The following is a 106,373-nucleotide window of genomic DNA, read 5'->3' on the forward strand; positions in this document are numbered from 1 at the left end:
AGGGTGTACCCCGCCTACCGCCCGAATGCAGCTGAGATAGGCTCCAGCGACCCCCTGCCAGTCCGAAAGGGACAAGCGGTAGAAAATGGATGGATGGATGGATGGATTTGATATTTATTTATTTATCTGTACAATGCATTGTGTGAGTAACATTCTTTAAATATGCCGCTGACAACGATTCTTTTCATTCCTGTCACAAACTTCTCCATCTCTCCGCGTGTTCTTGTGTACTTAAAACTACTACTGGGTAGAACAGGGACCCTGTTGATAAACTCAAGCATTTCTGTCGCCTAGCTACAGGCTTGTGTATTGTTCTAACATAATTACTAGGGCATAAAAACAAATGATAAAAATCTTCTCTGCCCCTGGATATCCCCCTGACTCTTCAGGGGGGTTCCGACCCACTGTTTGAGAAACATTGAGCTATAGTTGCTACATTGTTCGGCAAGTGTCAAAACATGTCTGTAAATACTGCCTTTCTAGACACTTTAAAGGGGAATTGCACTATTTTTGGAATTTTGCCTATCGTTCACAATCATTATGATAGACATGACGATGGATGGATTTTCTTTTTTAATGCATTCTACAAACCCCGTTTCCATATGAGTTGGGAAAGTGTGTTAGATGTAAATATAAACGGAATACAATGATTTGCAAATCCTTTTCAACCCATATTCAATTGAATGCACTACAAAGACAAGATATATAAACTTTATTTTTTTTTGCAAATAATAATTAACATAGAATTTCATGGCTGCAACACGTGCCAAAGTAGTTGGGAAAGGGCATGTTCACCACTGTGTTACATGGCCTTTCCTTTTAACAACACTCAGTAAACGTTTGGGAACTGAGGAGACACATTTTTTAAGCTTCTCAGGTGGAATTCTTTCCCATTATTGCTTGATGTACAGCTTATGTTGTTCAACGGGGTCTCCGTTGTGGTATTTTAGGCTTCATAATGCGCCAAACATTTTCAATGGGAGACAGGTCTGGACTACAGTCAGGCCAGTCTAGTACCCGCACTCTTTTACTATGAAGCCCCGTTGATGTAACACGTGGCTTGGCATTGTCTTGCTGAAATAAGCAGGGGCGTCCATGGTAACGTTGCTTGGATGGCAACATACGTTGCTCTAAAACCTGTATGTACCTTTCAGCATTAAAGGCGCCTTCACAGATGTGTAAGTTACCCATGTCTTGGGCACTAATACACCCCCATACCATCACAGATACTGGCTTTTCAACTTTGCGCCTATAACAATCCGGATGGTTCTTTTTCTCTTTGGTCCGGACGACACGACGTCCACAGTTTCCAAAAACAATTTGAAATGTGGACTCGTCAGACCACAGAACACTTTTCCACTTTGTATCAGTCCATCTTAGATGAGCTCAGGCCCAGCGAAGCCGACGCCGTTTCTGGGTGTTTTTGATAAACGGTTTTCGCCTGGCATAGGAGAGTTTTAACTTGCACTTACAGATGTAGCGACCAACTGTAGTTACTGACAGTGGGTTTCTGAAGTGTTCCTGAGCCCATGTGGTGGTATCCTTTACACACTGATGTCGCTTGTTGATACAGTACAGCCTGAGGGATCGAAGGTCACAGGCTTAGCTGCTTACGTGCAGTGACGTGTTGTCACGTGTTGCTGGCATCAAATTCTATAGTTAATGATTATTTGCAAAAAAAAAAATGTTTTATCAGTTTGAACATCAAATATTTGTAGCATATTCAACTGAATATGGGTTGAAAATTATTTGCAAATCATTGTATTCCGTTTATATTTTCATCTAACACAATTTCCCAACTCATATGGAAACGGGGTTTGTAAATTTTAAATAAACGTAAATAAAAGTCCGCTTACAGCAGAGCCAATGGGAGCTCCTCTATTTTGCCCATAAAATCCACAAAATAACCATTAAAAAAATGCAAAAATGTAAATGGAGTATTCTCAATTAACATTTCATGACTTAAATACTAACCAAGTATTAGTAATATTGTTATTATAAGCGCTAACACAGACAAACTATTTATAGCGGCAATGTGATCACGTCCGTGTGTGCCTATGTTTACATCCACAATTGGTCTGCTGTTTCCTCGATTCCTTGCTCCCTGTAAGTTTATTCTTATTCTCATGCATGTCACCTGGACAGAAGACGTCTGAGTAGGTATTCCGACAAGTTGGTACACTTTGACAGCCATTTAGGACCCGAAACTGGCGAAGACGACACGAAAAGACGCTTGGTCCTACCACAGCCGCAAAAAAAAAACTGTACAGGCCAGTCAGAGGGTACTACATTAGTACACAAGATTTAGGATTTGACATTTGGAGTAGATAGGGAAATCAATAACTATGTTTACCTGCACACATCAGTCAAATTCCTGTTCATATGTGGTTTACAATACTCCGTTAAGTTCCAGTTTTGGGAGTTTCTCAACAAGGAGGAGAATGGTGCATGCTAATAGCTAACTGTTACTGGTCAAAGTCGGCTGGTAAAATGGATAGCCTAGCTTTCTGCAGAACTTACAGCGTGTGGTCAGTAACGTTTTAATGTGTATGAATGATATTTGCTTTGGCTTTTATGGTTATGAAGCCCCTCCGAGGCGTAGGACAAAAAAAATTGCTGAATGCTCCTGTTGTGTCAACAATTTGTTTGATACTAGACTAGTCTTGTATAAACAGTGAGTTAAAAACTGTATATTTTGATGGCTTGACTATTTGAAAACAAACTTTGCAAACAGACACCAGTAATTATTTTTAATGCATTCATTGGTTACAAGTCAGTGATGTTGTCTAAATTAAATACGGGAATTCCATTCTTACTTACCCTAAACAAAGTTTGATGAAGCACACTATTGTTCTTCTCACGCACAAATATATTTGCATATTAAATATTTGTAGCAACTTCTAATAGGGTAGATATTTTTGCATGTGTCGCAATCCCATTCTAATGATAAATCAAATTAAGTGTATAAACTGTGGATATATGCCAGATGTTTCTGGTTTCCAATTGAATGGTCTAAGTGCATTTGTCCCATCTTAAAGTCAAACATGATCTGATCATGGTGTTTGGATTGGTTTTACCCAATATAATAGTTAATATTTAGATCCAGCATTAGCCAGCTAACGTAAGCTTTGAGACTTAGTCTGTTCTGAATGCTGTATTTTCCTAACTCCATTGTTGGTTACGTTTTAGATTTAGAGGAAATCATGATTCTATAATGCAAAATTCACCACAGCAGTGTGATTACAATAGAAAGTGTGTATAGCATAGTACACCAACAGCTGTTCCATAGTACGGCCCAAAGTATTCCCAGGGTTATCCTGTGAACCTATAGGAGACTTTATGGCTGCCTTATGTAGTGCTGTGATGTGTTGGAGCTTTAGTGCTCTGTGTGCGTGCATGTGTGAGAGCGAGATGGGGGAGGGTACATCCAGCAAAGAAAGCAGGCAGGCAATTCTTCAGATTACATTATGTTTCCTTAGGCACCAGAAAACAAACCACAAACACCCAGGACAGCATTTAAGTTGATACACTAAAGCTTGGTTTATGCTGATTTGCAGTCAGCACGCAGTGCCTTCAGACGCAGTCATAAACTGTCAGTGTTCTCCGAGGAGTCAAATCAGTTCACAACCATGACACATGACACTGATTATTTCACTTATTAGCTCTCTAGTGAACAATGAACGGTGACTAAAGAGAGACAGAGAGCGTTGTTAGAGCTGGAACTAATCAACGTTACAAAAGTCACTTTTACTGCAAATTGTGATGCGAAATCAGAGAAGGTGTTCGCAAAAGGTAAGGTTTACGTCCTCTCAACGAGTTGTATACACAATAAAAAGTATGTACAAATAGCAAACCAATCACATGCCTAACAGTCCGCATCACTGCAATACAAGGCTTGATTTTTTCAAAGTAGAAGCATTAACCAAAATAACATCTTATAACCGTTTTGGGCGTACAGTAACGGTCATATGGCAATAACGCAGCTTAGTGAAATTGCTTTTGCAACTTTTTCTTTTACTTTAATAAAGTATCAAGGTCTATAGTTTGGGTTTTATACAACACTTCATACAGGAATACATAAACAAGGTTTTGTCATTTGCTAAATTTAATTTTTTACTGAGCAACACAAGATAACGTGTGGTAATAAACTCATTTGGTAATACTAAAACATTATTTTGCATCTTTATTTCATACTTTAATTCAGCTCATCTTCCATTGTATACAATAAAGCTATGGTTGTACTACGTTTAATATATTTGACTGTTGCGCGTTTAGAATAGCCTATGTAACTTGAGTTGTCTGACAAGCACAGTCCTGCACTGACTCTAAACTTGTTCCAGCTACAACATTTTTACCCTACGCTGCACAGTTTTAAAACTCCAAACCCAAATTACAGGATTATTCTGCCTTCATTTACTTGACTTGACTTAATTAATTTAGTTACCATTCACATTTATTTTCATGCTACAAGCTACCACTAGGAAAGAGAGCTGGACAGCAGGTCTGCAAGATTCCAGGGGAAAAGGTGAATGGATTTTGTAGGTTTAACTCTTTACAAATACATGAACAGTCCACAATTTTATAGTAAGTTTGTTATAACAGAGATAATGTAGAAAATATTAATATCAACTACAAATCAACATATAAATAATGGTTATGAATTCATTTGTGTTTAAGTTCAATAAGAATTTGAACTCCAATCAAATGGCGACTTAGTATTTGATGGCAAGCACAAAGGTGGGATGTTTCCTGTAGTAGTTGACCAGGATTGCACATATCAAAGTAGAAAAGTAAATGGAAGTCCCCTGAGAGGAGGAAGTCACAATAGCTATCCCACTACACTACTTAGTTATCACTGTTGAGTTCATAGGAGAAGATCCTTTCACATGTTTAAGAAGACCAGCTAGCCTTGATTAAAGTCGCAACAATCGAATGGTTTAGACCAAGGCTATTTAAATGGCAGCCTAGGGGCAAAATCCGGCCCTGACCGGCAATTCAAAATGTAATTAAAAACTTGGAAGAGACTAACATTTTTGCAGAAAACACCTGAAACTACTAGAGCGCTCCTGTTGTGTATAGAGGAACTTGGACCAGTGTAAATACAGCGGCAAATCCTTGACATTGACGTGTTCTCTTCGCAGTAGACACCTGTATTTTCCTCAAATTTGGAACTCTTACAAAAGAAATTAACCAAAAACAAAATTAAAAAATAATAGTGAAAGGAGAAGTCTGGACCCCCGGTCTTTAACTTTCTGAAAATGTGGCCCCTATAAAAATTAAGTTAAATAGCTCTGCCTTAGGCCCTGTCTACATTAAGCCGGATAACTCAAACGAATAATTATTTAGCCTAAACCCCGTGTCAGCCATACTAAACCATCGTTTAAGGTTCCCCTCCTTGGATTATTTTTACACGGGTAAGTGTGCAGTGTATTTCTTGAATCTCCGGCTCTTAGCTCTCTGTGGACTCATCGATCGTTTATAGACGGAGTTTTGAGAGGAAATGACGTCAGAAAGAACGCGCCCCACACAGGAAGTGACATCAGAAAGAACGCGCCACAGCCAGCTTCATAACAACCGGTTTCCACTCTGAGGTAACCACTAGAAAGATGGAGGCTAGTCATCCAGACATGCCCGTGTTTCTCCTTCTTCTACATGTACAGGCGCTTGTGGAAATCACACATGAACACCTTAAGAGAAGGAAACGCACGATTGCAGCTATTTCAAATACAACATATCTTAGACGGCAACATAGCAATGTTGAGCAACGGTTTTGGATAAGGCTTGGAAGAATGGCAGCCTTGTGGGATATGTTTTTCAACGAGTGTGTTGTGCCAAAGGAATGGCAAGAGAACTTTCGAATGTCCAGGTCAACTGTGATTCTACTTAGCGAAAAACATTGTCCATTTGTTGAAGGGGAAACAACGAGAATGCGGGATCCCGTCCGTAGCTGTGATAAAAAAGGTAGCGTGTACTTTGTATTACCTGGCCGACGAGGGAAGACTACGGAAAACAGCAAATGCATTTGGACTGGCAAAGCAGACTGTATCAGTAATTGTCCGCGATGTATGTCGAATGACTACTTAACGTCTAGTTTTGTACTCCATAACTACTATGAAGCCATGAAGTGGTTGTGGCCGTCAAGTACGACTGCCAATTTCAGCCTCCAAGCACAGGCAGGATTGCATAAATGGACAATGAAGGTGAAGGTAAAAGAGTGATGAGTGTTCTGACCAGATATCTAGATCCCTAGATTGATTGTTGTAAAATGTTCTTTATCACATTGTTTACTTTCACACGCCCATTAAAGATATGATTCAAGTATGATGGCGCAGGTGTGATTCACTACAACAGGTCTAGTCTAACAGCTGCTGATGGTGAGGCAAGCAAGGTTTACTGTTAAAAGAAATGTGGCAATAGGCTACATTGAAATACTTCACATACCAAACTGCCGGGTAAGGATACACTTCCAGGTCAGAGGTGACTATGACGTAATATATATGCGCGTCTGCCATTTTCCGCACATGCGTACTAGGTCGTGTTGCGCCGGCGGACGGAGGGGCGAGGTTGTCTTCAACGATGGCATTGTGTGTGTGTGTGTGTGTGTGTGTGTGTGTGTGTGTGTGTGTGTGTGTGTGTGTGTGTGTGTGTGTGTGTGTGTGTGTGTGTGTGTGTGTGTGTGTGTGTGTGTGTGGACAGGGATAAGGTCAGGCCTTAGACGAAGCATGTGGTCGATACAAGTTTTCTCTGTAAATAAAAATTAAAGAATGTAACAGCAGACATCAAGGCATTGTTGACAATACGGAAACTCACTCTACAAATGTTTTTTAAAAGCATATTCAAATATTATGTGTCTAATAACGGTTATATTCTAGTACAATGTGGCTATGCAACACACTAAAGACATGATTTACTTGCACACTCTGCTAGCTGATTGCTAGTAGCAAATTCCTTTCAGGCCTCAATTGACAGAGAGACTGCAATACCATATTAAACCAATACAAACAGAGACATAAAATACAACAAAATTGGCAAAATCTCCTAACAAAAATGGTCAAATACTTGTAGTCAATGCAAATGTCCGCTGTCCCTTATAAAACCAAATTACAAGTTTTCCTCACATACTTCAACATCCTTTACTCTATTAGTTTCTGCAGACTTGTATGTTAATGTTTTTGACAAAAAGTTTTGGACAATTACAAACCCTGTTTCCATATGAGTTGGGAAATTGTGTTAGATGTAAATATAAACGGAATACAATGATTTGCAAATCATTTTCAACCCATATTCAGTTGAATATGCTACAAAGACAACACATTTGGTGTTCAAACTGATAAACTTTTTTTTTTGTGTGCAAATAATTAACTTTAGAATTTGATGCCAGCAACACGTGACAAAGATGACAAAGAAGTTGGGAAAGGTGGCAATAAATACTGATAAAGTTGAGGAATGCTCATCAAACACTTATTTGGAACATCCCACAGGTGAACAGGCAAATTGGGAACAGGTGGGTGCCTTGATTGGGTATAAAAGTAGATTCCATGAAATGCTCAGACATTTTCAAACAAGGATGGGGCGAGGGTCACCACTTTGTCAACAAATGCGTGAGCAAATTGTTCAACAGTTTAAGAAAAACCTCTCTCAACCAGCTATTGCAAGGAATTTAGGGATTTCACCATCTACGGTCCGTAATATCATCAAAGGGTTCAGAGAATCTGGAGAAATCACTGCACGTAAGCAGCTGAGCCTGTGACCTTCGATCCCTCAGGCTGTACTGCATCAACAAGCGACATCAGTGTGTAAAGGATAGCACCACATGGGCTCAGGAACACTTCAGAAACCCACTGTCAGTAACTACAGTTGTTCGCTACATCTGTAAGTGCAAGTTAAAACTCTCCTATGTAAGGCGAAAACCGTTTATCAACAACACCCAGAAACGCTGTCGGCTTCGCTGGGCCTGAGCTCATCTAAGATGGACTGATACAAAGTGGAAAAGTGTTCTGTGGTCTAACGAGTCCACATTTCAAATTGTTTTTGGAAACTGTGGACGTCGTGTCGTCCGGACCAAAGAGGAAAAGAACCATCCGGATTGTTATAGGCGCAAAGTTGAAAAGCCAGCATCTGTGATGGTATGGGGGTGTATTAGTGCCCAAGACATGGGTAACTTACACATCTGTGAAGGCGCCATTAATGCTGATAGGTACATACAGATTTTGGAGCAACATATGTTGCCATCCAAGCAACGTTACCATGGACGCCCCTGCTTATTTCAGCAAGACAATGCCAAGCCACATGTTACATCAACGTGGCTTCATAGTAAAAGAGTGCGGGTACTAGACTGGCCTGCCTGTAGTCCAGACTTGTCTCCCATTGATAATGTGTGGCGCATTATGAAGCCTAAAATACCACAACGGAGACCCCCGGACTGTTGAACAGCTTAAGCTGTACATCAAGCAAGAATGGGAAAGAATTCCACTTGAGAAGCTTAAAAAATGTGTTTCCTCAGTTCCCGAACGAGTGTTGTTAAAAGGAAAGGCCATGTAACACAGTGGTGAACATGCCCTTTCCCAACTACTTTGGCACGCCATGAAATTCTAAGTTAATTATTATTTGCAAAAAATAAAATAAAGTTTATGAGTTTGAACATCAAATATCTTGTCTGTGTAGTGCATTCAATTGAATATGGGTTGAAAAGGATTTGCAAATCATTGTATTCCGTTTATATTTACATCTAACACAATTTCCCAACTCATATGGAAACGGGGTTTGTATTTGCCACTCTGCCACGTGTTCTTCAAACAAAGCTGCATTCACATACAGGCTCATACGCGTTGTAGAAATGTTTCTACTCAGCTCCACTGCACCCTGCATGGAATTTGTAAGTGGAAGGTTCTCTTCTAATCCTGTGCTGGCATTTTTTGCTGATTAGCCATTGAGATGAACCTTGGTCCATGGCCGTAAAAGCCAATTTGCAGCATAGCTACTGTACACACGCAACCATACAAAGAGTACTGTTATGGAAAAACAAAAGATGCAACAGGCAACAGCCCAGACAATCCCCTCTTTTCATTCACTGTGAAACTAGAGGATTATGACAGTTGGTAGTTAGTGGAGTATGTGAGTTTGAGAGAACCTTTAACGGTGGAATTATTCTAAAGTTGCTTTGTTTATTTATATAGCTTCCCTTGTTATTTGATTAATGCAGCACCCAATCTTTCTTTTGCTGAAACCCCTGTTTGTTTATTCACAAAATTAGTAGGAAGATCATTCAAGTCCTGTCATAAAAGGTTGGGTTGTAAGTGATGATAAAGATTATGTGATAAAATTATCATACGGTATATTATGTTAGAACTCAACACAGTAAATGACATTCAGATTGTACCACTGTGTAAAATGGTTTACAACATACAACATTATTTCCAGCAAACACTATATAAACAAAAGTACAGGGCTCACTCCACATCAATGGAAAGAATCCCATCTTTTCATGCTGTGGTAATGGCTACAACACTCCTGGGAAGTCTTTCTACAATAGTTTGCATCACAGGGAATTTTGTTCATCTGCTTGTGATGTCAAACATCCCTGATGTTGAACAGGGTCCAACTTGCAAGTTCTGTTCTAGTTCATCCCATTATCATGTGTGATGCCTCCTTCCCGCTACATAGCACTCTACTTGGTAGAAATGACCAAATTGAATATCCATTCTTGTGTTGCTGTGCCTGATCTCTGGACACTGCAGTATCATACCAGCTTTGTGGTTTTGCTGCAGCAGTCCGCGTTTTGTAGCCTTCATCCTTTTCCTGAGTTACCCCAGAAGGTCAAGTTAATTTCATTTTCTACATAGCACCACAACACAACATAATTAATTTTAGGATTCATTTTAATAGACTAGCAGAGCTGCCAACATTTGGTGTTTTCAACCTGTTCATTTCAATAAAGAGATTGTCCATTAACTACATCCTCATTATCCTTTCAATGCCCCTATATCAACACAAAAACATCACAATCTGGGAGTTGATACGTCTAATCGTAGAACTCATTAAGTTAGCATCTCTGTAACAGGTCTATACTTGGTGCTTTTATTAAACAGATTATAAACCTTATTTTAAAATCTCATTTACATACCGGCACTCGCAGAAGTCACTGCATGTCTCAATATACTATGATTATAAATGACACTAATTTATTTTAATGCAGCCATATTCTTGTCACAACCAGCCTATCTGACCAGAGACCCTTGACAAAGGCCTGACAGCTTGGCTTGACACACTTCTTCTAATCTAATCTCCAATCCCCCTGCACTGTATTCACTAAGATAGTTAAACCCATTGCTAATGAGACTGTGCCCCATTGTATAGAATCAAACCAGAACACTATTCATTGTCTAAATCACATCACACAGAGAAACCAATTCTACAAGGGAATTAAGGAAGCTTGGAGTGCATTTGTTGGACGACACAAACAAGTGGTGAACAACTACTATATTGCACAAATGAAGGAACGTGGCAGACTGGCATACCAAAGCCTCGACCGACGTCTCCTGGAGCATATAGCAGCAATCAAACTGGTAAAATTAAATCATACTTAGTCAAGAACCACCACATTAGGTAAATGAGAAAAAATGAACATTTAAACATACATCAGTGCTTTAAAAGTAACAAGCAAAGCTTTGACACAAAAAACGTAAGTACTAAGTCAACACAGACCTAAGCCAAGGTCTAAAAATGCATACCATGTGAAACAACCTAGGACCTTAAACACCAAGATGGTAAAATTTCATCCTGAGACAAGCCTAGTGAACAAACTGTAATAGGATCCCACACAAGCGTAACAAATTACAGCCTCATCTATTGACATTTTACACTGTGAAACTATATATCATTTGAACATACTGTACAAAATGGATGTTCCATGTCATATTACAATTTCTGCCAAATAAACAATCTGGATCAAATGTGGGTTAAACTTGATTTGACATTACAACTTTGGACAATGCAAATATATACAACAATGTTACCTTTTTTATAGTGTGAGATTCTCCAACTCCTGCTTGTACTATTAAAGTGGGAAGCTAAACAACCAGTGACAATACATTTACAAAGCATTTCTATCCACCACCAAAACACTTTTTAGTTTTAGGCCACACCTTCCTGATTTGCTTCAAAACAACCAGTGGCCATGTATTTACAGAGCATCTGCACTGGCCACCAAAACACATACTTCACTTACAGGCCACACCTACCGGTTGAGAAAATGAAGTGTGTGAACTCAATGTTGAGAGCAGATGACCGTCTATAAAAATGTCTAATAAGATTGTGATATGTTTTTAGTAAAATACTGGTCCTAAAAAAAATGACATGATTTTTGCTGCCAATAACAACCAATTGTTCAACAATTAATGTTTTAAATAGTCGACTGATCAAAACAAACCATTCCCAAAAATCTGTTTGCTGTTTGGTTATGTCCATTTGTAATTTAAATACAACTCATGGGCCAAAAGATACAATTTCACCTGTACCATGACAAATGTAAATAATACCATAATGTTATCTAAGTAAATGGCTAGCTGTATCAATATAAAACAAAATAATACAATAGGCCTCTACAATTTCAAATGCAAAATGACTTTCAACGAATATTTATTCAACAGTTAAAAATGTTTTTAACATACATTCACTAACTTGTCAAGGACAATGTCTTTTTTTTTAAGAACACAGTTTAAAAGCTTGTGTGCATCATGAATAACAGAAGGTTGTAGGCTTCACTACTCATTTGCCACTGCCATTTTTCATATCAAAACAGAGGATGGAAGGGGGGAAAAGAAAACTGCAAATTAACCAGCGGGTGTGCACTACATACAGATTGGTGTGGAGGTGGATTACAATGAGACGTTTGAAACGTGAGACCTCTAACAGCCCGCATACATATAGTCTGTTTTTTGAGTTTCAAAAACTCCAGCTTCAGCGTTTGTACAAGTAGAACTACAATTTTTGGGTTGGGTCATAAGAAATATGCGACATTATCTTATATATCAACAGAACAAGAAGTTATTTATGTTAAGTTAAAGTTAAAGTACCAATGATTGTCACACACACGTGAGGTGTGGCGAAATTATTCTCTGCATTTGACCCATCACCCTTGATCACCCCCTGGGAGGTGAGGGGAGCAGTGAGCAGCAGCGGTGTATAAGTGTTGTTTCATTTCATACAGCAGCAGACCCTTGCATGTACGTCTTAGAACACACACGGTTGAATTAAAAAAAATCTTCATGTCTACGCTCCATGTAAGTGTGCTGATTTGAAAGATAATGTAAACGTCATTCTACATGTAATATATCAATGTATTGATAAACAAAGGTGTTATAATGCCACCAAGTCAGCTGGGGCTGCTTTTCCAGGCAAAATATGCTTGACAAGCGGTGAATGTCTTTCCATGTGGACAGAGATTGTTTTGAAAATACATATATTCAGTGGCCCTAATTTAGCTATCAGCTTTAAAATTCAGCTTGAGATATTTTAGGCATTTGCTAGCTAACAAAACAAAGAGGACTACTGTACTTCATTCAGAAATATCTATTTATGAACTGTGCAGCGCATTAGGCTGCTACACAAATAACTATTACTAAACTTGTGTCCATTCCAAAGCAAGGACAGGTGACACTTAAAAAACACAAAGTATCAACTTTTTTTATGTCAACAAAGGACAGTCAAAATAACAACAATAAAAAAAACTAAGAAAGACCATCACTATGTAGTTTCCTCAAATATAAAAGAGCATTTTGTAATGATGTGTTTATAAAGATAAAAGTTTAGCTGGCGGACTTTGGCTGAAATTATATTTAAAAAATCAGTTTCTACGTTTTTAGCTAGCTAGGCAACAAGCTAACTCCTGTCCCGTACGACATGTAGTTGTTTTAAATTATTACGCATGAAAATTAAGCAAGGTTTTGTTGTTTTTAGGGTGAAAATGCTCCTATTGTATCGATATTTTTGCTCGAGGTGCTACAGTGGCCACAGCCATTTTTGTCTCCCTATTGCCTGCCCGTCACTGGTCCCGCTGACTTGCACGTTTCCATCGAGAAAAACACAAGCGACTAAAACAAATTTGTCTGTGACAAATGTTATTATCGATTTTTGACGACAACATCGACTTATCATTGCACCCTAAGTGTGAACATAAGTTAACGTTAAAACAAGGCGTTGACTAAATCAAATTAGACTAACTCGTCTGATCGCAGCAGGACTACATAAGATGAAAAGTTATCAGTAGAAAGTAGGGTTGTCCCGATACCAATATTTTGGTACCGGTACCAAATGTATTTTGATACTTTTCAAAATAAAGGGTACCACAAAAAATGTCATTATTGGTTATATTTTAACAGAACATCTAATGATACAATAAACATATGATTCTTATTGCAATTATAGAAACATTTTGGCATTAAATAACATAGTGAACATACTAGACAACTTATCTTTTATTAGTAAGTAAGCAAACAGGTTACAAAGGCTCCTAATTTGGCTGCCAACGTATGCAATAACATATTGTGTCATTCCTGATTGTATTATTTTGTCAAAATTATGAAGGAAAAGCTGTAGAAAATGGACGTATTATTAATCTATTTCATTTACTGTTAAGGCTGGTTACTTTCTGTTGTAACATGTTATATCTACACTTATGTTAAAATGAAATAATCCCTTTGTTTTCTGTTGTTTGGATACTTTACATTAGTTTTGGGTGATACCACAAATTTGGGTATCAACCCAATACAAAGTAGTTACAAGGGCATACATTGGTCATAATTAAAGTCCTACTGTGTTTATAAACAATAAAAAAGACAGAGTTTTTGTGTTAATAAAAAATATAAATGTAATCAGTGTAGTATCGACTAGATATGGCTCTTGGTATCATTACAATCGATATTTGTATAGATCTACCCATGTGTTTACATTCAGGAGCGCTCGCTTGATGTTAATGGTTAGCTATTGTATCCTCCTACAGTGCGTAGGGAAGCATGTTTAGCTAATACTCCTCCTGCAGGGATGATATTTGTAAAAAACAAAGTTAAATATAAAGTTAAAGTACCCATGATTGTCACACACACACTAGGTGTGGCAAAATTATTTGTCACCATAGCGGCAAGGAATATGATTTAGAAGTAGCTAAAAGACTGTGTGGACGGACATTAGTCGATACTGTCTAGCTACTAGCTATCTATGTTTTAAAGCACTGTTTGCAGAGCGGCGCTTCAATGTTTATAGCTCCACCTTTATCGTTATTTTAAAGCCAAAATATATCCATTCTCCATTTTCAGTTGGCCTAGTCAGTAAGGAGTGCAAATGTGTGGAACTCAGTACCTGAGGATGTTAAACTGGTCACAACATACAAGGCCTTCACAAAAAAATTTAAAATGTGGCATATCAATGCTGACAGCTGCCCGCACTAAAAAATTAGCCTGTTTTGATGCTATGTAAAATGTTATGTTGTGATGTTGTATTTTATTTTTTATTATATCGTTAATGTATTGTGTGCTTGTTTTCTTTTCCTCTCGTTTTCTTTTCCTTTGAAATTGATTATACTGCCTTTTTTACATCACAGCCAGGGGACTACAGATGAAAACTACTCTTCTGGCTAATTCTGGCTATTATAACCATGTGTAGTCATGTGTTTTTATGAAATTGCATTGTCCCATTTGAAACAAACTAATCTTAATTTTAATCTTTCTTAACAATGTTTCTGCTTCAATTGATCTGTGCGTGTGTTGATGTTGACTCGCGACAAGCACCTCGGCGCACCACAAAAAAAGAACCGTTATTTTTCAATGGCATTCATTATCACCTCGGTACTTTATTAACAAATCATACAACCGTAGTGGAAAGTGACAGTGTAAATATTATACTATGATGTCTAGATTTAAGAGGAACACCTCCCAATCATTACAAAAATATATGCATGAAATGTAAAATTATGAAAACAAACTCAAACATTTTAAAAAACACAACCTTCTTGACCTCTAAATTGCATTAATTGTTTAAAAAAAGGCACACATGACTACTCGTATGTGCACAGGCAGGCATCATACAAAAGAGTCTGTTACCAATCGTAGGTAAATACCCATATACTGCATCTAGAAAAAGATGGACTCGGAACAAAAGAAACCAGAGAGCAGGCGTGTACAGTGAGACACAACCGTGCATTCACCAGCCAAGGCTTGCCAGGGCAAATATTTCATTGTTTGCTGGTTTTGGCATGTTAACACAATATGAAAATACCTCCTGTTAGACAAAGACAATAAAACTGACACATAGCCAAGAACTCCTCCACAGAGGACTTGCATGTTCCAAAACGCCAAATTGATGGAGTAACGTGGTGTCACGAAAGAGGTCTTAAAATTGAAGACAAATTTAAGCCAACAACCAACTAACTGTCCATTGTTCAGCCTGCAGCAAGACAGTTTGATGTTTTTATGAGTCCAAGCATTCCTGCGTCCCTGTCCAAGTCCCAAAGGGGGGGTTTTGTCCGCCAAAATAACATTTGCAGACGAGCGGAGGGTTGCAGTCTGACATTACGCTCAAATAACGTGACATCTACAACATTTAGGTGTCCTCCGCCCCATTAAAAAGAAAAGTTGTTGCAAGGGCTAAATGGAGAAAGCCAACCCAACCCCTGTCAGCTGATTTGCATAACACAGCAGATTAAAGCATTCAGCTGCTCACTCGTCAAATTCCTTCACATGTTTGGCAAATGCAGCTGCTATTTGACCAAGATATGTTCCAACAAGTGTTTTATTGCACTTTCCTTGAAGTTTAATACTGAACAACACCAATGAACAGTCCTTACATGTTGACATCTACAGTATGTACTTTTTGATGCAGCACTAAAATGCGCATTGTAATGTTGCTGTCTAGACCAAGGTAGGTTTGTTTTTAATAACCCCCTACTGGCAGCTTGCCTAACCCCCATTGACTTGTTTTTTGAAGTCATCCGATATGCAAACTTCCACGCCACACAAGGCGATTATAAATATTGCAGTGACTCAAAGTGTTACAGGCACTTGACCGAGAGAGAAGTGAAAACAGGCACAAACTAGCGACATTAGAGCAGGTCCCCCCCCCCAAAAAAAATTGCTTTGCGTGTAACAAACAAGCAGGGAGGACAAAGTCAGCTTTATCCCTACCGTCAGGTCGAGACTGTCGCTATCCCTGTGGTTGACAGCTCGTATGACACCGGACCTCCACGGCCACCGAGCGATGTCGCCGATTTCAGGCGGCTCGTCCCCGCCGACACAGAGGAACCTCTTCCCGACCAGCTCCGGCCGAGCCTCGAATGCCATCATGGCCCTTTGCTGGTCAAAAAAACCCTCCCTCGGAAAGGAAAAAAAAAAAAAAGTTCCCAACTACGACGCCCTCACCGTTTTGTCATTTACGGCATTGAAACGGATCTTTAGGACTCCATCGATAGAAATAAAATTTAAAAAAATTAGCGTAGTTCGTTGCTAAAACGGGCGAAGGGCCCGGGGGATTTAAATGTGTAGCAGTCTCCACCCGCTCCAGCGTCAGTCTCTTTTCTCCTGGCTCAACCGCATCACAGCTACAATTCATGCTAGTGTTTATCCGCTGGATCCTAAGGCATTCACAAACCGCAACACGACCGTGTCCCTCCGCACAGTCGGCGCTAGTTCTTTCCAAAACTACAGCGCATTGGTGTGAGAAGCAACTTTTCCGGAGGTTAATTCGTGTCTTTATTAGGATAGATTTTTTTTGACACTCAGTCTATGTAACTGAAATGTTTTGCGTTTGAATTTTGTAAACAAATTACATCAAATTATGTGAATGTCGTCTGTCTATCTGTGTTGGCCCTGTGATGAGTGACGACTTGTCCAGGGTGTACCCCGTCTTCCGCCGGAATGCAGCTGAGATAGGCGCCGGCACCCCCTGCAACCCTGTAAGGGACAAGTGGTAGGAAATGAATGGATGGATGCTGACAATTTCCATGAATAAAAAGGTGACATGTGAGCAAAATGTGCATTTTAAAAATTAAGTTCGTTAAAATAGTGTTTTAAAATTCAGTGTAAAAATCTCTGTATTCTCAGTGAGAAAAAAATTCAGTTAATAAAAATTCAGTGCAGAAACTCAAGACCTATTTCCGGTAAATTAGGACTGAAGCAATCGATCCTGTCTCAGAACCAGCCAATGAGGTGCTTCAATCTTAATTTACTGGATGTGGGTCCTGAGTTTTGAACCAATGAATATTTCTGCACTGAATTATTTTAAACTGAATTTTCATACACTGATTTTTTTTTTTGCCCTGAATGTTTCTTCACCATTTTTTCCACTGAATATTTATTCACTGATTATTTACCGTTAATTTTAAAACACTGTATTTTGACAAACTGACATTCTAAACATGTTGCTCACAACTTGTTATTCACTGAAATTGCCAGCATATTTTGATGTAAAAAAAAAAGTTCAGTTCACAAAATTGTAACGCCAAAAAATTCAGTTACATGAATTTAGTGTCCAAAAAATGTTTGTGATTAATGTGATTACCGATCAATGATTCATATTCTGTTGCTTTGATTCATCATTTAATGTGTGTAACTAATTAAAACAATTCTAAAATCCGGACCGCATGGAATGCCTGGAACCTTATACTGTATATGTGGACATATGCAATAAAGCATGCATGAGATTGATCTGCGTGGCGGAAAACTATGTTGTTTTTATTTTAATAAATGCACACACGATAAAGGTGCATTTTCAATGTTGATGAAGTGCATTTATTAGTAAATCAGAATGAAGGTTATGGCAAGCAGAAAAATGTTTATATTAAACTATTTTCCCTAAAATACACAATGTGGCTACAAAGTGTGTTTTTTACTTGTTTAATCAAACAGACTAATTGATGGATTACTCAATTACTAAAAGAATCAATAGCTGCAACTCTGAAGTCGATAGTGCAAATAAATTAAACTAATTTACAAAATGTTAATGTTTGAAGTTGGGGGTCGAAATGGCACAGTAACTTAATAATATGGCACATTTTCCCCATCAATAGCAACAGACTCACAATACAGCGATTAGGTGTAAGAATTTATATATTGGAACAAAAATACATATTAGATACGACGGAATTAGAAGACAAAAAAAACTTGTATAGACTCACGCAGTTGAAAACATTTTGTACACTAAAGATGCTAGAATCAATTCAATGTAGGTTGACGTATGCTTAGCTAACCTCTTAGCTTTATAATATAAGTGGCAACGCAAATTAGTTTAATATCTAACAATAGACCTCACTAATATTAAAATCATCTTATTTTTAGAATGATCCAAAGGCAAGGCCATACTTAAAGGCCTACTGAAATGAATTTTTTTTTATTTAAACGGGGATAGCAGATCCATTCTATGTGTCATACTTGATCATTTCGCGATATTGCCATATTTTTGCTGAAAGGATTTAGTAGAGAACATCGACGATAAAGTTCGCAACTTTTGGTCGCTGATAAAAAAGCCTTGCCTGTACCGGAAGTAGCGTGACGTCGCAGGTTGAAAGGCTTCTCACATTTCCCCATTGTTTACACCAGCAGCGAGAGCGATTCGGACCGAGAAAGCGACGATTACCCCATTAATTTGAGCGAGGATGAAAGATTTGTGGATGAGGAACGTGAGAGTGAAGGACTAGAGTGCAGTGCAGGACATATCTTTTTTCGCTCTGACCGTAACTTAGGTACAAGGGCTCATTGGATTCCACACTTTCTCCTTTTTCTATTGTGGAACACGGATTTGTATTTTAAATCACCTCGGATACTATATCCTCTTGAAAATGAGAGTCGAGAACGCGAAATGGACATTCACAGTGACTTTTATCTCCACGACAATACATCGGCAAAGCACTTTAGCTACGGAGCTAGCATGATAGCATCGGGCTTAACTGCAGATAGAAACAAAAGAAATAAACCCCTGACTGGAAGGATTGACAGAAAATCAACAATACTATTAAACCATGGACCTGTAACTACACGGTTAATGCTTTCCAGCCTGGCGAAGCTTAACAATGCTGTTGCTAACGACGCCATTGAAGCTAACTTAGCTACGGGACCTCACAGACCTATGCTAAAAACAATAGCTATCCACCTACACCAGCCAGTCCTCATCTGCTCATCAACACCCGTGCTCACCTGCGTTCCAGCGATCGACGGAGCGACGAAGGACTTCACCCATCATCGATGCGGTCGGCGGCTAGCGTCGGATAGCGCGTCTGCTATCCAAGTCAAAGTCCTCCTGGTTGTGTTGCTGCAGCCAGCCGCTAATACACCGATCCCACCTACAGCTTTCTTCTTCGCAGTCTTCATTGTTCATTAAACAAATTGCAAAAGATTCACCAACACAGATGTCCAGAATACTGTGGAATTTTGCGATGAAAACAGAGCTTTTTGTATTGGATACAATGGTGTCCGAATACTTCCGTTTCAACCATTGACGTCACGCGCATACGTTATCATACATAGACATTTTCAACCGGAAGTTTCGCGGGAAATTTAAAATTGCACTTTATAAGTTAACCCGGCCATATTGGCATGTGTTGCAATCTTAAGATTTCATCATTGATATATAAACTATCAGACTGCGTGGTCGGTAGTAGTGGGTTTCAGTAGTCCTTTAAAAATCCCCTGCTCTAAAAAGTGTTTTACATCTTGTGGAATATACAGTAGGTAACACAATTTAGCAGTTTATTAAGTGCAACTCTGAAATACAAGTCAAAGTGAAAATCTATGTAACACTTTGGACATTAAGTTCATGTGTTAGGTTGCAAGTACGACAATTATGGTTAGTAGATGATTTTGAACATGAATGTGAGAGAATGAAAACTCTATAGCAAAGATACCAACATACAATATGTATAATGTATCATATCAGATCGTTATGGACTTGTGTATGACATGATACACTGCTGTCATGTTAGTAGTTAAAAGCCAAAGACTCTCTTGAGTAGATTTTCTGCTTCATTGTGATCCATTGTCCCAGACGAGCTCTGTGACCAGAGACGCTCCACTGGGAATCTCCGTAGCACTGCTGCACACTGCAGCAACCTCCTTCATGAATAACAAGTAGCTATGAATCCATCACACACACACACACACACACACACACACACACACACACACACACACACACACACACACACACACACACACACACACACACTCACACACACACACACACACACTCACACACACACACACACACACACACACACACACACACACACACACACATGCATGCTCTCAGTGTACACAAAGCACACATTGACATCTGCAAACACAGGATGCAAAGTACAGTACCAGCTCAGATCTAATTATCTACCGATACACACAAAGCTGCACTGATATTCACAGAAGGAGTTTTTTCATACAGTCAAATGAATGATACTGCAATGAATGTTTATTCATTTATTTTCTTGTCTATGATTGAGTCAAATGTGTATTTTTTTTGAGAGTACCTAACGAATCAATATACATAATCTTTAACACTGCACTTTGAAACAGGGCCTTAGAATCAACAAATGCATTACTCTACATAGAAAATATAGCCTAATTCATTAATTTATCTTAAAAGGTTAAGATCAACAGCAGGGTGAGAAAGTCAGATATCCCAAATCCTAATGTTTCTTGTTTGTGAGGAATGTAATTATCTTACAAGTTATAAGCCACATCAAAAATGGAAGGCTGTGTAAACATTTAACATTTAATAACTGCTTGACTGAATTCAAATTTGACAATACAGTAGCTATTGTTATGAGCAAGTACATAATTCATAGCACTTTAACTATGTATGTCCTGGTTTGACCATCTATGGTATTCGTGGGCCAGCCTTTACAGTGGTGATGGGCACAACCATCAATTATTTGACTAATTAACAATGATTTCTGTTACGGTGTAGCAGAGCTTGGAACGTGTTACGTTTGTGTTAGTCTGGACCCCAGAATGCACACACAACAGGCGAAATGCAGGTAAAAAAAAGTAATTGATAACAAAATATAGTGCAGCAAGGAAGTGCACAAAAAAACAAAATAGACACAGCAAGAGTAGGGAAAGCTATGCTTCATGGTGCTTCAATGCACACAAAGCAAAGTAATGATCCAGCCCCATCCTACTGACAAGGCTGGTTGAAGAGGCCTCCGGATTGGCGGCCACCATGGACAGGTGTGTACTGATTGCCAAACAGAGACAGGCGAGGGAGCCTGCGCTCAAACCATCAGAGTGGTGCAGGCAAACAGGAATTAGAACTGAAAATAAGAGCGCTGGAAAGGAAACAATGCACAGTAACGTAATTAAAGAAGTGTGGAATGTATTAATTATGTGCAGTCGCTGGCTGTAGAGCCACTGTTGATGCAGTCTTTACAAGTTTGCTGATGAAATGAGTTTTATGGAAATAGTCCATGACATTTGGAGCAGGGAACCAAAAGTGGACCGCAGTGGGTTTCAGTGCACTCATCAATTATTACATCAGAATATTTAATATACATCCAATGTCTGGCTTGTTTTTAAAGGAAAACGGCATGTTTTTGGAGTTTTGTCCATTATCCGCAGGCACACACTTATATTTCCCTTTTCGGTGCATTCTCAATAGTGAAAAACTGCTAGTAGGAGGCTGCTAACAATGCAGGTAATGAAGATTCGAACCTGGAATTCTCAAGTTGCTGGTACGGCCGCTCTACCAACCGAGCCACGCCGCCCCAGTCAGAGCACCCATCTTTGAATGGTAAATTGATTCTACATGCATCAAGGTACTCAAAGCTCTTTGATACTATTACCACATTCACTTACTGATGACGCAGCATCAGGAGCACCTGGGTGTCCAGTATCTTGCTCTGGGATACTTCGACATGGTCACAGGGGGACTGACGGTTGAACCCGCAACCATCAGGTTAAATAAAAATAGTTCCAGTTAAAATTCACGACAAGGAACTTAGAAATTCTGACTTCCCAGTACAAATGGAACGCACTTTAACGAGAACTGCACTTTTAAAAAAATGTTGCCTATTCTTCACAATCATTACGAAAGACATGATGATGGATGGATTTTTTTATGCATTCTAAATAATAAATAAACGTAAATAAAAGTCAGCTTACAACGGAGCCAATGGGAGCTCCACTATTCCACCCATAAAATCCGATAAATAGCCATTCAAAAAGCTCCAACATTACTCCATTTACTTTTCATGACTTGAATATTAACCAAGTATTAGTGATATCGTTATTTTAAGCGCTAACGCACACAAACTATTTATAGTGACGCCGTGTTAACTTCCGTGTGTCCCTATGTTTACATCATCAGTGGTCTGCTGTTTCCTAATTTCCTTGTTCCCTGTATATACTTACATCATATATATAAAACTTTAATGGAGGTGTTTAGTTGTTTTTAAGGGCTTTTATAGGCAGAATTGAACAGCTCCTATAGGCTTCATTGTAAACTGACTTTTGATTGCATTTATTTAATATTTAGAATGCATTAAAAAAAAACAAAATCCGTCATAATGATTTTGAACAATAGGCAAAATTCCCCCCAAAAATGCAGTTCCCCTAAGTTACGCTGTGTCTTGTTTCTCCTTTTTTTCATCATTTGGTATGGGTAGGTTTTGGTTGCTACGTTTACCATTGTGTCTACCTTGTCTTCCTGGATTGCCTCGTTATTTCTATTCTTGTGTCTTTTTTAGTTCTATGCCGTAGTATCTGCTCGTTTAGATACTGAGTTGGTCATTGTATTCATAAGTATTCATAGCCTTTGCTCAATACTTTGTTGATGCACCTTTGGCAGCAATAACAGCCTAAAGTATTTTTTAATATGATGCCACAAGTTTGGCACACCCATCTTTAGGAAGTTTCGCCCATTCCTCTTTGCAGCACCTCTAAAGCTCCATCAGGTTGGATGGGAAGCGTTGGTTTTCATCCAGGATGTCTCTGTACATTGCTGCATTTATCTTTCCCTCTATCCTAACTAGTCCCTAGTTCTTGCCACTGAAAACCATCCCCATAGCATAATGCTGTCACCACCATGCTTCACTGTAGGGATGGTATTGGCCTGCTGATGAGCGGTGCCTAGCTTCCTCCAAACATGACGCCTGGCATTCACGCCAAAGACTTCAATCTTTGTCTCATCAGACCAGAGAGTTTTGTTTCTCCTGATCTGAGTGTCTTTCAGGTGCATTTTGGCAAACATTTTACTAAGAAATGGCTTCCGTCTGGCCACTATACCAAACAGGCCTGATTGGTGGATTGTTGCAGAGATGATTGTCCTTCTGGAAGGTTTTCTTCTCTCTACAGAGAAATGCTGTAGCTCTGACAGAGTGACCTTTGGGTTCTTGGTCACCTCCCCGACTAGACTAAGATGAGTGCAGCAATGTACAAAGACATCCTTGGTGAAAATCAACGCTTTCCATACAACTTGATGGAGCTTTAGAGGTGCTGCAAAGAGGAATGAGAGAAACTGCCTAAAGATAGGTATGCCAAGCTTGTGGCATCGTATTCAAAAAAACTTGAGGCTGTAATTGCTGCCAAAGGTGCATCAACAAAGTATTAAGCAAAGGCTGTGGACACACATGTACATGTGATTGTTTTTATTTTTTTATTTTTAATAAATTAGCAAAATTAAACAAAAACTCACATTGTCATTATAGGGTATTGTGTGAAGAATTTTGAGAACAAAAATGATTGTATTCTATTTTGGAAAAGGCTGTAACATGACTAAATGTGGTAAAAGTGAAGCACTGTGAATACTTACCGGATGCACTGTAGACCTCTCAAACTCCCTTGTACAACAATGTCACAACTATTGCGTATGAAGGTCCAAACGATCATACCAATGCACACAAATCTAATATACACTGAACAAGTATAGGCTATAAATTCTAAATGTGTTCCCTTTTTTCAAGAGCTAAATTCAAAGATCGAAGACCTAATATTGTGTACAAATCTATCTAAAAATCTGTCAGTGAGCACTTTTCCTTTGCTGAGATAATCCATCCACCTCACAGGTGTGGCAGATCAAGATGCTGATTACACAGCCTCATTATTATACAGGTGTGCCTTTGGCTGGCCACAATAAAAGGCTATTGTAAATTACAATATCAATTATGAACTGTAAAAACACTGAACATCAAGAGTAGGTGAATGCTTCTCCTGCATGGTTTACTTCACAAATGACCTTCTCAACATGTTTTGTAGTCAAAACAAAACCCAAAACCTAGAAAAAAACAAAAAAGCAAACATACAAAAACATAGGGAAATACAAAAACAGACCAATGTCAGATAGCGTATCAATTTTATGCAAAACTTTTTCTGTCCCTCTCTGTCTCACCTCGCACGCCTCTGTAAACAAACTCCCACACTGTTTTCTATCAAAGCCTTGTCTTCCTCGAGCTGCTGAGACATAGTCCCTATGGTTACCGTAGTGACCTGTACGTCACTGGACAACATTTAGTCTCTAGCTTCAGAAACCAATGGTGTTATTTCGATCGTTCAAGACTTAGGGTGATTTAGGAACAGCATTTCAAATCCTTTTCCCGGTGACAGTTTCAATTTTAAAGGTTTCAAAACACAATTTGGTAATGTTATACTACTCTTAATTTCCTTAGTAATGTGCCCTGTACTTATGGGCAGGCTACAGTATTCATGATTAAAAAGATGGCACTGTAAAAAAAAGTTGCATTGTTTAAGTTTAATAAAAGTTGGTGGTGTCTTAGGGAACTGGGACACTAGCTGAGAACTATTGTCTGTACCTCATGACCTCAAGGACCCCACTTATTTTAAATAGTGGCGGTAGAAAAGGGTAGATGGATGGACACAGGATGAGTGCGTTAACCATGTTTAAAGGTCAAATTGCTGGTACATGTTTGTAGTAATCGTTACCAAAAGCCGTTTTTGAGAACTTTATATCACGTCATATCTGACATATTTGATACCTAACACTTGGGACTTAGGGTCGGTATCCTAAGGTGCTGAAATACCCACAAAAAAGATGTCATGCATAGGGGGTCACAGAAAATACAGAACTAAAAAAAAGTTTTTTCTGTGAGGCGGAAAATATTTTATTGATTCACCTAGGACAGGGGTCGGCAACCCTAAATGTTGAAAGAGCCATATTGGACCAAAAATACACAAAAAATCTGTCTGGAACCGCAAAAAATTAAGAGCCTTATATAAGTGTTATAATAAAGGCAACACATAGCTGTATTAGCCTACTATCAAAATGACTATTTGTCACAGGCTGAAATTTAATATTTATTCTACACATCTTTACAACATTGCAACACATTAGTAAAAGGGAGGCTTCTCAGAGGGTGAGATAACTCTTGGAAATTACTGGCTTAGAATGGCCAAAGGTATAGATGTGTGTGTCCAAGTCAAAGGAAATGACAGGCTGTCTTTTTCTAATGGATTTATTACAATCTTTGCAAGCTGGGTAACGTTTGTACATGTAAACAAACTACGGTGAGTTAATGGGCCGCTGAAATTTGTAGGGCAAAATGGTGCTCGCCAAATACTCTCATCAATCAATCAAAGTTTATTTATACAGACCTAAATCACGAGTGTCTCAAAGGGCTGCACAAGCCACAACAACATCCTCGGCTCAGATCCCACATCAGGGCAAAAAAAAACTCAACCCAATGGGACAACAATGAGAAACCTTGAACGGGACCGCAGATGTGGGGACCCCCCCTTGGGCGACCGGTGCAATGGACTTCGAGTGGATCTAGCATAATATTGTGAGAGTCCAGTCCATAGTGGATCTAACATAATACTGAGAGTCCAGTCCATAGTGGGGCCAGCAGGAGATCATCTTGAGCGGAGACAGGTCAGCAGCGCAGAGACGTCCCCAACTGATGCACAGATGAGTGGTCCACCCTGGGTCCCGACTTTAGACAGTTAGCGTCTCATTTGTGGTCACCAAATCCCCCCCCCCCCCACCCCTCCACAAAGGAGAGGGGGGCAGAGCAGAAAAGAAACGGCAGATCATCAGTGAAGCATGTCTAACATAAACAGTGGGATTTCTAAAAATTAGGAAGGTTTGTGTCATGTTTGTCCTACAGAAACCATATCAAAACCCCCAAAAAATGTTTTTCCCTAATCTTTTTCCATTTTCACACATTTTTGAAAAAGCTCCAGGGAGCCACTAGGGCGGCGCTAAAGAGCCGCGGATTAAGACATTGTATGGTTTTGAAAGGGACTGTCTAAAAATTATCTGCTCGTCTACCCCACCTTATGCTTTTATATGATGATGTACTGTTACTGGTCAAGAACAATCTCATAACCTATCATAATGAAATAAGCTAAAATAAATAAATAAGCTCTGCTTCTTCCTATTCCTTTTTTGGACAAGTTGAAAATGTAATATGTGATGTTCCACCATAACCTTAAATGCATATTTGAAGTAAACCGATACAACCTAACAATATGAAGGTCCTGAGTTCAATCCCGATCTTTCTGTGTGGAGTTTGCATGTTCTCCCCGTGACTGCGTGGGTTCCCTCCGGGTACTCCGGCTTCCTCCCACCTCCAAAGACATGCACCTGGGGATAGGTTGATTGGCAACGCTAAATTGGCCCTAGTGTGTAAATGTGAGCGTGAATGTTGTCTGTCTATCTGTGTTGGCCCTGTGATGAGGTGGCGACTTGTCCAGTGTGTACCCCACCTACTGCCCGAATGCAGTTGAGATAGGCTCCGGCACCCCCCACAATCCTGATAGGGGCAAGTGGTAGAAAATGGATGGATGAATGGATGGATGGATAATTCAACCATCATATTATTTTATCCAAAGCGGTGTGGCGTGGCTTGGTTGGTACAGCGGCTGTGCTAGCAACTTGGGGGTTGTAGGTTCGATCCCCGCGTCCGCCGTCCCAGTCACTGCTGTTGTGTCCTTGGGCAAGACACTTTACCCGCCTGCTCCCAGTGCCCCCACACTGGTTTAAATGTAACTTAGATAATGAAAAGTGCTTTGAGTCACTAGAGAAAAGCGCTATATAAATATCCATCCATCCATCCATCCATCTTCTTCCGCTTATCCGAGGTTGGGTCGCGGGGGCAGCAGCCTAAGCAAGGAAGCCCAGACTTCCCTCTCCCCAGCCTCTTCGTCCAGCTCTTCCCGGGGGATCCCGAGGCGTTCCCAGGCCAGCCGGGAGACATAGTCTTCCCAACGTGTCCTGGGTCTTCCCTGTGGCCTCCTACTGGTCGGACGTGCCCTAAACACCTCCCTAGGGAGGCGTTCGGGTGGCATCCTGACCAGATGCCCGAACCACCTCATCTGGCTCCTCTCGATGTGGAGGAGCAGCGGTTTTACTTTGAGCTCCTCCCGGATGACAGAGCTTCTCACCCTATCTCTAAGGGAGAGCCCCGCCACCCGGCGGAGGAAACTCATTTTGGCCGCTTGTACCCGTGATCTTGTCCTTTCGGTCATAACCCAAAGCTCATGACCATAGGTGAGGATGGGAACGTAGATCGACCGGTAAATTGAGAGCTTTGCCTTCCGGCTCAGCTCCTTCTTCACCACAACGGATCGATACAGCGTCCGCATTACTGAAGACGCCGCACCGATCCACCTGTCGATCCCACGATCCACTCTTCCCTCACTCGTGAACAAGACTCCGAGGTACTTGACAAATATAATTCACTCCAAATATTAATTAATTTGGAGTTATGCAAGTCATTTTACATACGGCATTACCATTTAAACACTGCCATTAATGGACTAAAATCTGGGGAATTTTCCCTTAAAACTTGTCAAAGAGCACTCTCGTGGCATTTTTTACAATGCAATTATCGGCAACCTCATTGCTTTTGTTGTTTTGGTGTAGATTTTTATTTCATGTAATTGGTCAAAATACCTGCAAAAAGTTGTTTTTGGATGCTAAAAAAAATTAAAGAGCTTTTTAAAACGCGGTCTTTATTTATCCTCTCTCATTGGCTGAATTTTGCTTGAAAGGCCGAAAGACCAATCAGAGTGTGAAATCGATAAAGCATCACGTGGTTCCGATCAAACCCAACAAGCCAATGACAATTTAGTATGTGTTGTAAACAGACTCGATGGACCAATGGCGGTTAAGAAGGGGGTGGGTCTTATGACGTCTGTAGATGGCCGAGTGTCATTCTGCTGCCACAAACTGGGAAGCACGGAGAGAAAGACGGGAGAAACCGTGTGGAAACAAAACACAAATAACCGAAACCGTCGTGGACACAACATTGTAAATGAAAACAACATGGAGGTGTGACTGAAGACGTCGTTTTCAGGCAAACCGAGGGACTGAAGCGAAACAGCTCGCTAAGGAGATTGCGGACTCCCTTCGAAGTTTGTGTCGGAACAAGCGTCCTGCGGCTGGGCTAACGACACCATTGTGCTAACCTTCCACCTTCAACGCAGCCCCACACATCCAAACAACGAAAATGGTGTCCTGGTTAATCGCAAGGAGTGTTGTGTAAGTAAATACATGTCAGTTCCCCGGTTCCTCAAAACAGGCCAGATCATAGCTTTGTTAGCATACTTGGCTTAAAACGCACCTCTGCTCGCTTAAATAGGAAATTATACTTCTTTACGTTGCTTGCTAACAGTACACATCGTTTTAAGCGTCTTAACACAGCATTGTCGTTTATAGTATATGTAGTTTTACGCTTATAATGTGCCGAGTGATTTGCTAGTGGGCCGAAAATGATCATGTTTACGAACTGCCGTATACGTACAGTATCTGTGCTATCGGTGAGTCATCCGTCACACTTGTTTTTGCATGAGCTGGTTTTGAATTGTTCATGTTGCTTCATGTCGAGCGGTTAAGGAGTGCCAGGTACAGCGAGAATTGTACAGGGACCAACCCTGACTATATAGGGGCCCTATTCTAAATGTACAGACTATATTGCAGAGGTGCTCACACTTTTTCTGCAGGCGAGCTACTTTTCAATTGATCAAGTCGCGGGGATCTACCTCATTCATATATATAATTTATATTTACTTATTTATGAAATATATATTTTTGTTAACAAGTTAAAGGTGTTTAATGATAATGCAAGCATGTATAACACATATAGTTAATATTGTTAATAAATTAAAGGTGTTTAATGATAATACAATAATGTTTAATACATATAGTTAATATTGTTAACAAGTTAAAGGTGTTTAAAGATAATGCAAGCATGTTTAACACATATAGTTAATATTGTTAACAAGTTAAAGGTGTTTAAAGATAATACATGCATGTTTAACACATATAGTTAATATTGTTAACAAGTTAAAGGTGTTTAAAGATAATGCAAGCATGTTTAACACAAAGATTCCTTTCTTTCATGAAGACAAGAATATAAGTTGGTGTATTACCTGATTCTGATTAATTGCATTGATAGGAATCAGACAGTGGTGCTGATAACGTCCGCATTTTCAAATGGAGGAGAAAAAAAGGCCTCCTTTTTTTCCAATACCACATGAAAGTGGTTGGTTTTTGGCATCTTATTTGTCCAGCTTCCGTACTCCTTTGTATACACTTTACAAGAAATACATTGGCGGCAAACTCCTTAGCTTGCTAGCTTGTGCACGCCAGCTTTCTGAGACTCTTATGTTGTTAGCGCAGGCCGCATGAGGCAGCGCTTTTATTGTGCAACTGTGCAGTCGGTCTTTGGAGTTTTGACGACAGGTACAGCGCCAGAGTCTGTTGAAATAAAAAGAGTTTCTCGCCTTCCTGTCGGTAATATTTTTCTTAATAATTAGCTGGCAGCAGCCAGCGTCATCTCAGAAGACCCTCGGGTGCCGTGAATGTCAATCAAGTGACGAAAGTGACGTCATAGTGAAGATTTATGATCGCTCATTTTTAGGACTATTTTCTTAATGCCTGGCTGGGGATCGACTGACACACCCTCCGTGATCGACCGGTAGATCGTGATCGACGTAATGAGCACCCCTGCTATATTGCAAAATGCAGAGATAGGCTCCAGCAACCCCCGCGACCCCTAAAGGGACAAGCGGTTTGAAAATGGATAGATGGATGTTTAAAATGTTGTGCTCTACACTAGGGGTTCTTAACATTTTTTGACCTCGGGTCCCAACTTTCCAATGACATAGAGACCCGCTCAGATATTAACACTGAATCTGTAATATTACTGTTGATTTTACTCGTATTCAATAATTATATCTAACCTACTTACAGTTGTAGCAAGATAAACATTGACAAATGATATGAAAGCATGTGTTAATCTCAAAGATTATTATCAATGTGAGTGTGAATGTTGTCTATCTGTGAAAATTATACTGCAAAAGAAGGGACTCAAAAACAGATGAAAAAAAAATGTGCATACAATTTTGCAGTGCTAAAATAAATAAATTATAACTAAATTAATACAAAATAATAAGTAATAATGACATATATTGGGGCGGCATGGCGTAGTGGGTAGAGAGGCCGTGCCAGAAACCTGAGGGTTGCAGGTTCCCTCCCTGCCTCTTACCATCAAAATCGCTGCCGTTGTGTCCTTGGGCACCCTTGCCCCCAGTGCCGCTAACACTGGTGAATGAATGATAGGTGGCGGTTGGGGGGGCCGTAGGCGCAAACTGGCAGCCACGCTTCCGTCAGTCTACCCCAGGGCAGCTGTGGCTACAAAAGTAGCTTACCACCACCAGGTGTGAATGAATGATGGGTTCTCACTTCTCTGTGAAGCGCTTTGAGTGTCTAGAAAAGCGCTATATAAATCTAATCCATTATTATTATTATTATTATTATTATAAATGTTTCATACATAAACTATCAATACAATTAAAGTGCAAATATAAAAGCATCTTCACCACTTTAGTCATAATTTTTGTGCGTAAGATTCTCTTTGACTTTAAAGTTAAAGTCTCAACGATAGTCACACACACACTAGGTGTGGTAAAATTATCATCTGCATTTGGCCCATCCCCATGTTCACCCCCTGGGAGGTGAGGGGAGCAGTGAGCAGCAGCGGTGACCGCGCTCGCGCTTTGGTGATTTAACTCCCAATTCCAACCCTTGATGCTGAGTGCCAAGCAGGGAGGTTATGGGTCCCATTTTTATAGTCTTTGGTATGACTCGGCCGGGGTTTGAACTCACAACCTTCCAGTCTCAGGCCGGACACTCTAACCACAAGGTCACTGAGCAGGCCACTTTTGCTCCAGACTTCTGTTTGTTCGATACAGAGTTGTGTACGGCGAGAGTATGGTCATTAGGTTTCAGGTGATTTCCTCAATGATTAGTCAAAAGGCACTTACGTGACTACAGGGCGCCATGATTGCTACCAACTTTGAGCTGATGCTATGTGTGTGCGGAGCTTTATTGTTAGTTTTTTGACATGTAAAATGCCCTGTTGTGCAGCATGGAGCTGCTCCACCTGCGTGAATTGTGGAAAGCTTTTAGATCGCTTTCCAACAACCCAGAAAAAAAGACAAGTAATGCAAGTGAAGGTTCGCCATCAACACTGGAGAGCCACCGATCCCAGCGTCTTGTGCCATGTAAACACACGACACAACGTCTGCGTTTTGTTCAGGACAGAACACACAGAAGCTAATATAAATAATAACAGAATACATTGGCAAATTGAAGAGATGGTTTGACAAAAACAGGCAATATTTGAATGTCAGTAAAACTAAAATAATGTAATTTGGTAACAGCATAAGAGAAAGTCAAACCCAAATAGGCGAAGTAGGTATTGAAGGAGTAAAAGAAACCACATGTTGGGTGTAATAATAGATGTTAAAATGTACTGGAAATCTCATATACAACATATACAACATTAAGTGGCAAGGAGTATGTAAATAATGAATAAAGCAAAGTATGTTCTGGACCAAAAATCACTCCATCGCCACTGCTTGCCAATGTTACCATATCTGAGTTATTATGCAGAAATATGGGAAAATAATTACAAAATAATGTCGGCTATCGAGAACGTTGGAACCCTTTATTTATTGAATCAAAGTTATTGACATTCAATGTTCTGCATTTCCAAACAGTTAAAATGATTTTGAATTGGCGCCGGGGCGGTAATTAATTTAAAACCTCTTCTCACTCCGGCGCTTACCAAAGGCATGCGGGATAGGCAAGCATGCGCTAATTATTTTAAAACCCTCTTCTCACTCCGGCACTTACCAAAGGCATGCGGTAAATTTAGGCCTGCGCTTTGAGTGTGATGTAAGCATGCCATCATGAAAAGCACATTTAATAAAAAAAATGTTATTATGGTCTTACCTTTACTTATAAATGAAGTCCATGCGCAGCTGCTTCTGAACAAAAGCATCGAGAACTTGTTTATAGAAGTCTTCCTTATCTTTCTTCAGTTTTAAAAGTCTCTCTGTCTCGATGGAGATCTTCCTTTGAGTATTACCTCCTGCTTCCATTGAAAGTCCAGTTTAGAAAACTGTTTTATTTTAGATATGTAATCCTCCATGTTAAAAGTTCAGGTGAGAGGAAAAAATAAACGATCTGTTGCTGCTTGTTGTCACTACTTCTGCAGCCGAGTACCGGTAGTCGCAAGAAGGATCACTAGCGCCCTCTACCACCAGGAGGCGGGAGTCATTTAATGACTCATATTTGACACACGCAGCTACGTGTGTCAAATATATAAAACATAGCTGCTTACTGTTCTTTTTAGCATAATCAATAGCTTGGACCTTAAATCATACTGAATAGCTCTTAATCTTTTTGCCTTTATGCGATTTCAAACTATTGAAATCAGCCTCCTCCATTTTGAAAATGAGGACAGGTGAAGTGTCACTCGTGACGTAACGAGTTTGACCCGGCGGAAGTTCTAGGCATATGCTAATTATTTGCAAAACGAGTTTGACCCGGCGAAAATTCCAGACATGCGCTAATAAAAGTAATATTTTGCGAAACGAGTTTGATCCGGCGTTAATCCTGAGCCGGCGGTAATGCCAAGCATGCGCTAATTATTTTGCGAAACGAGTTTTACCCGGCAGTAATTCTAGGCATGCGCATACTATATTCCCGGCGGCAATTCAAGGAAATACGGTATCTAGAAATGTTACAATCATGTTTGTATTTTGAATTTATCAAACTTTTAGCAGCTTTTACATTCCCATTTTCAGTCCTTATGTCTGCAATTCCTGTATGCATAATTAGTGGTTTCATAACTTTGTAGAATAGGAATGTGTTGGAGAGGGAATGGTGGTGTGGTGGACAATATACTGTAGTTGGCCTCTCCCTTTTTGTAGCCTTAACCATTTGCAACAATGTCCAGAGTGTAAATGTGCCAATGGGCTGCGGGCCAAACAGTGATTTTAAGCGTAGCAACCACTTGTTGGCATCTTATTTTTCAGATTGGCCTGTTGTTTGGTTGGCGTCTGACTTTTTAATCCAAACAAAGGAGTTCTTCTTTCCTCTTTTTGGCACTAATTCTTCTTTGGGTTTTGTTGGTTTAGCCTTCTGTGTCTGCTACATTGTTGCTTGCTCTTGCCGTAAAGTTCTTTCAAGTGACGCAAAATTTTCCTGCAAATTAGCAGTGTTGCTGTAGTTACACTAGCCGAAGCACAGACATGAACATTACGGTGTATACAATAGTTATATTGTAGTATTGATAATGTTAGGATATATATCGTAATATCACACAGCACTATACAGTAGTATTTTATTCAAGACAGAATTTTTGCCTCCCGAAGGAAGCTCATATATGTTCAAAAGAACAACTTTATCAAAATCAGAATTTTTTAAAGAGCAAGCTGTGTGTATTCATGACATGTACAGTATGTTTCTTCTATCAGGTTATTAGCGTACATTGTCAGAAAATCAGGAACACTGACACAGAGCGTACAGTCAAGGCCTTCCAAAAGCAACAGGGCTATTTTGTAAGCTGCAGGCACAGAAAAAAATTAATGGAGGTGATGCAACAGGAAGAAAAACAAATCAGCAAACATTGTAGTTTTTACATGATGTTAGATTTGATATGGGCCCTGCGTTTCATAAACTACCTGACTACTGCCATGCATGCATGAATGAATGCCTGTTTTTTATTTTAGAAACTGTCTTAGCATGTATCTAGATTGAAACGATTTTATTGACGCAAAATGGAAGGATGGATGTAACTGAAATCATTGTTTAAAGCCATACTGTAAATACACACTAATGTATATACAGTAGCGTATAGACACAATTACTATATATATATATATATATATATATATATATATATAATATATATATATATATATATATATATATATATATATATATATATGCACATACAGTACAGGCCAAAAGTTTGGACACATCTTCTCATTCAATGGGTTTTCTTTATCTTCATGACATTGTAGATTGTCACTGAAGGCATCAAAACTATGAATAAACACATGTGGAGTTATGTACTTAACAAAAAAAGGTGAAATAACTGAATCTATCCATCTATCCATTTTCTACCGCTTGTCCCTTTTGGGGTCGCGGGGGGTGCTGTTTCTTCAAAATAGCCACCCTTTGCTCTGATTACTGTTTTGCACATTCTTGGCATTCTCACGATGAGCTTCAAGAGGTGGTCACCTGAAAGGGTTTTCACTTCACAAGTGTCATAGTTTTGATGCCTTCAGTGTCAATCTACAAAATAGTCATGACAATAAAGAAAACACATTGACATGAGAAGGTGTATCCAAACTTTTGACCTGTAATGTGTGTGTATGTATATATATATATATATATATATATATATATATATATATATATATATATATATATATATATATATATATATATATATATATATATATATATATATATATATATATATATATATATATATATATATGTGTGTGTGTATTATATATATATATATATATATATATATATATATATATATATATATATATATATACAACCGTTCAAAAGTTTGGGGTCACATGTAAATGTCCTTATTTTTTAAGGAAAAGCACTGTACTTTTCAATGAAGATAACTTTAAGTTTAAAGAAATACACTCTATACATTGCTAATGGTAAATGACTATTCTAGCTGCAAATGTCTGGTTTTTGGTGCAATATCTACATAGGTGTATAGAGGCCCACTTCCAGCAACTATCACTCCAGTGTTCTAATGGTACAATGTGTTTGCTCATTGGCTCAGAAGGCTAATTGATGATTAGAAAACCCTTGTGCAATCATGTTCACACATCTGAAAACAGTTTAGCTCGTTACAGAAGCTACAAAACTGACCTTCCTTTGAGCAGATTGAGTTTCTGGAGCATCACATTTGTGGGGTCAATTAAACGCTCAAAATGGCCAGAAAAAGAGAACTTTCATCTGAAACTCGACAGTCTATTCTTGTTCTTAGAAATGAAGGCTATTCCACAAAATTGTTTGGGTGACCCCAAACTTTTGAACGGTTGTGTATATGTGTGTGTATATTAGTGCTAGAAATCTCAGGTTACCTCCCGATATGATACGCGATGCGAGGCTTTCGATAACAATAATATCTTGATACGCCACCTGCACGCTACTGTTATTATGAATATATTGCTCTTAACGTACAATATACTGTATCTATATATTTAGAAAGGTGAAATAAAAACACACTACTTACATACTGCAAAGTCCTTATCCAGCTTTGGGGCGGCGTGGCTTGGTTGGTAGAGCGGCCGTGCCAGCAACTTGATCTCCGCTTCCGCAATCCCAGTCACTGTTATTTTTACTGTAATATTACATGAGCTTACCATAATGCTTTATGTTGTTTCCCCTGCAGGCTTGTGTTTGGGACTCTGTATCCTGCATACTACTCCTACAAAGCTGTGAAGACCAAAAATGTCAAGGAATATGTAAGACCTTTTTATATTCATGCACATATACACTTTCGTTCAATTATTTACTTATGGAAGCTCGAACTGTGATCCACTTCACTTGGCAGTTGGCAGACAGACACTTGCAGTATATCTGCAATTCTGTCCCTGTGTGAAATGTAATTCTGGTAATTATTTGAATGTTCGGAACGACAGAAAGGAGAACCACCCCTGAAACAATGATTACAGTTTTGATCTACCTGTGTTCGGCCCTCACTTAAGCCAACTTTTTTGCTTGGTGGTGGGTTATTGCTGGTCACGGGAAAGAGCTGATGTCAGGTGTTTCTTTTTCTTTCCCTTGTAGCAGGAGGCGATTATTCACAGACAGGGCTAGTAAATGTCTTCTTTTGCCTCAGGAAGGCAAAATGGCTGCTCTATATTTCAGAGGTCACATCTTAATGTCCTTTTTGCTGATGAGGTGAAGGAGGGCGGTCAAAAGAGAATATAAAATGTGTGACAGACCGAGACTGGAAAAAAAAGGCATGAAAAGGAAGATGAAAGGGAGCTGTATAAAATATTGATGCAGAAGAGGCAGAGGTACATGCAAATATAAATTGGACAGCTTCATTTTTTCACTTTGTTTTTCCCACACGCTTGGTCTGTCTCCCTGACCTATGTGTGTTACATTTACCTTTCTGGTGAGCCGCTGTGTGTGAGCGGGTTTTCAAAGAGTTCACTCTGAGGTCACCAATTAATCAGTGAGCAATGGTTCAGGAAGGCAGGAAAGTGTTTGTGTGTGTGTCTGTCTGTGTGTGTGCTAACATTGGGACATCCATCCATCCATTTTCTACCGCTTATTCCCTTTGGGGTCGCGGGGGGCGCTGGAGCCTATCTCAGCTACAATCGGGCGGAAGGCGGGGTACACCCTGGACAAGTTGCCACCTCATCACAGGGCCAACACAGATAGACAGACAACATTCACACTCACATTCACACACTAGGGCCAATTTTTTGTGTTGCCAATCAACCTATCCCCAGGTGCATGTTTTTGGCGGTGGGAGGAAGCCGGAGTACCCGGAGGGAACCCACGCAGTCACGGGGAGAACATGCAAACTCCACACAGAAAGATCCCGAGCCTGGGATTGAACCCAAGACTACTCAGGACCTTCGTATTGTGAGGCAGACGCACTAACCCCTCTACCACCATGCACATCTCTTGCTTTAATAGGCTAAAATGCAAAGTTTTGTTTTAATTAGCAGCATGCTAACATACTAATAGTTACTAACACATATACTAACACCTAGTAAGATAGGTATCATAACCATATACAGAAAGTGCCAACCGTCTTTAAATTCGGGCTGTCAAAGTTAACGCGATAATTACAAATGAGCTATTACTTTCTTCAAGGGCGCAACATTTTTTAACACGCGATTGACGCGCATGCGTCCTGACTCCTTTTTGATTTCCATTCCTTAGCGTGCAAAATGTAATGGCGTTCAGTTACTGTTGAGCCACAAGCTCAAAATTAGTGAGCAGAAATGCACAAAGAAAAGGTTACATTAGGGAAATCCCATGTTTGTTGTCCCATGACAAATTTATCTTAAAATGTCGTGAGACAACATCACTTCACTGGCGCGCTTTACTGCTTACAGAGAGGTGGAACTTTACTTTCGTGTTTGGATTGCGGTTGAGTGCATTGAAAACACAAAATGTAGTTGGTTACACTAACTGCTCTAGTAAAATGGAATACAAGCTCAGCAGAAATGAAAGAAGGTAAGCAGGAAGTCTAGAGTTATTTTTTGGGAGAAGGAGAATTTCACATCGTCCAAACATGTCAAAACACCTTTTCTCATACCAATCACATAGTTCCGGCTTCACAATAATAGTGCTATGCCTCAAATCCAGTCTAACTACCGTAACAAAATGAAAAATCGTCCTACATTACGATCATGCTTTGTCAAAGATGTTTTGTAATGTAATCTGTGATATTTCTACCAAAATAAATGTTTTTTGGCAGATTGAAATATTGTGGATATTTTTTTATAACATGTTCTGATTGATAGTCCGCAATTACAAAATATTTAGCAGGCTGAAAATTACATTTTAATATAAAATAGAGAAAGTTAAGACATTGTCATGCAGGGATATGAATACCATTAACTTGTACAACATGTACAGGATATCAGAAGCATTTATTCAGTTACAGATTACATTGACAATCAAAGCATGATTATAACAATCCACATTTTGTTATTAATGTGAGAAGCTGGAATCTAAACATGGAAGTGTAGCTCCTCCTCTGAATGCAAGTGTTTCAACAGCATGAATACAAATTCTGTATTCCTACAAAAGACAAAAAACTGCAGATATTTATTTTGTCATTAAAAGCATGTTTATGTCATTTTTTCTGTTGAGCTATTTAAAAAAGCATAATATTTTGGAAACATTTAATGAAAGCAAACTAATTGTCCAGTCATGGTAATAAAACTTGAAAATTATCTGTCTAGGGTACGCTTGTTAATGACAAAAAATTTATCTATCTGTGATTAATCGTGATTAATTTTGTATCTATCTGTGGTTAATTGTGATTGATTTTGAGTTAAATATGAACAATTAGTGATTTATTGCTATTAAATATTTTAATCATTTAATAGCACTACTTTAAAAAAAGAAAAGGAAATGCTAACAATGGTAATATCTATAAAGTGAAGAGGTAGCATGCCTCCTGCAAGTGCCTAAAAATTGCACTGCTGGTGTCCCTAATATGTTGCCTATACAGTACAGTGCAGCCTCATGTATACCCAATTGGGCTGCACAAATCTTTTTTTAAATTGTGATCTCGATTTACTAACGGGATTTTTCCGGGTGCGTGAAAAAGAAATCAATCTCAATTCTAAGTAAGAAAATCCTTATTAAAAATTTTTTCAGGATTGCTGTAGGGCGGCTCACTGATGACTAATCAGCTGCACCTGCTTATGTCTACCATCTTGTCAATGACTTGGCAAATTCAATGTAATTCAATTCGACACTTCACAATCAGACAAAGAGTTGGACTTAAGAGGCTTTGGCCAATGCACTCATATACATTTTTAAAAAATGTAGTTTGGATTTTGACTTAAAAAAAAAAAAAGAAGTGAAGAAAACAATAACATTTGTGTGTGTGTGTGTGTGTGTATGTGTGTGTGTGTGTGTGTGTGTGTGTGTGTGTGTGTGTGTGGGTGTGTGTGTGTGTGTGGTGTGTGAGAGAGAGAGAAGCTGTGTTTCTTTACTTGTGGGACTTAAGAAGTGTGTGACACAATAGTGACACTTTTTGGGATATGACAAGTTTGTCTACATTTTTACCTTCACAAAAACATGAAACCGGATTTAAAGGTGTGGACAGCATGACAAAATGAAATGCTTTTTCCCCACAACATTCTATATTTGCCTGCTCGCTGATGTACAGTGCTCTAAGGAGATTTTCTGACAGAGCGAAAAGATTATTTGAAAGTGCAGAAGTGTGTAAACAAAATGAGACAAGCATGTTACTGCTTGGCCATGTGCCTGCCTAGGTTTGGAAAAAAAACACCTCTTATTTTTTCATGAAAATTCTACGGGTGTTTTTTGTAATAACTTCACCAATCACCATGGTTATTTATTTAGATGTTTAAATACTCCATTGTCTGTCTCTGCTACTGTGCACTTGTAGGTTCGATGGATGATGTATTGGATTGTTTTTGCCCTCTACACTGTGGCAGAGACCATCACTGACCTTACACTGGCATGGTGAGCTAACAAAAAACTACAGACAAACACTGTAAAAGAGAAATAAACATTTGCTATAACCATAGTTACATTATTGTTTTGCAGGGCAGCTTTATGAGTTGCCCTACAGCACTTTTAAAGTATCCTTGAACAATACTAAATACCAAATTGATCCTGATGTTTCTGATGTAATCTGTATTTGCATAACCTGCTAATTTTCTTCATCTGTCCATCGATCCATCTTCTCCCGCTTATCCGAAGTCGGGTCGCAGGGGCAGCAGGTTAAGCAGAGACGCCCAGACTTCCCTCTCCCCAGCCACTTCATCCAGCTCCTTCCGGGGGATCCCGAGTAGATCCGCATGTGGCTCTAGAGCCGCGGGTTGCCGACCCCCGATTTAGGGTATAAATTTACCCAAAGTGCTTGGCAGATGTTCACCATTGTAGTCCGACGTGGTCAATAAGCTCCTTAGTTTTTGCTATCCTCTTGTTTTGGGGCAGACTAGCTCGTACATGCAAATGCATCCTCCGCTGTTGCCATTTCTAATACAAAGTAACATATAGTTCAAACTTATGTCTGTCAGTAGACTCGCAATGGAAGCGTTAAAAACTACAACAAAGATGGTGTGGAGAAGACGCAGTCAAAGTAAAGCCCCGTAATCAAGAGCCGCCCATCAAAAGCCGCAATCTGAATAGACGGTCAAATCAGCTTGAAAACAGTCTGTAAAACATAAAAAGTTTGACCAAAGAACCACCATCACATGTTATGACAGTTATGCAGACCACAAGGATGTGTTTTAAATGTAGAACAATATCTTAACATGCCCCCTTTAAACCACACATAACAATACGAAGAAGAAAAAGGTGCCAAGCCTACCAAAGTGCTGAAAAAAACAATATACTTTTATTTAATTTTTGCAGAATTTTGAGCAAAGAATTGCCATTACACGTTATGTAGACCACAAGGAAGTGTTTAACATGCTTTTTGAGCCACTCATTTGTTTCTTTGGCTATATGTTGCAGTGCGTGGTCATGATGGTACCACAATTTATGACCCATTTTCAGACTGGCCTGTTCATATCTTCTTGTGCAGGTTGACTTTGCGGGCACTGCAGTGTATTAATACAGCATGGTATATTACCATTGTTTTACTGGGTGTCTGTTGTCCCAGTTCCCTTGGAATAATCAACAACCTGCTCTGTGTTCTCACCAAGCTTTTTGCTGATGGTCCTTGAGTTTTGTGCAGGTTCACAATCTTGTCCCAAATGTCCTTTGTAAACACGTCGGTATTGTGCATGCAAACCAGCAAAAAACGATGACATGCGGCTAGACGTCATCGCTTGTTTGGTACGAGTGCCCGAGAAACAACCATGTCCGACATGGCCAGTGCAAATTCACACACAGACTCAACATTAAGCTTAATTTCCTCTTTTCCAGTCGAATAAACTTAGATGCTGGGTACGGGTTAGTTTGGGACAGCAAACCAGTTCCAAGATTTTGCTGTACATCGTTTATCTTTCATTGTTCTGGGGTAGCAACCCCATCGTACCATGGGGTTTATGCCTAAGATCAGGAAACAATAAAAGGAAGGTCAGTGTGAGTCGCCCAATGCAGCCATCTAATAATAGATGTTTTTTCTTAAAGAGGTCATGTAACCAAAGACTGTTCCTGGTCAGCACAGTTAAACAACTACAGCAGTGGTCACCAACCTTTTTGACCCTAAAACCCCTGGTCTTAGCCATAAACCAAAGCAAGATCTACCCCTGCTATCCCTGCTGTAGAAGCTAACTGTTTATGGCCGCTATGGTCTTCGTACTGTAGTATAGTTGTTCATTCTATGGTCATATATGGGGATGCAAGTCACATGGTTGTCTTGTGTCAGCGCCGGAAGTAGTAAAATCAGCTGTTCAGCTGGTGGGTTTTTCCTGTGTGATAAAGAAGGGATAAATGGAGAAGTCCTTCTTTAGCTGCCGCCTTCTTTTATCATATATCACTGCCTTTGTACATGTCAATGTTTACTTTTGTATGCTCAGTAAGGCAACACAAAATCTGTACTTTGGAGCAATGTCCACGGACTAGTTTTTGGCTTTTTAGCTTCCCGTCGCAGGCGAGTGATGATAGTTGTGTTTGACGGAAAAGTTTTTCGATGTTGGATGCTAGAAAAGGTCCGATGTGTTGCAACAGTGAGCCACAATTGTTGCATTGTTGCAACTCAATGATTTTTGTCGACGTCATGCAACGAGCGTTTGTAGTGTGCGGTTGTGCTCGGGGGGTGTGGTCGCGGTGTCGAGAGCGGCGGGATGTGAGGCTGAAAAGAGACAGGGAAGGCCTGCTGGCGTGTTCAGGGGTTAAAATGCATGCTTGTTGGCGGGTCTGTTGGTCACTCGCTGGGTGGGGGTGTCACCGATGTCATCATAATACATTGTTATTTTTCCAATATTTTCGCGATTGACGGGTTGGCGACCCCTGAACTAGAGGCTCCCCTTAAAGTTTGACTGTATGTTATGGTATACAGTAACTGTTTGGTTTGACACATTATTGATATGTGTATCTGTATGTGTTGCCTATTTTCAGGTTTCCCTTGTACTATGAACTAAAAGTAGCATTTGTCGTCTGGCTCCTATCACCTTATACCAGAGGAGCAAGTTTAATTTACCGGAAATGTCTGCACCCAATGCTGTCCTCCAGGGAGAGGGTAAGGTCTTGCGTCATGATTGAGATCCTTAAAAGTCACAATGCTTTTTAATTGATTAAACTGTCAAGAATAAATGTCTTGTGTACTCTCTCCCTCTAGGAAATAGACGAGTATATTGTGCAGGCCAAAGAGAAAAGTTATGAAACCATGGTGAACTTTGGCAAGCAGGGACTCAGCATTGCAGCCACTGCTGCCGTCACTGCAGCTGTCAAGGCAAGTGTTGGCATATACTTTTAAAGACAATTTATAGGAATATTTAGCTTTACTGATAAGTAATTTTAGTACAATGTAAATGCTCACATAAGACTCGGTCGGCCTTGTACCTGTCAAGAACATTGTTTGTGCCTGGTCCCTCATCCTCTGATTCTGACTCTAATCTGATGAGCAAGTGTGAGATCTTTTTTGGTGGTGGTTCTTGCTCAGTTTCATCCATGGACCCCTGGGGTTCAAGTGCACCTTCTTTTAGAATTTCACTCAAAGTTTGCCACACCTTCCCACTTTCTGCATGTAGCAAGCATCCAAGGTCCTTACACCTGGGATCTAAAGCTGTTGCTACCTCGAACCAGGCCAGGTACAAGCTCTCTTTTTTTTGTTGAGATCTGTTCTAAATACAGCCTTGAAGCGGAGTATTAAGCCGGATCATCATCCGACATCTCCATGGTATGCAGAAGATTGCACAGCGCAGGATGGCACAACAGAACAGGACACACACTTTTTCCCACCAAGGAGCTATGTAATGTGCCTAAGGTGCAAAAACATACCACATAATTAAACGTTGTAAATACTACAAATCAGATTATTAAGAAAGACAATAACACTTCACCTGGAAGGCTCCGCCTGCTTCTCCAGCTTTTTCCCACTTGTCACGTTCTGCTGGTGTTAACAGAGCTAAAATGCGCTTTTGTTGGGCCAATGTTGCTCTCAGTGGCTCCTTGTTGTGCTGGATCCGCTTGATCATTGCCAGAGCCGAATTCCAGTGTGTAGGCACGTCCTGGACAAGTACTTTCTCCTTCATGCCATGTGCTACTTGTTGTGCTTTCAACTAAATCCACCATCACTCAAAGCCACAGTGATAACTCTTCTGTCTAGCATGGGCGAACCAAGAGAGATGTTGAAATGGTAACTTTTGCGGTAGCAACTATGTCCCTAATGTAATGACCTTCTCGGTAATATTCCAGTCCTTTGCAGCTTGGAGGAACTGACTTTTGCATGCTTCAGCAAAATGTCTTTCTTCAGTTTTTAAAAGGCTCAAAGCAAAGGATTGTAGTTTCCATTGGTTATCTATTAGATGTGCTGTGACCCCAAATTAGTTGTGACTATCGGTACTTTTTGAGGGCCAATGTTCTACAGTAAGTTGTCCTGAAGAATTTGGATGTAATCCTCCTTTTTCATTGTCCCTTTTACTTTCTGTAAAGCACCAGTTCCATTGGCAACAAAACAGGCCCAGAGCATAATACTACCACCACCATGCTTGACGGTAGGCATGGTGTTCCTGGGATTAAAGGCCTCACCTTTTCTCCTCCAAACATATTGCTGGGTATTGTGGCCAAACAGTTGCATTTTTGTTTCATCTGACCACAGAACTTTCCTCCAGAAGGTCTTATGTTTGTCCATGTGATGTCAGATGAAACAAAAATTGAGCTGTAATTAAATGTATGTCAACTTCTGACCACGAGTATGTGTGTGTGTGTGTGTGTGTGTGTGTGTGTGTGTGTGTGTGTGTGTGTGTGTGTGTGTGTGTGTGTGTGTGTGTGTGTGTGTGTGTGTGTGATCTAAATTAAACCAGGCTTTAATTGTTATGTGCTATAAAAAAGTGATATTCTCTAAATTCTCGATCAGTCCTTGAACATCTGTTGTCAAACGGTGTATCTTGTCAACTGCTTAAAAATAACTATTATGGCTCCACTAACATTTTTTTCATTATCAAAGCCATCTACTTTGAGATATAATTTGTGGTAGCTTTTCAGTTTGATTACCAGCAAGTGTGATTCCATGTAGATTATCCTAATTTGAGGATACATATCTTGAAATTACAAACATAAACACTCCAACTTTACCATTAGTTTATAAACTATGGACGCCTCAGTATCAATTCCAACAGCATTTTGTTGTTGCCGTCAATCTTCTCCTAAATGAAATGTGTCCTCTTACCGTGGCAGACCGACCTATCAGAAGCAGATGTAAATGTCAGCAGAACGTTTTTCCTCCTATTAATTCAACCTTAAAGGCCTACTGAAAATGACATTTTTTTATTTAAATGGGGATAGCAGATCCATTCTATGTGTCATACTTAATAATTTCGCGATATTGCCATATTTTTGCTGAAAGGATTTAGTAGAGAACATCGACGATAAAGTTCGCAACTTTTGGTCGCTGATAAAAAAAGCCTTGGCTGTACCGGAAGTAGCGTGACGTCGCAGGTTGAAAAGCTCCTCACATTTCCCCATTGTTTACACCAGCAGCGAGAGCGATTCGGACCGAGAAAGCGACGATTACCCCATTAATTATCAGACTGTGTGGTCGGTAGTAGTGGGTTTCAGTAGGCCTTTAATGTTGGTTGCACTTTATTCAAATAAGATGAGAAAGCCCTTCGTCACAAGTGTCTCAAAGGGCTGCACAAACCACAATGTAATTATGGATATAATTGTTTGTATCAATAATTCATTTATACCTAATTCCCTTACAATAAATAACAGGAATTTAAGAAACTTCACCTGCAGTGTCCAGTATCCAGTATTTTATCTAGTATTTTATTATTTCACAGTAACACTGGTTGATTTTTTTTGCTAAAAAGTTACTGAATCGATCTCAACTCACTGAATTGTTTTAGATTTAATAGTTATAAAAAAAAAAGAGATTGTCCCTGAATCTTACCGGCAACCACAAATATCGAATCAAATTGTTAAAACGAATCGTTCCACCCCTAATACATATGTACATACAGTACATACATACAATGTGGGAAATTATGATGTGATATCTTGCTGATTATGTAAGTTTACCCCTTTAGAGTAAAAATACATAATCAGACCATGATTTATGGCATATTTATTTATTCAGACATGGATAGAATATCATATAAAAACACGGAATAAAGGTTCGACATAAATCTGTATTTGATAGTGAAATAAGTCTTTGAACCTCATGTAAAAACATGGACAGTAACTGGTGGAGAAAGAAGCACAGAGGTCAGATATTTCTTGCAGTTGGTCCCAAGGGTTGAGCTCATATTCATGAGGGTTTGGGTATACTCTTTACAGTTTACTCTCAAAATCCTGAAGGTTTCGTAGCTGTCTCTTGGAAACTTGAAGTGCAAGCTTCCTTCACAGATTTATGTAATTAATGCTTAAGACTCCAGGGTCAATATATATGTACTACTTCTTAAGCTACTCATTTGTTGAATTTGATCATTGCCATGCTTGGAGACCTCTCCACGTGACATCTTCAGTGTTCTGGCTAAAGCCAGCATGTTCTGATTTGAAATTCCACAGTACATGGCCCCGTTCATCGGTCCCTGAATGTGGTAAGGTCTTCCTGTACCTTTAGCAAAGAACCAGCCCTAGACCAGAATGTTTCCACCTAAATGTTGGGGATGGTGTTCTTGAGGTCAAATTCAGCATTCATCAGCGTCTGAACAAAGCATTTTAAGTTGATGCCAAAAACTCAGTCTTGGTCTCCTCTGATCGCATCAAATTTTCCCAGGACTGAAGCAAACTTTAATGGGCCCACAGCAAAGTACTGTATGTTACCAATGTTTTTTTGATGACTGTGGTCCCAGCTCTCTTGAGGTGATTAATATGATCTGGGTTATCCTTCATCTTGCCAATGTATTTGTGAGAAAAAAGGCTTTAAAGATGTTGAGTTGTATGAACTCATTAACTATTTATACGCACTTACGTTCTCAACACAAAACAATAGTTAAAAAAAAAAAGAGCATTACTATCGCCATGACACAAGTTGAATAAGGGTCCGCCTTTTAAACTAATGGGGTTTATTTTAGCAGCTGTTTAATTATAACACAGACCTGCATCTGCACTGCTAGAGGAAGATGTCTCTATGCTTCTGCTTGCCAAATGACTGTATACACTGATTTTTAATAATGACTCCAAAGTTAGGCTGCATGGAGCTGCTTCATAGCTAACCCTCTGATGACTATCTTCTTATCTCTCTCTATTGACATCCTTCTTTCTTTAGGACTTCTGTGCTTCACCAGGCTCTTCAGGGAGGTAAAAAAAAAGTTCCTAGTTGCATGACAGAGCTTTCCCTTCATTTCACACAAGCATTATACTCCCATATGTCCTCATGTCAATCTTCTCAAATATATTCATTATTTATTTTCCTACATTTAGCCGTCCTTGTTCATGTGCACATGCTTATATTCAAGTGAACTTGTACAGCTGGTGTAGTTGGTGGTCAAGTTATTAGGTAAACATTAAAATCCTAGTTGCTGGTCGTATTCTGTTTTGTTTGTATTTACAATTCAAGAAATAAAACAAGTAAACCTCTCTTGTTGAGAACTTTAGCCATCATTAAACATTGATTTATTGACAAACTATTAAGTAGATAACATTTTAATATGAATATTAGTACAGTGTGAAAGCAGTATAACATATTTAACTTTGGTACCTGATTTGGAGACAAACAGATGGCGTAGGGCCAGACCACTTCTAAAAAAGTTTGTTGCATTAAACGCTTCATGCAGCTGACTTTCTGCACTCACTGTTCTTCTTTTGAAGTTGTCAACTTTTTAAGAAGCGGTGTACTGACTGACCAGATAAATCATGCTTTTGTGTTCAAAGTTTCTCCTTTTAGTTGAAATGTATAATTCATGTCAATTTCAGAATTGTTCCAATGGCAAGATTCACCTGTACGTGTCCGTTTTATGTGCATGGCATTTAGCCTGTGTATACTTTACAGGATATGCAGGTTGATAAATTGTGACACTTGGTTCTACCCTCATACTACAGAAAATGTTTTTTTCAATGTATATATTTGTCTAATTAAATTGTATTTGGTTAATGTGTTTATTAATTGCTTTATGATGATTAGGTCACTGACAAAGATCATACCATGTAAAAAGTTATGGAAGTATGAGGATTAGCCTACTGTATGTGCAAATGTTTCAACACATAGCAACTATTTCAATTTATAGGAACTTTATTGCGGGTATTGCATTACACTTTCTTATTAACAACACACCATTAAAAAAGCAAATGGATAAAAACAAAATGCAAAGAATCACATAGAATAGTAAGTGCTCATGAAAACAGCAGATGGAAACATTTAATGCAAGTTTGCATAGTAGAAAACTAAAGTAATTTTTTTATGTATGCTAAAATGTAGTCTGAAATCTTAAGACAATTTGTGACGACTGACAAAAAGTTAAATGTTGTGGGTCTGTGCATTTTTTTGTCTCAGGGTCAGGGTGCAATCACAGAGAAGCTGCGGAGCCTGAGCATGCATGACCTCACACAGATCAATCAGCAAGATGGAGGGGGAAACCAGTTGTATCGTTACACCTCCCATGCTGGTAATCCTGCCATCAGACGATCTCAGAGCGCTGATGTACCTGATGAAGGAGGTATACAAGCACACAAACAGACGTGATCCAGTCGCAGGCCGACATGTTGATGAATGTCTCTCAGATTTGTGTAAAAACGTCTTCAAATTGTCTTTTGCTGCAAATGCATTTATAGCAGAAGATACCAAAATTACTTCACTGTTGCATGCAGCAATTATTATGTTATGCTATCAAAAAAACAGTTACATTCAAATTTAATTTTAACAGTAGTAAAGAGTGGCTGACCCTCTTTTGACCCTCTCATAAGGAGGTACTGTTGAATAGAAAAAAAGTCAACTCAATGTTTTAGTTTTCGTCACAGATTTGGTGACTGGGCCACAACAAGATTTCAATGTGCTTCTACTTCAGCGACTCATCTTTTGTTGTGGCCGTTATTTGGATGGCTTATCCATAACCGTGTCAATCAAAACCACACAATATTATCTTTGGAAAGGCAGAACTTTTGATAAATAAAATTAGACTGTGCATGTGGTCAAAAGGTTGTGGCCAGTCCAAAGGGAGGATAGAGGATTCCCAGTGGCATCCAAAGTGTTCATCTGTGACCATGCATGTCTCGTTTTTAACATCCAGTAATGTTTGACGTTGGAGGTTCTAGGGCTGGGCGATATATCGAGTTTGTAAGATACATCTATATATTTTTAAACAAGATATGGATTAAGAAAATATCGTAATATAGATATAATTTATTTCACGTTAAAATGTGTTCCTTGTTCTCCTCCGCTTCTCACTCCCTTTCAAATCTCCATGAGCTACTAAACCCCTCCCCTTCTTCCTTCCAGACGTGCTTGCACGTATAAGAACATCCATGATTGGTTGGTTGTTTACTATGATGAGTCACGATTGGTTAAGATTAGAGCAAAACTCTACGGACAGGCCAATCAGAGGCAAGATAGGCAGGTCATCGAACCAGGAAGGGAAATCACAACAGACACGCACATCCCAAATGACGACGAGAGAGTCAAGCGGGCGATTTATATATTAAAAAAACTAGTTGAAGATGGCAGAGGGATTCTCTTGATTAGATTTTTCTTTCAGCGATGTAGACGACGTCCAGGAAACCCACAATGCGTCTACTTGGCGACATTTGGACAAATGTATGCGTCTGGATAAAACATTCACTTGAGTTGTTTACCATGTAAGCCCAAATCAAAACAGTTCTCGAGTTGCCAAGCCGGGCATATTTCACAAGAGAAATGCTGCCAAAAATGTATGCCAAAGTGAGGAAGGTCATAGCCGCACAATTAAGTAAAGTCACTTACTTGGCGCTGACCAGAACCGTACATGTGTGAATTAAGAAGTGCCTGTCTGCAAATGTATTTTTTATCTGAGTTTGATACATTTTGTATTATTTGCACTGCTATGTTATTTTTTTTTAGGCAGAAAAAGTATTTTTCTATTTTATTTATGTTATGTAATTCTGTGCTACTTAAACATTTTTTTTTCTGTTGAGTTTGATACATTTTGTATTATTTGCACTGCTATGTTATTTTTTTAGGTAGAAAAAGTATTTTACTATTTTATTTATGTTATGTAATTCTGTGCTACTTAAACAGTTTTTTTTCTGTGCTGTTAATACCCATCTTGACTAACTGGGTTAATAAAAGTGCCACTGACTGTTTACAGTACAGTTGTCAGTCAGTTCAATTTCAGTGTATCTCGCTCAAAAATTAATATCTTTATACGTATACTTTTACCGAAAAATATATCGAGATATACAGTGCCCTCCAAAAGTATTGGAACAGTGAGGCCAGTTCCTTTATTTTTGTTGTAGACTGAAAACATTTGGGTTTAACATCAAAAGATGAATATGAGACAAGAGATCAACATTTCAGCTTTCATTTCCAGGTATTTGCATCTGGATCTAATACACAACTTAGAAGATAGCATTATTTGTAATGGAACACAACATTTTTAGGCGAGCAAAAGTATTGGAACATATAAACATAAAATAAATTAAAGTGAATAAGACTTAATATTTAGTTGCAAAACCTTTGATTTTAATAACTGCATCAAGCCTGTGAGCCATTGACATCACCAAACTTTTGCATTCTTCTTTTGTGATGCTTTTCCAGGCTTTCACCACAGCCTCTTTCACTTGTTGTTTGTTTTGGGGGGTTACTACCTTCAGTCTCCTCTTCAGCAGGTCAAATGCATGCTCTTTTGGGTTTAAGTCTGGAGACTGACTTGGCCAGTCTAAAACCTTCCACTTCTTGTCCCTGATCAACTCCTTGGTTGTTTTGGTCGTTATCTTGCTGCATGATGAAGGATCTTCCAATCAGTTTGGTTGCATCTTTCTTTAAATTAGCAGACAAAATGTTTCTGTAGACTTCTGAGTTCATTTTGCTGCTGCCATCATGTGTTACATCATCAATGAAGATGACATCCCAGAAGAAGCCATGACATCATGTTTCACAGATGAGCTTGAATGTTTGGGATCATGAGCAGATCCTTTCTTTCTCCTAATGTTCGCCATTCCATCACTTTGAAAGAAGTTAATCTTTGTCTCATCAGTCCCATAAAACTTTTTTCCAGCATTTTTGAGGCTCATCTCTGTACCTTTGGCAAATTCCAGCCTGGCCTTCCCGTTCTTGCTAATGAGTGGTTTGCATCTTCTGGTGTAGCCTCTGTACTTCTGTCCATGAAGTCTTCTGCCAACATTAGATTGTGTTACTTTCATTCCTGCCCTCTGGAGGTCGTTGTTGATGTCACTAACAGTTGTTCTTTATAGCTATCACAATGTTTCTGTCATCAACTCCTGATGTTTTCCTTGGTCTACCTGTTCCACGTCTGTTGCTTAGTACACCAGTGGTTTCTTTCTTCTTCAGGACATTCCAAATGGTGCAATGGCTCTGATTGATTGTCCATCTTCTCTCGGATTCACAATTGCTTCTTTTTTACCCGTAGACAGCTCTCTGGTTTTCATGTTGGTTCCACCTCTAAATGCAGTCTGCACACGCTAAACCTATCCAACCCAATCTGAAACTGAGCTCAGACATTCAGTGCTATTTATTGTTTGAATAATCAATGTAATTTGGAGACAACTGGGCAACAAAACACACCTGTCAGTCACATGTTCCAATACTTTTGCTCTCCTGAAAAATGGGTAGGTTGAAACAAAAGGTGCTATCTTCTAAGTTGTGTATTAGATCCAGATGTAAATACCTGGAAATGAAAGCTGAAATGTTGATCTCGTGTCCCATATTGATCTTTTGATGTCAAACCCAAATGTTTTCAGTCTACAACAAAATTAAACAAATTGGACTCACTGTTCCAATACTTTTGGAGGGCACTGTATATCGAATATCGAGTTTAAGTAAAAATATATCGAGATATACTATTTCGTTCGTATCGCCCAGCCCTAGGAGGTTTCACTGTATTCAAAGAAACAACCTAAACATTTTTGTGTATTGAAAGTGTATATTATCTACACAGTAAGCAAGTCACAACTGATGGAAAATACTGTATAGCTAAACATGTCAGGTAAGGTGCAACAATGCTTTGAACAGGAAAAGTGTACAAACTTAAGGACAAATGTGTTGTTTTTTGTCTTTTCTTTGTTCCTTCCAACCTCCATTCCCTGCAAGCTTAGACCTGCAGGTTGAATGGCATTTCAATGAAAGCAATTTGTGGGCTTGTGCATGTGTGCAATAGTGGGAGTGTGTGACTTCCCAGCAGACGGAGGGGATGAGATGAGGCTGAGTGGGATGCTGGTAGAATGTCAAACACACACTCTGGCTCAATTCCCTCTGTCAATGTCTCAGACAGCCAGTGAGTCATAGTGAGGGTGTTTGGGGTCAGATGGGAGGAGAGGACAGAGATTAGTGATGTGTTGGTCTTGAGAGAAACAGCTCGTAGAGCAGATTCTTTGACGATCAGAGTTGGCTCTAGCTTGAAAGCCTGAGTTATAGTTTTTTTTGCCATGTTTTTTTTCTGTTAAAGCTTGCCGGGTGATTGGTTTTACTCAGACGAGCCATAAGAACCGTCTCTCTTGAGAGAGACAGAATTCATAATCACTAGTGTCTGGAAAGTATTGACAGCTTCACTTTTTTCCCATTTTATTGCTTTATACAGCCTTGTTCCAAAATTAATATCAATAAATCTCCTCAAAATGTTACACTCATAATGAGACATAGAAAAAAGTTTTTTGTGATGTTTGCAAATTTATTAAAAACAAAACTAAGAAATCACTTGTACAAACATTAGGTAGTCAGTCTTTTCCATAAAGTTAAAAATTAATTTGAATGTGTGTGTGAATGGAACATATAGTGTATAGTACTTTGGGTATCATGCAGGTATAGTAAAAACACTATATAAATATAGACCATTTAGACAATTTACTATTGGCATCCTGTTTCCACTGATCGTCTTTAAGATGTTTCTACAGCTTAATTTGAGTTCACCTGTTGTAAATTCAGTTGATTGGACATGGTTTGTAAAGAGACACAGGGTTTAGAGTGAGCTATGCTACGAGCTACATAGCTAACGTAAAAATTGAATATATTACTTACTCGTCCATTGCCAAACACAGTAGATCCAATCAAAAGTAGTTTATAGAATAATAATTATTTATTTTGTTGGAGGATGGTGAAGCTGTTCTCTTATATTAGATGGCTAAGCTAGCTACACAACAAATCGAGCCAACATTGTGAACGTATTATTCACACATTTCTAACCTACTGTTATTACTTACCGTTTCATTGTCTCCTCCATTGCCATTAACAGTTGGCACCGAGCCTTTCATAAAAGTAGTCCATACATCCATTTTCTACTGCCTGTCACTTTCAGGCACGTGGGAGGCTGGAGCCTCTTCCAGCCGCACACGGGCGGAAGACTATCTTTATACTGGCACAGGTTTGTGAAGAAGCACTTTTCGAAGTGGTTTGCTTTGCTTACACTCGAAGTGACTTCTTCACAGTTGAAGGCACATTGCCACGAATCATAAAAGTTAAAAGGAAGGCACTTCTTACCTCGGATGAGGCTGAAATTTTGTGTAGTGACTTGTGCTGGTTAAAGCAACCATCAAAACAGCATTTTTGTTCATTGGGTTTTATTGTGGACATGTGGACTACAACAGGTCCGACATAAAATAAAAATGGCAGACTCGCGCAAAAATGTTCAGTTAAATTTCTACCATATATGGATACTCCACTGACGTCACAGTTGGGGGAAATTTCTAACTTCTCGTTTTATCAATCAATCAATTCCTTTACTGTCATCGTCATAATAACACAAGTCATACATGTCAACGAGATTTTGTTGGAGCTTAGTCTAGCGGCATAGAAACTGCTTTGATGTGCAGGTTGACAGTAGTTTTCATTAACATTGGTAAAGAAGATAGAGATGAGGGGGGGTGCGGGGTGGGTGAACAGTCAGATGTCTGAAGAGTGTTATGTCGGTGTTGCAGCAATGCAATGCCCAGGGCACAACTATTGAGGTGGTGAAGAGTGAGGTATTAAGATGGACGAAGGCAGTAAAGGAGCTGGCTGTTAATTTAGCAGTCTCACAGCCTGGGGATACAGACTGTGAGACATTCTGGTGGTCCTGGCGCAAATAGATCTATACCTTCTTACAGAGGGTAGCAGGTTGAAAAGGTGATGTGCTTTGGGTGGTGCCTGTCCTTCAGGATGTTGCGTACTCGCAATTTTGGCAGAAGTATGACGGAAGGCAAGATTGTTTTATAAATATCTCTGCAACGCTTCCACGGTTTCAAATTTTCGAGACTGATGCAGATTTCCAATACACATAAGCAGGTACCATCAGGTTAGAAAAGTTGGTTTTGCATAATAGGGCCCCTCTAAAGAAGCAAAATTATGAAATGGATCACATTATATCGTAAATAATCTGTAAGAACCATAATTTGGAACAGGACAAACGCATGAACAATGTGATTGTGACTGGGCTCCACATTACATGCAGGTCTTATGCCAGGGCAGATTACAACAAAGGAGGTGTTGTTATTCAAATTAAAAAAACTCTTGAGGCTGTAATTTCTGCTAAAAGTGCATCATCAAAGTACAGAGCAAAGGCTGGGAAGAATGTTTTTACAGCAACTACGATTGTTTTGATTTCTAATTCAATTTCAAAGCTAAAAATAACTTTTCATGTTGTTTTAGGTGTGCTTGATAAGTTGTTTATCGTCTTGTTTAGAATTTTAAGGAGAACATTTTCCTAAAGGATAAGACTAGTGCTGTCCAATGTTGGGATTTAATAATGGCACCACCATGTTGTGTATTTGTCACACAAAAATAGCACATGCAACACAGTAGAGTATGGTTTGCTAAATTGTCACTCTTTTGTATGCGGTGCTTTGATCAGAAAGTTTTTTTTTACATGAATGTACATGTAAAGGAGAGAAATAGAAATGGAGGTGCAAAGAGAGTGATGCTTGATAACCTACCGAGAGAAGAAAAATATATCATGTATTCAGCTCAGCAGGCCTGCAGAAAGACAAGGATGAGAGGCAAAGTAATTTCTCTTTATGGTTCCTCTGCTATGGTTTGGAAGTAGTCTTTTGTGTTACGCTCTTTGGCAGCTGAGAGCATAGTTGTTGTTGTTTTATCTCCAATTCCTTACTTTGTTTATTGTAAACAGCTCCCATAGAGTATGTACAGTTTTTAAGGGGGTGGTTGTGCCACTCTCTTCACTACTCTTGCTTTTATCTGCGCTCAAAAAACTGATCCAAGCTCCTCTTTGTGGTTACACATTTTAAATCTAATTTTTTTAGGTAAAATACATTTAAAACAGGAGGAATGCACCATTTTAATAAAATCCTAAATGCCAAAAATTGCAATTAGCTATTCGATTTGTGATTTTTAGATTTTATTAATTTAAATGCATAGAATTGCTTGAAAGATAAGTGAAGGAAGCCCTGTTACTTTTAGACTGTCAATCAACATATTCTTCTCTCAAGTTGACACACATTAGAACAATATCCAATAATCCTATTAAAAAATATTTGGGTTTACATATACAACACCCAGGTTGCTTACGCCGTCCTTGGCCGCTTGTTGTCCACCCCTTTCTGAACCAAGTTTACAGACTTCCTACTACGACTTTCACCTTTTTGTACTGTCACTAAAAACTTTTTTCAAATACTGTACAGTAATACAACACAAGTGGTGTGTGTTATTAGCACACTGAATGCATTGGCTGCAGCACACACAGCGCTGTTTCCAGCAGGCCAAGGGTGCAAAGTTCGACAATTCTGTTTCAATTGGAAAATGGAGAGAGAAAGTTAAAAAATCTCCCCCTTTTTGCGATTGATAATTGCAATAATTATATCCTCAATGCCGATTAATTGTGCAGCCCGAGTTGGAAATGCGTAGTTGATTGTGATGTCATCATATCAGGTTGTTAGATATGTAATTGTGCGTAACAGATATTATCACATTGTAACGCAGCGCAATGGAGCTTTTTTTCTTCTAGTAAATCCCGATGAACTCGATTAGACACCATGCATGGTTGCATCTTGATGCGATCAGCACAACAGAATTTCTATCATGTCCAAAGTATTTACAGTATAAAATTGCTACAACGGCCACGCTTCATATCAAATTTAGATGCAATGTAATATACTCACTAAGATGTGATGTAATGCGCTCACCACGACAGCTCCACATTTTCTCTACGATGCCAATCGTGGTCATATGATGAATGTGAAAAAGGACATATACAGTTATTCAGGATAAATGTTCAACGCAAACATATGTCTGTTTTTTTTCTTGTAAAGTCTGTTTGTGTGTACCTCTTTGTCTCCCATTGATGAGCAACAGCACCCCCACATGTGAACACTAATGCATTTCACCCATTTTCACCAAGAACCAAGGTCAATGATTTGATGCTGCAACAAATTTCTTCTCTATCCCTGAAGTTCAAAAGGACAGGAAAACTTTTAATAAATCATGATACTGTACCGAGGGGGGAAAATAAACAAATTGAAAGTACAAAGTGATATAAATGTGACAGACTGAAGTTGAGGGCCTTGTTTGTGGCCCTGGTATCCTTCTGGTGTTGTCAGATGTAGTCACGCTCCACTAAATCTTGTGGGACCTCGTCGACGTTAGCCTGATTGATAAACAACAGAACAAATGATTACACATACAGCATACAGTATATGTAGGCAATGTTTTTTTTACTAATAAATTCATAAATGATGATTTAAGAACCAAAACACTCAATGGCATATGAAAAAAATGGAGCCTATTGTCAAACAGTAAAATAAAGGACAGATTGGGACACTAGGTAAACATGAGTTGTATTTTATGACAATATAACTACTCCATGTTTTATTTATTAACTAAGCATATGGCATAAATTAAAATAATACTTGAATGCAATATGTGCTTGCTGTTGCAATTTCAAACCAGTACAATAGGAAAATGGGGAAATTATGTGGTTGCAGTACATGTACGACAAGTCCACATTAAAAGGTACTGTACTCTTCGTACCTTTGTAAAAACATAGTCTGTTGGACTAATTATTTTTAAAAACACTTATGCTTTATTTCTAGTAACTCAGACTAAAAACCAAACTCATCTAAGAATATTATAACAAATATTTCCTACCAGATTGATCTTTTTACACAATAAAATAATATCTTACAGTTACGCCAATGACATTGTGTTTCAAGGCAGACATATCTACGTCCACAGTAAGTTACAGAACACATTGCTCTTAAAATAACAATGTAGCAATCGCTTGGTTTATATGCAGGTAACAGGGTGGAGTGTTTTTGGCAAATTCTGGATGTTTTTTTTTAGAAGGAAGTCTGTATAGGCATAATGGAATACTTACTACAATTAACTACATTGTGTATGTCCATCCAAGTACATGCTACTTGTACGGCTACAAGTACGGCCCGCGGGCCATATCCAGCCCTTTGTGCGTCCCTGTCCGGCCCGCGTGAGGCCAATCATAAATTACAAAATAAATTTTAAAAAGTATCTATGTCGAGTGTGCAATACAACGGTGCTGCTTTTGTTTTGAAAAGCGTTATTTGTATTACTTCCGTGTGGACGTATGTGCGTGTATTATTGTGAGTGAATGTGAACAGCGGCAATCACAAATTAAAAAATGAAGTTTAAAAAACATCTATGTCGTGCGTACAATACAACTGTGCTGCTTTTATTTTGAAAAGTGTTATTTATGGGCATATGTCCGGGTGTAACCTGTGACTGAAGGTGCACAGCGACAAGTGATGAGACGCTAAAAAGAGAAAAGTAGATGACGAATGCCGTGTTTCCAACAAGACATGGACTGCCAAGTATTTCTTCACAGAAATTAAAGGTAAAGCCGTGTGCTTAATGTGTGGTACACCGGTTGCTGTGTTTAAAGAATATAATTTGAATCGCCACTACACGACGAAGCACGAGGAAAAATACCTGAATCTGTCTGATGAAGTGCGCGCAAGGGAGGCTGATGCGTTGATGGTAAAACTGCAAACCCAACAAGGACTTTTTGCCATATTTCACACCCCCAGAGATGCAGCCGTCAGGACAAGTTTCGTCATTTCTCACAAAATCGCCAGAAAAAGTAAGGCGTTTTCTGATGGAGAGTTTATTAAAGGCCTACTGAAATGAATTTTTTTTATTTAAACGGGGATAGCAGATCTATTCTATGTGTCATACTTGATCATTTCGCGATATTGCCATATTTTTGCTGAAAGGATTTAGTATAGAACAACGACGATAAAGATTGCAACTTTTGGTATCTGATAAAAAAAAAGGCTTGCCCCTACCGGAAGTAGCGTGACGTAGTCAGTTGAACATATACGCAAAGTTCCCTATTGTTTACAATGATGGCCGCATGAAGTGAGAGAGATTCGGACCGAGAAAGCGACAATTTCCCCATTAATTTGAGCGAGGATGAAAGATTTGTGGATGAGTAAAGTGCAAGTGAAGGACTAGTGGGGAGTTGAAGCTATTCAGATAGGGAAGATGCTGTGAGAGCCGGGGGTGACCTGATATTCAGCTGGGAATGACTACAACAGTAAATAAACACAAGACATATATATACTCTATTAGCCACAACACAACCAGGCTTATATTTAATATGCCACAAATTAATCCTGCATAAAAACACCTGCGTGTTTGTTATGCTAGCTCCTAGCTCCTCTGCTAGCTCCTAACTCCATAGAACACGCCAATACAATTCAAACACCTGATCAACACACACAATCACTCAGCCCAAAAGACCGTTCACCTAACCCAAGGTTCATAAAGCTTATATATTTTTAAAAAGTTACGTACGTGACGCGCACATACGGTCAAGCTATCAAATGTTTAGCAGCCAAGGCTGCATACTCACGGTACCTGATATTCAGCTGGGAATGACTACAACAGTAAATAAACACAAGACATATATATACTCTATTAGCCACAACACAACCAGGCTTATATTTAATATGCCACAAATTAATCCTGCATAAAAACACCTGCGTGTTTGTTATGCTAGCTCCTAGCTCCTATGCTAGCTCCCAGCTCCATAGAACACGCCAATACAATTCAAACACCTGATCAACACACACAATCACTCAGCCCAAAAGACCGTTCACCTAACCCAAGGTTCATAAAGCTTATATATTTAAAAAAAAGTTACGTACATACGCAAAAAAAAGTTGCGCACATACGGTCAAGCGATCAAATGTTTAGAAGCCAAAGCTGCATACTCACAGTAGCACGTCTGCGTCTTTGTCATCCGAATCAAAGTAATCCTGGTAAGAGTCTGTGTTGTCCCAGTTCTCTACAGGCGTCTGTGTATCGAAGTCAAAAGTCCTCCTGGTTAGAGTCTCTGTTATCCGAGTTCTTCCATCTTGACTGCATCTTTCGGGAATGTAAACAAAGAAGCGCCGGCTGTGTACTGTTGTTGCTGACTACGTTCGAAAAATACGTCCATTTCGCACCGACAACTTTCTTCTTTGCTTGCTCAGCTTCCTTCTCCATAATGCAATGAACATGATTGCAACAGATTCACGAACACAGATGTCCAGAATACTGTGGAATTATGAAATGAAAACAGAGCTTTTTCGTATTGGCTTCAATGTGGAAGGCATACCCGTGTTCGCCGGGCTACGTCACGCGCATACGTCATCCTCAGAGGCGTTTCGAACCGGAAGTTTAGCGGCAAATTTAAAATGTCACTTTATAAGTTAACCCGGCCGTATTGGCATGTTATAATGTTAAGATTTCATCATTGATATATAAACTATCAGACTGCGTGGTCGGTAGTAGTGGGTTTCAGTAGGCCTTTAAGGAGTGCTTATTGGACTCTGTTGCGCTGATAATGCCCGGAGACTTTGACTGTTTTTCGCTGGCTTTGGATGAGAGCTGCGATGTACGTGACACCGTTTAGCTGCTCATCTTCTTACGTGGGATAACTATAGACTTTCAAATCACGAAGGAGCTGGCAGCCATGCAGTCAATTAAAGAGACAACCACAGGTAATGACTTGTTCACAGAGGTAAATGCGTGTTTTGACATGTTAGGACTGAAATGGGACAAGCTGGCAGGTGTGACAATCCAATCCAATCCACTTTATTTATATAGCACATTTAAACAACAAAATGTTTCCAAAGTGCTGAACAACAATATTAAAAACAATATTCAAATATTATCCTTAGCTCCACCAATGACTGAATAAAAACAAAAAATAATTACATATAAAACCAATATAAAAAACAATATAAAATAAATATGATTAAAAACGATTTTTAACAACAGATGGTTGTCCAAATCTGACGATGAAAAATGTTGGATAATGCAGGATAAAGTGACAGAATTGAACCCTGTGCAGAAATGGACATTTTTGCATTGTATTATGCATCAGGAAGTGTTGTGTAAGACAGTGTTAAAAATAAAACCATCAAAAGCAATCTGCTTTTGTATAAAGTTAAGTTAGGTTAAATGAAATTATTATTATTATTATTATTATTTATCTTACAGTATATCAAAAATAATATTGAGCAAAATTTAATTGAAATATTGTCGGTGTGGCCCTCCAGCAGTGCTCGGGTTGCTTATGCGGCCCCCCCGTAAAAATTAAATGCCCACCCCTGACATACAGTATCTAGTCAACACAGCTGCAGTTGTTCCTTAAGGACACACTGCTCCTAGTGTTTTGGAAGAGAATTACAAGTCTGGCGCCACTCCCAACTAACTCAAACAAGGTGCCGTCAGGGGACGCAAACTACGTGACGCAAGAGTATATTAACCCTAATAGAATATGCACTCAGCAGCATAGCTGTCCCAACTGTTTCCTTTATGTATTCACCCAAAACCTTAAATATTTCCTCTTTGTAGGACACACAAAAACCCTCAAATCTGTTTTTAATCTGCCAATTAGTCTAAACGTATTGAGAGTTGTGCAGGCCTGTGTGATGTCATCACATCTTTTTAACTATTATAGGAAACTGCTAATGTGCACCAGATGAAGGGTGGCCAGAATGATGCTGATATTTGTAGAGCACAAGTATAAGTCATAAACAAAATTCCTCATTAGGGAAGCCAGCTACTATATTATTGTATTTGTAGGGTTAGCATTAGGGTATTTATCAAATAAAATTGATCATTATTGAAAATGATTAGCAATCAAATTGAGTGTTAGTAGTTGGCTGGGATAGACTCCAGCTCCTTGCAAAACTAAAAAGTGATGGATGATGTTTGGGTTGTCACTAAGGCTGCAGCTAACGATTATTTTTCTATCGATTAATCTATAGATTATTTTTTCGATTAATCGGTTAATCTATAGATTATTTTTTCGATTCATCTATAGATTATTTTTCCTTTTACCGATTATTTTTTATTTTATTTTATTTAAAATGAAGATGAAAAAATAAAAGTAGGCCAGTTTTTTCAAAAGGCATGGCTTTTATTTACAAAAAAAAAAAGTATGGCTACTCAGTCAACATTGACAACAACATGACTAAATATTCTGTAACAATGTAAACATTTAAAACTTTTAACATTTAACAAAATTAAAAGTAGCTTATTTGCTTTTTAATGTGCAAATATAAAAGTAAACATCCAGTGCAAATCTTAATATTCTGCAATAGTATAAGCATTTCAAAAGTAAAAGTATTGCTTATTTTGCTTTAAAATGTGCAAAAATAAAGATAAACATCCAATACAAAAAAGTGCAAAACGAAATATTCTGTAACAACAGTGTAAACATTTCAACAAAAGTGAAAGTATTGCTTATTTGCTAAAATGTGCAAAAATAAAGATAAACATCCAATACAAAAAAGTGCCAATCTAAATATTCTGGAGCACTGTAAACATTAAGTATTGCTTTTAAAATGTGCAAAATAAACATCCAGTCCAACACAGTACACAATAACCAATTCTACTCATTCCAGTGAGTGACTAACAGTTGTAATGAAGAAAGGTTAGCATGTCTACTTGCTTTGCTTCTTTTCTTGTTTACAATATTCCCAGCAGCTGAAAATAGGCGCTCAGAAGGGGTCGATGTGGCTGGAACTGAGAGGTAATTAGCCTTCACCTCAAGCCAGGACTGCGAGCGAGCTGAGCTGCAGTTTATATTTCTAGAAGGTCAATGGGCTCATAGTGATGTTACTAGTAGTTGACTGGGAGGTGTTTATTATCATTTGGGGAGAGTCCGCTGCCTGATGCTCACCTGCTAAACACCTATCTGCTCGAAGCTGAAGCGCTGACTACATGCGCTATGAATACGCACTGCTGATTGGCTGATAATGCTTCGTGTGTACCAATCAGATGGTTGTGTGGCTGGGACAATGCTGCGTGTGTACCAATCAGATGGTTGTATGGGTGGGACAATGCTGCGTGCTGAGGCAGAGGAGCAAAGCAACTTGTTAAGACTTTAGCAGCTAAAGTTAGCTTTAGCTTAGAAACTCGTTCGGTACACCCCCGTACCGAACCGAAAGCCCCGTACCGAAACGGTTCAATACAAAACACATACCGTTACACCCCTAGCAGATACAAATGACACATTCATGTTTTTGTGTAATGATGACAACGTATGCTAACGCGGACGATTGACTAGTTGATGGTTTTCTTTTCAAATATTCGTTCATAGCCGTTGTGCTGCTACGATAGGCCATTTCCGCTCGACACAGTGTGCATACAACATTATTAGGCTGTGTATTGAAATACTCCCACACTTTTGACGACTTTTGGCGTGCGTTTTTCCCCTCGCTCGCACAGTCTGCTTTGCGCTCCGCCATGACGGTAGTGTGACGTAATTATGCGACGCGTCGACGCACAAAAACGGCGTCGATGTATTTACATAACCGATGACGTCGACTACGTCGACGCGTCGTTTCAGCCTTAGTTGTCACATAACAAGAGACAGGAATAAAGCAGAGGCAGCTCTCTGCTGGTTGTGGTGAACTCGCTGTGATTCATCTCTACCATGAATGCATTTTTTTTGGTTCGGTTTGTCAGACTTTTAGTATCCTTTTGAGGAGCCTGCTGTGTGTGGACAAACACTGACGACACAAAACAACAGCGTGTGGAAGAGCAGTGATCTGCTAAATGTGTGGCGCATGCTGAAACAATACGTCGTCAGCCTCAATACAGTGGAACCTTGATTTACTAACTTATTTGCAAATTAATTTAAAATCAAAGTTCTCCATAAGACACAATGTAAACATGAATAATGGGTTCCAGCCTCGACAAAAGTCCATATTTTAGTAAACGGTTGTACACTTGGAACACAATATGAAATATGAAATTTATATTGTATATCAACCACATACTGTCTAACAAGAGGGTGATTGATCAAATGTCTATTTAGTAATAAAGTCAAAACAACAACCAGCTGAACTGTCCATATATGCAGCCGCCACGCATACGCACGCACGCACGCACACACACACGCACACAGTCAGTAGCCCTGTGGTGCACTCATAGCCTGAAATCATAAATATTTCTTAACTTTAACAGCCAATTTGCTACAATGATTAGGAATAAATGAAAAGAAAATTCAGTTTACCTTGTTGGTAAACTTTCTTGGCGTGCAGCGGAAGAAAGGGGGAGGGGAAGGCCGTGTTGACAACTCCGTCTTGAATGTTTCAAACCACACCTCGCTTGTCCGTTGCTTTCTTTGGACTCATATTAAGATAGCAAAAGCTGACTGAATGCTGCTGGGCACAAAATGGCTGCACTGTAGGCACACAATGGGTGGATGAAACCTTTGTTACACAAAGACAGGGTTCGTACACCAAGGCATATTTTTATTTGGTCTGAGGTTTGTAAATGGAAATGTTTGTACAATGAGGGGTTCACAAATCGAGGTTCCACTGTACATGTTTTGCAACTTTGAGGTGCGTTGGAAACACAAACCTCACAGATTACACCAAATAGTTTTAAAAATGTATTTAGTAGATACATTCCTGATGATAAATGTTCATGAAAATTGTCTTTATTCACAGTGATATTATAATATTACCAAATATTTCTGGAATAACAACATTCCAACACATTCCTAGAATAAAAATATTACCAAAAAGTAATTTGTTTGAGTGGTGATCGCTATTGGTTTACTTTTTGACTTCTGTGCTGGCAGTAATGGTTCAGTCCCCACCCAGTGACCTGAGTGTGAAGGATTGTCCCTCTATACACAAAGTAAAGATGATAGAATCAATTTTTCATCATTTTCACGCATGCCACCTACATATATTGAGGTACACCTAGTCAGGGCTCTGCAACCTTTACTATCAAAAGAGATTGCTGCCTCGTCAACTAAAGACATATAGTATAGAGCCACAAAATGAACACAGTTTATAAACTTTTAAAAATCTTCATCTTTTTTCTTTTTTCTTTTACAGGAAAAGCAATCTCTATTTTCCTTATCTCTTTTGGCAAGTATTCATAGTTAGCTTACACAAGGGGTTGCACACTAGGGCTGCAACTAACGATTATTTTGATAGTCGTTTAGTCATCGACTATCTTAACAATTAATCGGCTATTTGGATACTAAAGCGTACACATATTTAATGGCTCTAATTTTTCCAGTCGACTTCTAAATGCAGCTTAAGGAATTTTAGGCATGTGCTTACAAACAGCAAAGATGACTAATTAATTCATAAATATTTATTTATACTGTAACTCCTCATACCAAAGGCTATAAAAATGGGACCCATTACCTCCCTGCTTGGCACTCAGCATCAAGGGTTGGAATTGGGGGTTAAATCACCAAAAATTATTCCCGGGCGCGGCCACTGCTGCTGCCCACTGCTCCTGCCCACTGCTCCCCTCACCTCCCAAGGGGTGAACAAGGGGATGGGTCAAATGCAGAGGACAAATTTCACCACACCTCGTGTGTGTGTGACCATCATTGGTACTTTAACTTTAACTTTAACTGTGCTGCTCATTCAGCTGTTACAAAAATTTAAATGACTATTAAAATGTTGTCCATTTAAAGGAAAGGCAAGGCAAAGTGCTAAAACAACAATTAACCTTGTTTAGTTATTTAAGATATAGTTAAAATAACAGCAATGAAAACAAACAACAAAACACAAAATCTAACGTCCTCAAAGAAATTTTTTTGTGATTTTTAAAAAGCTGCACACTTGTGTATTGATTATTGATTAACTCTTGGCAGTTTTAGCACTCTAATAGACTCAATGTGTACAATTATACCTTTGATTAATTCTTAAAATGTTGGCTATTTAATAGATTGTATGTTTAATCTTATGAAACCTCCGCAGTGGTGCCTGTCTGCGTGCGTGCGTTACGGCATTACAAATTGACGCTGCTTTAAAACGTACTTGAATTGATAAAACAATAGTTACCGTATTTTTCGGACTATAAGTCGCAGTTTTTTTCATAGTTTGGCCGAGCGTGCGACTTATACTCAGGAGCGACTTATGTGTGAAATTATTAACACATTACCGTAAAATATCAAATAATATTATTTAGCTCATTCACGTAAGAGACTAGACGTATAAGATTTCATCGGATTTAGCGATTAGAAGTGACAGATTGTTTGGTAAACGTATAGCATGTTCTATTTGTTACAGTTACTTGAATGACTCTTACCATAATATGTTACGTTAACATACCAGGCACGTTCTCAGTTGGTTATTTATGCGTCATATAAAGTACACTTATTCAGCCTGTTGTTCACTATTCTTTATTTTTTATTTTAAATTGCCTTTCACATTTATATTCTTGGTGTTGGGTTTTATCAAATAAATTTCCCCCAAAAATGCGACTTATATATGTTTTTTTCCTTCTTTATTATGCATTTTCGGCCGGTGCGACTTATACTCCGGAGCGATTTATACTCCGAAAATTACAGTAGTTATTTTTCACACAACTTCGTCTCGCTCTTGTTAGCTAGCTAGCAAAGTGGAAGCTAACACTCTTACCGAGGTTGAGACCGCATCCTCCCTCCAAATGTCCGACATCATGCCTATGCTTTAAATGCTGGCCTATCACGGATGTACTGCCATTAAAACAAGGTCCGCTTTGCAAAATCAGCAAGATATTCATTTTTTTAACAAGAATAAGAGGAACTATCCTCACACTTAAAATGTTAACACTGGCGTTGTTTTTGTGTTTTTTCCCGCCCGGAACAACACGAGTGATGACGTCACGACTATTGCCGACAAATATAATTGTCGGCGACAAATTTTATTGTCGACGTTTATCGACAATTTCAACAAATCATTGCAGCCCTATTGCGCAGCCCTATTGCGCACTCAGCCTTCCAGTCTCTTTTACTTGCCTTTGTGCGCCTCAGAACTCAGCCTGAGTTCTGAATTCACGGCCTATAAATCTATAAAATAGTGCAGGGCTGTCAAACTGCCCAAAGATAGGTGTTTCAAGCTTGTGACATTGTATTCAAAAAGACTTGATGCTGTAATTGCTGCCAAAGGTTCACCAACAAAGTATTGAGCAAAGACTGTGAATACTTATGTACATGTGATTTTTTATCTTCATTTTCAAACTTAAAAAAAACAACAAAAAAAACTTCACATTGTCATTTTGGGCTATTGTCTGTAGAATTTTGAGGATTAAAATGAATTATCCCATTTTGGAAAAAGGCTGTAACATAACAAAATGTGGAAAAAGTGAAGCCCTGTGAATACTTTCTGGGTTGCACGGTATGCACCTTACACAGCTCCCAGTAGAAATACTATGTAAATATATAAATAATATAATCTTCATGTTAAAGACAAAATAGATCCTTTTTTTTTTTCTCCTGTGAGAGAGGGGACCTAGTATTGGTCACCGAGAAAATATGTTCAGCATTCATTCATGTGTTATTGCTTATCCTGTTCAGGGACACGACGAGTGAGCTGGAGCCTACCCCAGTAATGTAATAATGTACAGCATTTACCTTGAAGAGTGGACTTCCACGGTATCTCCTTCCAGCCGTCAAACACACCATCAGGAGCGTTTAAATGTTCGCCTTCTAGAAATGATTTAATCATTCTTAGACTCCTGCTCCACTGTGGTGCCAACGAGCAGTGACGCTCTCCAACTGCTTCGCAAAGTTAGCGAGCTACACGTGATTTCTTTCTTTAATTCAATGGATATTATCCTCTTAATCTTCTGTGTGTGGGAGCAGTGAGGCTAACACTGGGAAAACACCTGTGTGTGCTTTGTGTTTGCAGAATACTTTTATGACCAGGACGACGTGAGCGACGACGAGACCGAGCCAACCTTCTCCGAAGATGAGGCTCTTTCTCAGAGAGGACTGAGGCGATCTCAGAGTGTCAGGCTGACACGATCCAGAGTCCGTAAAGATGTAAGAGTTGCAATCTTTTGGTAGCAAGAAGGACAAAGTCGTCACCGCGACTCTTTTGTTTGCTTTCCCTCCAGAATCGCTATGGATCCTTGAAGATTAAAGGCAAGAAGAGACCAGCGCTGAGCTCCGTCAACTACGCAATGTGAACACTCCTCTTGGCACACACACACACACACACACACACACACACACACACACACACACACACACACACACACACACACACACACACACACACACACACACACACACACACACACACACACACACACACACACACACACACATTTTTTTAGATTTCATAATAGGTTTGCTTCCTAAAAAGGTATTTTTCTTAATGAACTACAATTTTTAAGTAAGTCGCTTTGTTTTAAGTGTTTTTAACTCACACAGTAATATTTTTATTATTATGAGAAAAAGAGAGCTAATGCCTGCTGTTGGTCAAAGTCGTGTCATCCAGTATGGAAAGCATTTACTTTCTCAAGGCACACGTGTGTATTTTTCTCAAAGAAGAAACTATTTGAACACTTCCTAATGGCTTTACGTCCAAATGGATGGCATATTCTCTCCTGAGAGGTGTCGTCCGGCACCTGAAACATTCCTCATCACGCCTGTGTGGAATTGTCCCAGCCCAGACTTCCCCCTAAGACACACTTTTTGGAGTTTGACTGAGTCACACGTGGGAAAAATCCCTTCTCTCTTCGTCTGACGTCCTTTCACAGTCAACACAAAGACGACAGAAAATGTAATTCCGTGAAGTCCAAATCTCTTTTTTCTATTAGCATGGTGCACATTTTAAAAATACAATTCCAAAGAGCAAAAATGAGGGAAAAGATGTAATGTCAGGAGAAAAAGTTGACATGTCGATGCTAATAACACAAAGCTAACAGGTAGGCTGTTTTTTCTTAGCGTACTAGATTATTTTTTACAATATAAACATTCCCCGACAGTCATTAGATTTTTTTTTTAATTGTTGTGTGAAAATGTCTATTTATATATACATATTTGGGCTCCATCTCTTCAAAGGTGACTTTGTTGTCAACACCATAGAAATACTTCATTCCAGGTTCAGGTTGTTCCTTTTCAACTTTTCTTGCCTATTATCCTTTTTTCCTGTTATATATGTATGTATTCTGTGGCTCAGAAGGGTTTTATGTATAAATATCAGTTATTTTTGTCAATGCGTCTCATCACAGAGCTTTTTATTACTGCTGTTTTGTTTGCTGGTCATCTCAGTTTCAGTAATGAAATGTAGGTCACACAGAACGGCCTTGTCCTTGATCAATCGTCAGCAATTGATCAATCTTTTTACTAGGGGTGTCAAAAAAATTGTATTCTCAGATTAATCACGATTCTTGTTTGTAACGATTCTTAATTGATACATTTTTATTTTTTTTTTATTCTTATTTTTCCAGTGTGTCCTGTCCAGCCACTCAGATGAATCATATTGTTGATGTATATGATCATATCTGCTGTACAGATTTAGAAAAGAGAAGTGTTGGGTACTTCTCTTGTTGCCTTATCTGTATTTGACTTTATTAAATGTTTGGGTAGTAATATAGAAATTGATAAGAGCTTTTTATTTCATGGAGGAATGTAGTTAATCATAGAACTGGCACTTAATGTTATTGAAAAAGTATAGATTTTGAAGTGAGAATCAATTCTGATTGGAATCGTTACCCCCAAGAATCGAATTGAATCGTGTGGTTGGTGCCCAAAGATTGACAGCCCTAGTATACAGTATTAAGATTAAAGATTAAAGTACCAATGATTGTCACACACACACACTTAGATGTGGTGAAATTTGTCCTCTGCATTTGTGGGCAGCAGCGGCGCCGCGCCCGGGAATCATTTTGGTGATTTAACCCCCAACTCCAACCCTTTGTTGCTGAGTGCCAAGCAGGGAGGTTATGGGTCCCATTTTTATAGTCTTTGGTATGACTCGGCTGGGATTTGAACTCCAACCTACCGATATGCCATAGACACTCCAATAAAATGCTAATAAGAGAGTTTTTCCTTGGAATGAATGAAGCATAAAAGACATTTCATTAAAGGTAAAACATAGTGGAAGTAGTCGCTTGCTTTTTATAACAGTGCTTTTTATTATTATGCTTTTTCGTATGGCTTGATCATGAGTATTATCTGAATCATGTACGGTAATAGACTCAGTGTAGGGTTTTTGTGGACAGTATGTTCTGAAAGATGAGATATTTGGTGTGTGTATCTACAAATACAACATTATTAGTCTAATAGAAACTGCTTTCAAAAAATAAAGGTAACACTTAAAGGACACAATGCAGGCAGTCCTACTTAAGAGCAACAGTGATGGACAATCAATGTCACATGCTGTTGTGCAAGTGGAATAAACAACAGGTGGAGTTTTCCACTTTGAGTGTGACTCCAAATCCAACATGGGTTCATACATTTGATTTCACTGCTGTGTGATGTTGTTGTCCGCACTTTTAACTCTGTAAAGAAGAAAGTATTTAATAAGAATATGTCATTCGTTCCCATCTCGGATGTTATTTCAGTGTTCCCTTCATTTCTAAGATTAGTTGACTAATGAGCACTTTGTGTACTAACAAGATGTTTTATTCATCCTCTAAAAACTGGCTTTTGCAGTCAAGTCCTTTCTATTGAAGCTCTGCAAAGCTGCATTATTGTGAACCCAAATACACAACCATGTCTTTTTAAATGTCTGGTGTAGTTGATCTATGTTCAGCTCTGACTTTGAGATGGCACAACAAACCATACTTTGCATATTGTCATATTTCTGGTCAATGCTCATAAATTATATACACCAAAGTTTTGTGTACAGATAATTGTTAAATGGATTGTGTGGCAATTAAATGAAGATGCCTTGTTCTTCTGTGGCAACAACACTCGTGTCATTGTGTCATTTTGTCTTGTCGACTTTTTTGCATCCACGAACAGCTGATAAAAATAGAAGTGCACTCTAGTAGTAGTAATGTTTTTTTTCATGTGCTGATGTTTAAACGTTACCAGGTCATTCAATCAACTGAAACTGGACTGTTCGGTTTGTCGTAGAAGATGTCTCGCTCCTCATCCTAGCAGGTTTCCTTAGTTCATGCTCAGACTTTGTGACCAATGGACTTAGGTTGGTCAGGTCCACAGTGCATCCATCCGCAAAGTATTCACAGCGCTTCACTTTTTCTCCATTTTGTTACAGCCTTTTTCCAAAATGGAATAAATCATTTTTTATCCTCAAAATTTGACACACAAATCTCTAATGACAACGTTAAAATGTTTTTGTTTTGTTTTTTGGCTGTAACAGTTGCCAAAGGTGCATCAACAAAGTATTGAGCAAAGGCTGTGAATACTTATGTACATGTGATTTTTAATGTTTTATTTTTAATACGTTTGCTAAAAAATAGGCCAAACATGAAACTGTGGAAAAAGTGAAGTGCTGTGAATACTTCCTGGATGCAACGCAGTCTGCTACTACTCTTGACTAGATCTGACCAATATAAGCATGAGTCAGATCTGGTCTGATGAGACTACATCTGACCAACCTAAATCTAAGAGCATGAACTGATGAAGCCTGCTTGGATGAGCAGTCTTTCTTTTAAGACAAACTGAACAGTTCTGTTTCAATTGATTAAGTGTCCTGAGAATAACGTAGACAACAAAGGAACACACAACATCAAATAAAAACAGCGTACTAAACACTCAAAATGAAATCTGACTCACTTTTCCAGAGAGAAGATAATAATATTGTGGTTTGACGTGTGAGTGACAGTGTGCCTTGTTTTTAGTCGTGGTCATTGCCAAAAAAAAACACTTTTGTATGAAATGAAAGTATGAGCAATGTCTTAAATGGCCTTGCGGAAAGTTGTTGGTCGTTTGAACTTTAATCCAAATTGACAGAAGAACCAATTTCACACACATTGTCGTGCCCTGCAAAACTATTCAGATGCAAGAGAAAAAGCATACTTTAAAATATAATAAACAACTATAGTGGCGACTTGTCCAGGGTGTACCCCGCCTAACGCCCAAATGCAGCTGAGATAGGCTCCAGCACCCCCTGCGACGCCGAAAGGGACAAGCGGTAGAAAATGGATGGATGGCGGGAACTATGGCATAATAACATTTAAATGTTGGCCTAAACACTTTTGGGAAATATTGTTTTAATTGAAAGTACAAGTAAGTTAATTTACTCTGTTGTTGGTCGGTGTGGACATGAAGGACGTGTGGCCTAACTATATAACAAGTGTTTTTTTATTTATTTACTGGGGCTGCTGCTAACTTTCCAGGCCAATCGGCAAATGTAACTTTTTGGTCCAAAAAGAGGATTTGTGTCGATAGGAGGAAAATCCTAAACACGTTCTATAACTACTTTTTAAAACCTCCATCCATCCATTTCCTACCGCTTGTCCCTTTCGAGGTCGCGGGAGGTGCTGTAGCCTATCTCAGCTGCATTGGGGCGGAAGGTGGGGTACACCCTGGACAAGTCGCCATCTCATCGCAGGGCCAACACAGATAGACAACATTCACACACTAGGGCCAATTTAGTGTTGCCAATCAACCTATCCCCAGGTGCATGTCTTTGGAGGTGGGAGGAAGCCGGAGTACCCGGAGGGCACACATGCAAACGCCACACAGCCCGGGAATCGAACTCAGGACCTTCGTATTGTGAGGTCAACAAAGGGTCCTTGTCCTTGCCATTTTAGTGAAGTGTGTTCCTATGATGTTCTCCATGTGTGTGAATCCGCATTACTGTTTTAAAATGATTAATGTGGAAAATACATTTAAATAAGACACCACTACGTCAATGTATAAAAGTCAAACAAATTTATTTCATTGAATTATTTATATCTTAAAATAATCATATTTCAAAAGTATTTACAAACATCACATGGCTGCGCGGCCATGACATAACTTTTATTATTTCTCACAATACGATCACAAACACACACACACACGTTTCTGCTTTATATTTCCAGCAGGGTTCGAATATTGTTTTGTAGATTACGTCAGAAGCAATAAAAGAAAAAAAAGTAGCGTGGTTTGAGATTCTTTTTCACACCACGTTTGAAGAATGTATTTTCACGGTGGTGACTTCCACAAACCGCCGCCAGATGGCGACATTTGCTGTCGTCCGCTACATTTGTAAAGAATACACTCTTCTCAATTTAGCCCATAAGAACCAAACACTTTTAATATCTTAAAAAGAGCCACGTACATCTCTGTGCAGGACTATAATCAGCATAAATCGAGCTATTTATTGTATTGGGGTCCAAAGTGACGATAAAGGAACATGTTGGATTGTCATGTGACAGTCACGTGACTATACGAGGCTAGGATTTGACCAACATGGCAATGTAAGATATATATTTTTTGCCATTTAGTTATTTTAAGCCCTTTTAACAATCCTAAAGATATTTCAATGTGACTATCATTCTTGAATTAATTCATACAAAAGAAAGCCTGACATGACATATTTGTCACACTAGCAAAAAGACACTCATGTGTTTACAATAATAAATGTTTAACATGTGTGGCACTGTGCACTAACAACTGTCGTTGCGGGTTTTTATGGGCTAAATGTTTATATCACTGTCAAGAAGCTCATCAGAGAATTGATTCAATTTTTGTTGTGAACAAAAACAATAAGAGGCTCACAGCGATGCGTTCAAGTGTTGTTGATATGTTTTAAGACGACAAGAGACAAGTTTGTTGATGATGATCTCAACAATGTCAAGAAGTCATGGGAAAAGAATAACATGAACAATAATAACCTTCTTCTGTTATCACTTCAACTTTGAAAGTTTAAAATGTACAAATGGCACAAACATGCCAAATATTTACTGTTTACTGACTGAATAATGATCATGTCTCAAGGTGCTGGACATTTTTTCCCAGTTTGTCTTTGAACTAACTTTCATTTCATGTTAGTTCTTAATGTAAACTATATCTGAGGTTTAGCTGTTGTTCTGAGCATAGTTCATTATATATATATATATATATATATATATATATATATATATATATATATATATATATATATATATATATATATATATATATATATATATATATATATATATACACACAGTCGCGATCAAAAGTTTACATACACTTGTAAAGAACATAATGTCATGGCTGTCTTGAGTTTCCAATAATTTCTACAACTCTTATTTTTTGTGATAGAGTGATTGGAGCACATACTTGTTGGTCACAAAAAACATTCATGAAGTTTGGTTCTTTTATGAATTTATTATGGGTCTACTGAAAATGTGACCAAATCTGTTGAGTCAAAAGTTTACAAACAGTAACATACATTATCAATTTTGGTGATGTAGAAAAGTTATTATATAATCAAATTAGCTTCATGGCATGGCCTCTTAACTTCATGTGAGATTATAATTGACGACACCTGTTGACTTCTCTGAGCCCATTTAAATAGGGCTCATGTGATGCAGTCATTAGACTCGGTTACAAACGGACAATGGGAAAGACAAAGGAACTCAAATATTAACATTGCTGTATGTATACTTTTGACCCAGCAGATTGGGTCACATCTTCAGTAAAAAATAAATTAATAAATTAATAAAAGAACCAAACTTCCTGAATGTTTTTTGTGACCAACAAATGTGCTCCAATCACTATATCACAAAAAAATAAGAGTTGTAGAAATTATTGGAAACTCAAGACAGCCATGACATTATGTTCTTTACAAGTGTATGTAAACTTTTGACCACGACTGTAATTATATATATATATATATATATATATATATATATATATATATATATATATATATATATATATATATATATATATATATATATATATATATATATATATATAGTATATATATGTACATATATATATATATAAGTATATATGTATGTATATAAATATACACACACACTGTGTGTATATAAATATACACACACACTCATATATATTTATTTATATATATAAATAAATAATATATATTTATAAATAAATATTTATATATAACCTAGGCCAAGTTTTGAACATTATGTTGTTGGACTGGTTGCTTGATTTTGACACTGTCTTCTGTTTCCTAAAATTACCGTATTTTCCAGGATATAAAGCACATCCGAATTTAAGCCGCACCCACCAAGTTTTAGAAGAAAAATGTTTTTTTTTCCCCACATATTAGCCGCAGATAGTTACTTGTACGAAAGATTTTGTAAATGTTTATTTACATACCATAATTGTTTCCATCAGGGCCTCTCCCATTTCAGTAAAACAAAACAGAAGTCATGGACCCACTAGCTGCGGAAGCTCGCTCTCCAATCAGCTAAACAGACTCAATAAATCCACGGTGATGTTTTGGTAAATTTACTGAGGAATTTGTGAAACGAATGTCATTGTAAGTTAATAATACTAACACAGACACTTGTAAATGTGATAGCACATTCGCTAACAGTTTTAGCTTGATTGCATTATGATAGAACGTAGAAATATGCATGAAAACACTCCTACAGACATCACACATGGGACGGGTTGGTAAGTAACAGTGTTTTAGTTATATTGTAGAACTTACAAATGTTACTTGGAGTGATCAAGGAATAATCATTTCGAGCAGAAATACTATGGATAAATACACAGTGGGTACGGAAAGTATTCAGAATTTCAGACCCCTTCAAATTCTTCACTCTTTGTTACATTGCAGTCTTTTGTTAAGAGCAAAAAATTTTTTTTTCTCTCATTAATGTACACTCACGACCCCATCTTGACAGAAAAACAGAGAAATGTAGAAACCTTTGAAAATTCATCAAAAAATAAAAACCTCATCACATGTACATAAGTATTCACAGCCTTTGCTCAGTACTTTGTTGATGCACCTTGGCAGCAATTACAGCCTCGAGTCTTTTTGAATACGATGCCATAAGCTTGGCACACCTATCTTTGGACAGTTTGACCCATTCCTCTTTGCAGCACTTCTCAAGCTCCATCAGGTTGGAGGGGAAACGTTGGTTTTCATCCAGGATGTCTCTGTACAAGCGTGTGGCCTCATCGTATTCAAAAAGACTTAAGGCTGTAGTTGCTGCCAAAGGTGCATCAACAAAGTATAGAGCAAAGACTGTGAATACTTATGTACATGTGATTTTTGACTTTTTTAATTTAAATACATTTACAAAAATGTCAATTTTTTTTTCTGTCAAGATGTGGTGCTGAGTGTACATTAATGAGAAATAAACCAACCTTTTTTGATTTTCGCAAATGGCTGCAATGAAACAAAGAGTGAAACATTTTAAGGGGCCTGAATACTTTCCGCCCCCACTGTATTTCCGGCACGTAAGAGGAAGTACATTGTGCAGGAAGCAAACTCGTCCAAAAGGTGGCGCCATTGCACAAACAACAACATACCTTTTTAGTGTCTGTCGGTGTAATATGGAAACTATTTGTTGACTACAAAACAATATGGCCGTTAGTAAAGAAAAATCAATCAATTAGCCGCCATGTTTTATAAGCCGCAGGGTGCAAAGCGTTGGAAAAAAGTAGCGGCTTATATCCTGGAAAATACAACAGTTTAGTTGAGCTTTTAGCAGGTGTTCTTACGTGTTATCACTGTAGCTTATTACCATAGCAACATAGACACAATATTGTAAGTCCAGTGGTTTTAAAATGTTGAATCTCTCTGCAATTCCATTATGTTGTTTGTCTGGCCAGGTTAGACAAGTAGCACCCACCTAAACTCTGATCATCCATAAATAACAACCATTCAAACCACATCATTCTTGCATGTTGGGTGTGAAATCAATATATGACCTTATTTGGCCAGAAAGCTGAAGGGAAATCTAGTCAAAGGCAAATTCCCTTATAGTTTTGTCTTTTAACCAACCATCTTGTATGAAGGAGTTCTTCCAAAGAAATCTTGCTAAATTCGGGATTTATCAGGTTCAATTCCATATTCTATTGGTTGTAGATCTCCTCACACGGATGCATTGGGTGTGCTCCTGTTGCCTTCCTTTAGATAACCAAGGTAGAGCAAAAAAAGATTGAAAGGTAGCGGTAAATATCCTGAGGTATGTTGGGGGAACATGGCTCCCGGCCAAGCTGGTGTACGGTCAGTGTGTGTGCATTAATGGCCACCATAAAATAGACATGGAGTTATGATCAGTGGTATACCTGAAGTCTGAGGCAGATCTCACTGAACATCACACTGGTGTTTGTGGTTCTTCTCTAGGAAGCTTCTGCTGCATATTAGTGGTAGAACCTGTCATGATTCCATTCAACTTGTACACTTTTCTTTGTCACCTTTTGAATGTGGAGCAGACGTAGAGGACAACAAGGATTTGTTCAACAACGTTTCTATCACAGTTGATCTTTGTCCAGCAGCTCCTCCAGTTCATTCTGGATGTCCGTCGGCAGCTCCAGAGGAGGCAGGTCATCCAAACACAGGTCCTCCTGAACCGGCATCTCCAGCGGGGGCAGCTGAGGGATCGCAATCTCCTTTCTATTTCCTGTACTTTTTCTCTCCTGGCTGCCCCCCGTCGCCATGGCGCCCCCGGCTTGAGGGAGCACCCAGAGCTCGGAGCGCTCCACAAAGTCTGCGCCCTCCGCCCTCATGCGGGTGTTTTCGGATTGTAGCCTCTTGTTCTCAGAGGTCAGCCGCTGGTTCTCGTCCATCAAATGGTTGACCAGGCGCCTCAAGTCTTCAATGGTGGTCTGTTGTTCTTCCAGGCGAGTTTTGTCATCTTTTGTGGTCTTAGAGCCAGGACAGGGCGTCAAAGATTGAGGGTTTCCTGTTTGTCGAGTCTGAAGCTGGTAGAGTAGAGTGTCGTATTCTCTGTCGCTACCTCCTCCACACGCTACAGCTGAGTTGTGGGGCTGATTCTCATCCGCTGACTGGGATTGTGGGAGGAGAGCCGGGCTGTTGGATGACGGGACAGTAACAGGTCGAGCCTTTGTGGCCTCCCGTCGGGTTTCCCTCTTCCAGCGCTCTTGGATAAGATGCTGCTGTTTAATATGACTGTCCCTCTGCAATTCCATAGACACACGAGCCTGCAGCCGCACAACATCAACAGCAGCTTCAATACTGACACAATTTGTACAAAAAGTGACATTTTGTTTTATTCTTTGTATTGCCTTGATTAACCCGATAATGACTTTATGCCGGTACGGCAGTAGATCCCTGGCTTTCTTTGGATATGGGTGGCATATGGACAAAGCAAAAAGAGCCTTTTAGGTTTTGATGAACCTTATGTATAAAAATTTTTATCACAGACAGCCTTATTTTTTTTTAGTTAGTTACAGTTTATTTATAACATGCATACAATACAATTACAATGTAATACAGCCTATATTTCCAGTTGTTTCATTACAGCACGTCCGAAAAGGAGTAGGAAGAAGCAGAGCTTATTTAATCCTGCCCCTTTTCATATCATAGCAGTTTTATTCAATTTCTTTGTTCTCGATTTGTAACACAACAGTGAATAAATACGTACATTAATTATTATACAATAAGTGAGTAAACAAATAAATACATAAATAAATATTAGACATATACACAATAATTAAAGTTCTCATAAATACACAATTAAGTAATTTATGGTTCATCTAGGAGATGAGAGTTTTTTTTTTTTTAAAGGGTTCAAGATGTTTACCATGATTCTTCTTCTTTGTAATTTGTTTAAATAGTTTCTTAAATCACATTAGTGATTTGTTTGATTTCTTTGCTTAATCCATTCCATAATTTTAATTTCACATACTGATATGCTAAAGGTTTTAAGTGGTGTACGTGCATACAGATGTTTTAAATTAGATTTGTATGCGTTATATTTCTCTTGTTTTGTTGACAAGAATTGTTGTACATTCTTGGATAGCAGGTTATAGTTTGCTTTGTACATAAGTTTAGCTGTTCGAGAATGCACCAAGTCGTTGAATATCAATATTTTTGATTCAATGAATAAAAAGTATGTTCTCTATAGCCAACATTATGGCCAATTCTGTGATTCCATCCGCGGTTACGTTAACGCGGAAATCATATGGCCTAACTTTTTTTGTTGAGTTTAATGATTATTGATCAGACATACTAGCGTTGTGTCAAATAAAAAGTACAAAACCCCAAATCAGTGAAGTTGGCACGTTGTGTAAATCGTAAATAAAAACAGAATACAATTATTTGCAAATCATTTTCAACTTACGGTATATTCAATTGAATAGCTTGCAAAGACAAGATATTTAATGTTCAAACTGAGCAACTTAATTCGTTTTTTTGCAAATAATATTTAATTGAGAATTTAATGGCAGCAACACGTTGTAAAAAAGTTGGCACAGGGGCATTTTTACCACTGTGTTACATGGCCTTTCCTTTTAACAATTCTCAGTAAACGTTTGGGAACTGAGGAGACCAATTTTTGAAGCTTTTCAGGTGGAATTCTTTCCCATTTTTGCTTGATGTACAGCTTAAGTTGTTCAACAGTCTGGGGTCTCCGTTGTAGTGTTTTAGGTTTCATATTGCGCCACACATTTTCAATGGGAGACAGGTCTGGACTACAGGCAGGCCAGTCAAGTACCCGCACTCTTTTACTACGAAGCCACGCTGTTGTAACACGTGCAGAATGTAAATAAAATATCTTGTCTTTGCAGTCTATTCAATTGAATATAGGTTGTAAAGGATTTGCAAATGATTGTATTCTGTTTTTATTTACGATTTACACAACGTGCCAACTTCACTGGTTTTGGGTTTTGTAGTTACCATGGTGACATCTCAAACTTTTAGTAGATGGCTCTTTTTTCACTCATTCACTCATCTGTTTCATTGTTACAAGCAGGTTGCAAAGCCGCCCATTAATTGTTTTTTTCGATTATAATATTTTTATGATTGTGAAAAGCCAAAATAGAAATTGGGAATACATTTCATTAATTGTTAATGTAATTGTCCTAATATTAATTGCTGTGATGCACATTGGGCATATGTGCCCCCCAAAATCTTACATCCCGTCTTTACAGCATCATTACAAGTCACTCGTTAAAGTAAGTGACCTACTGTTTTTCTGGTTAAACTACATCTTAACATCTTTCAAACGAACCTGATTCGCAAAGAAATACTCATGTTAAATACCTGTGCGAAAAGTGTGAAATACAAAACCACACATTTTCCACGGTGCATGCACTGCTGCACTAACTTGCAACAATAGTGGAATAGAGTAATTGTTTACACTCCAGCAAGAAGCACCACCAACTCATTGCTGGGGAAATTCTTATTTTTTGCTGTCTTGCTCATTATCTTTTGTGTATTCTGACTGTGCGGAGTGCGGGATCTCAGGCGCATGGCTTATTAAAATATAATTTGCATATTTAAATGGAGGTATGGACAGGGAGTAACAAGCCACTCCAACATGTGCGCTCAATTTTATATTGAACGGGGACGTACAAAAGAAATTGCTTGGATTAATGCGTGCACTTCTGATTTTTTTTGTGCGTACAATGTTTTCTGGATTTGAGCGTACACCATTTTTTTTGTAGGAAAATCCACACAGGTCTCTTTTTGGTTCAGAGACCAGTTCTTGGCAGTGAGGACAAATCTCCTACACTGCTGACAAGAACTCACTTAAAACCCCAATAAAAAACGAAAGGTGCTTACCTGCTTACAGTCTGTTGTCTTCATCGCTTCTGTCAGAAGTTCTGCAAAAGACAGAGCAGGGTCAATAACTTCACATAATCTACAATGGGATTATTTGTACAATTGGCAGGTTACATCCGAGATATGACACACTTATGTAACAAAAGAAAACATTACATTCAAAAACTGCAGAATTCTAACATACAATTTATTACATGGTACTAGTCGTGATGTAGGTTAGAACAAAGTTGCATTGAAGTAAATCAGGTTTACAATTTAAGCACGTTGATTTAAACTAGGGATGGGTGATATGGCCTAAAATCTTTGTCACGATATATATTACATTCTCTTACGGGACCGATATATATCACAATTTATTATTTGATATATAAATAATAATAGAAGCATTTCAAAAAGGGTTACAAAGGCTCCTAGTTCAGCTGTTGACATATGCAGTAACAAATTGCGTTATTTCTAGTTGTAATATTTTGTCAAAACTATTATTAATCTACTTGCTAATATACTGTTAATATTTGGTTACTTTCTGTTGTAACATGGTTCTATCTACACTTCTGTTAAAATGTACTAAGAACTAATTCGTATGTTGTTTGAATACTTTACATTAGTTTTGGGCAATAGTACATACTTGCTATCAATCCAATACCAAGTAGTTACAGAGGCAGTATAGGTCATAGCAATGCTGATAATGATACTTAATGATCATTGAATGATTACATTTTTGATCACAGCTATACCCAGACAAAAACACAAGATACCAAAACACAACAATACCAATTAAATATGAATTATTTATTACTATTGGATCTGATCTAAATTCTATGGTCTTTGCCTTTAAAGTCCTCCTGTGCCCAGGGACTTATTTCCCGAGTTTATAAACAATAACAAAAATGACAAAAACGTTTTTTGATGGTAAAAATATCGATTTATTGACCATATAATATTAGACTGGCAATAGTTGTCTCAATCGGCCCAACTTTGTCAACATTTAAGAGTGCTAGCTTGCAGTTAGCGGTTAGCTTATCCTCTAGCTATTCCTTGTCTTTTAGTAATAATGAATCTTGCAAGAAACATTATTTGCTGCCATGAAGGCGTGTATTACTGATTTAGAAGAGGCTTAGCACTGTGGAGGGTCGTTAGCCACTAACAAGAATTATATAGTGTGTTGAAGAAGCGTTTGTTAACTTGTCACTGTCAAATTTGCAAACAGAGCTACAATGTGTCATTAACATGCATTATCATAATTTGGGATAGTATTAAAAGCTCTATTGTCAGCAAATATTTATAAAATTTATATCGTATATGGACTATATTGCACAACCTTAATGTAATCCCCCACCTTCTCTGGATTTAGGTCGGTGAAACCTGGATAATACTGTACTGTATTATAATACTGTGTATATTATAAGAATGTGTCTAAGGTATAGAAGTTTAATCCACTGCAACAATTTGATTTGTATATATATTTTTTAAGTTTCCCAATTTTATCTTCAATATAACTAGTTTGGTTTGACAGACTGGAAAACACAATGAAGCCTTAGAATTGCCATTTCAAATTTGACAATTATACTTCAAAAGTTGAGTAAATAATTGAAATCCTTGGTCAAAGTATTCACTTACTCCATGCAATCAAAACTCCCTAACTACTGACACTGTAACCTGTATTTCAAGATAGTTTTGTAATGATTGTTTGTAAAATAAAAACTTCAAAAAAGGGTCCAGCATGCATCGTTTTCCTTTGCTTCATTACAGCAACACTTCCTTGTCTTTATGACAAAAGCCCACCCATCAAGCAACATAAACCTGTTCTCACAATTTCATGGGCTATTCAATGTGTCAGTAATCATTATATAATCAGTAACCATTGCCACAGCAGACCGGGTAAACCATTGTCTTTTGGGTCAAGTGAGGTGTCAGTCAAAGGTTTACAGTTCAGAGTTTATTAGGTAACGTGAAGTTGCTAATGCATCCATACTACATGAATTAATTATCAACACTATGTGGAAATGATGCTCATATGACAGCAATGCTAGAAATGTGCATCAGCGGTTATTGTGTGTTAATGGATGTAACTTAAATGTGCATTTGGTATACTGTGAGACTTTGAAATGGGAGTTGCATTCATGTTTATGATAAGTCCAACCACTCTGTTCACTGAGCATGCAGTTATATAATGACATACAACCTGCCTTGGAACGCAAATATAGAACAACGTAAAATAGTACAAAATGGTGGGAACGGCAAGGGGATAACTTAAGTTTATTTTTGCAACTGTCGTTTAGTGATTGTGTGCGCAAAACTTTGACCCCAACATAATATCAAAGTATTTCTATATTATTTTTTTAATTAAAATAAACCCCTATGCATTTACATCAATTTCTTTGTAGTTATTTACAAAACTTTTTTGTAATATGTTGACTAATTTTCTTCAGTCATCATTGCTTCCTAAAGTTGTTGGTCATTAGGTTCAGCCCTGTCCACGGACTAGTCTAGGCCAGTAGTTAGGGACCTTGCTTTCGAAGAACAAAGCTCAGTTGCTGTTTCAGGATGACACAAAGTGCTCAAAGTGGAATCCGTCACTGATATCAACACTTTAGAAAACAAAAATCCAAAAAGAACGCAATGCAATTTCTCAAGTGTGAAGTGCAAGAAACGATAGATGGAAGCCTAAACATTGAGGTTCTACAGAAAACCTACCCACACAGACTAATCACCCACTAGAACTAAGTGGGTGTTTTGGGAGCTAAACGTTGTCAGAACCCATAACAACATAGCACAAATGTTCCCAACCATGAGGACAATAAACAGAAAGAGCAGACAGACATCACAGAGGCTCTGACTACCTCCAGGTTAACCTGACTCTCGCCAGATCCTTGTAGTTCGCTGAGCTCCACACAAGGATCTGGGATCGAGGGCAATGCAAACTAATTCAAGATAGCCACAAATAATGAACCAATCAGGACCGTCGGGCGGGATTTCATAGATGTGACGTAGCGCCGAAGCGACTGATTGATTGAAACAACAATGGCGGCACGTAGCGAGGAGTCGTGTGCTGACATTGATTCTGCTATTGCAGCTGTTTTGTCGAATCTATCGAATATTAATTATTTAAAAGATGAACAGAGAACAGTTTTGAAGGCATTTATTGGTGGCAAGGATGTTTTGGCTCTTCTTTCGACCGGGTTTGGCAAGAGTTTGATTTACCAAATCGCTCCACTGATGGTGAAGGAAATGGGACGAGTGCAGAACCCAGTCGTTATAATTGTCTCCCCGCTGATTGCTCTGGTAGAGGATCCGATCCGTGAGGCTGGATAATTGGGGGTAACAGACATGCAGCTGGGGGGAAGAAACGAGAATGAAATCCTCCAAGGACGTTATTTTCTTTGCACAAACGACATTGATGGTCTACTGACATTGCTGCGTTGTTTCAGTAAAAGTTATCTAACTTTTCGCAACGTCGTTATCCAATATGTCGGCTGTTCTGTTTTGGAATTTCCATCGTCACTCTCATCATCGTCACGGGTTGATTTGGATGTGAGTGGTTGAAGTAGCACGTCATTCAAGATAATGGACAAGTGGTTTATCCAATCACATACAAAGATTTTTTTTACAAGGCCCCGCCTTCTGAAATACATCTCCTATTGAGAAGTCCCAGATCCTTGTGTGGAGCTCAGCGAACTACAAGGATCTGGCGAGAGTCAGGTCACCTCTAGGTAGCCCGACCGGGTCTTTGTCAATTTGCCAAAAAAACAAAGAGCCTCTACACCCATCCATCAATCCATCCATTTTCTACCGCTTGTCCCTTTCGGGGTGGCGGGGGGTGCTGGAGCCGAGCTCAGCTGCATTCGGGCAGAAAGCAGTACACCCTGGACAAGTCGCCACCTCATTGCAGGGCCAACACAGATAGACAGACAACATTCACACTCACATTCACACACTAGGGCCAATTTAGTGTTGCCAATCAACCTATCCCCAGGTGCAGATCTTTGGAGGTGGAAGGAAGCCGGAGTACTCGGAAGGAACCCACGCAGTCACGGGGAGAACATGCAAACTCTACACAGAAAGATCCCGAGCGCAGGATCAAACCCAGGACCTTCGAATTGTGAGGCAGAAGCACTAACTCCTCTGCCACCCAACTGAGAAAAAAAACAGAAGGTTGATTGTTGTGATCCAGGTTTGTCAGAGAAACAAGAAAAATACTTTCTCCAAACATAGCATCCCAATGCACTTCAAATCCAACATCACAGTCAGAAAAAAAATGGTACACCCCAAGGTCTGAATCCTTAAAAGAAAGCTCAGAAATGTTTATGCAGTGCAGTGGAGAATTCAGTGGCCTCTACATTTGGGAGACCAAGCATCTTCTACACCACTTGTTCCCAATTGGGGGTGCTAATACCCCCGGAGCGTACTTGAAGGCACTCGAGGGAATACATGAGATTAAAACTATTTCACGGACAATATAATTATTTGATATTCTACTGTAAATTTACTGCAGTAACAAGATATGAGCAGTCCAAAACGTTTACAGTATGTGTACTGTAACTGACAGGCAGAATGTAAAAAGAAAAACATCTTCAAGCTAACAAGGAGTTTCAACTTGTGTGCATTGCGATGATCTGGATGGCTGAGAATCTACACAGAAATAATGTTGGGTTATGCTAATTCTCAAGCAGTCTTTGTCAGTGAGAGGGCAAAACACATTTTGTTACGCTAACTAATGACCAAAAAGTCTTATAAAGTCTTATAAAACCTACCCGCTGCTTTCCCATGGCAAGAAATCGCCTCTTCATACTTTCCAGCAGAAAGCAAGCGATCTGCCTTCCTGCACTGCTGATGGGCCTAAAGAAACACATAGATACATGTGAATGCTAATTCAGTAAAGAATAAGCAATTGTGATGCAATGGAACTAAAGTTGTACAGTTGCTGAACAGCGATGAGCTGATGAATGTTTACAATATGGTGGTGGACTATACATTTTCTGGCAAAAAAAACTAAGTGGATAAAAAATTGCAAACATATGTCACAAGCTTACAATTAATTCTCCGTTCATTCTGAATATGTTTTGACATCAGCATATTGTGCAAGACCTCAATGTACTTTACAAGAGCCTAATTCAGAGGGTATCATAACTCTGGGTGTTTTTTTATTTTTTGGAAACATATTCCAAAACAAAAAATGGTATTTACAAGAGGTGTCTTTTGCGGTTACATGTGAGTGACTCGTAAAAAAGTTAGAGGTGTGAGGCATCATCTTATCTAAAATAATGATTTAACTAATGCGATTAATCACCCAAAATGTTACAGTAATTATATGCACATGCAGATTAATCACACTATTTATTTTGACCATGGTCAGTAATTAAGTTAATGCATACACTCAAAAGTTCGATATAAAGTGGTCGGTGGGGTGTATAAAATACTGATCACATTATTCTCAAGATCGCATTATATACAAATCCTTATTTTTTACCCTTTTCTTTTCGAAAAAGTTATGTGCTGTAGCTTGGCTGCCTAAACCTGCTTGGTGGATAGCACCCCCACGTGATGTGAATGGTGGATTGTACTACCATGTCACAGAATGGGGCGGGCACTATCCACCAGTAGGTTTGGACATCACTCGGTCGATATTTTGTTCAGTTATTTTTTAGAAACTTTCATAAACATTTACTGTGTAAGTGTTACGATCAGGTCGCGTATCTACGAAGGTCGTGTCTATATAAATGCAAAGGAGGGCAGGAAGCAGCATGCGGGTAAGAATGCTTGTTTAATATCAGTACGAGGCACAAAAACATACAGAGCATTAGGCTAGCGTGAAGTTAACTTGAACTCAAATCGGACGACAAAAAATTCTAAGAGTAGCAATGAAGTAATTGTCACAAAGAGTAAACCTACACAGGACATGAGTGGGAGGCACCGGTCATGACAGTACGTTTGTAAATATGCGATTGACTATGGTGGGAAAAAAATGGACGAAAATTCAGGGTCAATGGCACGATCGCATTGTATTACACAGCATTATAGCAAACTGAGTGTATGTCATGTGCTCACTGATAAAATACACCCTACTGGACTCCAGATAAATACGCTACCAAGTTTTAAAGCAAATAAATGACATGCATTCAAGTAAACCATTTAAAAACTTCTAATGGATGACATTCTGGCAACAGAATTGCAATTGTGTCCAAATATTGGGGTCTTTTTTAAGTTGATTTAAATTATGAAAGCGAGGATTAACCTGTGATTAGTTTTAGAAAATCATTTGACAGCACAAATATATATTTGCATGAAAACTGGTGTACAGTAAATATATCAAATGTTTTGTTCTCACTGGCGAGCAAATCAGCTCATATTTGCTAGTCTCTGTATTATTACACTATGTTACTACAGTGTTTAGACAGTGAGCCTGGTTAGTCCAACAGCCTTTGAGTGTCGTTAATACCGTTTTATTATACAAAGAGTACCAGTCGGATATGTAATCAATCTAATTTTACGTTCTTGCCATACATCACTTTTTTGTACTGTATGTTGTTCAAGGTTAGTGGTAGTAGTAATATTTTGACATTTACCACAGCCAACACCTGCAAATGATTAAGTATTTAGTATACATACTAGGGGTGTGGGAAAAAATCGATTTGAATTCGAATCGCGATTCTCACGTTGTGCGATTCAGAATCGATTATCATTTTTTTTAAAAATCTATTTTTTATTTTTGTATTTATTTTTTAAAATTAATCAATCCAACAAAACCAAACCCGACCCAGCAACACTCAGAACCGCAATAAACAGAGCAATTGAGAGGAGACACAAACACGACACAGAACAAACCAAAAGTAGTGAAACAAAAATGAATTTTATGAACAACAGTATCAATATTAGTTACAATTTCAACATAGCAGTGATTAAAAATCCCTCATTGACATTATCATTAGACATTTATAAAAATAAATGAACAATAGTGTTACAGTGGCTTACACTTGCATCGCATCTCATAAGCTTGACAACACACTGTGTCCCATATTTTCACAAAGATAAAATAAGTCATATTTTTGGTTCATTTAATAGTTAAAACAAATTTACATTATTGCAATCAGTTGATAAAACATTGTCCTTTACAATTATAAAAGCTTTTTACAAAAATCCACTACTCTGCTTGCATGTCAGCAGACTGGGGTAGATCCTGCTGAAATCCTATGTATTGAATGAATAGAGAATCGTTTTGAATCGGGAAATTATCGTTTTTGAATCGAGAATCTCGTTGAATCGAAAAAAATCGATTTTGAATCGAATCGTGACCCCAAAAATCGATATTGAATCGAATCGTGGGACACCCAAAGATTCGCAGCCCTAATACATTCACTTGTCAGACTCAGTCAATTGTGCATCAGCATTTGAAAACGTGTTATCCTTGACGGTAAGTCAGTAAAAAGTCAATTGCAGTGATTCTCAAACTGTGGTACGCTAAATAATCACGTGGTTAAAGTAAAGTGTTTTTAATTATCCAATATTCAAAGACAGTGTTAACGTTTAAAATGACTGTAGGGTTACAGTGGCCAAAAACATTAAACATTTTTGTTAAATAAAACCTCTGCCTTGTTATTAACGAATACTTAGGCCTATTACACTACTGTGTCTTAAAGGCCTACTGAAACCCACTACTACCGACCACGCAGTCTGATAGTTTATACATCAATGATGAAATCTTAACATTGCAACACATGCCAATACGGCCGGGTTAACTTATAAAGTGCAATTTTAAATTTCCCGCTAAACTTCCGGTTGGAAATGTCTATGTATGATGACGTATGCGCGTGACGTCACGACGGCAACGGAAGTATTCGTACCCAATGTGTCACCATACAAACTGCTCTGTTTTCATCGAACAATTCCACAGTATTCTGGACATCTGTGTTGGTGAATCTTTTGCTATTTGTTTAATGGACAATGGAGACTGCAAATAAGAAAGTTGTAGGTGTGATCGGTGTATTAGCAGCGGACTACAGCAACACAATCAGGAGGTTGTGTTGTGTTTGAGCTGGATACAAGACGCACTACCATGAGTACAGCTTTGGCTTCCAAACATTTGATCGCTTGCCCGTACGTGCGTGTCGCTATGTGCATGTCACGTACGTAACTTTGGGGAAATATATTGTTCTTGCCGACTCTGATGGGGTGTCGTCGAAAGCTACAACGCCCGCCGCCGCTCCGTAGTTAGCTTCAATTGTTAAGCTTCGCCAAGCTGGATATTATTAACCGTGTATTTACATGTTCATGGTTTAATAGCATTGTTGATCTTCTGTCTATCCTTCCAGTCAGGGTTTTTTTTAAATTTTGTTTCTATCTGCATTTGAGCCTGATGCTATCACGTTAGCTCCGTAGCTAAGTTAGTTAGCTTCAATTGTTAAGCTTCGCCAAGCTGGAAATTATTAACCGTGTATTTACATGTTCATGGTTTAATAGTATTGTTGATCTTCTGTCTATCCTTCCAGTCAGGGTTTTTTAAAATTTTGTTTCTATCTGCATTTGAGCCCGATGCTATCACGTTAGCTCCGTAGCTAAAGTGCGTCAACGATGTATTGTCGTGGAGATAAAAGTCACTGTGAATGTCCATTTCGCGTTCTCGACTCTCATTTTCAAGAGGATATAGTATCCAAGGTGGTTTAAAATACAAATCCGTGATCCACAATAGAAAAAGGAGAGTGTGTGGAATCCAATGAGACCTTGTACCTAAGTTACGGTCAGAGCGAAAAAAGATACACCCTGCACTGCCTCTCTAGTCCTTCACTCTAAAGTTCCTCATCCACAAATCTTTCATCCTCGCTCAAATTAATAGGGTAATTGTCGCTTTCTCGGTCCGAATCTCTCTCGCTCCATTGTAAACAACGGGGAATTGTGAGGAATCCTTCCTCCTGTGACGTCACGCTACTTCCGGTATAGGCAAGGCTTTTTTTATCAGCGACCAAAAGTTGCGAACTTTATCGTCGTTGTTCTATACTAAATCCTTTCAGCAAAAATATGGCAATATCGCGAAATGATCAAGTATGACACATAGAATGGATCTGCTATCCCAGTTTAAATAAAAAATGTCATTTCAGTAGGCCTTTAATGTTGGTCATTATGGTGGCACTTGGAGAGGCAAGTGTTGACTGAGATGGTACTTGGTTAAAAAGTTTGAGAACCACTGTTCTATTGCATTTACTTGAATAATTCAACTACTACTTTACTGTAAAAATGGTGTTAAACCTCGGTTATAAAAATAACAATAAATGATCCTGTGTTTTCTGGAAAATGACGAAACTGCGAGAGAAAATATTCACAATTTGGTTTTTTATAAAATGTCCTAAATAAATAAATACTTACCGCATTTCTCACGCAGTTTATCACTATAATCAGTTTTAGGTGGAACAGAAACACGATCATATTAAAACAAGCGAGGTTTTATTCAGTTTGTGAGTTTATGTACTCGTGGCGAACACTTCGGTCCATAACAAAACTTGTACACTGTAGCGACAACTGCACGATAAAACCACAGAACCCACATTATCTGGAGGAAAATAGCATGAAATAGAGCATGTCAAAGCTACCGGACAGCAATTTAGTGAACTGCGATAACAAACAAGGGTGTCGCAAATGCCCGGAGGGGGAGGCTAATGTAGCTTACCTTTGCGATCGGCAGTAACGTTAGCATGTTATTGCAACATCATGACCGAAACTTACGAGATTGAGCGGACTGTCAACGACCTCCATGCAGCCAATTCTTCGATGATTTTCACTCCATGAAGGATGTCTCTGTCCCTCAAGGACTGTCATTCGAATTGAGACACAAAATGTGGGGAGCAAAAATAACTAGAAGACATTTACTGTCGGTGGCACGGTCGCCTCCACCGACTGGGCTGCGTAAAGACGTCGCAACGTCATAGTTACGGCAATCGGAAGTAGAATTTATTTCCCTACAAAATAAGATCATTATGCCACAATGCTTTGGCAGTCTTTGCACAAAAAATACCTATACGAGCTTTTATATATAACATAAGTTATCAAAGTCTGTGTTGTCTGTGGCTGGAATAAAATAAATGCAAGATTGGATCATTGTGCTTGCGGAGTCGCTGTGTGTTATGGATTTTAAGCGGAAACAGCATATAAGCACATTTTGAACTTGACACTAGTTTGTTTACGTCGTGGGCTGACCAGGAAGTGAATTCTAAATGCAATTCGACGACTTTATTGCTCATAAATCACCGGATTGTATATTTATAACACTTTGACTATTTTTTTCGTAGCGAACTGAGCAACGTTATTCAGTGTTAGTGAGTATTTTCTGTGTAAACCGCACCAATGAACAACAGAAGCCATACGTGTGTGATAATGACCAGCCTGGCCTCAGTAGTTTTCCTTATGATGGTGTTATATGGCGTCTTTGGCACCCAGCAGGCTAGCAGCTTCATCTTGCGCCAGGACTACCAGCTGCTGGGCCGGCCGTTGTACAAACTGGACCTGAGCTGGCCCAAAAATCCTGAACTTTTCACTGGGAATGTGTTTGGAGTGGCTGTCAACCAGTATGCTGGTGTGGTCTATGTTGCACAAAGAGGTAACTCTTGACCATCAATCTCGACTGATGTGTGTTATTAACATGGCGTTGATTGCTCCTTTTTAGGTGAGAATGTGCCCAAGGTGCTGGCATTTACATCAGAAGGCGACTTCCTCATGTCCTGGAACACAACCACCTTAGAAATGCCCCATGGTATATTTTTAGCAGATGCCTTGTCAAACCCGACTATCTGGATCACAGATGTGGGAAATGGTCCGTATGGCCACACCGTGAAACAGTACTCGCCATCAGGGAAACTTTTACAGGTGAGCCATTGATCCACAATTAGACTGTTGATATGTATTTGTTAATGACCTCTGCTAAGAATGTTTCCATTGTTTTCAATCAATCAATCAATGAAAATGTATTTATATAGCCCTAAATCACGAATGACTCAAAGGGCTGCACAAGCCACCGACATCCTCGGCTCAGATCCCACATCAGGGCAAGGAAAAACTCAACCCAGCAAAGTTTTAAGTAGAGGTGGGAATGTGTGGGCGTAAAGTAAAAACGTTTTTATCTTTTAACTTTTTTGAACAAGTCATGCATGCTTTTATTTCAAGTTGCCTGGACTACTGCAATTCACTTCATGGTGGCATTAGCCAAAAATCTCTCCCGGTTGCAGTTAGTCCAGAACGCGGCAGCACAACTTTTAACAGGGGCCAGGAAACGCGAGCATATAACACCAAATCTTGAGACTTTGCACTGGCTCCCTGTTCATTTTAGAATTGATTTAAAAATGCTGCTGTTTGGTTTTAAAGGCCTACTTAAATGATTTTTTTTTATTTAAACGGGGATAGCAGATCCATTCTATGTGTCATACTTGATCATTTCGCGATATTGCCATATTTTTGCTGAAAGGATTTAGTAGAGAACATCGACGATAAAGTTCGCAACTTTTGGTCGCTGATAAAAAAAGCCTTGCCTGTACCGGAAGTAGCGTGTCGTCACAGGTTGAAGGGCTCCTCACATTTCCCCATTGTTTACACCAGCAGCGAGAGCGATTCGGACCGAGAAAGCGACGATTACCCCATTAATTTGAGCGAGGATGAAAGATTCGTGGATGAGGAACGTGAGAGTGAAGGACTAGAGTGCAATGCAGGACGTATCTTTTTTCGCTCTGACCGTAACTTAGGTAAAAGGGCTCATTGGATTCCACACTTTCTCCTTTTTCTATTGTGGATCACGGATTTGTATTTTAAACCACCTCGGATACTATATCCTCTTGAAAATGAGAGTCGAGAATGCAAAATGGACATTCACAGTGACTTTTATCTCCACGACAATACATCGGTGAAGCACTTTAGCTACGGAGCTAACGTGATAGCATCGTGCTTAAATGCAGATAGAAACAAAATAAATAAGCCCCTGACTGGAAGGATAGACAAAAGATCAACAATATTACTATCAGGAGACACCGAACCAAACACTGGACCTGTAACTACACGGTTAATGCTGTGCCGCCTGTCGAAGCCTAGCAATGCTGTTGCTAACGACACCATTGAAGCTAACTTAGCTATGGGACCTCGTCAGAGCTATGATAAAAACATTAGCGCTCCGCCTACGCCAGCCCTCATCTGCTCATCAACACCCGTGCTCACCTGCGTTCCAGCGATCGACGGCGCGACGAAGAACTTCACCCGATCATCGATGCGGTCGGCGGCTAGCGTCGGATAGCGCGTCTGCTATCCAAATCAAAGTCCTCCTGGTTGTGTTGCTGCAGCCAGCCGCTAGTACACCGATCCCACCTACAGCTTTCTTCTTTGCAGTCTCCATTGTTCATTAAACAAATGGCAAAAGATTCACCAACACAGATGTCCAGCATTCTGTGGAATTTTGCGATGAAAACAGAGCTGTTTGTATTGAGATACAATGTGTCCGAATACTTCCGTTTCAACCATTGACGTCACTCGCAAACGTCATCATACATAGACGTTTTCAACCGGAAGTTCCCCGGGAAATTTAAAATTGCACTTTATAAGTTAACCCGGCCGTATTGGCATGTGTTGCAATGTTAAGATTTCATCATTGATATATAAACTATCAGACTGCGTGGTCGGTAGTAGTGGGTTTCAGTAGGCCTTTAAAGCTTTGCATAGACTGGCACCTCATTATATCTCGGACCTCATTCAAATTTACATTCTTGCGCGCGCTCTGAGGTCCGAGAGCCAGCTCCAGCTTGTGGTGCCCAAGACAAGACTTAAAACCAGGGGAGACAGGGCCTTCTCTTTGGTTGGCCTTAAGCTCTGGAACACTCTGTCCCTCCATGTTCGAACTGCTCCCACAGTGGAGTGTTTTAAGTCTCGTCTTAAGACCCACTTTTATTCTCTGGCTTTTAACACTACGTGAGTTGTGTGGTCTTCTGTGTTTTTAAATTTTAACTTCTATTTATTGTTTTAAATGGTTTTACCCTTTCAAATCGTTTTTAAACATATTTATTTTTATATTGGTTTTATATATTTTTTGTTTGTTTTTATTCACATTGGTGGAGCTAAGGATAGTATTTGAATCTTGTTTTTAATATTTTTGTGCAGCACTTTGGAAACATTTTTGTTGTTTAAATGTGCTATATAAATAAAGTGGATTGGATTGGTATGGGCACGTCACCATTCGATTACAATTTAGGAGCTACGATTCGATTAAAAAACGATTACTGATGCATCTAATTTATAAATATTGCTGTCGTTTTACATTTCTTTTCGTTTCACTAAATAAGCGTTTATCACTTGCAACTTTTAAAAACAGGTAATTTGTAAAAATAAATTCCCATCACATTAATTAAATACATGGAAATGTGTGCAAAACTGGAACATAAGTGCGCTAAAATAAAGGAGCTGGTCGGATCTCTCGGTGAGGTGGCTTGCTGCAATCAGCCAAATTTTAGAAATGTCTGCACTAATTTATTTACAATAAATACATTGATTATCAACGTTTACTAATAGATTTTATAATCGTCCATGTCCGAATTGCGATGCATCTAAATATCTGTTATTCCTCCCACCTCTAATTTTTATTTTTATTGGTCAGGGAGCCTTAGACAATCTGCTTTCCACTTGCTCCAGACTGTCTTTGCATTCAGTCTAGGAACTAAATGTTGATACATTGTTGATATGTTTGATAATTATTTTTTTTAAAATTATTTTAAAATATATTTTCTTAATTAGTGTCAGTTGCACCTCTCTTGAAATCCTCTGGTAACCCCACAGACACACAGCACTTTTTAAAAATAATGTGGTTTGATAGTCTCATTTTGGCAAAAATCCACACTTAATATGTAAATAATTACAATATTAAATTAATTTCTGCATTGTGTTTCATAACAGGAAAGTAAATCAAAATCATTCAATTTGATTAAGCTGTAAGGACAGAAGCTGTAATAGAAAACTCTGCGTTTGGCAGGAATTAAAACTCCCTATTTCACATGTTTGCTTGTTTGTCTGTCAGACCTCATCAGATCCATAAACCATTCTATTTTGGTGATGATCCAACTTAATTTGCCGATGACATCATTCATTGGACGTTTTGCTCTCACAGTCCTTTGGCATTATGGCCAAGTGGGGCACTGAGAACTGGAGTGGAACAGTAGTAACTAGGGGTGTAACGATTAGTTTCAACGATTCGATTTAGAATTGTGGTTGCCAATAGGGATGATATTTTTTCTTAGAACAATACGATCCGAAATGATTCAGTGAGTTGAATTTGATTTAGTAACTTTTTAGCAAACAACATTCAAGCAGTGTGATTGTTAAAAAATACTGGATACAGGACACTGCAGGTGAATTTTCCTATAGTCCTGTTATTTCTTGTAAGATAATTAGGTATAAATAAATAATGGATGCAAACAACATTTCATGGCCAATGTATAATTTTATCTTATTTGAAAAAAGTGCAACCAACACTAGGGTTGAATCAACAAGATGAAACCTTTTCTGCAGTCATTTTCAATATAAAATAATTGTTCAATAAAAGAACATTTTAAGAGTAGATAGATAGATAGGTCTTTATTGTCATTGCACAAGTACAACGAAACTTTGTTTTCAGCACAAACCCGTTCAAGATTAGACAAACAAACAAGATTTACTTGCTAAATAAAGTTCCCCGACCTGGCCATATCTGTCTTCTGCCTTGGCGTCGCTGATGAAGGACGGCGTGCCAGGTGTGCAGAAACATGTACAAAATCCAAAACCTGTAAAGTTGGCATGTTCTGTAAATAGTAAATAAAAACAGAATACAATGATTAGCAAATCTTTTTCAACTTATATTCAATTGAACAGACCGCAAAGTCAAGATACTTAACGTTCGAACTGGAAAACGTAGTTATTTTTTGCAAATATTAGCTCATTTGGAATTTGATGTCTGCAACATGTTTTAAAAAATCTGGCACAAGTGGCAAAAAAGACTGAGAAAGTTGAGGAATGCTCATCAAACACTTATTTGGAACATCCCACAGGTGAGCAGGCTAATTGGGAACAGGTGGGTGCCATGATTGGGTATAAAAGCAGCTTCTATGAAATGGTCAGTCATTCACAAACAAGGATGGGGCGAGGGTCACCACTTTGTGAACAAATGCGCTAGCAAATTGTCCCAACAGTTTAAGAACAACATTTCTCAACCAGCTATTGCAAGGAATTTAGGGATTTCACCATTTACGGTCCGTAATATCATCAAAAGTTTCAGAGAATCTGGAGAAATCACTGCACATAAGCGATTAAATTACGGCCCTTCGATCCCTCAGGCGGTACTGCATCAAAAACCGACTTCAGCGTGTAAAGGATATCACCACATGGGCTCAGGAACACATCAGAAAACCACTGTCAGTAACTACAGTTCTTCGCTACATCTGTAAGTGCAAGTTAAAACTCACAATGCAAAGCCAAAGCCATTTATCAACAACACCCATAAACACTGCCGGCTTCGCTGTCCCCGAGCTCATCTGAGATGGACTGATGCAAAGTGGAAAAGTGTTCTGTGGTGTGACGAGTCCACATTTCAAATTGTTTTTTGGAAACTGGACGTCGTGTCCACCGGAACCAAGAGGAAAAGAACCATCCGGATTGTTATAGGCGCAAAGTTCAAAAGTCAGCATCTGTGATGGTATGGGGGTGTATTAGTGCCCAAGGCATGGGTAACTTACACATCTGTGAAGGCGCCATTAAATCTGAAAGGTACATACAGGTTTTGGAGCAACATATGTTGCCATCCAAGCAACGTTTTCATGGACGCCCCTGCTTATTTCAGCAAGACAATGCCAAGCCACGTGTTACAACAGCGTGGCTTCTTAGTAAAAGAGTGCGGGTACTAGACTGGCCTGCCTGTAATACAGACCTGTCTCCCATTTAAGATGTGTGGCGCATTCCATCCATCCATCCATCCATCTTCTTCCGCTTATCCGAGGTCGGGTTGCGGGGGCGGCAGCCTAAGCAGGGAAGCCCAGATTTTCCTCTCCCCAGCCACTTCGTCCAGCTCCTCCCGGGGGATCCCGAGGCGTTCCCAGGCCAGCCGGGAGACATGGTCTTCCCAACGTGTCCTGGGTCTTCCCCGTGGCCTCCTACCGGTTGGACGTGCCCTGAACACCTCCCGAGGGAGGCGTTCGGGTGGCATCCTGACCAGATGCCCGAACCACCTCATCTGGCTCCTCTCGATGTGGAGGAGCAGCGGCTTTACGTTGAGCTCCCCCCGGATGGGAGAGCTTCTCACCCTATCTCTAAGGGAGAGTCCCGCCACCCGGCGGAGGAAACTCATTTCGGCCGCCTGTACCCGTGATCTTGTCCTTTCGGTCATGACCCAAAGCTCATGACCATAGGTGAGGATGGGAACGTAGATCGACCGGTAAATTGAGAGCTTTGCCTTCCGGCTCAGCTCCTTCTTCACCACAACGGACCTATACAGCGTCTGCATTACTGAAGACGCCGCACCAATTCGCCTGTCGATCTCACGATCCACTTTTCCCTCACTCGTGAACAAGACCCCTAGGTACTTGAACTCCTCCACTTGGGGAAGGGTCTCCTCCCCAACCCGGAGATGGCACTCCACCCTTTTCCGAGCAAGAACCATGGACGCATTATGAAACCTAAAATACCACAACAGAGACCCATGGACTGTTAAACAACATAAGCTGTACATCAAGCAAGAATGGGAAAGAATTCCACCTGAAAACCTTAAATAAATGGTCTCCTCAGTTCCCAAACATTTACTGAGTGTTGTTAAAAGGAAAGGCCATGTAACACAGTGGTAAAAATGCCCCTGTTACAACTTTTTTGCAATGTGTTGCTGCCATTAAATTCTAAGTTAATGATTATTTAAAAAAAAAAAAAAGATGTTTCTCAGTTCGAACATTATATAGCTTGTCTTTGCTGTCTATTCAATTGAATATAAGTTGAAAAGTATTTGCAAATCATTGTATTCTGTTTTTATTTACCATTTACACAATGTGCTAACTTCACTGGATTTGGATTTTGTATGTCTCCTCATCCTTGTTGATGGTGTTGGCCCCTTGCTTCCTAATTTCCATAACTTCCTTGATCCATCTCTTATATTCTTCTGTTTCTGATTAAATGATTTTTCCTTGGCTGCCAGTTGTTGTGTTGTTGCTCAATGTTGTTGTGTTCTGGAAGTTGATGCGTCGCCGTAACCTGCTCCGCTGTCACTTCCGTTGTGCATACTTAACATTTAATGTCCTCATCATTGAAAGTGCTGAACTTCATATAAAGTCTGTAGTTCTTAAATCCAATGTTTTCCTTTTTCTGGTATCGATAAAATCGACCGATTCCATTTTTAAAACAATCTTGGATTGACACCTATCTTCCGGAAGGTAAACTTTCTGAGCACTGATCAATGTAGTTGAATCTAAGGAAAATACAACAATATATCGATTAATCGTCCACCCCTTGAAATAACCCAGATAGTTTCACTCAAACATGCGTACAAGGTCATTGGAGTAGTTCAATTGTTTACAGGTCACAATTCAGCATGGTTTAAAAGGAGTAGGAAGAAGGCAATAATATTTAACTAGGGCTGCAGTTATCGATTATTTAAGTAATCGAGTAACCGGTAGATTGTTTTTTTGATTAATCAAGTAATCGGTTAAAAGATACTTGCATAATTTAATGCGTAATTTAGGGGAAATACTTGAAATAACAATTATGTACTTTCCATTACCTTCTTTTTTCTAATAAATGCAAATCATCAATATTGAAAACACATTTGAAAGAAGAACTCTCTACTGTTCGCCACGACACAGTTCACAGCACCCACACACCGCTCCTTTAATGTGTGCTGTATTGCAGCGGCCATAGTGGAAACTATATCCGCGTTTTTAAAGCTACGGGCAGTCGGGCACTCCATGCGGTCCTGATTTTATCAATGTGTATTAAACGATTAATCGAAGCAAGGGAATATAAATCTAAGCTTTTTTTTCTAAACGATGAATCGTTGCACCTCTGTATTTAACCCTACCTCTTCTTCATATCACATCAATCACTAATATATGCGTGTGTGTTCAATATGTAAATACATTACTCACAAAAGGCTAGGCTGCCCAAATATGAACACTATAAAACCAAGGCCACACCCAGCATTTGACTTCGCCATTGCAAGGCTCCAGACTGGATGCGCCTATAGCGGAGCGGTTGCCGAGCCCAAAGCGCCACAGAGAATCATTAGCTGATGTTGTGTTCCCTAAACACCCTAAAATGAGCAGCCAGACACATGCATCCATTCCCGCAAAGGCCACATCGCATCCCACGTTCAATTAGAATCCCACCGCATATGCGAGTAATTTAGCATTACAGGTACATTGTAGTCCGTTCCATTGAAAACTAGTACTTATGCAGACATAAACCTAATGAGTTTTGGCAGCTGACATACATTATGCAGAATGTCAAAAGCAACATCCCAATTTCCATCCAGAACAGGCTTTGATAAAAGCAGTTTTGATTTATGTGTTTCTGGTTAAATCAGTTTTACCCTCTCAAAGTTAGTGTTCCTCTTCAATGCACTCTTCATAGTCTAATGGCAGATTCAGAACGTTCTGAATGCACAAATCAAGGTTTTTCTAATCAAACAAATCACATGGACATGTCCAGGTTCATTCTGCTGTAGGTACAATTTGTTCCCTTGCACCCAAAAAACCCCATCTGTAACCGGATTAAACTCTCTATTTAGTATTTAAGCTCTCAGAGCAGCGTTGTTCAGTCGTTGCTATTACATATTACATATGTAAACCTTGGCAGAAGGCAGTGTTCTTGTTTATATGCGAGACTGGAAGTGCAGCAAGTCCTATAAAAATAATTTTTACTGCTTCTATTTGTCAGGTGCTTGGTACGCCAGGGGAAGCTGGCTCTGGGCTCAACCCTTTGCAGTTTGACCAGCCCGCTGAGATCTTCATCCACGAATCTGGAGAAATGTACATAGTGGACGGTGACGGCGGCATGAACAATCGACTCATTAAACTTTCTTCGGACCAGGAAGTATTGTGGGTGCATGGAGAAAAAGGACAAGGTCTTGCTCAGTTCTACATCCCTCATAGTGTAACCGTGGATAACGCTCAGAGGGTGTGGGTAGCTGATAGGGGTAACAAGAGGATCCAGGTCTTCAACTCACTTACAGGGGACTGGCTGGGGTCATGGGGAAGCTGCTTCACTGAGGACGCACCTTACTCAGTCCGCCTGACCCCTAATAAGAAGTACTTTGTTGTTGTCCAGCTCAACACTAATCAGATTTCCCTACTGGATGCACCACCGGTGGGTTTAATTGGCCAGTGCAGGGTGGTCAGTGTGATTCAAATGGCTGATGAAGCCAAGCCACATTTGGTCGACTTGGACCTAAAGTCAGGGGTTCTGTATGTGGCTGAGATTGGAGCCCAGCAGGCGCAGAAGTTCATCCCCTTCAGTCTAGGTAGAGAGACACTGCGATTCAAAAGGAGTCAATGACTAACCACTTTGCTCCAACACTTTGATTGCCAATGAAGTGGTTGGCCACTGAAAAATTGGTTAACCATTTTCTCAGCTACTTGAACCAACAAAGTGGTTAACCATCAATTGGCCACTGCTGTTGTGGCTGACCATGCCACTAATATATATATATACAGTCATGGCCAAAAATATTGGCACCCCTGCATTTCTGTCAGATAATGCACCACTTCTCCCAGAAAATTGTTGAAAAAAAGCCAAATCTGATATTATTTTACACAGAACACCAAAAATGAACTGGACAAAATTATTGGCACCTTTTCAAAGAAATTGTTCTATTCTAAGCATGTGATGCTCCTTTAATTTGTAATTAAACTCACCTGTAGCAAGTAACAGGTGCTGGCAATATAGAAATCACACTTGCAGCCAGTTAAAATGGAGAAAAGTTGTGTTGTGTGTACCACACTGAGCATTGCCAAAAGAAATAAGAGCAAATAACTCTCAGAGGATTTGAGAACCAAGATTGTGGAAAAGCATGGAGAATCTCAAGGCTATAAGTCCATCTCCAGAGATCTAAATGTTCCTGTGTCTACTGTGCGCAATGTCATCAAGAAGTTTAAAGCCCATGGCAATGTAGCTAACCTCCTTGGATGTGGACGGAAGAGAACAATTGATGAAAGACTGCAACAAAGGATTGTTAGAATTGTGGATAAAGAACCTCGATCCACTTCCAAACAAATTCAAGCTGACCTGCAGACACAGGGTACAACAGTGTAAGCTCGCACTATCCGTCGCCATCTCAATGAAAAGGGACGCTATGGTAGGAGACCCAGGAGGACCCCGCTGCTGACACAGAGACATAAAAAAGCAAGACTGGAGTTTGCAAAGACTTACATGAGGATGCCAAAATCCTTCTGGGAGAACATCCTGTGGACAGATGAGACTAAAGTGTAGCTTTTTGCTAAAGCACATCATGACACTGTGAAAAAAATGAGGCCTTTAAAGAGAAAAGAACACCATACCTATAGTCAAACATGGTGGAGGTTTACTGATGTTTTGGGGTTGCTTTGCTGCTTCTGGTACTGGATGCCTTGACTGTGTGCATGGTAGAGCTGTGAATCTTTGGGTGTCCCACGATTCGATTCAATATCGATTCTTGGGGTCACGATTCGATTCAAAATAGATTTTTTTTTCAATTCAACACGATTCTCGATTCAAAAACGATTTTCTCCCGATTCAAAACGATTCTCTATTTATTCAATACATAGGATTTCAGCAGGATCTACCCCAGTCTGCTGACATGCAAGCAGAGTCGTAGATTTTTGTAAAAAGCTTTTATAATTGTAAAGGACAATGTTTTATCAACTGATTGCAATAATGTAAATTTTTTAACTATTAAATGAACCAAAAATATGACTTATTTTATCTTTGTGAAAATATTGGACTCAGTGTGTTGTCAAGCTTATGAGATGCGATGCAAGTGTAAGCCACTGTGACACTATTGTTCATTTTTTAAAATTTATATAAATGTCTAATGATAATGTCAATGAGGGATTTTTAATCACTGCTATGTTGAAATTGTAACTAATATTGATACTGTTGTTGATAATATTCATTTTTGTTTCACTACTTTTGGATTGTTCTGTGTCGTGTTTGTGTCTCCTCTCAATTGCTCTGTTTATTGCAGTTCTGAGTGTTGCTGGGTCGGGTTTGGTTTTGGAATTGGATTGCATTGTTATGGTATTGCTGTGTATTGTTTTGTTGGATTGATTTATAAAAACAAATCAAAAAATAATAATAATAATGAAATAAAATAAATCTATTTTTTAAAAATGAGAATCGATTCTGAATCGCACAACGTGAGAATTGCGATTCGAATTCGAATCGATTTTTTCCCACACCCCTAGTGCATGGCATCATGAAATCTGAGGACCAACAAATAATTTTGGGGCATAATGTAGGGCCCAGTGTCAGAAAGCTGAGTCTCCGTCAGAGGTCATGGGTCTTCCAGCAGGAAAGCGATCCAAAGCATACTTCAAAAGTCACAAAAAAATGGCTTAGGACAAAGCGCTGGAAAGTTCTGAAGTGGCCATCAATGAGTCCAGATCTAAATCCTATAGAACATCTGTGGAGAGGTCTAAAACAGCAGTTGGGAGAAGGCACCCTTCAAATCTGAGACACCTGAAGCAGTTTGCAAAAGAAGAGATGTCCAAAATTCCAGTAGCAAGGTGTAAGAAACTCATTGATGGTTACAGGAAGCCATTGATTTTAGTATTTTTTCCAAAGGGTGTGCTACCAAATATAAAGTTGAGGGTGCCAGTCCATTTTTGGAGTTCTGTGTAAAATAATATTAGCTTAGGCTTTTTTTTGTGTTGTTCCAATGCAAACAAACAATTTTGTGGGAGAAGTGCTGCATTATCTGACAGAAATGCAGGAATGCCAATATTGTTGGCCATGACTGTGTGTGTGTATATATATATATATATATATATATATATATATATATATATATATATATATATATATATATATATATATATATATATTAGGGCTGCAACAACTAATCGATTAAAATCGATTATAAAAATAGTTGCCGATTAATTTAGTCATCGATTCGTTGGATCTATGCTATGCGCATGCGCAGAGGCTTTTTAAAAAAAAAAAAAAAAAAACAACCTTTATTTATAAACTGCAAAATGTACAAACAGCTGAGAAACAATAATCAAAATAAGTATGGTGCCAGTATGCTGTTTTTTTTCAATAAAATACAGGAAAGGATAGAAATGTAGTTTGTCTATTTTATCCGATTATTAATCGATTAATTGAAGTAATAATCGACAGATTAATCGATTATCAAATTAATCGTTAGTTGCAGCCCTAATATATATATATATATATATATATATATATATATATATATATATATATATATATATATATATATATATATATATATATATATATATATATATATATCAATCAATAAATGTAAAGTACAGAAATCAAATTATGTAACTTAATACTTGGGTAAAAGGTGATTTATGCTTATTTTGAAAAGTGTTTACTTACATTATTTTTGAGAGGAAATGTTGATACGTACTGACATTGTCAGTACGTAATAAATGAATAGTTTAAATAATTGCACTTTGAATGTGGATGTATTATTTTGTATATTTGTGCTTATTACTACCGTAAATTAAATTAATGTTTCAACAGTTTGATTATCATTAGATAGTTGTCGATGTTTGTTTGCTTCAAAATAAAAGATTTAGATTGGCAAATGATTACAAATTTAATTTTTTTAATTTTTTATTTTGCCGGGAAAAAAATAACATCGAACGGTTTTAAAGGTCGGACTTTACCGTTAAAAAATGTTGATTGGTCCACGCTTGCGCAAAGTCTATGTAACTTGTGTCAACTTATTTTAGTCATATGGCAGTTACGCTCGTGCACTGTGTCACTTTTACCAAAGTTTAATTTGTTTTGTAATAATTTTTATTTCAACAACAATGCACTATAGAACCTTACATACAAAACAAACTACAGTATATATGTTAAAGATGCAGTCTTTCAAAAATGATCACGCCATGGTGACAATTGACCATCGCTACCAGATCCTTAAGGGGAACTGAACTTAAAAAAAAAAATTGCCTATCATTCTCAATCATCATGAGAGACAAGAACACACATGTATTTTTTGTTTGGCGGGCGGGGGGGATTTTAAAGGCTTGGAAGATGCGGCTAATGGGAGTCATGGTTGTAGCCTTCAAAGCTTTCTAAAACAACTTCAAAACACTCTGTTTTATATACACACTGCAAGTATACTTATAATGTAGTAACACACCTTCATAACAATGTGTAATATGCACAATATTTTTAACGTATTTTAGACATTTTAATCATTGCCAGAACAAATTTTTCGGCGCATTGATTTCCGTTTCCATAGCAGCGCAAGTCCGACAATTTGTGTTCCTACTTCCGGATACAAAACGCTTGTGTGTGTTCTAATCCTGGCAGACTTGGTAACAAACAATGAAGACGACTATTTTTAGACAAATGAAGACTCACAACCTTATCTTTTTGAATCTGAATTAATGGAGGATGAACTACTGCTTCTCGAAGTGAGCACGAAGGAAGAGTGAGACGTTGGAGCAGACTGAAGTCGACAGAGTGAGGTAAAAGTGGATGGAAGTTGCAAAATGTGGAACTTGAAGCCAAGGTATTTCGACATAAACGGAGTGCTTAAATAACCGGAAAAAACTGCCCTGGCCAGCTGGTTCAAACATCGAGTGAGTCACACTTTATATTGATCATGCTACACGCAGCACGTCATGCGTGTATCACCACAGACTCATACAATGTCTCGCTGTGTACAAACAAAACATGAAACGTTGGCTAATACTTTACAGATACTGTACTATGATTACAGATACTGTAATATGATTACATATACTGTAATATGATTGTTCATTTTGTTAATTTCAGCCAGTACATATTGGTGTTCTATCACATTGTGTTGTGCATTACAAACTCAAAACGCGTTTCGTGCTGACGTAGAAGCTGGTTCATCTCTTGCCATAGTTAGCTTTTACGGCTAATTCCGTAGCACGCCGATGTGTTAGAACGCTAGAAAAACAGTTCCTTAGTGTTCGCTCTTACAATAACAATGTCGCTACAGTTTGGTTATTATACAGTTTACGGAACGTAACGGAAGTATTGTTGACAATCTTTTAATGCATTTTTAAAGTAATTTAGTGGTAGAATTGATTGTTCCCATTAGCTGCATTGCTAGCCACTAAGAACGAGCTGATTTTTATGTTAGAAAGCGGAAAAAAAACCCAACTTCTGTTTTCTTGTCTCTCATGTTTGTGAACGATAGGCAAAATAAATTTTAAAAAATGCCGTTCCCCTTTAAGAAAACCCACTTTAAGTCCAATAAATGACAAATTAATCAATATTTTTTTTTACTATTTTATTTACATACATACAAATCCATTATTTCACAATACTGCCAATTGCAGAGTCTATTTATTGTGATAGCTGGCAGATATAGATTTAAGAGAAGTTTCTTTTGAAAATTAACATTTATTAAACATGAACTTGGAATTCAGCTGGGATATTTTAAATTTACACCTTGTTCATTTTGTCATTATTGTTCTCTCTTTTTGATATGCATGCTTGAAACAAAACTCATGACTGCATTACTGAACATAGATGAAGTTTACCTACATTGTAAGTTATTTTTGCAGTATGTACAGTATATTGATAATATATTAAAACAATCACTTCAGCTAACTGCGATGAGGTGGCGACTTGTCCAGGGTGTACCCCGCCTTCGGCCCGAATGCAGCTGAGATAGGCTCCAGCACCCCCCGCGACCCCGAAAGGGACAAGCGGTACAAAATGGATGGATGGATCGGCACTTTAGCTAATTGCAGATTCCAATTTACTTACTCTACAACTTAATCTAAAAAAGAGCCTATTTTAAGGCCCGTTTTGGTCAACTATGCTGTGAATACCGATTCACTTTTTACTTATAGAAATGTGTTAATGTATTTGAAAACATATTTGTTCAACAGCTTTCTATTAATGAAATATCGATGCTCTCTAATCGACTAATGAAATCAGAACAGTAAGAATAATTATTCTCATGAATTTGAACGGTTTCTTACTAATTTTGTTGTCTACATAGCTTTATATTTTATTCATGTGTCTATATACTGTTTATCATGCTTTTTTTGGAAATTGAAAAAAGGTTTTTGACAAGTTTGTGACAACTGTATATGATATGTAAATGTGAAAATATTTGCCTAACTTTATATTTTACTTTATTTCTTTTCATTGTCTTTTAATAAAACAACACCCTTGTTTTCGATTGTCAAAGTACTTTGCGTAGTGGTTTGCTTGTACAGTTGCTGTGACGATACCAGTAAGCTGGCCTACCAGTAGTGGTCGACCAGTACTCTGCGAGTGGCCATTTACCACAGAAGTCAATATTGGCATGAAGGGAAACCTTCACAAGACAACTTCAATGTATTATTTACATTATTAATTCCAACATGCATTATTTATTCAAAATATTACTAAGAATTTTCACATAGGAGGCCTGACTTAGGTGATTGTAACAACGCATATAAAAACATATCAAAATGGCTCCGTATGTTGGGGGCTGGGTGTCCCATCTCTTCCTGCCGGTGTATTATTTATTGTCACTTTAGCATTATTATTATCATTAGTGTTATGTTCTAGTCTTGGCCTGGACCCTGTGAGGCAGAATCGGGAAGGCAATGTGCAGGCAAGATGCCCGTTTAATTTGGGAAAACACAGGCAGTGCAAAATAAAACTAGTGCAGCATGGAAGTGCACAGAAGAACACTTCTCAAAGTACAAAGCACAATGATCAAGCACCGACACCAACAGATGAAATTAAAAAGGCTAGAAAATGGGAAACAAGTGTGCTGTCAGAAAAGGAGGAAGCAGCAAACCTAGGAATCCAACGGTAAGTAGAACCAAAATAGGAGCAGTAGAACAGGAAATGATAAAACACACAGTAAAAGAGCAAACAAACTGTTATGTGTGATGCTGGCATTCAGTATGCTATCATAAGTAGTGTAACACTAATGGAATTGTCCCATTAGCATGGTGACAATCTCTGTTGTCATACTATATAAATGTCTTCCATAATTCTCTAAAAAATATATGTATTGATTGATTGATAGAGATTGAGACTTTTATTAGTAGGTTGCACAGTGAAGTACATATTCCGTACAATTGACCACTAAATGGTAACACCCGAATAAGTTTTTCAACTTGTTTAAGTCGGGGTCCACTTAAATTGATTCATGATACAGATATATACTATCATATATACTATCATCATAATACAGTCATCACACAAGATAATCACATTGAATTATTTACATTATTTACAATCAGGGGTGTGGAGGGGGGGTATGGACATCAAGTAGTGGACATAGAGAGAGAGAGAGAGAGAGAGAGAGATCAGAAGGCATAAGAAAAAGAAAAAGTATCTGCATTTGATTGTTTACATTTGATTATTAGCAATCCGGGGAGGGTGTTAGTTTAGGGTTGTAGCTGCCTGGAGGTGAACTTTTATTGCGGTTTTGAAGGAGGATAGAGATGCCCTTTCTTTTATACCTGTTGGGAGCGCATTCCACATTGATGTGGCATAGAAAGAGAATGAGTTAAGACCTTTGTTAGTTCGGAATCTGGGTTTAACGTGGTTAATGGAGCACCCCCTGGTGTTGTGGTTATGGCGGTCATTTACGTTAAGGAAGTAGTTTGACATGTACTTCGGTATCAGGGAGGTGTAGCGGATTTTATAGACTAGGCTCAGTGCAAGTTGTTTAACTCTGTCCTCCACCTTGAGCCAGCCCACTTTAGAGAAGTGGGTAGGAGTGAGGTGGGATCTGGGGTGGAGGTCTAGAAGTAACCTGACTAGCTTGTTCTGAGATGTTTGGAGTTTAGATTTGAGGGTTTTGGAGGTGCTAGGGTACCAGAAGGTGCATGCATAATCGAAAAAGGGTTGAACGAGAGTTCCCGCCAGAATCCTCAAGGTGCTTTTGTTGACCAGAGAGGAAATTCTGTAGAGAAATCTCGTTCGTTGGTTAACCTTTTTGATTACCTTGGTTGCCATTTTGTCACAGGAAAGGTTAGCCTCTAGAATGGAACCTAGGTAGGTGACCTCATCTTTTCTGGTGATGACACTGTCACCTACTTTTATGTTGAAGTCATTGACTCTCTTAAGTTTGATGTGGGACCCAAACAGGATGGATT

General features: G+C 38.7%; 4 protein-coding genes across 5 annotated transcripts in view; 2 read left to right on the top strand and 2 right to left on the bottom strand.

The window, feature by feature from the left end:
• jmjd1cb (jumonji domain containing 1Cb) overlaps window positions 1–16,575 on the bottom strand; it is a 257,366-nt gene extending 240,791 nt beyond the window's left edge. Inside the window, exon 1 of the mRNA XM_062056388.1 lies at window positions 16,176–16,575. Coding sequence (XP_061912372.1) covers window positions 16,176–16,334 — 159 coding nt within the window. The 5' untranslated portion in view covers window positions 16,335–16,575. The remainder of the gene's footprint in view (window positions 1–16,175) is intronic.
• Window positions 16,576–28,102: 11,527 nt separating this feature from the next.
• Window positions 28,103–68,967, top strand: reep3b (receptor accessory protein 3b). Its single transcript, XM_062056390.1, has 8 exons — window positions 28,103–28,467; window positions 35,714–35,786; window positions 39,437–39,513; window positions 42,064–42,184; window positions 42,284–42,397; window positions 47,603–47,765; window positions 66,364–66,497; window positions 66,572–68,967. Exons 1-8 carry the CDS (start codon window positions 28,436–28,438, stop codon window positions 66,641–66,643), a joined length of 786 nt encoding a protein of 261 aa, XP_061912374.1. The 5' UTR covers window positions 28,103–28,435; the 3' UTR covers window positions 66,644–68,967.
• Window positions 68,968–75,387: 6,420 nt separating this feature from the next.
• nrbf2b (nuclear receptor binding factor 2b) lies at window positions 75,388–88,999 on the bottom strand. The gene is made up of 4 exons (XM_062056391.1): window positions 88,798–88,999; window positions 83,838–83,922; window positions 79,087–79,127; window positions 75,388–76,502 (listed from the first exon to the last, which is right to left on the bottom strand). Exons 1-4 carry the CDS (start codon window positions 88,888–88,890, stop codon window positions 75,813–75,815), a joined length of 909 nt encoding a protein of 302 aa, XP_061912375.1. The 5' UTR covers window positions 88,891–88,999; the 3' UTR covers window positions 75,388–75,812.
• Window positions 89,000–89,263: 264 nt separating this feature from the next.
• On the top strand, window positions 89,264–101,041 carry LOC133655083 (NHL repeat-containing protein 3-like). 2 transcript variants are annotated; one of them, XM_062054988.1, is made up of 3 exons: window positions 89,264–89,668; window positions 89,735–89,934; window positions 97,981–101,041. In XM_062054988.1, exons 1-3 carry the CDS (start codon window positions 89,416–89,418, stop codon window positions 98,596–98,598), a joined length of 1,071 nt encoding a protein of 356 aa, XP_061910972.1. In that variant the 5' UTR covers window positions 89,264–89,415; the 3' UTR covers window positions 98,599–101,041. The 2 variants fall into 2 exon arrangements, with proteins under 2 accessions (XP_061910972.1, XP_061910973.1); XM_062054989.1 differs by having other exon boundaries at window positions 89,264–89,644.
• The last annotated feature ends 5,332 nt before the right edge of the window (window positions 101,042–106,373 follow it).

Source organism: Entelurus aequoreus, linkage group LG08 (genome assembly GCF_033978785.1).
Source record: "Entelurus aequoreus isolate RoL-2023_Sb linkage group LG08, RoL_Eaeq_v1.1, whole genome shotgun sequence".
NCBI classification, from domain to species: Eukaryota; Metazoa; Chordata; class Actinopteri; order Syngnathiformes; family Syngnathidae; genus Entelurus; species Entelurus aequoreus.

Excerpts from the sequence above, each read along its gene's own strand:
- reep3b (XM_062056390.1), top strand. The coding sequence starts at position 28,436 with ATGGTGTCCTGGTTAATCGCAAGGAGTGTTGT. Across the intron at positions 39,514-42,063 it reads ACTGACCTTACACTGGCATG|GTTTCCCTTGTACTATGAAC; the intron begins GTGAGCTAACAA and ends GCCTATTTTCAG. Across the intron at positions 47,766-66,363 it reads TGATGTACCTGATGAAGGAG|AATACTTTTATGACCAGGAC; the intron begins GTATACAAGCAC and ends TTGTGTTTGCAG.
- LOC133655083 (XM_062054988.1), top strand. The coding sequence starts at position 89,416 with ATGAACAACAGAAGCCATACGTGTGTGATAATGACCAGCCTGGCCTCA. Across the intron at positions 89,669-89,734 it reads GGTCTATGTTGCACAAAGAG|GTGAGAATGTGCCCAAGGTG; the intron begins GTAACTCTTGAC and ends GCTCCTTTTTAG. Across the intron at positions 89,935-97,980 it reads CATCAGGGAAACTTTTACAG|GTGCTTGGTACGCCAGGGGA; the intron begins GTGAGCCATTGA and ends TCTATTTGTCAG.
- nrbf2b (XM_062056391.1), bottom strand. The coding sequence starts at position 88,890 with ATGACAGTCCTTGAGGGACAGAGACATCCTTCATGGAGTGAAAATCAT. Across the intron at positions 79,128-83,837 it reads TTGCCATGGGAAAGCAGCGG|AACTTCTGACAGAAGCGATG; the intron begins GTAGGTTTTATA and ends TGTCTTTTGCAG. Across the intron at positions 76,503-79,086 it reads AGACAACAGACTGTAAGCAG|GCTCGTGTGTCTATGGAATT; the intron begins GTAAGCACCTTT and ends GTGCGGCTGCAG.